The 108,187-nt window shown below is 44.2% G+C and overlaps 2 protein-coding genes, 2 long non-coding RNA genes and 3 pseudogenes across 8 annotated transcripts; 3 read left to right on the top strand and 4 right to left on the bottom strand.

The window, feature by feature from the left end:
• Positions 1 to 8,953: 8,953 nt before the first annotated feature.
• LOC116276303 lies at positions 8,954 to 10,010 on the bottom strand (annotated as a pseudogene).
• A 21,198-nt stretch (positions 10,011 to 31,208) lies between these two features.
• C8H8orf33 (chromosome 8 C8orf33 homolog) lies at positions 31,209 to 33,266 on the bottom strand. 2 transcript variants are annotated; one of them, XM_031669908.1, is made up of 5 exons: positions 33,135 to 33,266; positions 32,696 to 33,046; positions 32,484 to 32,568; positions 32,188 to 32,334; positions 31,209 to 31,616 (listed from the first exon to the last, which is right to left on the bottom strand). In XM_031669908.1, exons 1-5 carry the CDS (start codon positions 33,138 to 33,140, stop codon positions 31,477 to 31,479), a joined length of 729 nt encoding a protein of 242 aa, XP_031525768.1. In that variant the 5' UTR covers positions 33,141 to 33,266; the 3' UTR covers positions 31,209 to 31,476. The 2 variants fall into 2 exon arrangements, with proteins under 2 accessions (XP_031525768.1, XP_021798483.2); XM_021942791.2 differs by having other exon boundaries at positions 32,735 to 33,046; positions 33,135 to 33,264.
• Positions 33,267 to 34,145: 879 nt separating this feature from the next.
• Positions 34,146 to 39,586, top strand: LOC110744033. Its single transcript, XR_002524077.2, has 2 exons — positions 34,146 to 34,258; positions 39,307 to 39,586. It is a non-coding gene; the product is annotated as an uncharacterized LOC110744033 (long non-coding RNA).
• An 844-nt stretch (positions 39,587 to 40,430) lies between these two features.
• LOC110744032 lies at positions 40,431 to 43,016 on the top strand. 2 transcript variants are annotated; one of them, XR_004185995.1, is made up of 3 exons: positions 40,431 to 41,868; positions 42,060 to 42,339; positions 42,721 to 43,016. It is a non-coding gene; the product is annotated as an uncharacterized LOC110744032 (long non-coding RNA). The 2 variants fall into 2 exon arrangements; XR_002524076.2 differs by having other exon boundaries at positions 40,431 to 42,339.
• A 1,979-nt stretch (positions 43,017 to 44,995) lies between these two features.
• LOC101004228 lies at positions 44,996 to 46,837 on the bottom strand (annotated as a pseudogene).
• Positions 46,708 to 99,453, top strand: LOC101003524 (zinc finger protein 252-like). Of its 2 annotated transcripts, XM_009213844.4 has the most exons (6): positions 46,708 to 47,007; positions 47,372 to 47,531; positions 49,719 to 49,840; positions 49,982 to 50,148; positions 55,553 to 55,666; positions 95,573 to 99,453. In XM_009213844.4, the coding sequence occupies exons 4-6, from the start codon at positions 50,025 to 50,027 to the stop codon at positions 97,681 to 97,683; spliced, it is 2,349 nt and encodes a 782-aa protein (XP_009212108.3). In that variant the 5' UTR covers positions 46,708 to 47,007; positions 47,372 to 47,531; positions 49,719 to 49,840; positions 49,982 to 50,024; the 3' UTR covers positions 97,684 to 99,453. The 2 variants fall into 2 exon arrangements, with proteins under 2 accessions (XP_009212108.3, XP_021798477.2); XM_021942785.2 differs by lacking the exons at positions 46,708 to 47,007; positions 47,372 to 47,531; positions 49,719 to 49,840; positions 49,982 to 50,148; positions 55,553 to 55,666 and adding an exon at positions 86,035 to 86,188.
• LOC103887219 lies at positions 53,332 to 55,272 on the bottom strand (annotated as a pseudogene). Its single transcript, XR_002524075.2, has one exon. The product of XR_002524075.2 is annotated as a transmembrane emp24 domain-containing protein 10 pseudogene (transcript).
• Positions 99,454 to 108,187: the final 8,734 nt, after the last annotated feature.

Here is a 108,187-nt window from a genome sequence, read left to right as displayed (position 1 = left end):
TTGCCCGTTCCGTTTCCGTTTCCGCATTTATCATTCCTTCCTTCTTCTTCCTTCTTCTTCTTCTTCCTTCTTCCAGCCTTCTTCTTCCTTCCTTCCTTCCTTCCTTCAGCCTAACCACCACCCCTGCCCCTACCCCTTCTTTCTTCAAACCTGACCTAGGCCCTAAACCTGGCCCCACAAACTGTTTCTTCAGCCTAGGCCTGGGCCCTGAGCCCCTGGCCTAAAACTCAGCCTAGGCCTAGCCCTGTTTCAAACCTGACAGCCTATTTTCATTTACAACTCAGCCCTATTCAACCCTTCCTTCTTCCTGGCCTCCTTCCTTCTTCTTCTTCCTTTCTTCCTTCTTCTTCCATTCCATTCCATTCTTCTTCTTCCTTCCTTCCCCTATTTCTTCTTCCTTCCTTCCTTCCTTCTTCCTTCCTTCTTCTTCATTATTTCATTCCTTCCTAACCCCTATTTCTTTATTTTCCTATTTCTTCTTTCTTCATTTCATTCATTTCTTCTTTCATTTTCAAGCCTAATTTTCAGCCCTAGACCTAAATGACCCTGGCCTATTTATTTCAATGCATTTCAGCCTGGCCCTTCCTATTTCTTCATTTCCTTCCTTCCTTCCTGATTCCATTCCATTTCTTCCTTCTTCTTCTTCCTTCCTATTTCCTTCATTTCATTCATTCTATTTCTTCCTTCCTTCCTATTTTCTTCCTTCTTCTTCTTCCATTATTCCATTATTTATTCCCCTATTTATTTATTTATTCCATTCCCTATTTCATTTCATTCGACCCTGACCCTATTGACCATGACCCCTAGACCCTGGACCCCTAACCTGGCCACTGCCCTTCTTCTTTTCCTTCCTTCCTTCATTCTTCCTTCCTTCCTTCCTTCCTTCCATTCCTTCTTTCTTCCAACCCTAACCCCTAACCCGACCCCTGACCCTAACCCCTAACCCCTAACCCTAACCCTCACAACCCTAACCCTAATCCTCTAACCCTCTACCCTCTAACCCTCACGCTCGCCCTAGCCGTAGCCCTAGCCCTAGCCCTAAAACCCTAACCCTAACCCTTGGGTGGAGAGAACCTCTGTGCGCAGGATTCAGAGGGGATTTCGGTTTCCCGTTTTCCACACTGGACCATTCTAAGTAGTCTCTGACCTTCGCTATTCAGGGCTAGAAACAGGAAGGATTTTATTCACTGTGGATGCGGCCCCGAGTTGTCCCAAAGCGAGGCGGTGCCGCCAACGTCTGTGCTGAGCAGAACGCAGCTCCGCCCTCGCGGTGCCCCCCACGCCAGGGTCTGGGCTGAGTAGAACGCTGCTCCGCCTTCATGGTACCCCGCAGGTCTGTGCAGAGCAGAACACAGCTCCGCCCTCGCGATGCTCTCAGTGTATGGGCTGAGAATGCAGCTCCGCCCTCACAAACGTACAGCGCTGGCGCTGGCGCAGAGTCGCGCGCCAGGCGCGGCGCAGGTCGGCGCAGGCGCAGAGTCAGAGGCCGGCGCAGCGCAGGGGCAGAGTCGCAGACCGGGGCGGCGCAGGCGCAGAGTCGCACGCCGGCGCAGGCGCAGAGTCGCACGCCAGGCACGGTGCAGGCCGGCGCAGGCGCAGAGTCGAAGGCCGGCGCAGCGCAGGCGCAGAGTCGCACGCCAGGCCGGCGCAGGCGCAGAGTCGCAGGCCAGGGCTGCGCAGGCGCAGAGTCGCGCGCCAGGCGCGGCGCAGGCAGGCGCAGACGCAGAGTCGCAGGCCGGCGCGGCGCAAGTGCATAGTCGCACGCCCGCGCGGTGGGGGCGGGGGAGGGTCGCGGCGCAGGCGCAGAGACGCACGCCGCGTGGGCCTGAAGGGGCGCGGTGCAGGCGCAGAGACGCATGCCGCGGGGCGGGGGGTGGGGGGGTGGGGGCGGCGCACAGACGGGCGAAACATCAGTAATCTGATGCCCCCTGCTTGCAGCCGCGCACTACAGGGCCCTCTTGCTCACAGTGCTGTGCCAGTGCGCCCCCTGCTGGCGACTAGAACAACTGCAGGGCCCTCTTTCTTACAGTGGTGGCCAGCGCCCTCTGCTGGCGCCGGGGCACTGCAAGGCCCTGTTGCTCGCAGTATAGTGATAGCACGCCACCTGCTGGCAGTTGGGGACATTGCAGGGCTCTCTTGCTCACAGTGTAGTGGCAGCACTCCTGATGCTGGCAGCTGGGGACACTGCCCGGCCCTCTTGCTCCAAGTGAAGTGGCAGCTGGGGACACTGCCGGGCCCTCTTGCTTGCCTTGTAGTGGGGGCACGCCCCCTTCTGGACGCTGGGGGCACTACAGGAACCTCTTGCTCACAGTGGAGTGGCAGCACGCCCCCTGCTACCAACCAGAACACTCCAGGGTCCTCTTGCTCATGGTGTGGTGCCCGTGCGCCACCTGCTGGCAGCTAAGGACACTGCAGGGTCCTCTTGCTCACAGTATACTCGTCGTACGCCCCCTGCTGGAAGCTGGGGACACTGTCCGGCCCTCTTGCTGGCAGTGTCGTGGCAGCACAACACCTGCAGGCAGATGGGGACTATGCAGGGCCCTCTTGCTCCAAATGTGACGGCTGGCGCCCCCTAAAGGCCGCCTCCTGCACCACTTAAAGTTGGAGCGCCAGTTATTAAGCACCATCAGTTCTGGAAATTGATGTGCCAGTTCTTGTCTAACTTGGAAGAAAGGTTTTCACCAAGAGGCAATACAAAGATGGCAGACAACTTCATTGAAAAAAATACAGTGTGAAGAGCTTATTGTAGAAAAATAGAGAGGAGAAGGCTGATCATGCAGGAAAGCAGCCTAAGAGTCCTGTGCAGGGAATTTTATTTTGGACTTCTTCACATTCCTGCCTCTGTCTCAGGTCTCCGCCAGTTTTCTTTGTCTGGTTTTCCTGCTACTGCCTTAGGTCCCCAACTTGCCCCACTTAGGCTTGTGGGACCTCCTCACTGTTGGTTGAGGCACATGTGTGGTCATCGATCCGAATCCACTCTGGCACCAGGGTCCTTTCCGCCATCCCAGGCAGGGTGACAGTGGTCACCTTTGTACCTACTGCGTCTATCTCTTTTGAATGTGCTTCTCTGACCTAATCTGTACTTATGGTGCCAGGTTTCTTTTAAGAATGTCCCCTTTGTCCGTATCAGCATGTAGCTACCAATATTGTGACATTATTACTGCAGAGTGAATGATGACTGGGGCATCTTAAGAGGAGTTCTAGGGTGTTTCTTTCTGCATAGGTACCTCTTCTCCCTCCTACCCACAGTTGACAAGTGCCTATCCACTCCAGCATTACAGATGCCACCAAATGTGAATTTTTGGTGGTCCCTCCAGGTGAGCCTTCCCAGACTTTCCCTTTTCCAGGAGCTCCCCCTCCTGTTCATGTCTAGCCATCTATCTGCTCTAACAGAGCCCACTACCCTGTGTCTTTCCCAAAATAGTGAGGGAACGATTATTGGAAACCATAGGAAATAATATGCATGTAGATGAAAACTTTACAACTTACACAAATAATCACTCAAAATCATCCTTACACTAAAAATGCAAAACTATACAATTTCTAGAAGAAACTATAGAAGAAAAGCTATGTGCCTTTGGGTTTGGTAATGAATTTTAACAAATGACATAAAAGGTTGATATACACAGAAGAAATGACAATGTGGATTTCTTAATATTTACAGTTTATACTCTGGAAAAGACCTTGTTGAGGGAACAAAAAGACAAGCCACATATTGAAAAAAAATTTTGCAAAACACAGATCTAAGAATTTGTATTCAAAATATATACAAAATTCTTAAAACTAAGCAATAAGTTAAACAGCTCAATTAAAAATGCACACAGTTCTGAACAGATACCTCACCAAAGATGATCTACATATGGCAAGTAAACATAAAAAAAGATGCTCAACATACTAGAGAACTGAAAACCACAATGAGATAGCATGGCTGGTCTATATCTGTTAGAACTGCTAAATTCCAAAAAAAATGACAAATTGCTGAAGGAAAAACAAGAACTCTTTTCATTGCTGGTGGAAGACAGTGTGTAAGACCAGAATATGCCACCCCAAAATATGATGGTAGGAAACCAGAATATGCCACCCCAAAATATGTCCCTTTGGCATAAGAACTATTCTGAGCTGATTACTCTGAAAGAATGCTAAAAAAGGAAGTTCTGAAAACAGAGTAGAAGTTACCCTTGTGTAAGGAAAATTTACATCTATAAACGAAATCCCCATTTAAAAGATATCTCTCTTTCTCTCTCTCTCTCTCTCTCTCTCTCGGCACCAACCAAGAAAAGAAGGATGACTAAATCACTGAAGAGTCTTATGAACAGAGAACGCATGGAGTTAAGTCTGTATAAGAAAACTTACCCTTGTCTACTGTGCTTTTGCTTGTTACCTCCCCACTACTGAGCCTCAATTCTTCTTTCTTTAAGTTGAAGACAGCATTTACACTTAAATTGAAAGCCACCTGCTGGGGATTTACTCATTTTCCCCTGAGTATCTCCCATGTATCCATAAGGTATACATGTTTTTAAACTTGTCTACTTTTTTCTCATTTTAATCTGTAATTTGTTACAGAGGGTCCCATCTAAGAATTCCGTAAAAGTAGAGAGAAAATTATTTTTCCTCCCCTATTACAAGTTGGGCAGTTTTTCCCAAAGCTAAACAAGTCTCATCTTACAATCCAAAAGTCACATTCATAAGTATTTTGACAGCTACTTTGATATTATTTCCAAACAAAAGCTACCATGCAATTATGTACAGAAGTCCTATTCATAATGACCAAAGGAAAAAAAGGAATCAGAAGGTCTTACAACAGATGACTGTGTGGGAACCCACTCAGACATCAAGAGTTGTCATAGGGGCCAAGCACGGTAGCTCATGCCTGTAATCCCAGCACTTTGGGAGGCTGAGGCAGGTGGATCACGAGGTCAGGAGATCAAGACCATACTGGCTAAAATGGTGAAACCTCGTCTCTACTAAAAAAAGTACAAAAAAAATTTGCCAGATGTGGTGGCGAGCACCTGTAGTCCCAGCTACTCGGGAGGCTGAGGCAGGAGAATGCCATAAACCTGGGAGGTGGAGCTTTCAGTGAGCCAAGATCACGCCACTGCACTCCAGCCTGGGTAACAGAGCAAGACTCTCTCTCAAAAAAAAAAAAAAAAAGTTGTTATAAAGATTATTTAAATGAAAACATTTGAGATACCAAAGATGAAGAAAGAAATCTTACCAGAACTTACTTTATCTAATTAAAGCAGAGCTCCCAGAAAATACAGCTGCCATTAACCCCATCCAAGGAGTTTCTTTCAAATTCAGCTGCCAGGAAGACAGCCTACACAATTCCCATTAGCACTGATAAATGAAAATGAAATCCTAAGCTCCCAACTGACTGAACGGACCCCCTCTTGGCTGAGGGGATCCCAGAGTGACTTTCAAAACTGAGTTCTCGGATTTACAGAGGGTCCCATCTTAGAATTCTGTAAAGGTAGAGAGAAAATTATTTTTCCTCCCCTATTACAAGTTGGGCAGGATAGGATGACAGGGGTCAGATACACCTCATTATATCCCCTCCTTTGCTAACCATGATGAGGCTTTCTTCCCTAAGGATTTAACAGAAACAAGCCTTTCAAAGGACTCCACCACTGATTTCAACCAACTGCCTGAAGCTGCCTCTCCTCTCTTGCCTAATAAGAGACCACCCATGATGGAGAGGTTCTGGACAGCGTACACAGGATGCACAGAGCGAGTTTTCATATCCTCTGCTTCAACTTTTAATGTCAGAGGGCTGAAAACTCCACCCTGGGATCATGTTAACACTGCCATTTTTTTGTACATTGGACCCATGAAGGAGCAAGAAACTCAATTGCGCATGCATGCATTTCTCCTTTCATAAATATGCATGACTCCTCCTAGAGCTTATTAAATATGTGTATTTGGCCATGCCACTCAGTATAAATTACTATTTCCTTTACCTCTTCCTTGAAGTGTCTGTTTCTGACTTCTGGCTGGAGGTTATGCTTCCTAGCCTGTCAGAACTATCCTGCAGGCTGCAACCCTTTACAGGAAATAAATCTCTCACTGGGTGCAGTGGCTCATGCCTATAATCAAAGCACTTTGGGAAGCCGAGGCGGGTGGATCACCTGAGACCAAGAGATGGAGACCATCCTGGCCAACATGGTGAAACCCCGTCTCTACTAAAAATACAAAAATTAGCTGGCCATGGTGGCGCATGCCTGTAGTGCCAGTTACTTGGGAGGATGAGGCAGGATCATCGCTTGAACCTGGGAGGTGCAGCTTGCAGTGAGCCAAGATCCCTCCACTGCACTGCAGCCTTGGCAACAAGAGTGAAACTCCGACTCAAAAAAACAAAAACATAATGAAATCTCTCCTTTCCGATTTTATGAAGCTCATCATTCTTCAGTTGACAGCATTAAAAAGTTCAAAAAGACCTTCCATACTCTCCCACAGAAGTCCTAGAAATCTCCATTTTGTTAATCATTTTGGATGCCTGAGAACTTGTAATCCAATGAGTAGAAATGTTGGTACCCCATTTATGGTTGTCATCCTGCCAGTTCTCGGGAGTTTGTATAAGTCTAAATCTGCAAGGGTCTCATCCCATAAGGACCCTTGTCTCTTTCTCTGTTGCCTTTGCCCACTGGCTCTGGCAACTGGGGTCTTTCTTTCTCCTTGGCTATCTTTGGATATGGGGGCTCCATCTTCTGTGCCACCTTAGGGAATGCCTTTTGCATGCATGGCTAAGTCATTAAAAAGTCTACAGTTTGAGTAACATTTTGAGTGAGTACTCTCTGAAGCTGGGTTGGAATCTCAAGCTTCTTTGTCTGAAAGGTAACTCTTGGGATACAAGTTTCTTATCCTAGCTTTGGTTTTGAGGCCTCTCTGTTCTCCTCTTGGGTTGAAAGTTATTCCTGGCTTTTTGTTTCATGGTGTCTCTGTGATCTTGGTCTTGCTCCTTTCATGGGAATTTCTCAGTTGACTAAATTTTCCCTTCTCAAACCTCTGCTGACTGTGTGTTCCACCAATATGGAACTAATTCTGTCTACTTCCTTTCCTGTTTGCATGACTTTACCAAGAATTATTTAGAACTTTAATAGTTCTTTCGAGAAAATTTTGATCTTCCAAATTGCGTCCTTCAGACCTTTCCTTTCCTAACTGAGTCTCTCAACTCCCTATAATCACTGAAACTTTAGGCACCCCACTCCATGCCTTGGAAGCTCTCAGTGTGCTCAAGGATCTGCAAAAGCAAACACCTGAGGCTGAAAAATAAAATAGAAAAAATAAAACAAAATTTAATTCTCAGCTTCATAAGATTATATGTCAAAAGAAAATCTTGAAAATCTTAAAAATCTCCAAAAACATTGGTGAAAAAAAGCTTTAGCCCTCATATGAAGAAGATAAAAACTTGTTCCATTTTCCAGAAACACAGTTATAATACAAACATAAAATGGGGTAAAGACAAAAACCAAGTCTTCGATATAAACTAGTGAATTTTGTATTATTGTCATCACATTAGTCAGGGTTCCCCAGAAAGGCACAATCCGTAGGATATATGTAGATAGACAGATGAGAGAAGGTTCACATAATTATGAAGGCTGAGAAAGTCCACGATAGGCTGTCTCCAAGTTGGGGAACCAGGAAAGCTGGGAGCATTGCTCAGTCCATGTCCCAAAGACTCAGTATCAGTTAAGCCAATGGTGTAACTCGCATTCTGAGGCCAAAGGCCTGAGACCCTGAAGTTCTGATGTCAAAGGCAAGAGAAAGATGTTTCAGTTTCAGAAGGAGATAATTCACCTTTCCTCTTCCTTTTTGTTCTATCTGGGCTCTCAAGCAATTGGATGGTGCCTGTATTAGTCTATTTTTATACTGCTATGAAGAAGTACCTGACTCTGAGCAATTTATAAAGAACAAAGAGGTTTAATGGACTGACAGTTCCACATGGCTGGAGGGGCCTCACAATCATGATGGAAGGGGAAGCAAAGATGTCTTTCTTCACATGGCAGCAGCAAGAAGTGCTAAGCCAAAGGGGAAAAGCCCCTTATAAAACCATCAGATCATGAGAACTCACTCACTATCATGAGAGCAGCATGGCAGTAACCACCACCATGATTCAATCGTCCCCCACCGGGTCCCTCCCACAACATGTAGGGATAATAGGAACTACAATTCAAGATGAGATCTGGGTGGGGACACAATCATACCATATCAGTGCCCATCCACATTGGGTCAGGGTGGATCTTCCTTATCTCAGTGTCTTCCAGAAACACCCTCACACTTATGTCCAGAAACTGTGCTTTACCAGTTGTTAGTATCTCTTAATCCAATCAGGCAGACATCTAGAATTAACCATCAGAATATTTATGCGTGATTCATGGCTAAAATTTCAGGGTGAAAGATCTCTATTTGTGTTTGTATGTCTATTAATGTATGTTCTGTATATGTGATTTTTCTTAACTCTGGATAGCACTGCAAAATTCATTTATAAAATCCTCTAAAAGTGTTCTATTCTAACTTGGCTTGGAAAAAAAATCATTTATAAATAAATATTCCCCAAACTCCTAGAAATATAGGAACTGATCCAAATGTTTTTCAAGTTAACACGATTTGGATAAAACTTAGTTAAATAAGATAAATTTAATGTTTTTTGTGTAATAAAACAACTATGTCTTCAGAGTTACCACTATTCTATTAAATATAAAACAAACGAGTTTCTTTTTTTTCTTTTCTTTTTTTTTTTTTTTTTTTTTGAGATGTAGTCTCTCTCTGTCACCCAGGCTGGGGTACAGTGGTGCGATCTCGGCTCACTGCAAGTTCTGCCTCCTGGGTTCAGGCCATTCTCCTGCCTCAGCCTCCCGAGTAACCAGGACTACAGGCACCTGCCACCACGCCCAGTTAATTTTTTTTAAATTTTTACTAGAGACAGGGTTCCACAGTGTTAGCCAGGATGGTCTTGATCTCCTGACCTCGTGATCCACCCACCTTGGCCTCCCAAAGTGCTGGGATTACAGGTGTGAGTCACCGTGCCCGGCCAACAAACAAGTTTCTATTCTGCTTGAGTGCTTACAAGAAGCTAATATTATACTTACTAGATAATTAGAATCAAATCTATAGGCTTTAAGATTTTAAGTTGTCATTCTTATGAAAAACATTATTTCCTTTTTTTTATGGTGAAAAGATATACATCTATTTAGAATCAGCCACCTGCACACCTGGACTCAGTTTAGATGATCCCAAGTTTGTTGGCAACATCCAAAGCATCGTAATCAGGAGCCAGTCGAACATATGCCTTCTTCTCTCCATCAGGCAGAATCAGGATGTTGACCGTGGCCACATCCACGTCCCAGAGCTTCTTCACAGTCTGTTTGATCCGGTGCTTGTTGGCTTTAACATCGACAGTGAACACAAGCATGTTGTTGTCTTCTATCTTCTTCATGGCTGATTAAGTGGTCAGTGGAAACTTGATGATAGCATGGTGGTCAAGCTTGTTTCTCCAGGGGGCGCTCTTCCCAGGATATCTGGGCTGCCTCCGGAGTCGCAGTGTCTTGGGACGCTGGAAGGTGGGTGAGGTGCAGATCTTCTTTTTTTGGGAGTCTGTGGACACATTTCAACACTGCCTTCTTGGCCTTTAAAGCCTTTGCTTTGGCTTTGGCTTTAGGAGGGGCAGGAGCTTCCTTCATTTTTGGTGCCATCTTGTGAAAAGCGAAAAACATTCATTATTTCAATAATAAGTTTTTTACAGTAAATCTGTCTAATAGTAGTTTCCAAAATACTTTTGGTAATTTTTAACCTTAAAGTTAAGCTAAGTAAAATATTTCCATTAAATATCTACCTCATTTATAAATAAGATACAATACTAAAACATTAATTACTGAACATAAGTAATTCAAGTTTACATACTTTTGGCTTCTTATTTTTACAGAGAAACTAGATATTTTGGCCTGTTAATAAACATGTTTTTGCCTACCACACTGAGAAACTCAGACGGAGTGACACTCAGTCTCAAAAAAGAAAAAGAAAAAAAAGAAATATCTTTCTCTTAAGTTAACTCTTGTTTTTTTGTTTTTTTGTTTGTTTTTGTTTTTTTGAGATGGAGTCTCACTCTGTCGCCCAGGCTGGAGTGCAGTGGTGCGATCTCGGCTCACTGCAAACTCCGCCTCCTGGGTTCACACCATTCTCCTGCCTCAGCCTCCCGAGTAGCTGGGATTACAGGCGCCCACCACCACACCGGCTAATTTCTTGTATTTTTTAGTAGAGATGGCGTTGAACCGTCTGTTGGCCAGGATGCTCAGGTGATCTCCTGACTTCGTGGTCCTTTCCATCGTTGGGGTCCCAAAGTGCTGGGATTACAGGCGTGGAGCCACCACTTCCTCGCCATGTCTTTAGCTAAGACTAAATCACAACTAGCTGACCCGAATACTGAATTTTCCTCCACATGTGGGAGGGGAGGTACTCTTGTTTCCATACTCACAGAGTGCCTTGCACCTGTCTCTAGAATTGAGGACATATTTTTGTAATCGAATGAGTCTTACTTCCTCTATTAGGAGATCTAGTGGTTAGGAAAGGTCCTGTCCGCATCTGTTAACCTCGTAACAGGACTTCATTATAAGTTTTACTTTGGCTAGCAGTTCAAACCTGCAGTAAGCTATGGGTGTTAGAGATAGGCCTCATGATTTAGCTACAGTCTTCTTTAGAGTAGGTATCAGCCCTTTCGCCTTTCCAGAGGACCTACGGTCTCCACACAGAGTGAAGGTCATATTGGATTCTTACAAAGCACTCTGAGGATAGGTAGTCTGGGATACACCTAGCTGTGAAAGGTGGGCCCTTGTCACTTTGCAGGCTTTTAGATTTCCGAAACTGAGGAGTTATTTCCTTCTAGGCAAACGATTTTTCAGGCTGGGGTGGGGAATGCCTCGATCTAGACCAGTGAAGGTATCAGTGAGTATTAGCAAATATTTGAATCTCCTGCAGAAAGGCAGCTGAGTAAATTATTGAGCTTGCCAGTTCTCAGCCTGGATAAGGTTCCTCATTTTGAACAGGTTTAATCTGAGAAACAGGATGAAAACTTGCTGGCTGTTTGGGTCCTGTCAGGCACAGCAGCTCTCATGTGCTGAGACACCTGTTCTTAGCTGTACTTTCATAAATGATTTACCCCTAATATAACAAAGCTGAGACTTATTTTTGAAACAAGAAACAATCCTACTTCGATTAGGGATGATCAAAGAATCATGGTTACTACAGTGCTGAATTATATGTCCTACGATTGGTAAACTGTGAGTCGGATTAGTAATTTATTACACATGCCTATCAGTCCAGCACAGAGGGAGCCCTGGACTGAAATGACAATCTCTGGCCAACATTTTTGTTACTTCATGTCAGAGTATTCATAGACCCAGTTCTATGGGCATGATGGCATGAGCCAGCAGTGCCCAGCTAAGCTTCATTGGCCCTTTCTGTGTAGGGAGCCTTGGCTGTGGCATCTACAAGGTAGCATGTTCCTTTTAGCATGAGATTGGTCTCTCTTTTGCATGTCCTGCCTGCAATTACATTATCCAGTCACTTTTTGGCAGCAAAGCAGACATTCTTTGAGGACAAGCTCAACGTAATCGTGAATGATGTTTTGATGGGTGCAGCAAAGCCAACTTGGGGGTCAGGTAGTCCCTACCCATTCACAAACCTGCAGCATAATGCACATGTACCCTAGCACTTAAAATAAAATCATACTTGGAATCAGCGTAAATGTTAACTTTTAAATCCTTTCCCAACTGCAGGGGCCTGGTAAGTTCAATTAACTCAGCTTTTTGAGCTGAGGTAGAGGCCAGCAAGGCTTGTGCCTTGACTCTCTTGTGCTGACTAATAATAGCATATCTAGCCCTCCTGTTTTCCCGATGCATAAAACAACTTGCATCTGTTAACCACTCTTCCTTGGGATGATCAAGGGATTCATCTCTCTTAAGTCTGGCCTGCTAGAATAAATTTGTTTCATAACCTGTGACATGCTTTGGCTGTGTCCACAGTCGAATCTTATCTTGAATTGTAGCTCCCATAATTCCCATATATCGTGGGAGGGACCCAGTGGGAGGTAATCGAATCAGAGGATGGGTCTTTCCCATGCTGTTCTTGTGACAGTGAATAAGCCTCATGAGATCGGAGGTTTATTTATTTATTTATTTTTGAGATATAGTCTTACTCCATTGCTCAGGCTGGAGTGCAGTAGCATGATCTCGGCTCACTGCAACCTCTGACTCCTGGGTTCAAGCGATTCTCCTGTCTCAGCCTCCCAAGTAGCTGGGATTACAGGCGCCCACCATCATGCCTGTCTAATTTTTGTACTTTTAGTATAGACAGGGTTTCACCATGTTGGCCTCGATCTCCTCACCTCAGGTCATCCACTGCCTTGGCCTCCCAAAGTGCTGGGATTACAGCTGATGGTTTTATAAAGGGGAGTTTCCCTACACAAGCTCTTTTCCCTGCTGCCGTGTAAGAGATGTGACTTTGCTCCTCATTTGCCTTCTGCCATGAGTGTGAGGCCTTGACCATGTGCAACTGTGAGTCAACTAAACCTCTTTTCTTTATAAATTACCCAGCCTCAGATATGTCTTTATTAGCAGCATGAGAACAGACTAATACAACAACCTGTCTGCGCCGGAAGGCTAGGAGCACCTGTGGACTCTGGCAGATAAGTAGCTGCATTTATGGTTTGGCAAGGCTTTGGGATTTTGTGTGTCTTGGGTGTCTAACAATAAGGCCTGATACTTTCATAAATATTCTCCCTATTATCGTGCCCGTTAGCTTCTAGGACTACCATCCCTTGTTATGGGGTCAAAACCTGTGAGTGCTGTTCTAATGTTAGTTTTATTAGCCATACCTAGAAAGTGAGTGGCAACAATAGCTCCTAGACATCAAGGCCACCCTGAGGCCACCCTGGTCTATCTGCTTAGAAAATTGGGCTACTGGCCTTGGAATCCCCAGTTTGGGACAAAGAGATTGCCCAAGGCCTATGACTTTTTGGCCACATAGATAAAAATGGTTCATCAACCTGGGGACTCCGGCTGCAGCAAGGAGCCCAATTTCTCCATGTACGAAAGTATTGAAGGTTTGTTTGCAGTTCCCTAGCCATTGACATTCTAGAGGCATAAATCTTTCCTTTTAGTATATCATATAAAGGCTTGGCTACATGTCCAAATCTGGGCACCCATGACGGCAGTACCCAGACATTTCTAAAGCCACAGTCATTCGTTGGACTGGGATCCTTGGATGACTAAAATAGCTTTTTTATCTTCTAAGGATGTTGATCAGTTCTAGAGGTTAGATAGATTCAAATATTTCAGTCTTTGAGTCAAAATCTGGAGCCCACTGTATGGTGATACCCTGTATCTGCAAGTTCCAGGAAATTTACCAACTTAACAGTACTATATAATGTGAGTCTTACTTAGTTGGGCTAGCAATGAGCAGTCACCTACATATTAATAATTGTGTCTCTCCAACTGTAGATTTCTTAAGTCCTTAGCTAGAGCATTTTCAAATAAGGGGACTATCCCAGAACCTTCCTCGGAGATGACTGTTCAGGGTTAGTTTTTAGGCTGAATGTGCCAAAGCAATGCATCTGGATGAGTCATTCAAAGGCAAAATATGCTTAAGTAATCTGGATGCATTGAGAGATAGAAAAATGTGTCTTTCTAGGATTCAGAGGTAAATCCAGCTTGCATCCCCCTGGGACTCTGGTGTAAGTATTGGGGACAATGAGGTGTATATGGAGAAACTGCATTTATTAATGCTCTGTTGGTTTTGATTAAATCTGTACTTAAGCATTAGGCTTTTCATCTGCGATGTGAGTATTTCAGGCGAAAGATCTCAATGGCTCTTAATTATACTGTAAGAATTTAGAGCTGGTAATGGGGATAGAATTTGCTTATTAGGTTTATCTAGGATATGGTGACAGGCGAGACTCTCATGGCTCAGTAACCTGGCGCACCATTAGGCTTTTCATCCGGTGACGCGGCGCAGTATTGTGGCGGTGACTCATGGCTCCAGTAACTCCGGCGCCACAGGGCTTTCATCCGCGACATGCAGCATTGTAAGGAGACTCATGGCCTTTGTAGTAACTCATGCACATGTTCACTGGTGATGTGGGCATTGTATGGAGACTTCCCTAATGCCTTAGCAATCAGCATTAGGCTTTTCTATTCGTGATGTGGGAATGCGCTAACTCACCCAACTCGGCAACCCCGCCAACCCACCAATCTCCCCGCCTGCCCCAAAACGTCGTATGAGGATGATCTTGACGCCCGACCAACGATCCTTAAGATGGTTCCCTGATCTCTCTGAAGATTTATCGACGCTGAAGACCGAGCCAGACCTCTGATGTTGAGATCGACGTTCATCTCTGACACCGGGTCCCACAACCCACTTCAGGCTTTGGCCAAAATCCACAGTCAAATCTTATCTCTTGAAATTGGTAGCCCATCCTTCCCATACCTGAGTAACCCAGTGTGAGGCAATCAATCAGGGATGGCCCTTCCCATGCTGTTCCTGTGACAGAATAACAAGCCCCCTGCGGGATCTGGCTGGTTTATTTATTTTTGAGATAAAAAAATTCCTCAGGGCCAGGACCGGAGGCCTGCTGGATTTGAATGGGGAGGGCTTCTAGCAAGTGCTCCAGAGCCTGTGGGTGGCCTAAACTCCTGGTGATTTACTTGAGATAACACTCAGGTGGTAAATGTGGGACAGCCTATTCTTAATCTCTTTTTTTTCCTGAGGGTCAGGATCAAAAGTATTTCTATGCTTATGATCTGTGAGGGTGACTATCACTTGTCTGAGCTAATAAATCCCATTAAGAGGTCAGGTATCTAGACGGTACTAAAAGGCAGATGAGAAACCCAGAGCCCCAAGATAACTTAGAAGATAAAAAGCAGTGTTTCTTGACTTGGCCATCATGAGAAGACAGGAGCCTCAGATGAATCAGGACAGGAGTCATCTGTCCTACACCTATTAAGTAGTTAATGCTCCCACCTGGCTACTCTGGTCACCTGAGGTCTTCCCATCTCCTCGACAGCTAATAGTCCAATGGGAGTTTCGCAGGTAGGAAGCATGCCCTACCACTTCTTGAGAGTCTGCTGGCTCTGGGTGGATGACTCCCTGGAAGCACAGTGCACTTCCTCTGGCAGTGGCCGCACCTTCATAGCTGGCTACTGGGTTGGATATCCAAGGCACAGTGGCCCAGAGGCCAGATTGGGACTTTACTCTTTCCTACTTCCATGCAGGGCCAGGGTTAAGGCTCTGAATGGTGGAGAGCTGCAAGGCTTCCAGCTGCCAGAAGCTGCCTCTTGAGATTACGAGTGATTTATGTTTTCTCTGGGCCCTATCTCTGTGATGGAAAACTGCAGACCAGGTCTTAAAATCTGATTCCACAGGAGTCTGAAGGCTAAAGTTGCTTTTATGGCTTCCTGCAGATATTTCAGAAGTAGATTGGGCTTATGTAATAAACTCCTATAATGCCTGTCCCTTCTTGAGCTGTGTGGCTGCTAGTGTATTCCTCAAGTCTAAATTATCCACCTTAGAATAAGGGGCTAGGTTTCATCTTTTCCCCGAGTACTTCCAGACTTTGTAAAAAATCAAAAAGCTTTTACTACACTTTTTACTCCTTCCAAGGAGTCAAAATGACTACACTTTTTCTCTCTATATCCCCCACTTTTCTTCCTAATTCAGATTAGAATCTTCTAGATTCTAGTTCCCTTGTCCTAGTCAGGCAATTCTCCTCGCTGTGCCTCCCACTCTTGATAGGTGGCCAGGGTCTTGCTGTAGGTTGCTACTCAGAAGCATTAGTTGTGCTTTGCTTTTACTCTTTATTATATATTTGTTTTTCACCATAGTGAGCATAAAATACCTGGTGCAAAACTTGCCCTGGGTCAGATCATACATCAAGATTAGCCCTCCCAAATTGGGTTCACAAATCCCTTCCTGGAATCTCTGAAAGCTGTTTTAGTTTTTCCTTGCATATGGCTAACTCAGACATAGAAAAGGGTCCATATACCTATATAGTGTCCCTATTATCATCTGTCACTTCCCAGAGAGGGCAAACATTCAACTTTGCCAGCTGATAAGAGGCCCTGCCGCATGTTGTTCTGGTGAAGCTCAGGTGTTTTGAGAGTGGGGTATGTATGTAAGACAGGACTCGAAGGGCAGGGAGAAGATGATGCCCGGACACTAGATAACTCTGGAAAACTAGAAGAAATTAATAACATCTTGCACACCTCACCAGAACTGGAAGGAGTCTGTGTTCTTATGGGGTGCTCAGACTGGCAGGGGAGAGTTCAGCCCCAGCTAAGAAAAGCCTAATATTAAGAGGCACTTGCATCAGAAGGGTAATCAATTATGTGCCATCCCTATTTTGTCTTTTCCTCCATCAAACATATAGAAGCCCATTTTCACTTTTTATCTTGACCAAGTATCAGAGAAGCCTGTATGTAAAGTATTTCCTCCCATTTAGTTTCTTAGTTTCTCTTCTATGAAACAAATTAAGCTGCAAAAAAAGGGGGAGGGGAATGGGAAGGCTGTAACTTGTATGTTGTAATGTATTGGTCCATTTTCACACTGCTACAACAACACTCTTTCAGGAAAAAAGTGACGTGCTGGGTTTAGAAAGTAGAGTCCAGCTGCCCTATACCAGCTCATCAAAGATGACCTTATGGTTAAGAAATGAGAGAAAACTGTTAAGAAAAAGTCTCATATTCTCCATCTTGAGGCTGTTTACAGGGGGTTGTCATAAAAGAGGCTGTCACTAAACAGGCAGATCTGATCCTATCATGTAGGGCTGTGAAATGCCACATTTCAACTCCTAGTCATAATGATGGAGAGGTTATTGCTGATTGTTTCTGATAACTAAGGTACAAAAATACTAGATTCCGAGACATCCCTTTTTTTCAGTGTCACTTGGACCAGTGGCAAATTAAATAAGCAATCAGCTAAAAGTCAGAGGATCCTTGAGGAAAGTAAAAGCTAAACTGTTTGGGGCCTCTTTCCTGGGGCAGCCTCCGGGCTACTACAAAACAGGTGGTGAGCAGAAAGGTGACAAAATGCAGAGCACTCAGGTGAGGGACAGAGAGCACAAGGTGGACAGTCCAAAAAGAGAACTTGGCAAACATCTTCTTTAGCCAAATCCATTCTTCTCAGTATACCCCAGGGCCCCTAACCTTGTGAGCTTGGCCTCTAATCTGAGTATGACACCCCCAGGTCTCTAAGTTTGGGCTGAGTCTCTCACCCTAACCTTATACCCTAGGGCCTCTCACTGAAGTAATAGTGGATAATCGTTCTTGCCCACCTGAATGGCTTCACGACTCCAAAAGACGGCCCACTTGCCAGCCGATTGATTCTGTGTGGATTGTTTTCCTTGGAGTGGGGGTCTTGTCTTGGTGTCCCTTCATGGTGTTGCTGAAAGATGTTGCTGGAAAAGAGGGTCCTGATACAGATCACAAAGTAGGATTCTTAGATCTTGTGCAGGAAAAAATTTGAGGTGAGTCAGAGAGCACAGTGAAGGAAGCAAGTTTATTAGAAATGACTCCATTACAGAGTTGGACATCCTCAGAAAACAAGAGCAGGAATGCATTGTCTTTTGTTAGTGTCTCCACTCATAAGTAACTATAAAGAGAAAGAGCTATAATTAAACTTGAAAGGTGCAGATGTACTCACTAAAGTTGGGGCTATTGGTTTTAACAGTGACCATTCGGGCTGGGCGCGGTGGCTCAAGCCTGTAATCCCAGCACTTTGGGAGGCCGAGACGGGTGGATCACGAGGTCAGGAGATCGAGACCATCCTGGCTAACACGGTGAAACCCCGTCTCTACTAAAAAATACAAAAAAAAAAATTAGCCGGGCGCGGTGGCGGGCGCCTGTAGTCCCAGCTACTCGGGAGGCTGAGGCAGGAGAATGGCGTGAACCCGGGAGGCGGAGCTTGCAGTGAGCTGAGATCCGGCCACTGCACTCCAGCCTGGGTGACAGAGCGAGACTCCGTCTCAAAACAAAAACAAAAACAATGACCATTAACCTGTTGACCTAAGCTAGTTCATTAATATTATCTTTAAGAAAAAATGCTGCACTTCTAAGACATATGTTTTTGAGGCTTGGTGGAAGATGTCTTGTATGGCCAAAAATATTCTGCAATTGTAATATGTGGCCAGCTAAAAAATGTGGCTATTTTCAGACCATAAGTGTTATCCTTCTAAATGCCTTGTGAGTACCTAGCTACTCATATTAAGACAGAGTATTCTAGTCATGTTTATTAAACTAGAAGCTTGGTAACCATGAGTTCCTCTAACACCGCAAGTCTCCTCCTCAAAGATAAAATATATTTCTTTAGGAATTTTGTGCATTTTGTTTGATAGCAGAACGGTATGTTTACCAAATGGCAGAAAAAGAGTGAGAATTAGTCCTCAAAGATTTCTCAGGATTGGATATAAACAAAGATGATTATAGGTAATATGCAGCTGATATGCAAAAGAAATTTTGTTTTGAAACCTAGTAGAGATTTTATATTTATTTATTTGTGTTTATTTATTTATTTATTATTATTTTGAGATGGAGTCTTGCTCTATTTTGCCCAGGCTGGAGTGCAGTACATGTGGCTCACTGAAACCTCTGCCTCCCGGGTTCAAGGGATTCTTCTGCCTCAGCTTCCCAAGTAGTTGAGATTACAGGCATGAATCACCACACCCAGCTAATTTTTGTGTCTTCAGTAGAGATGGGGTTTCACTCTGTTAGCCAGGCTGGTCTCCATTCTGACAAGTAGTCTGCCCACCTTCCGGCCTCCCAAATTGCTGGGATTACAGGCGAGCCACTGCTCCCAGGTACAGTAGGGTTTTAAAATAATTCAAACTGATTTCTTGCTGTTGAGCAGGGATCTGAGCAAATTTATCATGGGCCTGAGATCATGGGCCTGAACTAGGAGAAGACTGAAGACAGACTCTGGGGCATGTGATTAGTACAATGGAAACCAAATCCAAATTTAATAAAGGCTGCACCTCTTAGTTTCAAGATGTTTCCCTTCATTTTGAAATGTTGTGTTATTCTGTGAAGAAGAAAACTAGTGTGTTTATCCCCAGAGTAAAGAACAGGAGTTCCCTGGGGTTGAGCTGACTGAAGCTGTAGCTCCAGGATTAAAAAAATCTTCTTTTCACTTATAAACTAAAAATTAATTTCTAAGCTATTGACTAAATGGACCCTTTCTATTCTTGGATAAGGACATTCCAAAGTTAACCCTGAAAGCTAGTTCAAGCCATGGGTCACACATGCCTCATTATACTCTCTTCCCTTTGGTTTTAATTTTAATTTTAATTGTTAATTTATTTTTGTGGGTACACAGTTAGTGTATATATTTGTGGGGGTACATGACATACTTTGATACAGGCATTCAATGAGTAATACATGATAAAAAACAGGGTATCCCTCCCCTCAAGCATTTATAGCTTATGTTATAAACAATCCAATTATACTATTTTAGTTTTTATAAAATGTATAGTTAAATTATTTTTGACTATAATCACCCTGTTGTGCTATCAGATACTGTCTTATTCATTCTTTCTAACAATTTTTTGTACCCATTTCGCATCCCCACTAACCCCCTGTTCCCTCACTGCCCTTCCCAGCCTGTGGTAAACATCCTTATACTCTCTATGACGTCAATTGTTTCAAATTTTAGCACCCACAAATAAGTGAGAACATGTGACATTTGTCTTTCTGTGCCTGACTTATTTCACTTAACTTACTCTATCACCCAGGCTGGAGTGCAGTGGTGCCATCTTGGCTCACAACAGCCTCAACCTCCCAGGCTCAAGCAAGCCACACATCTCAGACTCCCAAGTAGCTGAAACTACAGACATGTATCACCACACCCAGCTAATTTTTGTGGTTTTTGTAGAGAGGGTTTTGCCATGTTTCCCAAGTTGGTTTTGAACTCCTGGGCTCAAGTTATTTGCCCACCTCAGCCTCACAAAGTACTCAGATTATAGGCATGAGCCACCATGCCCAGCCCCAACATTTCTGTTTTGTTTGTTTGGATAGAGGGTCTTGTGGTTGCCCAGGCTGAGAACAGTGGCACAATCTCAGGTCAATGCAATCTCCACCTCCCAGGTTCAAGCAATTCTCATGCCTCAGTCTCCCAAGTAGCTGGGATTACAGGTGTGCACCACCACACCCAGCTAATTTTTGTATTATTAGTAGAGCTAGGGTTTCACCATGTTGGCCAGGCTGCTTTCAAACTCCTGGCCTCAGGTGATCTACCCACCTTTGCCTGCCAAAGTGCTGGGATTACAAGCATCAGTCACCATGCCTGGCCCCAAACAAGATTTTTTAGAGACACTCATAGAGCAATCAGCCACTGTTGTCCAGCCACTTACAAGGTGAACATGATGACTCTAACCCCTATATCAAATCTAACCCTAAAATTAACCCTAATTCTAAACTTAGACTTCACCAGTCCTGGCTCTACCTGCCTGTGTTCCACCTGCCCAACCACCCACCCAACCAACCTGAATACCAATGGTTAGGGAGACACAAACCTAGTGGGCAATGACATCCCATACAACCCTGGACTCTACAGGCCAACACATATGTCCCAGGCGAGGACCTGCTCAACAGCTCTTACCAAGAGGGTCTGGGGTACTTTGCAGCCTAATCTATAGGGACACCCAACCCCGCAGGTAAACTCCAGGACAAAAGTTGATGTCATGAGAGCAGAGTCAGGGACATCAGGCGGCAGGTGCTGACTCTGGACCAGGCAAGCTAAGGAACATCAGCTGTCACAGCTCAATGTGAGATGCCATCAGCGCTTAGTTCAGTTCATGGGGCAACTCAACTTGTCACCTCTGTCCTAGAACTGCTAAGCTGTCTAGACAGCCTATGATTTGGGGGTACATGTTCCTTGGGTGAGAGCAAACGATGCCAAACCCATGAAAAACAGATGGACCTAGAGTTGGTAAATTTATCAAATGTAATGAAGAAAGTAGACGAAACTTTTTTTTTTTTTTTTTTTTTGAGATGGAGTTTCACTCTTGTCGCCCAGGCTGCAGTACAATGGCGTGATCTCAGCTCACTGCAACCTCTGCCTCCCGGGTTCAAGTGATTCTCCTGCCTCAGCCTCCCGAGTAGCTGGGATTACAGGCATGCACCACCACACCTGACTAATTTTGTATTTTTAGTAGAGATGGGGTTTCACCATGTTGCTAAGGCTGGTCTCAAACTCCCGACCTCAGGTGATCCACCCGCCTTGGCCTCCCAAAGTGCTGGGATGATAGGCGTGAGCCGTGGTGCCTGGCCTAATAGTAGATGAAACCTTTTAAGATTTTGAAGAAAAACGTGCAAGCTGCAAAATTATCTTGTAAAGCAACCAAGAAGAATAATTTAAAATCCTCTGTGAGGAAGCAGCTCTGCTCTAAGAATGCTTAAAGAAGAAAATTCAACGTTGCCAAAAAATCCACTTGTTAAATTGAGGTCATGGGATTTAAACAACATATTAGAAAGCCAGATATCTCTGCACACATTACAAAATAATATGGGTAAGTATGAACAAGCTTCCAAGAGAAATGGAACCTGATGATAACCATGGTGAATACAGAGAAGCCCTTAGCTGAGCTCTGCCAGGTTAAGGAAGGGTTTGAAATTAGAGGTGATGGAGGGATTATAGCAGAAGGCAAACAATGATGTTAGTGACAAACAGTTCTGCAAGCTGAGTCTGAATCTATGACCCCAAACCCTAACCTTCACCTAATTTCTAACCCTTAGACCATCATCCCTAACACCTAATATCTAACACTAACCACATCACTGACCCAAAACTAACTCTAACCCAATCCTCACCCTAAAACCTCACCTTCACCCTCTAACCCTTATTCTATCCCCTAAGACTCACCCTAAACCCCCCGTCACTCTCTAATCCTCTCCATCACCCTCACCCTAACCCAACCCCAACCTGATCCTTAAGTCAAACTGGGACCTTTAGGCTGGACAGACCAAGAATAGGTGGTTTTAACAGGACCCAATAGGGAACCCCTGGAGGAAGAACCATGGAGACACCAGCAAAGGAACAAAGGGGGAAGATCTGCCCTAGCATCTCCTTTACTCAAGCACTCCAAACTCACAGAAAAAGATTGGAGGGCAAAGGGCCAACCACCAATGGGGGATGCAGGACGGGCAGCACGGTGATAATAAGATCCAAAAGATAAGGACTGTCCTAGTCCAATCATTCGAAGTCCCTAAGGGACAGTTAATTTATTGGCTCATTCTAATATGGAAGACTGAACATCAGATCCATGGGTCATCTCACAAGAGACATGAGTATTAGAAGATTTAGTAAAAGCATGTTTCAGTGAAATGTAAATCAAACAGTGTTTTGATGGGCACATAACAAGACAGGGCTGGGTAGCGGGCTAAAGACCTGGTCTGAACTGTGAAGTGAACCAGGCTTCTGTTTCCTTGAGATGCAGAGTTCTAAAACCCCTTACTTGAAGTTCTGCATCTGGGTTGTAAATCAAGGAATCTTTTTGAGATCAGACATTTCCTTCCTACTGATGATTTCTAACAGCAAAGTGGCTGTCCATGATTTTAATAAACAAGGATTCTCAGTGGGAAAACAGACACTCAAGGGGGTCATTATATGACACTTTACATCTGCACAGTGACCACGGAGGAAATCTATTTCCTGAATACGTTACCTCAGCCTGACGAATGATAGGGCAGAGAGCCACTTTCTCGCACAAAGCTGATGTTTACTTTCCTGGAAGCCAGTTATGCTAAGATCTGGAGGAAGAGTCATCCAGGCAAAAGGAAGAGCAAGGTTGAAGACCTTGAGGCAGAATTAAGTCCAGTTACCTCAGGAGCAGAGGGGGACCACATCAGAGAGGCTGTCAGGGCATAAACACGTGCAGGCCTAGGCAGGGCCTTGTACATAAGACTTCATATTGTATCCTAGGTACAATGAAGTCACTGAATCAGGAGACAGTGATCCAACATACATGAAGGGTCAGTCTGGCTAACACAGCAGGCAGGGTAAGAACAGTCATTAAGTAGAATGAGCAGTAGTGAAGATAAAGAAAACGTGAAATACTTGAGATTTATTTTGAAGACAGAGCTGATATGCCAGTTGAAGTATTAAAAGTATATATGTAATCCCAGCACTTTGGGAGGCTGAAGTGGGTGGATAACCTGAGGCCAGGAGTTCGAGACCAGCCTGACCAACATGGAGAAACCCCATCTCTACTAAAAATACAAAATCAACCAGACACGGTGGCGCACACCTGTAATCCCAGCTACTTGGGAGGCTGAGGCAGGAGAATCACTTGATCCCAGGAGGCAGAGGTTGCAGTAAGCCGAGATCGCACCATTGCACTCCAGCCTGGGCAACAAGAGCAAAGCTCCTTTTCAAAAAAAAAGAAAAAAAAAAAAGAGAGTATACAGAAGTATACAGTGCTGGAGAGACAGCAATTGAGGATGACACAGGTTTGCTGCCAAATCAACTAGACAGGCAGTCGTGCCATTCACTGAAAAGAAGCCAAACTGTGGGAAAAAGAAAGAGAGATCAGACTGTTACTGTGTCTATATAGAAAGAAGTACACATAAGAGATTCCATTTTGTTCTGTATTTGAGATGCTGTTAATCTGTGATCCTACCCCCAACCTTGTCCTTGCAAGAGACATGTGCTGTGGTGACTCAAGGTTTAATGGATTTTGGGCTGTGCAGGGTGTGCTTTGTTGAACAAGTGCCTGAAGGCAGTATGCTTGTGAAAAGTCAGCACCATTCTCTTAATCTCAAGTACCCAGGGACACGTCCACTGCCGAAGGTCACAGGGACCTCTGCCTAGGAAAGCTAGGTATTGTCCAAGGTTTCTCCCCATGTGATAGTCTGAAATATGGCCTCGTGGGAAGGGAAAGACCTGATCATCCCCCAGCCTGACACCCGTGAAGGGTCTGTGCTGAGGAGGACTAGTATAAGAGGAAAGAAGGCCTCTTGGCAGTTGAGATAGAGAAAAGCATCTGTCTCCTGCCCGTCCCTGGGCAATGGACCATCTCGGTGTAAAACCTGATTGTATGTTCTGTTTACTGAGAAAGGAGAAAACTGCCATAGGGCTGAAGGTGGGACGTGCTAGCAGCAATGCTGCCCTTTATGCACTAAGAAAGTTTATGGAGATGTTTGCATATGCATGTCAAGGCACAGTACTTTTCCTTAAACTTATGTCACAGAGATCTTTATTCATATGTCTTACTGCTGACCTTCTCCCTATGATGATCCTATTATCCTGCCACTTCCCTTTTTCTAAGATGGTAAAGATAATGATCAATAAATACTGAGGGAACTCAGAGACCAGTGCCAGCGTGGGTCCTCTATGCTGAGCGCCGGTTCCCTGGGCCCACTTTTTCTTTCTCTATACTTTGTCTCTGTGTCTCATTTCTTTTCTCAAGTCTCTCATTCCACCTAACAAGAAATGCCCACAGGTGTGGAGGGGCAGGCCACCCCTTCATCTGGTGCCCAACGTGGGTGCTTTTCTCTAAGGTGAAGGTACGCTCAAGCATGGTCATTGAGGACAAGTCAATGAGAGACTCCCGAGTACGTCTACAGTCAGCCTTGCAGTAAGCTTGTGCACTTGGAAGAACCCAGGGTAACAATGGGGCAAACTAAAAGTAAATATGCCTCTTATTGTAGCTTTATTAAAATTCTCTTAAAAAGAGGGGGAGTTAAAGTCTCTACCAAAAATCTAATTACGCTATTTCAAACAATAGAACAGTTTTGCCCATGGTTTCTGGAACAGGGAACTTTAGATCTAAAAGACTGGGAAAAAAATTGGCAAAGAATTAAAACAAGCAAGTAGGGAAGGTAAAATCATCCCACTTACAGTGTGGAATGATTGGGTCATTATTAAAGTAGCTTTAGAACTGTTTCAAACAGAGGAAGATAGTGTTTCAGTTTCTGATCTCCCTGAAGGCTGTGCAGTAGATTGTGAAAAAGAGGCAGGGATAGAATCCCAGAAAGGAACGGAAAGTTCACATTGTAAATGTGTAGCAGAGCTGGTAATGGCTCGGTCAACGCAAAATCTTGATGATAATCAATTACAGGAGGTGATTCATCCTGAAACGTTAAAATTAGAAGAAAGAGGTCCAGAATTATTGGGGCCATCAGAGTCTAAACCACGATGGCCAAATCCTCTTACAGCAGCTCAGATGCCTGTAACTTTACAACCTCAAATGCAGGTTAAACAGGTACAAACTCCAAAAGAAGATCAAATAGAAAAAGATAAGAGTCTCTGTCACGGCAATGCCAATACAAATACAGTGTCCACAATATCAGCTGGTAGAAAATAAGACCCAGCCGCCAGTAGCCTATCGATACTGGCCACCAGCCGAACTTCAGTATCAGCCGCCCCAAGAAAATCAGTATGGACAACCAGGAATGTTTCCAGCACCACAGGGCAGGGCCAGGCTCCCCAGCCCGCCCGCCGCGACTTAATCCGGCAGCACCGCCCAGTGGATATGCATTATACAAAATTCACATTGATAAGGCAAGAAAACAAGGAGATAATTGAGGCGTGGCACCCTAGTAATATTAGAACCAAGACCACCTGAGAAGGGGCTCCAACAGGAGAGCCTCCCTGCAGTTCAGCTGATATGAGTCCTTTCTATAAAAAATGCTAAAAGAAACGGAAGAGGAGAAACAGTATGGACCTAACACTTTACGTGAGAACGTTATTAGATTCCATTGCTCATGGACATAGACTCATTCCTTATGATTGGGAGATTCTGGTAAAATCATCACTCTCATCCTCTCAATTTTTACAATTTAAGACTTGGTGGATTGATGGGGCACAAGAACAGGTCCGAAGAAATAGGACTGCCAATCCTCCAGTTAATACAGATGTAGATCAACTATTATGAACAGGTCAAAATTGGAGCACTGCTAGTCAACAAGTAATAATGCCAAATGAGGCCATTGAGCAAATTAGGGCTATCTGCCTTAGGGCCTGGGAGAAAATCCAAGACCCAGGAACCACCTGCCCCTCCTTCAATACAGTAAGACAAGGCTCTAAAGCACCCTACCCTGATTTTGTAGCAAGGCTTCAAGATGCTGCTCAAAAGTCAGTTACCAATGAGAATGCCTGTAAGGCCATAGTGGAGCTGATGGCATATGAAAACGCCAATCCTAATTGTCAATCAGCCATTAAAAGGAAGGGTCCCAGCAGGATCAGATGTAATCTCAGAGTACGTTAAAGCCTGTGATGGAATTGGAGGAGCTATGCATAAATCTATGCTTATGGCTCAAGCAATCATAGGAGTTGCTTTAAGAGGACAAGTTAGAACATTTGGGGGAAAATGTTATAATTGTGGTCAAATTGGTCATCTAAAAAAGAATTGCCTAGTCTCAAATAAACAAAATGTAACTACTCAAGCTACTACAACAACAGATAAAGAGCCACCTGACCTATGTTCAAGACATAAAAAGGGAAAACATTGGGTTAATGTCATTCTAAATTTGATAAAACTGGGCAACCACTGTCAGGAAATGAGAGGAGGGGCCAGCCTCAGGCCCCGCAACAAACTGGGGCATTTGCAATTCAGACTTTTGTTCCTCAGGGTTTTCAGGAACAACAACCCCCACTGTCACAAGTGTCTCAGGGAATAAGCCAGTTATCACAATACAGCAATTATCCCCCACCACTAGCAGCAGTGCAGCACTAGATTTATGTACTATACAAGCAGTCTCTCTGCTTCCAAGGGAGCCTCCACGAAAAATCCCCACAGGGGTATACGGCCCATTGCCTGAGGGGACTCTAGGACTAATCTTAGGAAGATCAAGTTTAAATCTAAAGGGAGTTCAAATTCATACTGGTGTGGTTGATTCAGACTATAAAGGTGAAATTCAATTGGTTGTTAGTTCCTCAATTCCTTGGAGTGCCAGTCCAGGAGACAGGATTGCTCAATTATTACTCCTACCTTATATTAAAGTTGGAAACAGTGAGATAAAAAGAACAGGAGGGTTTGGAAGCACTGATCCGGCAGGAAAGGCTGCATATTGGGCAAGTCAGGTCTCTGAGAGCAGACCTGTGTGTAAGGCCATTATTCAAGGAAAACAGTTTGAAGGGTTGGTAGACACTGGAGCAGATATCTCTGTCATTGCTTTAAATCAGTGGCCAAAAAATTGGCTTAAACAAAAAGCTGTTACAAGACTTGTTGGCGTAGCCACAGCTTCAGAAGTGTATCAGAGTACAATGATTTTACATTGTTTAGGGCCAGATAATCAAGAAAGTACTGTTCAGCCAATGATTACTTCAATTCCTGTTAATCTATGGGGTCGAGATTTGTTACAACAGTGGGGTGAGGAAATCATTATGCCAGCTCCATTATACAGCCTCACGAGTCAAAAAATCATGACTAAGATGGGATATACACCAGAAAAAGGACTAGGAAAAAATGAAAATGGCATTAAAGTCCCAACTGAGACTGAGGAAAATCAAGAAAGAAAAGGAATAGGGCATCCTTTTTAGGGGCGGCCACTGTAGAGCCTCCTAAACCCATTCCATTAACTTGGAAAACAGAGAAACCAGTATGGGTAAATCAGTGGCCACTACAAAAACAAAACCTGGAGGCTTTACATTTATTAGCAAAGGAACAACCAGAAAAGGGACACATTGAGCCTTCACTCTCGCCCTGGAATTCTCCTGTGTTTGTAATTCAGAAAAAGTCCAGCAGATGGCGTATGTTAACTGACTTAAGAGCCGTAAATGCCATAATTCAACCCATGGGGCCTCTTCAACCCCGATTGCCCTCTCCAGCCATGATCCCAAAAGACTGGCCTTTAATTATAATTGATCTGAAGGACTGCTTTTTTACCATTTCTCTGGCAGAGCAGGATTGTGAAAAATTTGCCTTTACTATACCAGCCATAAATAATAAAGAACAAGCCACCAGGTTTCAGTGGAAAGTGTTACCTCTGGGAGTGCTTAATAGTCCAACTATTTGTCAGACTTTCGTAGGTCAAGTCCTTTGAACAGTTAGAGACAAATTTTCATGTTGTTATATCATTCACCATATTGATGATATTTTATGTGCTGCAGAAACAAGAGACAAATTAATTGACTGTTACACATTTCTGCAAGCAGAGGTTGCCAACGCAGGACTAATAATAGCATCTGATAAGATTCAAACCTCTACTCCATTTCATTATTTAGGGATACAGAAATAGAAAAATCAAGAATAGAACACTCAAAACTCAGTTAATCAAACAAAAAAAGGGGGAGACAGCAAGGAGCGTACCACTCCTCAGATGCAACTTAATCTAGCACTCCATACTTCAAATTTTTTAAACATTTATAGAAATCAGACTATTACTTCTGCAGAACAACATCTTACTGGTAAAAAGAACAGTCCACATGAAGGAAAACTGATTTGGTGAAAAAACAAAAATAAGACATGGGAAATAGGGAAGGTGATAACCTGGGGAAGAGGTTTTGCTTGTTTCACCAGGAGAAAATCAGCTTCCTATTTGGATACCCACTAAACATTTGAAGTTCTGCACCTCCACAGAGATGGAAACACTGCAATCGAGCACCATTGACTCGCAAGAAGAACAAAGTGGTGATATCAGAAGAACAGATGTGCAGGAAGTCAGGGACCCTGAACGGAGGGACTGGCTGAAGCCATGGAAGAAAAACACGAAATGTGAAGATTTCATGAACACTTATTAGTTCCCTAAATTAATACTTTTATAATTTCCTATGCCTGTCTTTAATCTCTTAATCCCATCATCTTCTTTGTAAACTGAGGAGGATATATGTCACCTCAGAACCCTGTGATGATTGTGTTAACAGCACAAATTGTTTGTAGAGCATGTGTGTTTGAACAATATGAAATCTGGGCATCTTGAAAAAAGAACAGGATAACAGCGATGTTCAGGGAACAAGGGAGGTAACCTTGAACTGGCCGCTGGTCAGCCAGACGGAACAGAGCCATATTTCTCCTCTTTTTAAAAGCAAATAGGATAAATATCACTGAATTCTTTTTCTCAGCAAGGAACATCCCTGAGAAAGAGAATGAGCTCTGAGGGTAGGCCCATAAACGACCCCCTTGGAAGCGTGCTGCCTTTTACGGTCGAAGCTGAAGGGATGAAATAAGCCCGGTCTCCTGTAGCACTCCCAGGCTTATTAGGATGAGAAAATTCCTGCCTAATAAATTTTGGTCAGACAGGGTGTCTGCTCTCAAACCCTGTTTCCTGATGTTATCAATGACAATGCATACCGGAAATTTCATTAGCAATTTTAATTTTAATGCCATCCTGTGGTCCTGTGATCTCATCCTGCCTCCACTTGCTTTGTGATATTTTATTACCTGGTGAAGTATGTGCTCTCTGTGTTGGTACCATAAACTGAGGCAATTGCAGGAGTTGCTGATGCCTCGCAAATCTTAACTTCGGTTAAGACCATCTAAAGTACTACTATTGTAAATTTCATATTAATCCTTGTGTGCCTGTGCTGTTAGTCTGCAGGTACACCCAACAGTTCCAAAGAGACAGCCACCATCGAAAACGAGCCATGATGACAATGGTGGTTTTGTTGAAAAGAAAAGGGGGAAATGTGGGGAAAAGAACAGATCAGACTGCTACTGTGTCTATATAGAAAGAAGTACACATAAGAGATTCCATTTTGTTCTGTATTTGAGATGCTGTTAATCTGTGACCCTACCCCCAACCTTGTCCTTGCAAGAGACACGTGCTGTGGTGACTCAAGGTTTAATGGATTTTGGGCTGTGCAGGGTGTGCTTTGTTGAACAAGTGCCTGAAGGCAGTATGCTTGTGAAAAGTCAGCACCATTCTCTTAATCTCAAGTACCCAGGGACACAGGACCTCTGCCTAGGAAAGCTAGGTATTGTCCAAGGTTTCTCCCCATGTGATAGTCTGAAATATGGCCTCGTGGGAAGGGAAAGACCTGATCATCCCCCAGCCTGACACCCGTGAAGGGTCTGTGCTGAGGAGGACTAGTATAAGAGGAAAGAAGGCCTCTTGGCAGTTGAGATAGAGAAAAGCATCTGTCTCCTGCCCGTCCCTGGGCAATGGACCATCTCCGGTGTAAAAACCGATTGTATGTTCTGTTTACTGAGAAAGGAGAAAACCACCTTAGGGCTGAAGGTGGGACGTGCTAGCAGCAATGCTGCTCTTTATGCACTAAAAAGGTTTATGGAGATGTTTGCATATGCATATCAAGGAACAGTACTTTTCCTTAAACTTATGTCACAGAGATCTTTATTCATATGTCTTACTGCTGACCTTCTCCCTATGATGATCCTATTATCCTCCCACTTCCCTTTTTCTAAGATGGCAATGATAATGATCAATAAATACTGAAGGAACTCAGAGACCAGTGCCAGCGTGGGTCCTCTGCATGCTGAGCACCGGTCCCCTGGGCCCACTTTTTCTTTCTCTATACTTTGTCTCTGTGTCTCATTTCTTTTCTCAAGTCTCTCGTTCCACCTAATGAGAAATGCCCACAGGTGTGGAGGGGCAGGCCGCCCCTTCACCAAAGGGAAACCGGAGCCTAATCAAGTGTCTTAAACACATCAAGTTTGAAATGCCTATGAAACACCCAAGTGGAAATGCTGAGTAGGCAGCTGGGCTCCAGGTATCAATCAAGTCTGGGAACCGAGTTTGGAACATACCAGCAAACATCAAGCCACTAACGAGGATTAGGTCACCTGGAGATTCCCAATTCCATGGAACAGAGGGCCTGAGATTGACATGGCCAACATTTAGACAAGAAGTCTGCTGAGGCTCAATCCAGGTCTCAGGCCAGAACTGTTAGGGCAAGAAGCTCCTTCCTCCTGAGAAGAGAGCCATGCCTGGTGGCTGCCATGCTGGTTCCCTGAGGATGACACCTGCTCAGGAATGAAGGCAACATGGACAAAGGACCGAGGCAAGGGACTGGACCCAGGGAACCAGATCCCTGCCGTTTTCTGTACTTCCTCTAACACAGGTGGTCAGCACACTCTTTCACTCGTTATCCAATTTTATCAAAAATAGAGACTAGGGCAATGTGACATAACAGCATTAAGCACTAAACCATTTGACAGGAATTCCTTTCAAAAGTGAAAAACAGTGTATAATTATATAGCTTCTCCACTAATCTTTGTTACCAACAGCCACTTAATCTAATCCTAAAGACTGAGTACGATATTCTTTCTACAATACTTCAAACAGTCACTTCAATTTATTGTATATTTTCTAAATGCACCTCTCTCTCTCTCTGTTCTGAGAGAACATTTCATCACAAAACAAATGGGGTCTTTTGCCTATCTGATGGTCTCACACCTTCACAACAGCTCCAAATCCTTGGACCAGCCAGGGACAGACCAACCCCAGGGTTCTCTGCCAACAGAAGTCCTGGAAAGGCTCTGCACTCAAAACAAACCCCTACACCACCCCAAGGGAGGGGGAATGTTCCAAGTTGGGGGAGAAGCTAAAAGAAATTGAACCTAAACTCTTCATCAGGAGTGTCCAGAGTAGCTTTGGCTCGCCCTATAGGGCGACGCCTGCAGACCCTTCGGCTCTTCTTTCTGGTGGCTCCATCTACAGGCTGCACCTGGGCTAAATAAGCAGCTGTCAGGGGAGAGAAGCAGCGTATGTGAGAACTGAATAACAATAGCTAACATTACCTGTACAGTTATGTTTGCCCATACAATTCTAATCACTTTGAATAAATTAACTAATTCCTCAAATTTGTAAGGTTGATATTACTATCACCCACCATTTAGAGAGGTTCAGTAGTTTGCAACAGGTGTTAGTACTACTATGTGGTAGATCCAGGATTTGAACCTAGCTCATCTGGCTCCAGGAATTGCACTCAAACTGTTATGGGATATGGCTTCATTGCCAGTAGAGAGAGCCAAGACACAAAGACATAAGGCAGCTTTCCCCAAGCCAGGAGCAGGACCAACACAGGGCCACACTCTTTCCTGCTCCTCCCATGACCTCCCCGCTGCTTCCCAGGTTCAGTCCTGGGAAAAGGAGAGACAGGTCCATCCTTGCTCTTTCCCTGTTCCCTCAGGCTTCCCTGAGCTCATCTCCTTCCCCCACCAGCCTTGTTGCTCCGGGCCTTCTTCCTTTCACCCCCTAGGCACTTCCTCCTTAAATTAGGCCTTCCTAAATCAACCAGTTACTAGCTCCTCACCAGATCTGAGAGCCCGCAGGGCCTCACGCCATTCAGCTTCCATCTGAGCCCTATAGTCTCCAAACAAGGAGTGCATCAACTGCCTCTTTCGGGGCAGGGGCGTTCTTTTGCTGCGCAGGGTTCGGATTGCTCCAATAGCCTGCTCTTCTGCGAATAAAAACAAAGGACTAGTGAAAACCTCTACTACTGACCTCCTACCGCCCCACCGCAAAGGAAACAACTTCACCTCTGCCAGCACCTGCAGGCCAGGCGGTGCCACTGTTCACATTCCCCAACTCTATAGAAAGGTCCCTTACTCTGTTTCGGGGTGGGTTTCTGCCTCTTGAGGCCAAGCTCCAGTTGTTCCACACACCAAGCCAATTCCTGGGCCAACTGCTGCGCCTGTGACGGATTTGGGGAAGTGGCTGTGAGAGGGCACTGGGACACAACACAGCGCCTGGCCCCATCCCATCCCCCTCCCCGCCTTAACTCTGCGGACCCCAGATCACATGTGCCCGTGGATTCGCACCAGGGGATTCCACCCTTCCTGATTGACGCCCGCCCTTGCCTGGGCCTCAGCGCTTAGGGGCACTTCTTCTGGGGCGGGTTTCTCTGAGGCCTTCTCGCCTCCATTTGCCACAGAGGCCCTGTTCCGGGTTTTCTTCTTCTTCTTTTGTTTTTTCGACGCTGCACTGGCTTCATCGCCTAACGGGTGCGCTCTGGTGTCGGCGTTACTGCTCGTGGGTTGCCCTGGGCAGAGACAGACAGTGGAGGGATTCCGGACGCTGGAAACCAGGCCGGGAAGCCGGTGTCTGCGGGACGCGCAGGGAGTACCCGGGCCTGGGGCCGCCGCTGCCTCCCCGGCAAGATGTCCTAGGGCCTGGAGAAAGGGGGGCAGCACGAGGGTCACGGAGGGCCACCGACAGTGCGACGCCCAGCCACCCGCGCGTCTTCTCCACACCGCTCACCGCCATGCTCCGCAGTCGCCACCGGAACTACGCGGGGCGCAGAGTCCGACGTCGAATTCCGTCCTCCAAGAGGGCGCCTGCGACTCTAGGTTCCGCAGGGTCGCGGGCGGGGCGGGGCGGGGCGCGGCGGGGCGGGGCGCGGGGGCCCTGAGGGGAAGGGGCGAGGCTGGGGCGGGATGAAGCTGGGGCGCGGCGAAGCTGGGACGGGGCTGGGGCGGGGCGAGGCCAGGCGGGGCGGGGGCGGGAAGGGGACGGGCGGGGAGGGGAGAGGAGGGGCTGGGCCAGGAGAGGAGGGGCTGGGCGAGGCTGGGGCGGGATGAAGCCGAGGCGAAGCTGAGACAGGGCCGGGGCCGGGCTGGGGCGAGGGCGGGGCGGGGCGGGGCGAGGCCGGGGTCGGGGGTGCCTGGGGGATCCGGAAAGAGGCTGCAGGGCGGTCTCGGAAGGAAGCTTGTGAGCGAGTTCTCGCGGGCACCGACTATGTGTCCGGCACCTTTCCGGATAAAAGTTCAAAGCTCTACACAAGGGTGTGTCTTCTCAAGGCTCACCTTTTGGTGGGGAGGGAAAAGCAAGTAAACAGAACTTGAGCAGCTGTGGCGCAGGAGGGTGGTCGGCAAAGACCCCTGGGAAATGGGGAAGAGGCGCAGGCCTGGGACCCGGCGCAGCCCGCGGCGCTCGCTCCGAGAGGGTCAGGGCACGGTCGGTTGAGAGGCCGGCGACGCGGGACGTGGGGGCTCCGGTGAGGTCTGTGAGTTGGGAGGGCCCCCGTCATGGAGGTTTACTTCCGTTCTAAGGCAGTGGGAAGTTGCTGCAAGATGTAAATCTGAAGAGTGGCATAATCGTAGACGTGTGTTCTGCGGATCTCTCTGCTCCTGTGCAACGAGTAGGGCACATGGGGTGGAGGGATGTGGAGGGATTTCAGAAGCAGACGCTGGAAGAGCCTTGGACAGGATATGGGCGTGAGGGAGGGTGGCGGTATGGGGGAGAGGGAGAGCCCAATCCCACCACCTCTCTTCTCCCGGATGCTTCCCTCCCACTATACCTTGCTGGAGACCTGGGGTCACACACAACACTCGACCCCCGCCGATGGAGGCCTGACAACCGAGAGGAATTGCGTAGGGGCTGAGGTGAGACTGAGTGAGGCTTCAGGAGCGGGCTAGGCCAGGAGGGTGGGTTGTGTTGCTTGAGAAGGTGAGAGTTCGACTTGTCTGATGATTCCTGTCGAGGACACAGGAGTGGAAAGTGGTGTTTCCTGAGACCGTGGGATGGGAAGTGTTAGCTGCCTGGTCTGCAAGGTCTGGAAGGGTAAAAGTTTGGTCATCGCTGGTAGTTATTTACTGCAGTGTGGCAGATTACCCCCAAAATTCAGCAGATTGGCCGGGCGCGGTGGCTCACGCCTGTAATCTCAGCACTTTGGGAGGCCGAGGTGGGCGGATCACGAGGTCAGGGGATAGAGACCATCCTGGCTAACACGGTGAAACCCCGTCTCTACTAAAAAAAAAACAAAAAAATAGCCGGGCGTGGCAGCGTGCACCTGTAGTCCTGGCTACTCTGGAGGCTAAGGCAGGAATGGCGTGAACCCGGGAGGTGGAACTTGATCTCAGTGAGCTGAGATCAAGTCACTGCACTCTACCCTGGGCAACAGAGCGAGACTCCGTCTCAAAAAAAAAAAATCAGCGGATTGAAAACAACACATATTATCTCATACTATTCTGAGGGTCAGGAATCTAGCAACAGTGTAGCTGGGTGGTTCTAGATCATAGCCTCTCATGAAGTTGCTTCACCTTTTGAAGGGAGGAAGACTTTTTAGACATTTTAAAACCACCACAGTTTGGTGTGCATTTTGGTCCCAGGAGACTGGAGGTTTGAGTAGGGAGTGCACTCCAGCTCCAAAAGGGCCTTTCTCTGTCTCAGTTGACTGGTCTAGAACTGCTTCTTCCAGAAAACCTCAGCCCAGACATCTCCCTGAACAGAGGCCTCACACCAGATTCTTTCCTCTTCCCTAGGCAACAGGTCCTATCCAGTTATTTCCTAAATAATCTCCACTGCCACCCCCACCCCCACGCTCCCGCACACATCATCCCACAGCATGAACAACTGCAACGAATTCATCACTCATCTCTGTGCTTCCAGTCTCAGTCCTTCCTGTCTTTCCTGAACCACCTGCTGCTACAGTGATCTTTCTAAACAAAAACTGACCATGACAGTGGCCATGCCTGCTGCCTAAAAATCTTCCATTTTCTCTGGATAAAGTCCAAGGTCCTTAATTGCCATGGACTACCCTTTGCCTGACTGTCCAGCCAGCCCATGCCCTACAAATCATACATACCTGTTTCCATGTACTCTGCCTCCACTGAGCCCCTCAATCCTCTGAGGATGCAGCAAGAAGGCCTTCACCAGATGCAGCCCCCCAGTCTTGGACTTTGCAGCCTCCAGAACCAGGGGCCAAATAAATTTATTTTCTCTATAAATTGCCCAGTCTCACATATTCTTTTATAGCAGCAAAAAACAAAGACAGGCACCTTGACTATTCTTGGCCCTTTGTCTTTGTGTATACTTTTCATTATTTATTTTTTTGAGACAAAGTCTCACTCTATCACCCAGGCTGGAGTGCAGTGGCATGAGCTCGGCTCACTGCAACCTCCACCTGCGTGATTCAAGTGATTCTCATGACTCAGCCTCCCAAGTAGCTGGGACTACGGGTGCAAGTCACCATGCCCATCAAATTTTTGTATTTTTAGTAGAGACCGGATTTTGCTATGTTGGCCTGGCTGGTCTTGAACTCGTGACCTCAAGTGATCTGCCTCAGCCTCCCGAAATGCTGGGATTACAGGCATGAGCCACTGCTCCTGTACATGACCAGCATGTACATTTTTAAAATCAGCTTTTTTTCCTATTAAAAACCTCTTTGAGATTTTTGTTAGAATTGAATTAATTCTATAGAGCATTTTGGGGGGAATTGAATCTCCATATTTAGTAATCATGAGAGTAACCCGAACCTGGTATACCTCTTCATTTACATAAGGTTTTTTTTTTAAATATTTTTAGTACAATTTTATAACTTTCTCTATGAATACCTTTCACATTGTGTTAATTATTCCCAGACATGTCATTTTTCATTGCCACCAGCATTCAAATTGAAGCATAAATAATCTATATCCTTATGGTAGATTAAGAAAAAGTTTGGTTTTTTTCCCAGGTTCCTGGCAGAGAGCTCCTAAAACCCTTGGAATTTCCTCAGTGATAAGGGTGACAGCAGCATATTTTGTTCTGAGGTGACTCTTGGCAAGCCCCTAGATAGCTTTAGGATAGGGGCTGGTCACCAGAAAGATCAAGCCTTGATTAGAAGCTTGGAAGTTCTGACCCACCCTTCAACCTCTGGGAAAGGGAAAGGGGCTGGAGATCGAGTTAATTGCCAATGGACACAATTATGCCTGTATAATGAAACCTCAATAAAAACTCCAAAATGACTGAGTGGGCAGCTTTTGAGTTAGCTCATGTATCTATGTGCCTAGTAAGTGCTGTGCCCAGCCTCCACAGAGACAAGGGCTTTTGTGCTTGGGACTCTTCTGGATCTTGCCCTGTCTGAATCTGTCTGTTCATTTGTATCCCTTATCATTAATGGTAATGGTAAGTATAGCATTTTCCTGAGTTTTGTGAATCATTCTAGCAAATTATTAAATCTGGGAGAGAGGCTGGCTTTGGGGAATACCTGACTTTATAGCAAAGTCAGACAGAAGTGTGGGTAACCTGGGTACCCACCCAGGTTATTTTTGCAACTGTTGTCTTAAGTGAAGGCAGACTTGTGGGACTTACCCTTAAACCTGTGGTCCGATGCTCACTCTGGCAGGCAGTAAGAGAATCAAACTGAATTGTTGGACGTTCAGTTGGTGCTAGAGAAGGCACCACCTATTTTGTGTCAGGAGAGGAAAAACCTCTTAACCCGTAATAATTTATTTTTTGTCTCTCTGGTCTATCAATTAGTAAGAGAGGCATATAACACTCTCCCACTATGATGGTGAATTTGTGTATTACTCTTTGCTATTCTATAATTTTAGGTATATTAGAGATTTTTTTCTTCTGCAAATTTAAAATATTAGTACCTTTCTGGTGAATATGAATGTTTCAGAATTATGTAACGACATTCTTTTAACTATAGTAAAACTTTTAGTTTGGCAGTTGATTTCATGTGATAGTTACAAAGCTTCAACAGCTTTCTCTTCTCTATTCTCTTACTTTCAAACTTTGTGCTCAAGTTTTAAGATCTCCATATGGCTTGATCTTTTAAATCTAGCCTTGCAATCTTTGCCTCATGACAGGAAAATTTAGCCCTACTGATAGATATTTTATTAGTTTTATCCTGTTTGTCTTTGTTTTTCCACACCTTTTTCCATTTCTCACTTCACTTTGGATTAATTATAGATTTTTTCTCTCTTCCCACATTTCTCTCTCTGCTGGTTTGGAAATTAGGTGCTCTATTTTTATTCTTTCAGTAGTTGATCTTGAAATTTTAATATGCATTCTTAATGTATAAAATTCTTAATATTTTTACTTTCCTCATGACTAATGCAAGAATCTTTTGTTGATGGCTATTGTGAGACCTCGGTTCTTGTCTTTGTAGTTTAAAATAATTTGGCCGGGCACGGTGACTCACACCTGTAATCCCTGCACTTTGGGAGACCTAGGCGGGTGGATCACAAGGTCAGGAGATCAAGACCATCCTGGCTAACATGGTGAAACCTCGTCTCTACTAAAAAATACAAAAAAAAATTAGCCAGGCATGGTGGTGGGCGCCTGTAGTCCCAGCTACTCGGGAGGCTGAGGCAGGAGAATGGTGTGAACCTGGGAGGTGGAACTTGCGGTGAGCTAAGATCACACCCTGCACTCCTGCCTGGGCGACAGAGCGAGACTCTGTCTCAAAAAAAAAAAAAAAGTAATTTTTAAAAAACTAGCTGGGAGTAGTGGTGTGTACCTGTAGTCCCAGCTACTTAGGAGGCAGAGGCAAACAGATCACTTGAGCCCAGAAGTTCAAGGTTGCAGTAAGCCATGATTGCACCACCCTGCACTCCAGCCTAGAAGACAGAGACCCTGTCTCAAAAAATAAAATAAAATATAGGAGAATGGATGTCAGTAAATAAATGAAAAGCACAAAGTCATTAAAGACACCACCACACAAGAAATTAAAAGCCAAAAAACATCTAATTTTTAAGTTAGGAAAAATTATGAGAAAATATATACCAAGAAGGAAGATGAAAAAAAGAATATGACATCAATTAAGGAAAAAAATAACCGGATACTTCCATAATTAAAGAGAATGTTTGGGAAAGGGTACTGCTGTAAATTTTCCTGACTATAAGCATCTCACAAAAATCAGTGAAAATGCAGGACAGGAATGTGCATGTCCTGAAGAGAAGGCAGGTATCAGAGCCCTGAAATCTTCTTTATAAAGGGCCCAACTCCAGAGATGGTCTTCCTGTAACAGTCACATTTACTTAGACTGGATTTTGCAAGATTTTAGCATATGCTTCTTTTCTAAAACAGTTAAAGACAGTCCTAAGCTATCAAAGGTACATTTGCTGACAAATATGGCTCTGAGAACACTAACAAAAATTAGTTCATGTCCAGTTATTAACAGTTCCCTTGACCTTACAACTAATTAATGAGGCAGATGAGGTACATTTTGTTATCATCTCCATTTTATAAATGAAGGAAATGGATTTTCAGAGCTTAAGGGACTTGCCCAAGATCTGTAAGCTTGAGTCAAAGTCTTAGACTTTTCAGCTGGTCAGTACATCATAGTGCATGGGCACCAGTCTAGCTGAGTTCTAGTTTGGTCAATAATTAGAAGTGTGACCTTGGCCAAATTACTCAGCTTCTATATGATTTAGGTCCCTTATCTGTGAAGTAGGGAAAAACAATAGTAATTACCGGGATGGTTAACTTTACCTGTCAAGTTGACTAGCCATGGGGTGCCCAGATTAAACATTATTTCTGGGCGAGGGCATTGCTGGATGAGATTAGCATTTGAATCAGCGAGGTAGATTTCCCTTCCCAACATGGGTGCATGTCATCCAATTTGTTGAGGACGTGACATAGAAAAAGTGGAACAAGGAGGAATTTGCCCCTTTATTCCTGTCTCACCTTGAGCTGAGATATCTACTTTCATTTTCTCCAGCCCTGGGACCGAGGTTTATGCCGTCAGCTCCCCTGGTTCTTAGGCCTTTGGATTCTGCCTCAGACTGAATTACACCACTGCCTTTCCTGGGCCTCCAGACTACAGACAGATCATAGAACTCCTCAGCCTCCGTAATTGTGTGAGCCATTCCATATCCATCTACCTATCTAGCTTCTGCTGGTTCTCCTTCTCTAGAGAAGCATGATTAATATGCCACCTGAAGAGGTTGTTCTGGGGAATAAATGGCACAGAATATGCACTCAATAAATGCTAAATGATATCATTGTTGTCAGGGCAAGTGCTGACAGAGCATAATCAGAACTCTCAGTAATGCCAGCTGCCTGAATCCTCTCCCCTGAAATCTTCCCAGGCCCCTCAGGACACACACACAGATACGCACACACATCATTGCCTTCACCCTCTCTTCCCTCCTCCTCACCTCCCAGCCCCCACTTCCATCTGGGAAGGCCTGCGCTGGTGGCTGCACTATATTGTTCTTAGTCCTTCACCATAGAGTCTTTATGGCAACCCCAGCCTATCCATGTGATATGGTTTGGATTTGTGTCCCAGTCACATCTCATGTCTAGTTGTAATCCCCAGTGTTGGAGGAGGCGCCTGGTGGGAGGTGATTGGATCGTGATGGTGGATTTCCCCCTTGCTGCTCTCATGATAGTGAGTTCTCACAACATCTGGTTGTTTAAGTGTGTAGCACCTCCCCCTTTGCTCTCTCTTCCTCCTTCTCTAGCCATGTAAGATGTGTCTGCCTCCCATTGGCCTTCTGCCATGCTTGTAAGTTTCTCGAGGCCTCCTGAGCCATGCTTCCTGTACAGCCTGTGGAACTGTCAATTAAACCTTTTTTTAAAAATATAAATTGCCCAGTCTCAGTTATGACAGAATATAGCAATGAAAGAAAAGACTTTCTTTTTCCTTTTTTTTTTTTTTGAGATGGAGTCTTGCTCTGTTGCCCAGGCTAGAGTTTAGTGGCACAATCTCGGTTCACTGCAAGCTCCGCCTCCCGGGTTCATACCATTCTCCTGACTCAGCCTCCCGAGTGGCTGGGACTACAGGTGCCCACCACCAAGCCCGGCTAATTTTTTTGTATTTTTAGTAGAGATGGGGTTTCACCGTGTTAGCCAGGATGTTCTTGATCTCCTGACCTCATGATCTGCCCACCTCAGCCCCCCAAAGTGCTGGGATTATAGGAGTGAGCCACTGGGCCCGGCCTAAGAAGAGACTGATACACCTGCCTGCTGTGTTTAACAGAAGCGCTTGCTCAGAGGCTGACTGAACAGAAAGTTCTCTCACGAGCATCTTTGTCTCTCAGGAGCCCGCTCACCTCAGCACCTTCCTGGGTCAGCCATCCATGGCTATTTATCCATGCAGCACTGTATCAGACAGATTGTGGAGGGCTTAGTAAAGTCAAAATCTTGCTTCTTGGGAACAGGCTTAGTGGATAACGTCTTCCCAAGATCTCTGGAGCTTCAGTGGGGGTGATAGTGTTACAGTAGGTAGTCAGGCAGTCAGGAGAGCCCCTCACCCACCAGGAACACCAGGTGACTATCAGGGGATAGTCAGGCAGTTGTTGTCTCTCTCAAATAACAACTGGTTGCTGCCAGCACCAGGGAAAGGCAGTCTCCCAACAGATAGAAAACACCTGAAGCTGGTGATCAGCAGCTTCCCAATAAGATCTTAGGAGCTGGGCAAGCGGGCTGGAGCATGCACACTGGGAGGTGACCTGGCAGAGTTTACCTGATTGATGACCTTATCGGAAGACTCAACTGGTAAGGAAAGAAACATCTTAAGTGAGCATACGCACAACTCCAGTAAACACACTGGGCATGTACCCCACCTCCACCCCCAAGTGCTGGCAGGCCACTGGCATGTGGACAGCCCACCCCAAGGGAGGAATCAGAGAAGGGATGCACCCCCACCCCGACCGCCACAACCTTGCCAATGTATCAAACCCCAAGTCAAGGGTCAAACCATGCACTTGATCTCTTAAGTGGCCCACTTGGCCCTCTTCCAAGTGTACTTTACTTCCTTTTGTTCCTGCTCTAAAGCTTTTTAATAAATGTTCACTCCTGCTCTAAAACTTGCCTCCATCTTTCCCTCTGCCTGATGCTTCATGCCTCTCTGTCAAATTCTCTCTTCTGAGGAGGCAAGAATTGAGGCTGCCGCAGACCCATGTGGACTTACCACTGTTAACAATAGATCACACAGCAGCGTGGGAGACAGAAACGCCACAAAAGACCCTGCAGCCAGTCAGGGAAGGAAGCCTGAGCGTCCCAGACGGCCAGCCCTACCAGAGGGACTGGCGCGAAGAGCCTAACTGTGCATTCCTGGAGAGAGCAGAGGAGGGTTCAGAGCTGACAGCAGCACCAGGCCAGGGGTACCACGCACACCCCAAGACTCATCTCCATTCCTGCTCCCAGAGGGAGGAAACAACCTGGGTGGGAAGCATGGTCCTGAGGCAGTCCAAGTGCTTCTGGACTTCAACGCAGCTGGATCCACTCCAGGTGCCCGTGGAGGACTATGGTCTCGGTGGTGTCCGGACACACTGAGGTATCCTCTCTACCCTCACCCACTCGCCCGAGATGTGCTGGGTCCCCAAAAGCCCCAGTGGGACTTCCTTGAACGCACCGGCCCTTGCGCAGCAGGAGGCGAGGGAAGCCACATGTGATCCTTATAGATACCTGCACCATCTTCAAACGCTCAGAGAATCCCCCGCTGACCTTTGCTTTCTGCCTTTCCAGCTCCTTTACAGTCGAGATGTTTTTTATTGTCGAGTCGTGCTACAGCAGAATGTTCGTGTCCACCACAAAATGCCTGTGTTGAAACCCAGTCCCCACTGAGATGGTTCAGATGTGGTAATGAGGATGGAGGCCCAAGACAGGATTAGGATGAAGATCCCCAGGCTCCCCCTTTCCGCTAGGCAAAGGTGCAGTGTGAAAACAACAGTCTGCAAACCAGGGAGTCACCTTCACCAAGAACAGCCAGCTGGCACCCTGATCTTGGACTTCAGCCTCCAGAACTGTGAGAAGTAAATTTTTGTCAAAGCCATTTATCCTATGGTAGTCCGTTTAGACAAGTCGTAAGAGTTATTTATATATTCTGGATACTGTGCCCTTATCAGATATATCATTTGCAAGTATTTTCTCCCATTCTATAAGTTGTCTTTTCACTTTCTTGATGGTATTTCTTGAAGCACAAGTTTTTCATTTTGAAGTCCAACTTATCTTTTATTTGGTTGCTTGTGTTTGTGGTGTCACTTATAAGAAACTATTGCCTAATTTTAGGTCACAAAAATGTATACCTTTTTTTTTCTAAGAGTTTTATAGTTTTAGTCTTACAAATAGGGGTTTCATCATTTTGATTTTTGTTTGTTCTGAGACAGAGGTTTGCTCTGTTACGCAGGCTGGAGTGCAGTGGCGCAATCTTGGCTCACTGCAACCTCTGCTTCCTGCCCTTCTGCCTCTGCCCTTCCATGAAGACATCTTGAGCCTGCTCAGGCTGGACACACTGTGCCAGGCTTGCTATATGGATGGCCTCCACCCTGCTGCTCTTTCCTGTTTTGGTTCCCCCAGCCCTGGTATGGATGCTACCTTGCTCAGCTTTACTTTATACCTTTGGAACTAAGTTGTCTGAAAAGGAGAAGAGGAAATGTAGAACCTTGGTCTTTAGAATTAAAAAGCTGTGGTCTTTTTATTATACCATATTTCCTGCTTGCTGTATTGTTTCAGATAACCAAGAGTTGCCTCTCCAAAAGGAACCCCTAAAGCATGAAACCACAGTGGGTTGTGTAAGTGTTAAAAAGGAGATATTGACTAAGCACCCAACTTTTTTAAAGCCTGCGAAGTTGTGAATCTACTAGAGAAATATCAGGGAAATCTTTGTAGAGGAAAACTAAGAAAATGTTTAAGTACTAGTCAAGTAAATGTGAAGATAAGTCATAGTGATCCATAAAAACATTCCATGGGAGAAAAGCCAGGAGTATAACAAGGTTGACAGCATCCTAGACTTGACCTCAAACCCTGTAGCATATCTGAATGTTTCTACAAAAGAGAAAACCTATTAAGGTAATTCATCTGGACACAGCTTCAGATAACTCACATTTTAACAATCACCAGAAAGCCTACATCCTAATGAAATCTCATAAACACGCAGGATGTCAGAGTACAGCCTTTAATGAGCACTGAAATAATTACCGTGGAGAGGAATTGTGTAGTGTAGTGAACATGGTAAGCCTTAAGAAGGACTAATGCAATTTAGAAAACACCATCGATTTCACTATAAAGACAAGTTCTATGAAGGCACAGTGTGGGAAAACCTTCAACCGCAGCTCTAATCTTGTGTAACACCAGAGAACCCACACTGGAAGTAAGCCCTATCAGTGTAACAAATGTGGAGAGGCCTTTGTTCAAAGTTCTATTTTGCCATCACAGAACTCACACTGGAGAGAAACCCTATGAATGTAATGAGTGTGAAAGAGCATTCTCTCTGGGGTCAACCATTATGAAGCCTCAGAGGAATACTACTGGTGAGCAACCCTACACACATGTAAATAATGTGGGAAGTTCTTTAGTCAGCATCCAGCCTTTATTCGACATCTGGAAGTTCACACAGGGTAGAAATCTTATGAACATACTGGATGCAGAAAACCCTCAATAACAGTTCTGCCCCCTTCGCCATGGAAGAGCAGACTGGTGAATGCAGTGTACAAATGTAATAAAGACAATTTGCTAAACGTCATTTAAACCACAGGTCAGACTAGACCTTAGAGCAGTACAGTTCCTCCAGGATGTGACTGCTATGTGCTGTGACCAGAAAGTAAATTACACTGTACTAGTTTCAGCTGGAAAACAGTAAATATTTTTCTGAAACATTAATCCCATCTAGCCTCTCTCTGCTTAAATCCTTTAATGACGTCCCACATCTTATAGCAGCGTTTCTCAAAGCTGCTAACAGCAGAGGTAATGCGGAAGGAAAATAAAATAAAATAAGTAATATTAAAGTTTAAATAATAAACATAACATAGGTAATAGTTAACATTTAGTGTAGGCATCTATACATAGGCTAAGAAATTTAAGCAGCCCCGCCCAGCATTTCTAAGAAGGTGCAGCTGCAAGCTTATCCCAACCTTCCAAGCTTACCTCCGGCCTCCCGACTCCCGCATACTTTTGTAATTTCTGTTTTCCCTTACCCCAACTCTGTCCAGCTTCAAGGTTGACTGGTCAAGATCACTAAATGTAAGTTTTCTCAGAATTGTCACAGGTTGAATAATTTACTGTCTTTGTCTGAAACTTGTATCCTGCCTTGTTTTTCACGCCTCAAACGACAAATAAGCAAGCCTGCTTTCTCTGTCTGGGTCGGCAGCCATTTTGGGCATGAGTCCGCTGTCTGCCCTGGTGCCCGATTTAAAGTTGTCTTTGGTCTCCAAAGGTCTCTTTGTCTTCCATTGCTAAAGTGTGTGTGGTTTTTTGTGTGTGTGTGTTTTTTTTGTTTGTTTTTTTTTTTTTGAGACGGAGTCTCGCTGTCGCCCAGGCTGGAGTGCAGTGGCCGGATCTCGGCTCACTGCAAGCTCCGCCTCCCGGGTTCACGCCATTCTCCTGCCTCAGCCTCCCCAGTAGCTGGGACTACAGGCGCCCGCCACCTCGCCCGGCTATTTTTTGTATTTCTTAGTGGAGACGGGGTTTCACCGTGTTAGCCAGGATGGTCTCGATCTCCTGACCTCGTGATCCGCCCGTCTCGGCCTCCCAAAGTGCTGGGATTACAGGCTTGAGTCACCGCGTCCGGCCTCCTTGGCTAAAGCTTTACTGCAACAGTAAGTGCTCACTAAATACCCCTAGTAAGTTTGGGATCAAGGGAGTAGGAAAGCTGGAAGAAAAGAAATAGCAGTCAACAGGAGAAGTGAGGAACCCACCCTACTGTCCTTAAAAGGCCGGCTTGTGCCAATGGGCCAGAGTGGAACAGGCATCCATCCCATGGAGTATACCTGGAAGATTCCTGGGTCTTCTGCATGAGTTGCCCCTAATGCCCACAGTGTTTCTAAAGGAGAAGGCAGGTACGTGGTAATTGGGGCGGCCATCCATGTTAGCTAACTGCCTTTATCCAAAGTTAAAACAAACCTCATATCTCTATGACAAGCAGGCAATTACAACTTGGAGCCAGCCACCTGCTAAATTCCCAGAGACAAGGAGGGGAAATATCTTCCTTGGCCTTTATATTTCAAAGAAATCACTCTAAGGTCCTTAAGAAAGACATTCCTGGTTTATAAAACTGGCAAGAGGCTTATGTAGCTTTTTAAAAAATTTGCATATATCTCAAGAGGGCAAAGAAAGATTTTTCTATTGGAAAGTTTTCTAAAAGAAATGGTCTTGGTGAAGGGAAAGGAGTGTCTCTTCCCTTGGGCACTATGAAAAATCCAACTTTTAAAAAAATATTTAGGGCCAGGCGTGGTGGCTGACACCTGTAATCCCAGCACTTTGGAAGGCTGAGACTGGTGGATCGCTTGAGCTCAGGAGTTCAAGACCAGCCTGGGAAACATGGCAAAACACCACTTCTACAAAAAAATACAAAAATGAGCTGGGTGTGGTGGCGGGCGCCTGTGGTCCCAGTTACTCCGGAGGCTGAGGTGGGAGGATCGCTTGAGCCCAGGAGTCGGGCAGTAATTGCGCCACCGCACTCTGGCCTGGGAGACAGAGAGACACCTTGTCCCGCCCCCACCTCCAACCTTCCCCCCAAAAAATTAAAAAAGATTTAGTGTGGTGGCACGTTGCCTGTAGTCCCAGTTACTCGGGAGGCTGAGGCAGGAGGATCGCTTGAGCCCGGGAGGTCGAAGTTGCAGCCTGGGCGACAGAGCAAAACCCCGTCTCTAAAAAATAACATACATACCCTATGGCTCTTCCCACAACTGCTCATTCTCTGACATCTCAGTGCTCCCACTGTCCCGCTGAAGACAGGATGCTTTCCTTTCCATTCTCTAAGTCCTCCCTCGGGGCCCGTGCTCCTCACCTGCCCAGGTCGCACCTGCCCTCTCCCCTCACTCCGCTTCACCCCCGCCCGCCGCCCGTTCCGCACGCGCGTCTCAGCACCGAGCAGTTGGTTCTCCAATTCCAGCTCCACCGGAACAGGTCTGAAACCTCTCTGCACCTCGGCTTCCGCATTTAAGCGATGGCAGCAGCCTTCTCGAGGCGGCGGTGAGGTCAAAAGACTTACAGGTGGGAAGTGCAAGGTGCATAGTGGACGCGAGTTGGATTCTGAGCATGATCACTACTTGGAGGTGGGGAAAAGGCGCCCGCGAGAGGGGGACAGTGCGCAGCCAGACGTCCTAGGTCAGGATGGGCCGGGTCCAGAGGCCAGAGAACAACTCCGGGCTGAAGAGCGTCCGCAGGAACGCCCGGTGTTGGGATCCCTTCCTTCCTTCGCAGCCGCACCCCGCCGGCGGCACCTCTGCGCCTGCGCCCTCTCACCCGCAGATTCCGCCAAGGGCTTGTACGGACTTAACCAAGAAGGAACAGGACTGCCGGAGCATTGAGTACTATCAGCCGCCTAGAGCGGACCCACGAAACCTGGAATTCAATTGGTTGATGAGCTGAGGGGCAGGGCGGAAGTTCAGATTAGGCATTTCCGGTGCAGGGGGTTTGCCTCGTCGCGGCACGAGAATCAGCGTTCGTGCTCATTCCCTTTCCGTGGTCGAGCTGAGTGAGTCCCGAGCTAGGGCGCCTGGTGCGGAGGTGCCGGAGGGGCGCTGGGGCGGGCAGGGACGGTGCCGGGGTTCTGAGGGGCCAAAGGACGCGGCTCGCGGCCTCAGTGACCCGTAGAGGACGCGCGGAGGGCGGCTGCGGGTTGTTGAGCGCCCGCTTTGTGTTGACCGAGGGGCGGGCAGGGCGAGGGTGATGTGAGGCGGGAGCGGAGGCGGCGGGGCGTGCGGGTCCGCGGACTGGCCTCCACGCTCCCGAGCAACATTGAAGCAGGGAAGCCAGATGGATAAAAAGGCCTCGCAGAGGAAGGGAGTTTGGGCAATGTAAGGGGATGAGCTGAATTGTGCTTTTTTTTTTCTTTTCAGAAGACAGAAAAGTGTATTTTATTTAGCAGGAATGGATTGAAAGGGTAGAGCTGTGGTGTGAAGGAGCGTCTGCTGTGGGGAAGGAAAGGAACAGGCCGGAGTTGATATCTCACACATGCGCTGGAACAAGCTGAACGCTCATTCGTTTAGTAGGCACTGGGTAAATGCTGACTTACTGATTAAGACAATTGAGACTTAGTATTGTTTGCGGTTTGCTAATACTGTGCTGAGCATTTTATACATATTCTCATTTAACTCAATATAGTCACTTAAGGAGTAGTGTTAATCTCATTTTATGGTCTGTGGGAAAACTCAAGTCACTTACCTGAGACCTCCGCATTAGTAAGTGGTGGATCCAAGGTTAGAACTCAGTCCTATTCGAGTCCAGAGCCCATGCGCCTAACAGCGGCATTACATACCTCCCACATGAGTTTAGGAGTGAAGGCAGAGTGCGTTGAGAGGCACCGCTTGTGATTCACAAAGGGCAGAAGCAGCAGGGGCCAGTCAAAGGCAAGCCCTGTCTGACGACTGGAAGATTCCCTCTGACCAAGGTGTGCCTCAGCTGGAGACTGTGAAGACATCAGTGAGCTTGTGTTCATCGGCCAGTCAGAAAATCTGTCCAAGAGAGGCTTAAATGATGAAGATGAGGCAGGGTTTGTTCCAGAGTTTGTTGTGAAGTGCCAGGGCTCTAGAATGTGTCTCTGACTTTCCTTTGTGGTCACTCCATTCCCCTTACTTCCCTTCAGATGCCTCTTGGCAAACTTCCCTTAGCATCTCGGTGACGAGAACTGAGCCTTGCAGTCACCTAGAGCTGAGGGAAAAGGGCGCATTTTCTCCTGAACTAAACGAAGGAATTTGTTTTTGTGCAGAGGGCTGTGGGGAGGTGACTTGCTGTGTATGCCGAGGCCAGTTGGGAAGGCTTTTGTGGGAGTGACACATGTCACTGCTAAAATAAAACCAGATTTGTGGTTTTAGATGTCATCTGTGTACTGACAGCTTTCAGTATATACCCAACCAGCCCAACCTTACTCTTGAATTTTCAATTTGTATATCCAAATGCCCTAATTTTCCATTTGTGAATCTAATAGGTATCTTAAACATTACTGTATACAAGAAAACTTTTACATTTAATCCTTCTGCAGTCTTACTCATTTGAGTATATGTAAATTTCATCATTTCAGTTGCTCAGGCCAAAACTCTTGGTGTCTCGGCCTACATGAAATTCATCTGCAAATCCTATTGATTGTACCTTTGAAATGTATCCATAATCTGACTGCTTTTTGTCACTTCTGCCACCACCAGTCTAGTCCAAGACATTCATCTCTAGCTGGATTGTTGCTAGAACCTTCTGACTGGTTTTGGTTTTTTCCTTACCCCCACCCCATAGTCTATTCAAAGCACCCTCAAAGCAGCAGCTGTAGAGACCACATCTGAGGTCATATCACTCTTCCCAGACATTCCAGGCACTTCCCATCCATTCAGAATAAAAAGCATAGCCCTAAGGCCTCCAAGGTACCCTCCCCAGAGGGTACCCACCTATTTCACCCTCCCCTACTCTGTTCAGCCCCCCTGGCTTCCTTGCCTGTCCTTGAACACAGGTGTGCTTGCATCTCAGAACCTTTGCACTTGTGCCCTCCTCCTGCCTGGGATGTACCTCCCTGATATCCACATGGTGCCTACCCTCGCTCCATCCAGATCTCCGATTTGTCACTTTATCGGAGGTGTCTTCCCTGGCCATCCTGTGTAAAATATCTCCACCACCAGCCGCTGCCCTCATGCTGCGGCATTCATTCTTTGTGTGTCACACATACATGTCAACTTCTCCATTTGCTCATTCACTGCCTCAGCACAAGAGCCTGGTCCGCTGTTCTCAGCTGTTTGCCCTCTGCCCAGGACCTCATAGGTGGGCCTGGGAAATGCAGTCCATTCTCTCTCCTGGCCAAGTGCACCGCGAGGGTCCTGGCTTTCACATGGTGGCCTCAGGATGCCGTCATCCCAGGGGCCTCAGGAAAGCCTCTCTTGAGACATGGAGAAGTATAGCAGGAAAGTGGGGAGGGGATATGATCTCAGAGACCACTGGCTACTTTTAGTTCATCCACCTTTCCTGGGGTGTTCAGGCAGCTCATAATTGGGTCTCTGCTACTACAAAAGGTCTGGGCCCTCTTAGAGCACCTGTGGGGAGCAGAAGGTTGGTCAGGCTCCATCACCCTCTTCTCCCTGCGGCTCTGCCCACACCTCAGGACAAGCTCAGAGACCTAGTGATGGCTGTCATGCAGCTCCTTAGTGGGCTCCAGGTGAGTGGTCCTCATGGAGACTCTTCCATGTGACCTCAGCCTTTTCTTGGCAGGAGTCTGTCTATGAGGGGCTGGTCCCAGAGGGTGGACAGCTGCCTGTCTCCTCCGATGTCCTCTGTTCCTGAGTTCAAGTCCCTGAAATGTACTTCTCACTGTTTTCCTGTCCCTGGACCAGGTACAGTAGAGGTCAGGGTTGGGGCACACCAAGATGAGCCAATATAGTGTCTGCCTTAAAGAGTTGACATTAGTGGGGAAGACAGGTACATGTTCCCAGAGGGATTTTACCAGTCCTGAGCCTAGTGTCTTCTCCCTCCAGTTCCTGACCTGAGGGCTGCATCAAGATCTTGTCATTCCACATCATGGTTTCCTTTGAGGATGTGGCTGTACTCCTCTCCCAGGAGGAGTGGGACTGTCTGATCCCTGCTCAGAGGGGCCTCTACAGGGATGTGATGCTGGAGACCTATGGGAACCTTGTCTCACTAGGTAAGTTCCCTCCCTGGGGCTCAGCTCCTGGGCTTCCTGCTCCTTAACCTTGAGGCTCAAGCTTGGGGCTCAGAGGCTCCTCATATTCTGGGACCAAAGACCAGACATTTTGACCCTGGTACCATGCAGGTCTAGTTTGCACAGAGATGGGAACAGGTGGTACTGGAGCCCTCCTTGATTTTTTTTTAATAGGCAGTGTCTCACTCTTGCCCATCCTGGAATACAGTGGCAAGACCATAGCTCACTGTAACCTTGACATCTTTGGTTGAAGAGATCCTCCCACCTCAGCCTCCCAAGTGCCTGGGACTATAGACAAGGGCCACCATGCCTGTCTTATTTTATTTTTTTAGAGACAGTTGCCCAGGTTGGTCTCAAACTCCTAGCCTCAAGGAATCCTCCCACCTTGGCCTCCCAAAGTTCTAGAATTACAGGCATGAGCCAGCATGCCTGACCAACCCTCCCTGATGTATAGAAGGAGAATATTATTCATTGCACAGTTAGTACATTCCTGTCCCTGAATTAATCTTTCTGCATCTTGAAGATCAGTGGTAGGATACACAGTTTATAAATGAACCTGAGGCTAACAAATACTGTCACTTTTCATAAGTTTACACAGCCTATTGGTGGCAGATCTGGGATTTGGATCTGTTTAGTTTCAGGGCCCTGCTTTCCTTTCACTGGAATGTACTCTTCCCTTTAGCCCCTTTTTTTTTTTTTTTTTTTTTTGGTTTCTGCTAGCCTTTATTTGAGAAAATTTACACAAAAATCCCCAATCCAACATTTACAAGTGAATCTGTATAAATCCCATATGCCTCTTTCCCAAACAAACTGAAAAATGGCTTTATGACAGGGGTCCATGACAATGGTATAACAAGATTTACTTAAACTGCATCATTCTCATTTAAGTTATACTGACCATTTTGGATAATATGCTCAAAAATGGAGGAAAGCACATAAACCCTTGTTTTTAAAGCTTATTTCCTCTTGTATCAGTCTTTTGTCAAAGGCAAATACTTTTACTTTTTGGATAAAACCAAGGTATAATATCAATTAACTTTTAAACCAAAAGCACAAAATGTCCCAGTTGATAGTTCTGGCATGAGTAAAGGGAAGGGACATGAAAGAATGTCAATTCCTACAAAACTTAAGTTTAGGGTCACACTTGGGAACAAAAGCATCAACAAAATAAAATATTCTCTTCTCCTATCTTCTTGACATTTTGTCACATCAGAAGAACATAACAGAGTAGCTTTCATTGCTCCTAAAAAGGGGAAAGGCACCAGTCAGAAATAGGAAAGAAAATCTTGTTAGGCTAATGGTACATGATAGAATTTCACATTAAAAAGTTTACAGATGGAGGCTGGGCATGGTGGCTCACACATGTCATCCCAGCACTTTGGGAGGCTGAGACCAGCAGATCACTTAAGGTCAGGAATTCGAGATCGGCCCGGCAAACATGGTGAAACTTCGTCTCTACCAAAAATACAAAAACCAGCCAGGCGTGGTGGTATGTGCCTGCACTGACAGCCACTTGGGAGGCCGAGGCAGAAGAACCATCCGAACCCAGGAGGTGAAGGTTGCAGTGAGCTGAGATAGCACCGTTGCACTTCAGCCTGGGCATCACAGCAAGGCTGTCTCAAAAAAAAAAAAGTTTAAGGATGGAGCTTTTTTTTTTTTTTTTTTTTTTTGAGACAGAGTCTTGCTCTGTCACCCAGACTGGAGTACAGTGGCTGGATCTCAGCTCACTGCAAGCTCCGCCTCCCAGGTTTACGCCATTCTCCTGCCTCGGCCTCCCGAGTAGCTGGGACTACAGGCGCCCGCCACCTCACCCGGCTAGTTTTTTGTATTTTTAGTAGAGACAGGGTTTCACTGTGTTAGCTAGGATGGTCTCGATCTCCTGACTTCGTGATCCTCCCGCCTCAGCCTCCCAAAGTGCTGGGATTACAGGCTTGAGCCACCGCGCCCGCCCTTTAGGATGGATCTTAACCCACATGTTATTTTCTCTACTTGGATGCATCTTCTGTAACTTAGTATATGTAATACTACAGATAGATTTTTTCAACATCTGCTGCCTATGGTAAGGACCTGCAACCAGGTTCTCAAAAGCAGTACCTGCCAGTTCTTAACAGCAGATGGCAATGTTGTACAAGTTAACAACAGAACTACTTTTATGCCACCCCAGAGGAAGATACAAGAAGTCAAAAGGGAAAAAAAAATAGAACCGATTTGGGTTCATAGTAGCAGGAACATAAACAGAATAGCCTGAGATTTTAACAACGTAACTCATTCCCTCTTCCACCTTTGTACTTTATCCAGGTCAACACATCAGGATTCTCTAACAATTCCAATATTCTGCTGCTTTACTGTAAGATACATGTAATTCTTGCCACTGTGATTAAACAAGCCCTGTAATAGTCAGCAGGGTTAAAAAGAGATTACAGAAAGGATAAACTCCTACCTACTTTCTTGGGAGATGTGGGAAAGATTTCAAGTGACAACATTTTTCATAACTGTTTATAAACATGGTCATTTATATTCACGTTTTCTCTTATTTACATTAGTTTTGACCCTTAGGCACCTCATACTCCTACAGTGATTATTGGCTTTGCTTTCATTTGTTTTGGATTTTTAAGTATTTACTCTAAATGGTCCTCCTAGATATCTATTCTATACATCATATCTCTTAATTCTCTAGATGGAACACTGAAGGACAGGAATTAAGTGACTGGCCATGCAAGAAGAGTTGGAAATTTTACTTATTTTTCCTTGGTAGAAGTTATGTTAAAAATTCAAGCAACCACGTATCTAACAGAGGAGTTTTATCTGGGATGTATAAAAACTCTCAAAACTCAATACTTAAAAGAACAAATGACTTAAATAGAAAATAGACAAAAGACATGAACAGAAATTTCAATGAAGAGGATATATAGATGACAAATTAGCATATGAAAAGACACTCAACATCATTAGCCACTGGAAAATGCAAATCAAAACCACATGTGGTATCATTACACACAGCTATGTGAATGGTTAAGATAAAAAAATAGTAGTAATACCAAACACTGGTAAGGATGTGAAGAAACTGGATCAGTCATACATTGCTGTATGAATTGTACGAGTGGCTGTATGTAAAAGGTACAGCCACTCTGGAAAAAGAGTAGGGTAGTTTCTTACAAAAATGTACATGTTTACCACACAACGCAGCAATTGCCTTTTTGAGCATTTATCCCAGAAAATGAAAATACATGTTCACATAAAAACCTGTACATGAATGTTCACAGCAGCTTTATTAGTAAGGGCAAAAAACTGAAAACAACTCTCATGTCCTTTAGTAGGTGAATAGTTAAGCAAACTGTGGTACATCCATACCGTGGCATACTACTCAGCAATCAAAAGGAAATGCCCAGACTTCACCACGATGCAATATATGCATGTAAGAAATCTGCACTTATACCCCCAAATATATGAAACATTTTTAAAAGAAAAAAAGGAAGAAACTATTGATACATGCAACAACTTGGATGAATTTCAAGGGAATTATGCTGAATGAAAAAAAGTCAACCTCATAAGATTACATTCTATATAATTCCATCCATACAACATGCTTGAAATGACAAAATTACAGAGTTGGAGGACAGAACAGTGGCAGCCGCAGGTTTTGGTGAGGGGATAAGAAAGAGATGTGGCTGTGGCTGTAAAAGGGCAGTGGAAGGGATCCATGTGACAGAACTGTTCTGTCTGTCATGATGGTGGTCACATGAATCTACACATGTGATAATACTGTATAGAATTAAATACACATGCGCGAAAAATGTTCAAGCAGTTAAGCACGAATATTTTAATTGTCTAAAATGACATTTAAGAGTTATCTACAGTTCGAAGCTCACTTTTATGAAGTGTCACATGCATCACCATTTTAAGAGACATAAAATCATGAAAAGATATCACCAGAAGCTACATAAACGTTTCAGCTAAGGGTAAAGAGAAAGTTAAGAGTGTTTTCGCAAGGAAATTGAAAGAGGGCAATCCAAATGAAGTCATTATGGTCACACAAAAATCTTGGTAAAAGAACTAGAATGGAAGCCCAAACCGCTGAGCAAGTGGGAGAAGAAAAGAAAACATGGTTCAAACAGATCACACAAGGGAACCCAGGACAAATGCTGACTTTGACATTATCTAGGTAATTCCTATCTTTCTGTCATAGGTGACTCTAATAATAGACCTATTGTTGCAAAAACCAGTCAAAATTCTACCAAATTAAAAAGAAGTCCCTCATTGACTTGTTGGGTGTAGGTTGGTACCCCATGTCCTCCCACACCAAAAGAGATCAGTTCTGGCAAGAAAGCTCCAACCCACCTTGATGGTGCTGCTGATAGGATGCCTTAGGCCAGGCATGTCCCAGCGATGTTCTGCTGGCTGAGGTACAAGGTGGGAGGAGAATATGCCTCATTCATTACTCGATCAACTTCTTGGCCTTGAAGAAGCATTGCAGGTAGAAGACCTGCCAGGTGGCTAGTCCAATGAGGCAGAACATTGAAAAGATGCTGAAGTATAGGACCCAAGTGTTTGTTGACTCATTGCTATCACACATCTCCTCTTCTTTCTTCTTCATGTAGGCAAAATCATTAACAGTAGATTCTGAAAGGTCTTCTAGGTGTTGCAGCTTCACCTCTAATGGTTTGAGCTTCGCAACTTTTGCAATCTCTTCATAATTTTTTGCCTCCACTCCATGCTTCATGTCTAGCATCACGAGTTGGTCAGGTATCTGCCCTGTTCCCTTGCTCTCAAAACACACTTCAAATGTCATAATCTTCAGTGGTAAAGGAAAATTTCCCCCTTGGTTGCCTCCTCTTTGGAGTAGAAAATATGGCCAGCAGAATCTGTAATCTTGAGGTGGCTGTGCAGGCCGCCAGTGCCCCCAGACTGGTCGGAGATCTCGTACGCGCCAGTCACTAGCAGGTCCTTGTGGATCTCCTCATGGAGGCACTTTCGAGAATTAATGGGCAGATGGAAGGAGATGGCAAGGACCAAGCTGGGGCTGAGCAGGAACAAAAGCAGCAATGCCAATGGACAAGGGCCATGCCAGGCTGGTGGGCCGGACAAACCAGACATGGTGTTGGAGACTCATTCCCCCTTTAACCCTTCTGCTGGGCATCAACACCTCCTACTATGAGTCCTCTACCATGATGTGTTCAGGCCACAGTGCTGTCCTATCTATGCCCCCTGTCCCCCTGAAAAGCTAGTTTTGACCTTTCTTCAGCTTAGGCAGAGGTCTGTGTCTTTCTTCACGGTTAGAGACCAGGTGGCAGGGAAGCACACAACCATCACACAGACTCAGACCACAGGTCCATCCTACCCTCTACCTGGGTGAATTTTTGGCTCTTGTTTCCTTTCTCTGGAACAGGACTGCAAGCTTCCAAACCTGATGTCATCTCCAGGCTGGAGCAGGGTGACGAACCATGGACCCCACACATCCTGAGAACTCAGAGGAGCTGGAGCTGGAGGCACAAGAGAGAATGTGAGTCTGCTCCCACTCTCTGCTTCTGTGGTAGGTGCTGCAGCTTCACTCACGAATCCCTTCTCTACAAGCTCCAGACAAATCTCTTGTTACCCTCAGGCCTTTGCTTTCCTCCTCCTTTTTCTATCTTGTCCTCTTTTCTTGCTGTTATTTGCCCCTGTTATCTCTCCATAAGTAGATTTGTGTTTTATTTACCCTAGAAAATGCTCTTTCAGCCACAAAAAAGAGCTCAAGTGTCTTTCCCTGGCAGCTGGCTCCCAGTCTCTTCACTTCCATGTCATCCACTCCTTAGGCTGTTTGGGAAAAATGCTAATTACATTTTTCCTCTGCTCTGACACCACAGCAACAATCAACAAAGACTTTGTGACCAAATGTGTGGAGGGCTTTTCCCATGCTCCAAACAGCTCTAATTCAATTCCATTTTGGTGCTCTCTTCTTGGAGATAGCCTGACATCCCACAGGCTGAGGGCTCAGTCTCTGAGACTGTCCTCTCAAGGCACTACTTGTAAGTTCAAGATTTCCAAACTTCAGACCAACAGGATTCAAGTCGGAGTTCCCATGACCCTCACTCTGGGTTCTATTAATTTGCTGGAGCAGCTCACAGAACTCAGGGAAACACTTAGATTTGCCAGTTTAGGCCGGGCGTGATGGCTCACGCCTGGAATCCCAGCAGTTTGGGAGGCCAAGGTGGGCAGATCACTTGAGGTCAGGAGTTCAAGACCAGTCTGACCAATATGGTGAAACCCCATCTCTACAAAAAATACAAAATTAGCCAGGCATGGTGATCTGCATCTGTAGTCCCAGTTAGGAGGATGAGGCATGAGAATCACTTGAACCCAGGAGGAAGAGGTTGCAGTGAGCTGAGATCATGCCACTGCACTCCAGCCTGGGTGGCAGAGTGAGACCCTGTCTCAGAAAAGAAAAAAAAAAAAGATTTACCAATTTATTATAAAGGATAAAGGTGAAGAAATGTGTAGACTGTGGTATGGGGGAAGGGGTGTGGAGTTTTCATGCCCTCCCTGGGTGCATCACCCTCTAGGATCCTATCTACTTAGCTATCCAGCAGCTCTCTGAACCCTGTCCTCTTAGGTTTTTATAGAGACTTTATTATGTAGATATGATTGATTAAACCATTGGCCATTGGTGATCAACTTAACCTTTAGCTCCTTTCCCCTCTCTGAGTTTGGGGCTTTGGAGCTAAGAATCCCGACCCTGAAATCATGCGTTGGCCTTTCCAGTGATCAGCTTCATCCTAAAGCTGTCAGTCAACATAAGCCTACGAAAAGAAAGCACTTTGGAGATTACAAGGATTTTAGGAGTTGTATGCCAGGTCATGGGGGTTAAGACCAAATATATATTTCACACTGCCCACAGGGTTTGCTGACCAGCTCTGTTTTGGCTGCTTGGAGACGCCACTTAGAGAGACGTTCTCTTCCAAGTCTCTCATTCGTGCTGTTATTCACTCAGAGCATCCCAGGCTGATTCTGGGTCTTAAGGAAACAGATGAGCTAGAAAGAGTTTCTTCCTGTGTAGTGGGGGGCCTGAGCATGTAAACAGTAAGCAGAACAGAGTCCTGGGGCTCCATGCTACCACACAGCTAACGTTGGTCATTTGTGCTTGATGCAGGCCTGGCACTGTGCTGTCACAGTGAATTTATGGAATTTGCCAATATCTCTTTACAATCTGTGCCCAGGAAACTGAGGCACAGAGAGATTAAATGGTGGCCCCAGATCACACAGCCGGCCAGGGACAGAACAGGGTTGGGTCCCTGGCAGATTTATCTCAGCTCCATACTCTTATTTATTTTCCTTAAGGAACCAGCTTTATTGAGGTGTAATTAACATACAATATGTTAACAAATATTTAAAGTATATGATTTTATATGTTTTGACATATGTATACACATGTGAAACCATTGCTACAATCTAGGGCAGATATATCCATCACCCCCAAAAGTTTTCTCCTCCTTCATCATCTTTCACTCCTTCCCACCTTTCTCACTCCTTCCCACTTATATCCTGAAGTAATTACTGATCTCCTTTCTGTCACTATAAATTATATTTTCTAGAGTTTTATGTGAAAATGGAATCATTGAGCATGTATTCTTTTGGTCTGGCTTTTATTCAACATAATTATTTTGAGATGTGTTTATGTTGTATATCAATAATTCTTTTTATTTCTGAATAATATTGTATTGTTTGAATATACTACAATTTGTTCATACTCTGTTAACAAACATTTGAGTTGTTTTCGTTTTTTGGTCAGTATACATAAAGCTGCTGTGAACATTGCCTTCCACTCATCTTGTACCTCCCTAAGTTGTTGTGAGTTGTCAAGAATGGTTACTAGTCTCTCCCTTGTCCCCCAGGTGCAGTCACTCGTCCAGCATTAAGGCCAGGATTCATTGCTTTCCAGGGCTGCTGAATAGCTATCTTCCTGGCACTTTCCATTCTTACTCTCTTACATTGGAGTCACCATCTATTGAATTCCGTGTCTATTTGTTCATTTATTCCTTGTTTTGCTGAAGTACATCCTCAAATAGGTTGAGCCCTTTTGTGTCTCAATATGGCTTTATTCTACCCTCATGTTTTTGAGTCCTTATGTATGAAATGTTTTATAAACTTCATATAAGTCGAATTATTTTATTCAGTCTGACAGTCATTTTTTTTAGAGTGTGCAGTAAAGGGTTAACTCAGAGGCCTGCACTGCCCAAATCCTGCATATTCCAAAGGTCTTTAGGACTAACCCCTTGACTAGCTTCTTGGAGGTAACCTCTAAGCTGTTGGAATATTCTGCCTGGTAAAAGTATTTGAGTACACCTGGGGCCTTGGGCTATGCTGGTTTATGCTAACTATGTGATTTAAAGCAAATGCTTATTTCTGTTTGCCTGGGTCCCTGGACCACAGTGTATCAGACTAACCCCTGAGGGAAGCTGTCAAGGTACCTGAGTGCCCCAAGTCCATGTACTAACCATTAATAAAAATCCTGAACACTAAAGCTCAGGTGAGCTTCCCTGGTCATCAACACTTTGCATATGTTGTCACACATGGTGGCCGGAAGAATTAAGGTCTGTCCAGGTGACCCTACTGGAAGAGGATACCTGGAAGTTCACACTTGGTCTCTCCTGGACCCTGTGTGGCATTTTCCTTTGCTGATTTTTAATTGTATCGTTTTGTCCTAATAAACTGTGTAATTGTGAGCATAAGAGCTTTTCTGAGTTCTGTGAGTCAGAAAATTAGTAAATTATCGAACATGAAGGTGGATTTGGGTACTCCTCGCAGAGTGCTTTGTCCATGTAAATGTAACACAATTATTGATAAAATTGAGAGTAAGTCTGCCATCTTGCTATTTGTTTTCTATTTGTCTCATCTATTTTTTTCCTATACTATATTTTATATATATTTTTTTTTTTTTTTTTTTTTTTTTTGAGATGCAGTCTCACTCTGTCGCCCAGGCTGGAGTGCAGTGGTGCAGTCCCAGCTCACTGTAACCTCTACCTCCCAGGTTCAAGTGATTATCCTGCCTCAACCTCCTGAGTAACTGGGACTACAGGTGCCCACCACCATGCCTGGCTAATTTTTTTATTTTTAGTAGGGATGGGGTTTCACCATGTTGGCCAGGATGGTCTGTATCTCTTGACCTCATGATCCAGCCACCTCGGCCTCCCAAAGTGCTGGGATTACAGGCGTGAAGCACTGCGCCCGGCCTCTTATATTATTTTGAATAAATCAAACTTTATATGTAATTTTATGTTTCTTCTCCATTAGCTTTTTAGCTGTACATTCTTTCTTAAGTGATGACTCTAATGATTAAATATGTCTCTTTGACTTACTATGGTCTACCTTAATATTTTTACCACTTCTTGGAAACTGCAAGATCCTTACAATTCCTTTCGTCCCTCTCCTTCCTTTCATTATTATTGTCACTTATTTTGTACTACCTACTTTGAAACCTCACCAGAGAGTTTATTCCATTGCTATTTCTTGACAGTAAATATTCATTTAGAGTTACCCTTTCTAGTGTTTTTCATTCCTTTCTGCAATTCTGTACTTCTGTTCAAGATCATTATTTTCAGTTTGAAATTTTTCCTTTAGTATTTCTTGTACTTAAGTTGGCATTATTCTGTGAGCTTTTGTCTGAAAGTGTCTTTGTTTTCCTTTCTTGATTTTTTTCCTTTATTCAATGGATATGATGTATTAATTGATTTTTGGATGCTAAACAAACCTTACATTTCTGGGATAAGTCCCACTCAGTAATGGTGTATAATTTTATATATATATATATAGTGGAATTTGATTTGCTAGCATTTTGTTGGGGAATTTTGTGTCTGTATTTATTAGAGATACTGATTTGTTGTTTTATTGTCTGTTTTTGGTATCAGGGTAATACTGTTTTCATTGAATGAATCGGGAAGTGTTCTCTTGTTTTTTTGGAAGAGTTTGTGAAGAATTAGTATTAAGCCTTTTTTTCTATTCTGTAGTTCATTAGTTTCTGTTATATTCCTTATTTTCTACCTTCTGCTTGATTTGGGTTTACTTCTTTTGTTTGTTTGTTTTCCCCAGTGTTTTAAGGTTGATTTGGGTTTAGTTTGTTTGTTTGTTTTCCCCAGTGTTTTAAGGTAGAAGATTAGGTTGCTGATTTGCTCCCTTTTAAAAAAAAAAAAAGTAGGCATTGAGGGATGGCCAAGACAGCCAAATACAAACAGCTCCAGTCTGCAGCTCCCATTGAGACCAACACAGAAGATGGGTGATTCCTGCATTTCCAACTGAGGTACCCAGTTCATCTCATTGGGACCAGTTAGGTAGTGGAGAGGGAGTGGAAGCAGGGTGGAACATTGCTTCACCCAGGAAGTGCAAGGAGCCAGGGGACCTCCCTCCTTTCCCAGCTAAGGGAAGCCATGAGGGACTGTGCTACACAGCCTAGGTACTACACTTTTCCCATGGTTTTTACAATCTGCAGATCAGGAGATTCCCTCATGAGCCTACACCACCAGGGTCCTGGGTTTTAAGCACAAAACTGAGCGGCTGTTTAGGCAGGCACCAAGCTAGCTGCAGGAGTTATCTTCGTACCCCAGTGGCACCTGGAATCCCAGTGAGACAGAACTGTTCACTCCCCTGGAAAGGGGGCTGAAGCCAGGAAGCCAAGTGGTCTCTCTCAATGAGTCCCACTCCCATGGAGCCCAGCAAGCTAAGAACCACTGGCTTGAAATTCTCACTGCCAGCACAGCAGTCTGGTGTTGACCTGGGACATTCAAGCTTGGAGGGGAAAGGAACATCTTCTGACATTACTGAGGCTTTAGTAGGCGGTTTTCCCCGATAGTGCTAAGAAGACCAGGAGATTTGGACTGGGCGGAACACCACAGTGTGATAAAGCATCTGTGGCCAAACTGCTTCTCTAGATTTCTCCTCACTGGGCAGGGCATCTCTGAAGGAAATGCAGCAGCCCCAGTCAGGAGCTTATAGATAAAACTTTCATCTCCCTGGGACAGAGCACCTGGAGGGAGGGGCAGCTGTGGACACAGCTTCAGCAGACTTGATCTTTCCTGCCTGGCTGTGAAGAGAGCAGCTGATCCTGACAAGGGGGATTCTCCCAGCACAGCACACCAGCTCTGCTAAGGGACAGACTGCCTCCCCAGGTGGGTCCCTGAATCCCATACCTCCTGACTGGGAGACACCTCTTAACAGGTCAACAGACACCTCATATAGGAGAGCTCCAGATGGCATCAGGTTAGTGCCCCCTCAGGGATGAAGCTTCTAGAGGAAGGAGCAGGCAGCAATCTTTGCTGTTCTGCAGCCTCCACTGGTGATAACCAAGTCAACAGGGTCTGGAGTGGACCTCCATCAAACTGCAGCAGACCTGCAGAAGGAGGGGTCTGACTGTTAAAAGAAAAACTGACAAACAGATTGCAACAATAACCACATCAACAAAAAAGACACACGCACACACACACACAAACCCCCATCCAAAGGTCATCAGCCTCAAAGATCAAAGGTAGATAAATCCATGAAGATGAGGAAAAAACAGTACAAAAACACTGAAAATTCCAAAAAGCCTCTTCTCTTCCAAATGATCACAACTCCTCTCCAGCAAGGACACCAAACTGGATGGAGAATGAGATTGATATAAATTGACAAAAGTAGGCTTCAGAAAGTGGGTAATAACAAACTCTCTGAGCTAAAAAAAAAAAAAAAAAAAAAAAAGTTCTAACCCAATGCAAGGAAGCTAAGAAACTTGATAAAAGGTTACAGGAACTGCTAACTAGAATAACCAGTTTAGAGAGGAACATAAATGACCTGATGGAACTGAAAAACACAGCACAAGAACTTCATGAAGCATACACAAGTATCAATAGCTGAATTGATCAAGTAGAAGAAAGGGTATCAGAGAATGAAGATCACCTTGCTAAAATAAGGCATGAAGACAAGATTAGAGAGAAAAGAATGAAAAGGAACGAACAAAGCCTCCAAGAAATATGGGTCTATGTGAAAAGACCAAACCTATGATTGATTGGTGTATCTGAAAGCAATGGGTAGAATGGAACCAAGTTGGAAAACACACTTCAGGATATTATCCAGGAGAACTTCCCCAACCTAGCAAGATATGCCAACATTCAAATTCAGGAAATACACGGAACACCACTAAGATACTCCACAAGAAGATCAAACCCAAGATGTATAATCATCAGAATCTCCAAGAGTGAAATGAAGGAAGAAAATGCTGAGGGCAACCAGAGAGAAAGCTCAGGTCACCTACGAAGGTAAGCCCATTAGACTAACAATGGATCTCTCTGCAGAAACCCTATAATCTAGAAGAGAATGGGGGCCAATTTTCAACATTCTTAAAGAAAAGAATTGGGCCAGGTGCTGTGGCTCACGCCTGTAATCCCAGCACTTTGGGAGGCTGAGACAAGCAGATTACCTGAGGTCAGGAGTTCAAGACCAATCTGACCAACATGGAAGAAACCCTGTCTCTACTAAAAAATACAAAAATTAGCTGGGCATGGTGGTGCATACCTGGGAGGTGGAGGTTGCAGTGAGCTGAGATTGCGCCATTACACTCCAGGCTGGGCAGTAAGAACAAAACTCCATCTCAAAAAAAAAAAAAAAAAAGAATATTCAACCCAAAATTTCATATCCAGCCAAACTAAGTTTCATAAGCAAAAGAGAAATAAAAGCCTTTCCAGGCAAGCAAATGCTGAGGGATTTTGTCACCAGCAGGCCTGCCTTACAAGAACTCCTGAAGGAAACGCTAAATATGGAAAGGAAGCACTCATTCCAGCCACTGCAAAAGCACACCAAAATACAGAGACCAATGACACTATGATGAAACTGCATCAACTAATGTGCAAAATAACCAGCTAGCATCATGATGCCAGGATCAAATTAACACATAAAAATATTAATCTTAAATGTAAATGGGCTAAATGCCCCAATTAAAAGATGCAGACTGCCCAATTGGATAAAGAGTCAAGACCAATCCGTGTGCTGTATTCAGGAGATCGATCTCACATGCAAAGACACACACAGGCTCAAAATAAAGGAATGGAGGAATATTTACCAAGCAAATGGAAAGCAAAGACAAAAAAACAGGGGTTGCAGCCCTAGTCTGATAAAACAGACTTTAAACCAACAAAGATCAAAAAAGACAAAGAAGGGCATTACATAATGGTAAAAGAATCAATGCAACAAGAGGATCTAACTATCCTAAATATATATGCACCCAATACAGGAGCACCCAGATTCATAAAGCAAATTCTTAGAGACCTACAAAGAGATTTAGACTTTCACTCAATAATAGTGTGAGACTTTAACACCCCGCAGTCAATATTAGATTAACAAGACAAAAGATTAGCATGCTTTATTTATTTTTTAATTTATTTTTCTTTTTTTTTTTTTTTTTTTTTTTTTGAGGTGGAGTCTCACTCTGTTGCCCTGGCTGGAGTGCAGTGGTGCAATCTCAGCTCACCGCAAGCTCTGCCTCCTGAGTCCACACCATTCTTCTGCCTCAGCCTCCCGAGAAGCTGGGACTACAGGCACGTGCCACCATGCCCAGCTAATTTATTTGCATTTTTAGTAGAGACAGAATTTCACTGTGTTAGCCAGGATGGTCTGAATCTCCTGACCTCATGATCTGCCCACCTTGGCCTCCCAAAGTGCTGAGATTACAGGTGTGATCCACCACACCCAGCCAGCATCCTTTAAAATTAAAGGATATTCAGGACTTGAATTCTTCTCATTCTTGTCAGTGCCACATGGCACTTATTCTAAAATCAACCCCATAATTGGAAGTAAAACACTCCTCTGCAAATGCAAAAGAATAGAAATCATAACAGCCTCCCAGACCACAGTGCAATCAAATTAGAACTCAGGATTAAGAAACTCAAAACCGTATAACTACATGGAAATTGAACAACCTACTCCTGAATGACTCCTGGGTAAATAACGAAATTAAGAATGAAATAAGTTCTTTGAAACCAATGAGACCAAACAGACAATGTACCAGACTTTCTGGGACACAACTAAAGCAGCGTTAAGAGGGAAATTTATAGCCCTAAATGCCCACATCAGAAAGCTGGAAAGATCTGAAATTGGCACCCTAACATCACAATTAAAACAACTAGAGAAGCAAGGGCAAACAAATTCAAAAGCTAGCAGAAGACAAGAAATAACTAAGATCAGAGCAAAACTGAAGGAGATACAGACAGGAAAAACCCTTCAATAATCAATGAATACAGGAGATTTTTTTTGAAAACATTAACAAAATAGATAGACCACTAGCTAGACTAATGAAGAAAAGAGAGAAGAATCAAACAGATACAACAAAAAATAATAAAGGGGATATTACCACTGATCCCACAGAAATACAAACTATGTTCAGAGAATACTATAAACACCTCTACACAAATTAGAAAATCTAGAAGAAATGGATAAATTCCTGGACATATGCACCCTCCCAAGACTAACCCAGGAAGGTGTCAAATCCCTGAACAGACCAATAACAAGTTCTGAAATTGAGGCAGTAATTCATAGCCTAACAACCCCAAAAAAGCCCAGAACCAGATAGATTCACAGCCAAATTCTACCAGAGGTATAGAGAGGAACTGGTACCATTCCTTCTGAAACTATTCCAAAGAATAGAAAAAGAGGGAATCCTCCCTAACCTTTTTATGAGGCCAGCATCATCCTGATACCAAAACCTGACAGAGACACAACAAAAAAAGAAAATTTCAGGTCAGTATCCCTGATGAACATCGATGCAAAAATGCTCAATAAAATACTGGCAAACCGAATCCAGCAGCATATCAAAAAGCTTATTCATCAAGATCAAGTCAACATCATCCTTGGGATGCAGGGTTAGTTCATCATAGGCAAATCAATAAATGTAATCCATCACATAAACAGAAGCAATGGCAAAAACCGCATGATTATCTCAATAGATGCAGAAAAGGCCTTCGAAAAAATTCAACAGCCCTTCATGTTAAAAACTCTCAATCAACTAGGTATTGATGGAACATATCTCAAAATAATAAAAGCTATTTATGACAAACCCATAGCCAATATCATACTGAATAGGCAGAAGCTGGAAACATTCCCTTTGAAAACCGGCACAAGACAAGGATACCCTCTCTCACCACTCCTATTCAACATAGTATTGGACGTTCTGGCCAGGGCAATCAGGCAAGAGAAAGAAATAAAGAGTATTCAAATAGGAAGAGAGGCAGTCAAATTGTGTCTATTTGACTGTATATTTGGAAAACCCCATTGTCGGCCAGGCACGGTGGCTCACACCTGTAATCCCAGCACTTTGGGAGGCCAAGGCAGGTGGATCACGAGGTCAGGAGATTGAGACCATCCTGGCTAACATAGTGAAACCCCATCTCTACTAAAAATCCAAAAAAATTAGCCGGGTGTGAGCCAAGATTGTGCCACTGCACTCTGGCCTGGGCGACGGAGCAAAACTGCATCTCAAAAAAGAAAAAAAAAATCAGGAAACAACAGATGCTGGCGAGGCTGTGGAGAAATAGGAATGCCTTTACACTGTTGGTGGGAGTGCGAATAAGTTCAATCATTGTGGAAGACAGTGTGATTTCTCAAGGATCTAGAACCGGAAATAACAGTTGACCCAGCAATCCCATTACTGAATATATACCCAAAGGATTGTAAATCATTCTGCTATAAAGATAACATGCACGCATACATTTCTTGTAGCACTATTTACAATAGCAAAGACTTGGAACCAACCAAAATGCCCATCACAGATAGACTGGATAAAGAAAATGTGGCATATATACACCATGGAATACTATGCAGCCATAAAGAAGAATAAGTTGATGTCCTTTGCAGGGACATGGATAAAACTGGAAGCCATAATTCTCAGCAAACTAACACAGAAACAGAAAACCAAAAACGATATGTTCTCACTTGTAAGTGGGAGTTGAACAGTGAGAACACATGGACATAGGGAGGGGAACATCACACACCAGGGCCTGTCACGGGGTGAGGGGCAAGGGGAGGGAAAGCATTAGAACAAATACCTAATGCATGTGGGCTAAAAACCTAGATGACAGTGTAATGCCCAGACCATTTGTTCCCCAAAGAAGACCACCAGAGTCCAGAGTCAAAGCCAAGCAGCAAGGATCTTTTACTGCAAATTCGAACTTGGTCCCTCCATTCCACAGCATACAAGAGGGCCCCGAATAATGCGAGTGCTTGCTTTTTATAGCCCGATGTAAATAGGATACGTAAAGTTACAGAGGAACAAGGGAATTCTTTTGGTTACAGCATTACAATTGGTTTACATTTTAAGTTATACATTTAGTAGTTTTTTTCTATTGGTTCCCGCTTTCAGTAAACCACAAATCCGGCTGTCCTTATCAGGATTTTCCAGGTGGTGTTTGTACTGGGCTCAGGAAGTTGAGAGATATATATGGGATGTGTTTGCACTGGGCCTGTGTGTGTTGAGAGATATATGGTGTGGATGTGTTTTGTACTGGGCCTGTCGAAGCTGAGAGATATATGGTGGGATGTGTTTGTACTGGGCCTGTAAAAGACAGATATATGGTGGGATGTGTTTGTACTGGGCCTGTTTGTGTTGAGAGATATATGGTGGGATGTGTTTGTACTGGGCCTGTTTGTGTTGAGAGATATATGGTGGGATGTGTTTGTACTGGGCCTGTTTGTGTTGAGCCCGGGCTGGAGGAATGTGCCTGGATTTCTTTTCATTCCCCCTTTGTGGGTACCTCTAGAGCCAATCTTGGGTCTTATAAGTCTGGATTCTGTTTCAGCGCTATAGGTTGGTATTGGCTCTGGAGGACCATGAGCTGCACGGTGTCAAACCTTTCCCTGACAAACTGCAAAATTTCTGCTAACAACACAAGGTCCTATGGTAAACAGAAATAGTAGACTCAGCAGGGGTCCATGAAGGGGCTAATAGGAAAACACAGAGGAATTCCACCATTGGTCTGCAGCTGCCAAACCGTCATGGTTTTTTACTTCTGTGCTTAACTTGCATAACTGTTGGACCCGGGGTTCTCTACAAGCCCGATTCATTTATGTAGAAACAGTCTTCCTTAGAAACATAAGCATGTACCACCTTTTTCAGCAGTGAGTAGGTCTAGGGCCCTCCTGCCCCAAGGTTACCTGAGCTTAGGGATCGGAGCTGTCGTGCTGAAGGGAGGGCACCCAATGACTTCTCCATAGCAACGCAAATTGTTATATAACTTTGTTGCTTTTCATGAGGGTGTGACCAGGGCTCCTGCCAGTCTGGCCGCAATGAGGGATGAGGAGGAGATTCCTGGCAATGAGGGGAGCAGTGGCTGTGCAGGTCTCGTCTAGGGACTGGGTGAATAGCAGTACTAGTCCAGTTACCGGTACCCCAGGAACCTCAGCCGGCAGTTGGGTAGAGTCAACCGGGGAACTAATGTGACAGGGAAGCCATTGCAGGCTGGTAACAGAGGGACCATGATAGGTTTTTGTATTAATGTTCCATTACACCAGAAGAATATGTACCCGGAGCCCTTAGGGTGGTACTCTTAGGGGCATTGCAGTGATGTTGCAGGCTGGAATTATTCCTGAGAAACAGTAGGGAAACTTCTCCTGACTGGGGTTTATAGTGGCACGCTAGGGATAGGGGCATATGAGAGGTTTCTCGAGGTTGTTAGCTTGGGCAGAGGTAGAGGATCCCATGGCAGAGGGACAGCTGTTAGCGGTGGACTCCTAGAGTGGCACACAGGAAGCAGCCAGACAAGCCGTGAAGTCCTGTAAGGTTAGCAAGTTCAATCCTTCTGTAATAATTTTAACTAGGAGAAAGGGACGAAATCTTGTGTGAGTCTGTTTTCTTGTCAGCTGGATATTCCCATGGATCCAGGGGCCGCATCTGCACTAGACCTGCCACAGAGAGAGGACTACAGGCCATGGGAGGAGGAGGAGTGCAGTACAGCCCCATGTTGAGGTGTGGTCCAGCCGGGAGTTCCAGGGGTCTCTGACTATCCATGTATATGAAAAGTCCCCGCCCCTGCCTACGATGGAAGGGCCACCAGTATCTAACTGTTTTTCCTCACCCCAATAATGGGATTTATGGACGCTGGGCAATAGTTGCGCGTCGGCATTTTGGTGCCACCAGTACGTTTACAATTGTATTTAGCCCCATCAAACTCAAAGCATATTATTGGTGCCATTGGTTTGAAACCAGTAAAATTTAGTAAAATTGGCCATTGCACCCCGAGGAGGGCACCAGCACTGGCCAATAATTTCCGCTTATGAGGTTGTCCAGGGTGGGCTTGGTTTCCATAAAGCCAGAATCTCCAGATAAAGGGATTAGAGCTGGTTTTGTGTTTTCTCCAGCGCCACTAGGGCTTAATTAACGCAGAGTTAGATCACCTAACTGCATGTTTGCGGTTTGCGCTACAGCAGGGTGAGTTTTAAGGGGTTGTTCTATTTGCCACAGTCCACGGGCCGGCGCTTCAGCCTCCGCCGCGATTGACCAGAAGGTCGGAGGTTGGGTCTACTGGCTTGACGCGGGCGAGTGGATCCACGATGCATGCCTCTCTACCTTCAGGGCGTGGGTGTGGTTAGGAGTACCTGGAGTGGCCTTCCACCTGGGTTCCCAGGGTCTCTGTCGGGTGTCGTGCTAACCAGGGACCCAGTCTCCGCTGGTACGGATGGGGTGTCGGTGGGGACCGTCTCTCATAGTCCCTTCAGCTTGGGCCAGATTTCTTGATGAATTTTCTGCAAGGCTTAGAAAATAAGAGTCTTTATGACATTTTCTGTTTCAGACTTGAGCAGATCATCTTGCAAAATTGCCATACATGACTTCGTGAAGGGGTAAGGTCCAGTCTGTAAGGGGTATTACGGGCCCGAACAGAGCGTAGGGAGAAGGGACCTCACCCAATTACGCCAGTCTCCATAGTCAATTTAGTTAAGGTCTCCTTTAAGGTCCGACATCCTCTCTACCTGTCCTGAACTCTAAATTGTAAGCACAATGTAGCTTCCACTTGGTCTCAAGGATGGAAGCCAACCAATTCTTACCTACGAATGGCGCCGCCCATTATCTGACCCTATCTGGACGGGAAGCCATACCTGGGGAGGATATCTTCCAGAATTTTACATAACCTGAGTAGCTCTTTGGTTGGGAATGCTTCAGTCCACCCTGAAAAAGTATCTACAAAGACAAGTAAGTACCGACACTGTGATTTCTGGCTTTATCTCGTAAAATCTACTTCCCAGTAGATACCGCCTGGTCTCCCCTGAGCCTTATCTCCATAGCCTGGGATTGGGGTAGGCAGCTGGCAGACTTGCAACTTGTCACGATGTTGCTGGTCAGTCTCGCTATATGTCTGATTCTGAGCTTGGAGCATTGATCAGGTCTATCATCCGGGCAACCCAGGTGGGTGGTTCAGTGGATGTGTTCTAACACCTGTTGTCCTAATTTTCTTGGTAGGAGGAGCCATTAAGGTATCAGTCCACCAACCATTCTGGATCTGTTTCTGAGGGGAAGTTTGTCAATCCACTGGAGATCTGAATAATCAGGGGAATATGGCAAGTCCTAAATGGGTCAGGAGCTGGAGTGCAAGGAGTTGGCTGGGAGCCTTGCCACACTTTGCAGTTTGGTCTGCCAGAAAGTTGCCTTGAGCAATTGGAGTGGTTGGTTTCTGGATGCCCTGGGCAATGTGGCCAGCCAATTTTCTGGTCTCCATAGGGCTGTTGGCCACCAGGGCTAGGACTTTGCTTGTTTTTTATCTCTTTCCTCTTCAGCCGCTAGTAACCCTCAAGCCCTGTAAATGGCCCCATGTATGTGCAATCAGAAAAGCATCGCTGTCTGTGTATACTGTCAGTTTCTTCCCTGCCCTACAAGAGCTTGGGTGAGCTATCAAGTCAGCCTCTGGGCCGTTCCCGGCAGGGGTTCACCAGATTACCTCAGTCTCTGAAGTCACCGTCGCCCAGTACCTCTGGCCTTGGTGCACGGTTCTACCAGCGAACCGGATCAACAGCTGGGAAGTGCGGGGCGGTCCTGCAGGTCCGAACTCCGCGGCACCTGGAGCTAGTATCTCGGTGCAACTGGCGGAGCGGGCATCCAGGTGGGGTCAATGGGCAGCAGCGGCAGGGTTGCAGGTTGTTGGGGGCAGGAATGTTATCCTGAGGGGATGAAGTAGTAGTCCTTTGGTAGTGGGTGACGGATGCTACTTTATCCATCGCATTGTGGCTACTTGAGTACACCCCTAAAGGCATGTGGTAACGACCTGTAATTCTTGACCACGACAAGTTTATCAGCATCTTTGTACCATCAGGGCCATGGTCAAGAATCATTCGGAGACAAGGGGCCACCCAAGTTGGGTCTAATTTCTTTGACAGGTAGGCAAACCGCCCCACCAGGGGCCTAAGTTCTGGAGTTATTACCTCCTCTTTGGTGACAATTCTTGTTCTCGGCCCAATGAGCAAGTGGGAGGGGGTCAGCACATCAGGCAGCCCGGTGCAGAGAGTAGGGCTGTTTCTGATCTGCTGGTGCTTCACTCGGCTTGTCTGCCCACTAAATGGCTGCTGCCCCTGTTGCCTGATACAAGGTTTAGCCAGCTCTGTGAACCCAGGTATCCATAGTCTACAAAATCCTGCCGCACCCCTTAGAATTCCCTTACTTGTCGGTGATTGTGGCCTGGGATCTGCAGAACAGTCACTCGCATGCCTGTTAACCAGCTGCTTTAGCAGGTACCCCAGATATGTTACTTCTGGATTTACAGATTTGAGCTTTCTTTGCTTGAGGCTCAGTAGCCTAGGTTTCCTAGAGCTTTGTAGAGACTCCGTCCCTGAATACAAGCTTCTTCGGTCTCAGCAGCAATCAGGAGGTCATCAACATACTGTAAGGTTATTTCAGGGTGTTTGCATCGCATTCCTCACCCAGGTCTTCAAGTGGCGGGCCCCATTGAGCAGCAGGAGGGTTTTGAATCCTCAAGTGCAGTCTGGTCCATGTCAAGTTGGCCACTTATGCCCTCTCAGGGTCAGTCCACTGGGCTGCAAGAGCTGGCTCTGAGGGGCTAAAGGCAAACTGAAGAAAAGCATCTTTCAAATCTAAACAGTGTACCATTGTTTAGGTTTAGGGTACTAGGAGGTATACGGTTAGGCACAGTTGGATGTGTGTCCATAACCGCCTTATTGACTTCTCTTAAGTCTTGTACAGGTCTGTATTCTCCGGGCTACTAGGTTTTTGTACCGCAAATAATGGAGTATTCCAGGGCGAGTGACATGGGCAAACAACCCTGGTTGAGGAGCCGCCAATAGGTGGTGCAATCCTCTTTGGCCTCTCTAAGGGCATCGGTATTGATACCCAAACGGGTTCGTCCTAGTTTGAGTTCAACAAACAAGGCAGGATGGGTAAGTTTCATAGTCCTAAGCTCCCCCGCTTCCTCACCAAGCTCCTGGATATTGCTGAGCCAGGTTGCTATGTCCTGGTCAGGGGCCGCCGGGCTTCCTGGTGTCGGTACTCATCTTCTAGGCGTAGCCAGGATGGACACTGGCTGATTTTGGGAGTTGGTCACGCACAGGCCCTTCGGGAGGAAATGGATCTGTGCCCCACGGTTGGGGCAGGTCTCTCCCACAGGCCAGGCTCTCAGGGATGACCAGGAAAGAATGGCCATATCTCCTGGCTCTGAGTGGGTTAATTTTGTGTTGTCCAGGGGTATTTCTTAATTCCTGTGGCCCCTTGTACCCACGAGGACTTGGAGGATAATTTTCCATTAGTTTTAACTAGGGAATCTGTGCTCCCCCCAGATTTAATTAAGAACTGAGTTGGGACCCTCCACTTGCAAAGTTACCCTAGGTTCGGGAGGGGTCTGAACCCCATCTTCCTAGTCTTCTGCCTTGAGGACTAGTAATGGTAGACCTAGGGGTCCCTTAACTACGCCTTTTTTGGGCAGTCTCACCCAGTGGCCAGCTTCCTACAGTATGCCATTGTCTTTGCTCAGTCATGTCTGGGGACTTCTAGGTTGGGTGTTCTCCTGCTGTAGATGCTCTTCTGTACTACTGCTGCCAGGACCTTGGCTTTTTCAGTGGCCTTAAATGCTTTTCTTCTGGAGTATCTCTGTTATTGTAAACCCGCTGGCTATATGTGAAGAGGTCCTAAATCTGTTTTCCTCTGTCCCTCTAATTTTGTTTCCTTTAATGTCTGGGGCTGCCTGGATTTACAAAAGACATTACGACAGCTGCCTGACTTCCTGGAGCCTCTTACCCAGGTGTACTGTCTAAAAGCTTCTATTAATCTTTCTAAGCAGGTAGCTGGGCTTTCTGTCTTTCCCTGCAGAACAGAGTATACTTTAGCCAAATTAGTGGGCTTACAGCAGCTGCTCCAGAGACTTATTAGAGTCTGGCGACAAGGTAGCCATCCCCTATTTCTGGCCGTTGTAGTCCCACGCCAAGGCCTGGTCAGAGGAAAGTCGCATTATGAGGTCGGGCTGGCAGTCGGTTGACCGCCGCCCCTGGGACCTGCTTTCTAGCTTCTACTCAGAGCTTCTCATTCAAGTGAATAAGATCTCGAGGAGCTGCTGACAATCATCCCAAATGGGCTGGTGGGTGAACATGACACTCTCCAGCAAAGCCATTGGAATCTTTGGGGTTGTCTGAGGTCCCAAGCACTTGTCTTCCAGCGGGCACAGATCACTGGCAGGAGAATGGCCAGTACTGGAGCCCACCTGTCATCTGGGGTCCTATTTCCAAGGGGTAGAGCCACTGTGAGTCAGGCGGCTGGGGGCTAGCCCGCAGTGTGCTCAAGCAGGCGCTCACCGCCCTTCAAAAGCCAGTCACTTTCAGCTGGTAAAGGGCCTCCCACTGCCTTTCCTGGGCGGCTCAGCCCGGGGCTGGGGCCTGGGGCCCGGAGGGGCACGAGGGGGTTCTGTGGACAGTGGGTCCCCGCCATCAGGTAGAACAGGAATGGGGGGCAGCTCAAGCCGTTTGGAGGCAGCCTAGCAACCAGTGGCCTTACAGGGTTCAGGGGCTAATTGGAAAGGGGACAGCCATGAGGTGGGGTTCACCAAGGTCCTGCCATAGAGGAGGCAAGTGGGATTTGATCCAAGTGGCCCGCATGCCCAGTAGAAAATCTTGACCTTTACTCTAGTGATGACAGGGAAGTCGAACGCCCTTCAGGTGGCCACCCCACATCAAAGGCAGGCCATCTCGGAGGGCACAGAGTAATTAGCTTTCCCTTCCTGGATTTTACACTAAGATCATGCCCCCTTGCTCTAATATCTTGAAATTACTTGTAAGGAGAGATAGGGGTGTTTCATTACCCATCCTGTAATAATTTGTAGTCTCTTCCTGTAAAGAATATGGGTTAGAATTCTGTAAAGGAAATCTACGTGATAAATGATATCTAGCCTAGCACGCCCGGAAGGGTCAGGATCAGTTCAGATAAAATCTAGATCAGACGAGCCAGGGGATGTCTCTCCCACCGGCTCTCTGCTGGCGTCCTATAGCTGCCTGGGACTGGGCGCTGAAGCTTCAGTTTTGACCTCACGAGTCACAGATATGTTCAGGAACAGACACAGACAGACAAACAGAGACGAAGCCGCTCACCTATCGGCAGATCGATCCTGGTAGATCCGGCGACAGGGGTCTGTGGCTTGGGAATCCCGGACGGTTCCCCAGATGTACCCAGACCGCTTTGTTCCCAAAGAAGACCACCAGAGTCCAGAGTCAAAGCCAAGCAGCAAGAATCTTTTACTGCAGTTCAACCATTCCACAGCATACAAGAGGGCCCTAATAATGCTAGTGCTTGCTTTTTATAGCCCGAAGGTAAATAGGATAATGAAAGTTACAGAGGAACAAGGAATCTTCTTTGGGTTACAGCATTACAACTGGTTTACATTTTGCTATACATTTAGTGAAGTTTTTCATTGGTTCTCGCCACAGTAAACCACAAACGGCTGTGTCCTTATCAGGGATTTTCCAGGTGGTGTTTGTACTGGGCTCAGGAAGTTGAGAGGATATATGATGGATGTGTTTGTACTGGCCTGTGTGTAAGGAGAGATATATGGCGGGATGTACTTGTACTGGGCCTGTTTGTGTTGAGAGATATATGGTGGGATGTGTTTGTACAATTGTTTGTGTTGAGAGATATATGGTGGGATGTGTTTTACTGGGCCTGTTTGTGTTGGGATCCGGGCTGAGGAATGTGCCTGATTCTTTCAACAGGTTGATAGGTGCAGCAGAGCACCATGGCACATGTATACCTATGTAACAAACCTGCAGGTTCTGCACATGTATCCCAGAACTTAAAGTAAAATTTTTGAAAAAGAAAAAAGAAATTTTTTTTTTTTTTTTTTTTTTTTTTTTTTTTTTTGAGACGGAGTCTCGCTTCTGTCAACAGGTTGAGTACAGTGGCCGGATCTCAGCTCACTGCAAGCTCTGTCTCCCAGGTTTATGCCATTCTCCTGCCTCTAGCCTCCCGAGTAGCTGACTACAGCCTCACCACCTCGGGCCTCGCTAGTTTTTTGTATTTTTAGTAGAGACGGGTTTCACCGCGGTTAGCCAGGATGGTCTCTGACCTCCTGACCTCGGTGGATCCTAGCCTATCTCGGCCTCCCAAAGTGCTGGGATTACAGGCTTGAGCCACCGCGCCCAGCCAAAAGAAAAATTTTTTTAACTTTAAAAAATGTAGGCATTGACAGCTACAAATTTCCCTTTAAGCACTGATTTAGCTGCATCCCACAGGTTTTGATATGTTGTGTCTTCCTTTTCATTCATCTCCAAGTATTTTCTAATTTTGCTTTGTACTTCTTGTTTGACCCATCGGTTATTTAGTACTATGTTACTTAATTTTTACATATTTGTGAATTTAGCAAATTGTTTTCTGTTATTAGTTTCAGTTTCATTCCATTATGTTTAGAAAACATAATGACAAGGAAACTTGTACAATTTCAGTCTTTTTAAACTTTTCAAGGCTTGTTTTATGGCCTCACCTATGATCTGTCCTGGAAAATATTCCATGTGTACTTGAGAAAAATGTATATTCTGCTGTTGTTGCGTGGAGTATTCTCTAACAACTTATATGTTTGTTAAGTCTAGTTTGTATATAGTGTTCTAAATCTTCTACTCTTGTCCCTCAGTATCCATGGGGGATTGGTTCCAGGAACCCCTCCAAATACCAAACTCCACAGATGCTCAAGTCCCTTATATAAAATGGTGTAATATTTTCATATAACCTATGTACATCCTCCTCCTATATACTTTAATACAATGTAAATGCTATGTAAATAGTTGTTAAACTGTACTGTCTAGGGAATAATGACAAATCTGTATATGTTCAGTACAAATGCAACCATACTTTTTGTTTAATTTCCAATTTTTTTTTGTATTTGTGGTCACTTGAATCCATTGATGCAGAATCCCTAGTGTATTAGTCTATTTTCACACTGCTGTGAAGAACTACCTGAGACTGAGTAATTTATAAAGGAAAGAGGTTTAATTGACTCACAGTTCTACATAGCTGGTGAGGCCTCAGGACACTTACAGTCATGGCAGAAAGTAAAGGGGAAGTAAGGCACGTCTTACATGGCAGCAGCAGTGGGCAGGGAGGGTCGACTGCCAAGCACTTTTAAACCATCAGGTCTTGTGAGAACTCACTATCATGAGAACACCCTGGGGGAAACCATCCCCATGATCCAGTCACCTCCCACCAGGTCTCTCCCTCAACATGTTGGGATTAAAATTTGAGAAGAGATTTGGATGGGGACACAGAGCCAAACTGTATCACCTAGATACAGAGGGCCAACTGTATTTCCTTGTTGATCTTCTGGTTAGATGTTCTATCCAAATTGAAAGTGGGGTTTGAAGTCTCTGACAACTGTTGTTGAACTATGTATTTCCCCCCAACGCGGAGACCAGCTCGGTCAGAGAGACCCTAACCCAGGGGAGCTAGAGAAATTAAAGACACACACACAGAAATATAGCGGTGTGAAGTGGGGAATCAGGGATCTCACAGCCTTCAGAGCTGAGAGCCCCAAACAGAGATTTACTCACATATTTATTAACAGCAAACCAGTCATTAGCATTGTTTCTATAGATATTAAATTAACAAAAATTATCCCTTATGGGAAATGAAGGGATGGGCCGAATTAAATGAATAGGTTGGGCTAGTTAACTGCAGCAGGAACACGCTCTTAAGACACAGTTCACTCATGCTAATTGTGGCTTAAGAATGCCTTTAAGTGGTTTTCCACCCTGGGCGGGCCAGGTGTTCCTTGCCCTTATTCCCATAAACCCACAACCTTCCAGCTTGGGGGTTAGGGCCATTATGGACATATCACAGTGCTGCAGAAATTTTGTTTATGGCCAGTTTTGGGGCCAGTTTATGGCCAGATTTTGGGAGGCTTGCTCCCAATATGTCTCCCTTCTTTGATTTGCAAAGAGATAAAAGCAAGGGCAGCTTTGTCACGGTGAGCTACTTCTCGCAGGAGTTGGGATCCGCATCTGCAGACTGTACAAAGACAACACAGATTAAAAGCACAACCATCATTGAAATCACAGAGCTTCCAAGTGTTTTTATCCATTTAAATGGGTTACTAGCTGCTAATCTGTCTGCAGCTCCTTTAAGCACTCTATTTCTGGCATTAAGGTCAGGTGTGCCTGGGATGCTTTAAATATTTGTTCTTTTAATTTTGCAATATCCAAAACCAAGTTTGTAGAGTGTCTTTCTAGATGCTTTTTTATTCTTTCCCAAATTTTGATCCTATTAAGAGCATTTAATAGTTTCCACAAATCCTTATGTTTACCTCCTAGAGCGGGCCATATCATTTGAGGTTGAGGTGCCACTATATCGCCGTGGTTCCAGATAATAGGAACTTTTGCCGTGCTTCTTATAATTTCTACCATCTGACTGTTTTGTTCAGATCAGCTGAACATAGTGTGACCGTGCCACGCAGACTCAGGTGCAGTTCAAGCTAAACATCCTCTTAGGGGACCAATTAATAATGATTCCATAGGAATCATTGTGTAGCACCTCTCTGCCTGTTCTGCAAAGCAATCTTCCTAAACAAGTACGTTCATTTTTTTCTAACTGGGTCCAATTCTGTTTACAAATAGGTTTTTGAGGGTGGTATGCCTCAATTATAGGAGCAGATTTATTATGGTAAATACTGAGATCAGAAAGCATGTGTAACTGTGTCACAGTGATTGCATCTAGGCATTATTACCAGCCCTTATGCAAGGAATACTCATGGCTGTGGTGATAACCGCTGTCATAGCTACAATTAAATTACTCATTGTGACTAGTTGCCCCACTTTCCTTAGGTTTTCTTCTGCCATCTGTGACAGCTTCTTGATCTGTCCCCAGGTGGGTGGCTGTGTTCAACGGTTGTTGCTCGTGACAGTTGGGGTCCTCCTCAGCATCAGCCTCAACATGGCTGCAACTGAGGGGTCCTCAGGATCCTCCCAGAGTCTCTTCCTCGACATCTGGCTTGTAAGGTTTCAGGTGTCTTGATGGTATCCAAATCGACTGTTGATTTTGGCCTGGAGAAATACAAGCATAACCTCTTCCCCAAGTTATTATTTTGCCTATTTCTTAACTTTTTGTTATTGGATCTTTTCACCAAATGATGCTAGATTCAGTTGTGTATGGGCTGTCCTGTAATCCGTATTTCTCTTCCTTTTTTGTTTTTGTCATCAGTTGTTGTTCTGTATGAAATCATAACTTGAGCATTTTCAATTAACTGTGTGGAGTGAACCACGTATGAGGAATCAGAAATCACAGTAATAGGCATATCAAAAGCAGTCAATACCTCAGTTACAGCTACAAGCTCTGCTTTTTGAGCTGAAGTATAGGACGTCTGGAAAACTTTACTTTTTGAGCCAAAATAAGAAGCTTTGCCGTTGCTAGACCCATCTGTAAAAACATTCTCAGCACCTTCAGTTGGTTTAAATTTAGTTATTTTAGGGAGAATCCAATTAGTTAATTTCAAAAACCGAAACAGCTTCGTTTTAGGAAAATGATTATTGAGAATGCCCACAAAGTCAGCTAAATGGATTTGCCAAGTAAGACTATAAAAGCTTGCTGTATTTGTGCCTTTGTGAGAGGGACAATAATTTTTCCAGGATCATATCCATGATATTTAACAATCCGAGTTCTCCTAATCCCTATCATAGTAGCGATTTGACCTAAATAAGGAGTTAGAGTCCGTGAATTAGTATGTGGAAGAAAAAGCCACTCTACTAAGTCCTGTTCTTGAACGATAACACCAGTAGGTGAATGCTGAGCTGAAAAAGTTAGCAAATCTAGAGTCTTCTCTGGATCTATTATATTTATCTGAGCTTTATGGACTTGCTTCTCAATCAGTTGTAACTCGACCTCAGCCTCCTTTGTTAATTGCTGAGGGCTAATGAGACTAGGATTTCCTCTAAGGATAGAAAACAGATTACTCATGGCATAGGTAGGAATGCCTAGAGCAGGTCATATCCAGTTAATATCCCCTAATAATTTTTGAAAATCATTTAGTGTTTTTAATTTATCTCTACATATGGTTACTTTCTGTGGCACAATGGTAGTGTCATTTACTAAAGTCCCCAAGTAGGAGTAAGGAGGAGGAGTATGAATTTTTTCAGGAGCTATAATTAAACCAGCATGAGAAATTGAATTTTGCAAGTGATCATAACATTGGAGTAATTCTCGAGTGGGGGCAGCACAAAGTATATCATCCATATAATGAATAATGTAACACTGTGAAAATATTTAACAAGTAGGTTCCATTGCTTGCCCCACATACATCTGGCAAATAGACTGTTTAACATGCCCTGTGGCAACACTTTCCAATGATAATGCTTAGCAGGCTGCAGGTTGTTTACTGCAGGAATTGTAAACGCAAACCGTTCACAGTCTTGCTTAGCTAAAGGCATAGTAAAGAAACAGTCTTTTAAGTCTATGACTATTAAAGGCCAATTTTTTGGAATTATAGCAGGAGAAGGCAATCCTGGCTGTAATGCTCCCATAGGTTGTATAACTGAATTGGTGGCTCTTAAGTCAGTTAACATTCTCCATTTTCCTGATTTTTTCTTGATTGCGAAAACTGGAGAATTCCAAGGAGAAAATGTTGGAGCTATGTGCCCATTTTCTAGTTGTTCAGCAACTAATTTCTCTAAAGCTTCCAGTTTCTCTTTACTTAGCGGCCATTGTTCTATCCAAATCGGCTTATCTTTTTTAACCATTTTAAAGGTATATGTTCTGGAGGCTTAACAATGGCCACCATCAAAAATGTTTTCCTCATCTTTGGTGGGAACTCTGTTTTTCTGCTTGAAGCAGTTCTTTCAAACCTGGCAAATTGTTTTCTAGTCCCATACCAGGGACATACCCCATTTCAGGCATTGTATGTTGACTTTGAGGGCTATATAATTGTTTTGGAATTAGAACTTGTGCTCCCTGTTTTTGTAATCTCTTCCCCATAAATTTGTAGGTACAGAAGTTATAATTGGTTAAATAATCCCAGGTTGTCCATCAGGCCCCTCACAATGCAAAATATAACTACTTTGATAAAGTTCAGCGACTTTACCAACTCCAACCACGTTAAATTGAGTGGGTGGAATTGGTCACGTGGACGGCCAGTGCTGTAGATAAATGATTGAAATGTCCGCTCCTGTATCTACCAAAACTTTAAATTTCTTTCCTTGAATAATTATTTCACAGGTAGAACGTTTATCAGTAATTTGATTTACCCAATAAGCTGCTTTGCCTTGTTTATTTGCACTTCCAAATCCTCCTGTTCGTTTAATTTCACTTTTTCCGATTCCCACATATGGCACAATCAGGAGCTGTGCTATGCGCTCTCCTGGCTTTGCTTTCCAGGGAACAGAAGCAGATATAACAATCTGAATTTCCCCATTGTAATCTGAATCAATGACTTCTGTATGTATATGTATGCCTTTTAAACTTAAACTAGACCTTCTTAAAAGTAATCCTATTGTCCCTGCTGTCAAGGGTCCACAGACTCCTGTTGGGACCTTTTGCAGGGGTTCCCCAGGCAGAAGGCTCACAGCTTTTGTGCAGAAAAATCTACTGTGGCACTACCAGCTGTGGCGGGGGACAGACATTGTACAGGAGTGAGGGAATGGCCTGAACTAGAAATGCCCCCGTTTAGAATGGGGCCAGGGACGAGTCCCTCATGGCGTTTCCCGAAATCGGGTTCCCATGTTTATCAAACTTAGAGTGACATTTACTAGCCCAGTGTTTTCCTTTGTTACATTTTGGACATATTTCAGGCTCAACAGTTTTCTTTTTTCCCCTATCTGGAGGCCTGATTTGCTGATTTTTTCTACATTCTATTTTAGTATGACCATGCTTCCCATAGTTAAAACAAGCTCCAGGAAACGGAGTGTTTCCTTTATCCACTCTCAGTCCTGCCATTGCCTGTGCCAACAAGATAGCTTTATGCAGATTACCTCCGATACCATCACAGGCCTTGATATAATCAACTAAATGTGCTTTCCCTTTGATAGGTCACAGAGCAGCCTGACAATCGGGATTAGCATTGTCGAAAGCTAATAACTGCAATACTATATCCTGAGCAGCCGAATCTGCAATCATCTTTTTAAGAGACCCCTGTAACTGAGTTATAGAATCAACATATGGTTCTCTGGGTCCCTGTTTTATAACACTAAAGGAAGGGTATTGTTCTCCACCTGAAGTGATTTTTTTTCCCAAGCTCTAATGCACACTCCTCTAAGCTGTCCTTTGGCATCATCCTGCATGACCAGTTGTGCATCTAAACCAGCCCAGCTGCCAACCCCCAAAAGTTGGTCTGCGGTTACATTAATCTGAGGTTGGGCCTGGGCCTTGCGAGCAGCCTGAATGGAAGCTTCATCTGCCCACCAAGCTTTAAATTGTAAGAACTGAGCAGGAGTTAGACAAGCTTGAGTAAGAGCATCCCACTCAGTAGGAATCATCCGACTGGAAATAGCAACATTCTTTAACAGTCCCATTACAAAAGGAGAACCTGGTCCATACTGATTTATAGCTTGTTTTAATTCTTTGAGTAATGTAAAAGGAAAAGGCTCAAATGTAGCTGTAATATTTCCCTCTTGAACTGGAGTGTGTATTCTAACCGGGAACTTCTAAGCCTCTAATCATCCTCTCATCTAGCTTGCTGAACTCCTGCCTGAATAGAATTAAGAGCAGTCACTGGAGGCACTGCTTGAAAAGTCACTGGGGCAACTACTTTTTGCACAGTGTCCTCCAGAAAAGAAAGATTTGTGGGATCATTTTCTTCAAAATAATAATGAGGGGGTGCAGAAGAGTAGGGAGGAACCTCTCCTTCCTTGGCCGGTTTAGCTTTGGCTGGCAAATAAACATGCTCTGTAACCTCTGCTGTTACTTCGTTATACTCTTGTTCCTCCTCATCATCAGTGTGAAAAAGTTCCAAGGTGGAAAGAACCAGCCCCCAAACTTGCCCCATTGTTACCCTGACGCTTCCGAGCTCCCCTTCTTTGTGACGTGAGAAATCAGGGGTCTCACAGCCTTCAGAGCTGAGAGCCCTGAACAGAGATTTACCCACATATTTATTAACAGCAAACCAGCCATTAGCATTGTTTCTATAGATATTAAATTAAAAGTATCCCTTATGGGCTGGGCGCGGTGGCTCACACCTGTAATCCCAGCACTTTGGGAGGCCGAGGTGGGCGGATCACAAGGTCAGGAGATCGAGACCATGGTGAAACCCCGTCTCTATTAAAAATACAAAAAATTAGCCAGGCGCGGTGGCGGGCGCCTGTAGTCCCAGCTACTCAGGAGGCTGAGGCAGGAGAATGGCCTGAACCCGGGAGGTGGAGCTTGCAGTAAGCCAAGATTGCGCCACTGCACTCCAGCCTGGGGCACAGAGTGAGACTCTGTCTCAAAAAAAAAAAAACAGTATCCCTTATGGGAAATGAAGGGATGGGCCAAATTAAATGAATAGGTTGGGCTAGTTAACTGCAGCAAGAACACGCTCTTAAGACAGTTTGCTCATGCTAATTGTTTGTGGCTTAAGAATGCCTTTCAGGCCGGGCGCGGTGGCTCAAGCCTGTAATCCCAGCACTTTGGGAGGCCGAGGCGGGTGGATCACAAGGTCAGGAGATCGAGACTATCCTGGCTAACATGGTGAAACCCCGTCTCTACTAAAAATACAAAAAACTAGCCGGGCGCGGTAGCGGGCGCCTGTAGTCCCAGCTACTTGGGAGGCTGAGGCGGGAGAATGACGTGAACCCGGGGGGCGGAGCTTGCAGTGAGCCGAGATCGCGCCACTGCACTCCAGCCTGGGAGACACAGTGAGACTCCGTCTCAAAAAAAAAAAAAAAAAAAAAAATGCCTTTCAGTGGTTTTCCGCCCTGGGCTGACCAGGTGTTCCTTGCCCTTATTTCCGTAAACCTACAACCTTACAGCTTGGGCGTTAGGGTCATTATGTACATATCACAGTGCTGCAGAAATTTTGTTTATGGCCAGTTTTGGGGCCAGTTTATGGCCAGGTTTTGGGGGGTTTGCTCCCAACACCCCAATTCTTTCAACCTTTCATTGCACATTCTTTGAAGCTCTGTTGTTAGCTGTGTATATGTTTACAAGTGTTATAACTTATGAGTTGACCCTTTTATCATTATAAAATGTCCCTCTTTATCTCTGGTAGCATGTTACATTTTAAAGTCTATTTTGTTGTTATTAGTATAACCACTCTAGCTTTATTATGGTTGCTATTTGCATAACACAGGGTATCTTATTTGATTTATGATTTTTCAACTTCACAATGGTACAAAATCATTCTGTTTTTCACTTCCAGTACAGTAGTCAATAAATTGCATGATATTCAACACTTTACTATAAAATAGGCTTTGTATTAGATTATTTTGCCCAACTGTAGGCTAATGTAAATGTTCTGAGCATGTTTCAGGTAGGCTAGGCTAAGCTATGATGTTTGATAGGTTAGATGTATTAAATGCATTTTTTACTTATTAGTCCATTCTCACACTACTATAAACAAATACCTGATACTGGGTAATTTGTAAGGAAAAGAGGTTTAATTGGCTCACAGTTCTGCAGGCTATACAGGAAGCATACCAGCTTCTGCTTCTAGGGAGGCCTCAGGAAACTTAAAATTATAGCAGGAGGTGAAGGGGAAGCAGGCACATCTTACATGGCTGGAGCAGGAGGAAGAGATACAGGAAGGAGGTGCCACACACTTAACCAGATCTCACTAGAACTCTATCACAAAAACAGCACCAGGGGGATGTGCTCAGCCATTCATGAGAAACTGCCCCCATGATCCAATCACTTCCTACCAGGCTCTATCTCCAGCATTGGGGATTGCATTTCAGCATGAGATTTGGGTGGGGACATAGATCCAAACCGTATCAACTTCTATATTTTCAATGTATGATGGGTTTTTCAGGAGATAACACCATTGTAAGTTGAGGAGCATCTGTGTATCTTTTTCCATTCTTTTACTTCCAATCTGTTTATATCTTTGAATCTAAAGTATATTTCCTATAGACAGCATATAGTTGGATATTGTTTTTTAATCCCCTATGACTCTGCTTTTTTTTCCTTTCTTTTTTTCTTTCTGCCTTTTCTTTGAATTGTTCAGTCACATTTATTGTAGTTTGTTGTGTAGTTGGGTTTACATCTGCCATTGTGCTCTTTGTATTTTGTATATCTTGTGTCTTTTCTGTTCCACCATTCCTCCTTAATTTTTTTCTTTTGCATTGAGTAGATTTTACTTTATTTTTATTTTTAGAGTCAGGTCTTGCCCTGTTTCCCCAGGCTGGAGTGCAGTGGCCTGATCATGGCTCTCTGTAGCCTTGAACTCCTGGGCTGAAGGGATCCTTCCTCCTGAGCCTCAAGCCTCAAGTCTCAAGTAGCTGGGACTACAGGTGTCTGCCATGGCTGGCTAAGTGTGTGGGGGGGTTTTTTTGTTTTGTTTTGCTTTTTTTTTTCCAATTTTATTTTTAGAAACAGGGTCTTGCTTTTATGTTGCCGAGGCTGGTCTCAAACTCCTGGCCTCAAGTGATCTTCCTGCTTCAGCCTCACAAGTGACTGGGATTATAGATGTGAACCACCATGCCCAGCTGCATTGAGTACAATTTTTCTATTATAACATTTTAATTTCTTTACTGATATTTTCACTTTTTGAAAGTTATTCTCTTAATGACAACTCGAGCTTACCACATACATTTCATCAGAATTTACTTCTGATTTATACTAACAAAATTCAATGAGATATAGAATTGTTACTCATATATAGCTCTATTTAATCTTCCTCCTTTATGTACTGTTGTTTTACAATTATATGTTTGTTATAAACCCACAAATACATTTTTATAATTTTTACTTTATATAATTTTATGTCAATTGTGGAAATAGAAATGAGAAAGTATATATTGGTAAAATTTTTAATGTTTACTTTCTTACTTACCATTTATGGTTTTCTTCATATGTTCCTGTACATTCAGGTTACCATCTGCTGTCATTTCCTTTGTCCAGTACAACTCTGCTCTCATCCACCTCCTTTGTGCTGTTGTCATATATAATACATGTTTACATCTTAAAGCCTAAACAATATAATTATATAAAATTGATTTATAACATTGCTTTTTAAATTAATTGAGATTAAATACATACATTTATACTGTCTTATATAATTAAAGAATTACCTTTATCTTTGTTCTTTGTGTTTTTGGTGGGTTCTCATTTCTATCTGGGTTTACTTGCTTTCAACCTGAAGAATGTTCTTTGGTATTTTTTATAAGGTGGGTCTAGTAGCAATAAATTATCTGTTTATATTTATCTGGTAATGCTTTTATTTCATCTTCACTTTTGAAAGATAATTTGCTGGATAGAAACTTCTTCTTTTTTTTTTTTTTTTTTTTTTTTCTTTTTTAGAGACAGTCTCGCTCTGTTGCCCAGGCTGGAGTACAGTGGTGCGATCTCAGCTCACTGCAGCCTCCATCTCCTGGGTTCAAGTGATTCTTCTGCCTCAGCCTCCTGAGTAGCTGGGATTACAGGCACACGCCACCATACCCAGCTTTCTTTTTTTTTTCTTAAATAGAGATGGGGTTTCACCATGTTGGCCAGGCTGGTCTCGAACTCCTGACCTCAGGTGATCCATCCAACTCGGCCTCTAGAGTTGCTGGGTTTATAGGCGTGAGCCACCACACCAGGCCAGGATAGAAAATTCCTGGTTGAGAGTCTTTTTCTTTCAGAACTTTGAATATGTTATTCGCTGCCTTCTGACCTCTATTACTTCTGATGAGAAGTCTACTGTTTATCTTATTGGGGTTCCCTTGTACATGATCAGTTGTTTTTCTCTTCCTTTCAAGATTTTCTCCTTGTCATTAACATTTAATGTTTTTACCATGATGTTTCTGAGTGTTGGTATCTTTGTGTTTATCCTACTTGGAGTTCTTTGGGCCTCTTGGATGTGCAGTTTAATGTTTTCCAGGAAATATCAGAAGTTTTCAGCCATTATTCAAGTATTTCTTAAATGGTGGTAAAACTATATAACATGAGGATCACTCTACATTCTTAAACATTTTTAAGTGTCCAATACAATAGCAAAATGCTGTATAGCAGATCTCTAGAACTTTCTCAAAACCTTGCATGACTGAAACCCTATGCCCACTGAATAGCAACTCCCCATTTCTCCCTCTTCCCAACCCCTGGCAACCACCATTGCACTTTTTGTTTCTATGGGTTTGACTATTTTAGATACCTCATATAAGTGGAACTATGCAGTATTCATCCTTCTATGACTGTCTTATTTCACTTAGCATAATATCCTCAAAGTTCATTTATGTGACATTTTTTGCATATGACATTTTTTTTCTACAATATTTTATGGCTGAATATTTCATCATATGGATAAACCAGATTTTCTTTATACCTCCATCTGTTGATGGACATCTAGGTTGTTTCCACCTCTTGGCTATTATGAATAATGCTGCAGTGAACATGGGAGCACAAACCTATCTTCAAGATTCTGACATTGGCTAGCTGCAGTGGCTCACACCTGTAATCCCAACACTTTGGGAGGCCAAGGTGAGTGCACAAGGTCAAGAGATCGAGACCATCCTGGCCAACATGGTGAAACCCTGTCTCTACTAAAAATACAAAAATTAGCTGGGCATGGTATCATGTGCCTGTAATCCCAGCTACCCAGGAGGCTGAGGCAGGAGAATTACTTGAACCTGGGAGGTGGAGATTGCAGTGAGCCAAGATCACGCCACTGCCCTCCAGCCTGGTGACAGAACAAGACTTCATCTCAAAAGAAAAAAGAAAAAGGATTCTGATATCAATTCTTTGGGATAGTTACCCAAAAGTGGGATTACTGAATCATATTATGGTTCTATTTTTAATTTTTAAAGAAACATCTATATTGTTTTGCATGACTGCACCATTTTACATTTCTACCAACACATCATCATCAACACTTGTTATTTTTCAGGCTTTTAAAAAGTAATAGCCATTCTAATGTGTGTAGTGATACCTCTTTGTGGTTTTCATTTGCATTTTCCTGATGATGTTGAGCATCTTTTCATATATTAATACCTTTTGACCATTTATGTGTCTTCTTTGAGAAAAAAACTTAGCCCATCTTTTTTTAAATGGGGTCTTGCTCTGTTGCCCAACCTAGAGTACAGTGGTGCCATCATAGCTCACTGCATTCTTGACCTCCTCTGCACAATAAATATCTTTATTTCTCACAGTTCTTAAGGCTGGAAGTCCAAGATTAGGGTGCAGGCATGATCTGGTTCTAATGACGGCCCCTTCTGAATTGCAACCTGTTGCTATGTCCTCACATGGCGGAGGAAGCAAAGGTCTCTGGGGTCTCTTTTATAAGAGCACTAATCCCAATTATGAGGGACCTGCCTGCATAATCACCTCCCAATGGTCCCACCTCCCAATACCATCACCTTGTGATTCAACATATGACTTTTGTTGTCTGTTGTTTCAGAGAGAATCTCACTGTTGTCCAAGCTAGAGTGCAGTGGCGAGATCATAGCTCACTAAAGCCTCAAACTCCCAAATTCAAGCAATCCTCCTTCCTCAGCCTCCCAGGTAGCTGGGACTACAGGCATGTGCCACCACACCTGGCCTGGGCCTTGTTTATTGGGAGGTTTTTGATTACTGCTTCAGTCTCCTTGTTTTAGGTATAGGTCTACTCAGAATTTCCATTTATTGGTGAATCAGTCTTGGTAGATTGTATATTTCTGAGATTTTATCCATTTCTTCTACATTGTCCAATTTGTTGTCATGTAATTGTTCACAGCAGTATCTTACAATCTTTTAATTTCTGTGGCATCAGTTGGAATGTCTCTTTCATTTCTGATTTTGAGTTTTCTCTCTTTTATTCTTAGTTAATCTAGCTACAGGTTTATCCATTTTGTTACTTTCAAAAAACCAACTGTTTTGTTGTTTTTTCTATTGTTTTTCTATTCTATTGCTTTCTACAGATTGTATTTATTTCTACTCTAATCTCAGTTATTTCCTTCCTTCTCACTTTGGGGTTAGTTTGTTCACCTCTACTTCCTTCAAGTATAAAATTGGGATTATTTTGCATCTTTTAAAATGGAGGCATTTATTCCTATAAAATTCCCTCTTAGTACTGCTTTTGCTTCATCCCGTAAGTTTTGGTATGTTGCATTTTTCACTCGCGTCCCTGTGAAGAGACCACCAAACAGGCTTTGTGTGAGCAATAAAGCTGTTTATTTCACCCGGGTATAGGTGGGCTGAGTCTGAAAAGAGAGTCAGCAAAGGGAGATGGGGTGGGCTGTTTTATAGGATATGGGTAGGTAAAGGAAAATTACAGTCAAAGGGGGTTGTTCTCTGGTGGCCAGGGGCAGGGATCACAGGGTGCTCAGCGGGGGAGCTTTTGAGCCAGGGTGAGCCAGGAGAAGGAATTTCACAAGGTAATGTCATCAGTTAAGGCAGGAACCGACCATCTGGATGTGTACGTGTAGGTCACAGGGGATATGATAGCTTAGCTTGGGCTCAGAGGCCTGACAGCATTTCCATGTTTATTTTGAGATACTTTCTAAACTCTTTTGATTAGTTCTGTGAACCCAGAAAACCTGAGACAGGTCTCTGGTAATTTGAAAGTTGATTTTGCCAAGGTTGAGGATGTGCTGTGACACAGCCTCAGGAGGTCCTGACATTTGCCCAAGGTGGTCGGGGCACAGCTTGGTTTTATGCATTTTAGGGAAACATGACACATCAATAAATATATGTGAGAAGTACATCGGTTCGGCCTGGGAAGGTGGGACAACTTGAAGCAAAGGCAGGAAGACTTGAAGTGGGGAGGGAGCTTCCAGATCACAGATAGGTGAGACACAAACAGTTACTTTCTTTTGAGTTTCTGATTAGCCTTTCCAAAGGAAGCAGTCAGATATGCATCTACCTCAATGAGCAGAGGAATAATTTTGAATAGAATGGGAAGCAGGTTTGCCCTAAGCAGTTTCCAGCTTGAGTTTTCCTTAGTGATTTTGGGGGCCCAAGATATTTTCCTTTCAGAGTTCTTTGACCATTGGTGGTTTATATATTTTCTTCTGCACCTTCTCTGTCTCCTCTCCTGGTTCCCCTATTGTGTGTGTATAGATGTGCTTAAAGATATTCCACACTTGCCTGAGGCTCCATTCATTTTTTAAAATTCTTTTTTCTCGCAGTTTATCTTCAAGTTTATTGATTCTTCTGCCCATTCAAATCTATTGTTGGCCCCACAAATTAATTTTTATTTCTGATTATTGTACTTTTCAACTTCAGAATTTCCATTTAGTTGCTTTTTAAATAATTTTTGTCTTTATTGATATTCTGTACTTGACAAGACATTGTCTTCATACCTAATTTTACTTCAGTCAGCATGGTTCATTGAGTTTTTGGAACATATTTATCATAGCTCCTTTTAAGTCTGTTAAATCTGACTTCTGGCCCCTCTCACAGGCAGTTTGTGTTCTTGCATTTTTCCTGTGTTATGGGTCACATTTTATTGTTATTTATTTATTTATTTATTTATTTGCATGTCTCCTGCTTTTTTTGAAAACGGACATTTTAGGTAATACAGGAATTCTGGTTACTAGTTCCCCTCCCCCTTATCTAGAGCTTGTTTTTGTTGTTTGCTGGTTTATTTGTTTTATGGCTTCATGAGACTATTTCAGTGGCATACATTTTCTTCACCATGTGGAGCCTCGAGCATAATCAGAGTCATCCTGCAATGATAACCTTTTTGGCACAACTCTCTGTCTCTCTCCCTGATCTGCCTGTGAAGCTATCCACTTCAGATGGTATTACATCGTTCCCATTAGGGTCCACTAATTGCAGGCAGATTGCTCTGGTGTTTTTGACAGTGCCCTAGGGCAGTGGTTCCCAACTTTTTTGGCACCTGGGACCAGTTTTATAGAAGACAGTTTTCCATGGATTAGGTGAGAAGGGATGGTTCTGGGATGAAACGGTTTCACCTCAGATTATCTAGCAATAGGTTCTCATAAGGAGCACGCAACCTAGATCCCTTGCATGTGCAGTTCACAACAGGGTTCGTGCTCCTATGAGAATCCAGTGCTGTGACTGATCGGCCAGGATGCAGAGCTCAGGGAGTAATGCTCGTTCACTTACCCACTGCTCACCTCCTGCTGTGCAGCCCAGTTCCTAACAGGCCACAGATCAAAACCGGTCCATGGCTTAGGGGTTGGGGACCCCTGCCTGAGGGCATGAATTGCTCAGCGGTCTGATCCAATTAAATTTGGGCAGGAGTATTGTTTAAAGTCCATCTTTGAGGTTTATTCTGACTCCAGAAGCTGTCTCTTTCCCTAGTTCTCTCTGATAAACCAGCTGACCTGTGGTTTAGTGTCTTATTAATTTAAAGAGCTATTCTTGAGAGTTACCCTAGACTTGAACCTCCCCCATGCTCTGTTTCAAATAAAGTCAGTTCTTTAAGGGAGAGCTTGAGAATTCTCTTATGGACTGCCTCTCCTCCTAGGCAAACTCTCAGAGCCACTTCCTTGGGCAGTGAGTGAGGCAGTAGTCTATGGTCTTCCCATTGTGGAACCTCTGCCTATGAGCAAGCTGGGGCCAGAGCAGTCAGGTCCCAAATAGTCTTAGCCTGCTGTGCCTCTGCCCTTGGAGAGAGGCTGAATGGAGGAAGGGAGCCCTTGTCCTGTCAGCCTTATTCACTGGAATTTAGCCTCTTTAACTTGGAGTTGGAGGGGATGAAAACTGCTGGAGGCCTATCCTCCTGGTGAGATATGGTAAGCTTTCATTGGAAACTGAGGGGAGAGGGAGCCCCTTCTTGGCCACATCTGCCTAGAGTGGACCATCTGTTGTACTGAGCTGGGGGTGAGGGAGGGGGTGGAGCAGGTTGTGATTCAAATGCCACAACCTCTCCAGGAAAGAGGCTGGTGGGGGGAAGAGAGAGGGAAGTGAGAGAGAGGATGGAGGAGAAGAGGGGGAGAACAAAATGAGGAATTCTACATACTCTCCCTATTCTTACCAAATTGTAGTAGAATTTCTTGCATAAATATTTCTTCCTCTGCTGTTTTCCCTCAGGGCAATTGCTAGAGACTTTAAATGGTTGTTTGGTTTGTTTTTTTCTTTTTAAATAGTTCTTGCTTTGTTTTGCAAGAAGTGAATCCACTGAATTCCAGTTTATACTGTTATCCTGGAAGTGGAATTTTCAAGCTTTTATTTCTGAATAATATTTCTGGTGGATGTAGAATTCTAGCATGGCAGTTGTTTTCTTCAAAATTAAAAAATGTCCTTTTGTCTGTTGTTTTCCACCTCTAAAATCACAAAGTCAGCTTTCAGTCTTATTGTTACCTTGAAGATAATATGTCTTTCCTCGTGCTGTTTTTTGATATTTTTTTCCACAGGTATTCAGTAGTTTTGACTGTGTTATACCCAGGTGTGGTTTTCTTTTTATCTTAGGATTCTCAGAGCTTCTTGAATATGTGGTGATATGGTATGACTCTTGTGTTCCTACCCAAATCTCATCTTGAATTGTACTCTCATAATTCCCATGTATTGTGGGAGGGACTGGGTGGGAGATAATTGAATCATGGAGCGGTTTCTCCCATACTGTTCTTGTGGTAGTGAATAAATCTCACAAGATCTGATGGTTTGATAAGGGGAAGCTCATTTCACTTAATTCTCATTCTGTCTCTTGTCTGCTGCAATGTAAGACCTGCCTTTTGCTTTCCGCCATAATTGTGAGACCTCCCCAGCCATTTTGCTAAGGCTGGTCTTGAACTCCTGGACTCAGGCAATCCACCTGCCTCAGCCTTCCAAACTGCTGGGATTACAGGCTTGAGTCACATGCCTGGCTGATTTGTTTTGTTTTTGTATTTAGAGATGGGGTCTTGCTATGTTGCCCAGGCTGGCCTCTAACTCCTGGTTGCAAGCCATCCTCTTGCCCGAGTCTCTCGAGTAGCTGGGGCTATAGATGTGTGCCACTACACCCAGCTCTCATTTTTAGTTTCAATTTTATTTTATTTTTTTCTTTTCTTTCCTTCCTTTCTTTTTTTTTTTTTTTTTTTTTTTTTTTTGAGATGGAGTCTCGCTCTGTCGCCCAGGCTGGAATGCAGTGGCGCGATCTCAGCTCACTGCAAGCTCCGCCTCCCAGGTTCATGCCATTCTCCTGCCTCAGCCACCCGAGTAGCTGAGACTAAAGGCGCCCGCCACCAGGCCCGGCTAATTTTTTTGTATTTTTTAGTGGAGATGGGGTTTCACCGTGTTAGCCAAGATAGTCTTGATCTCCTGACCTCGTGATCCACCCACCTCAGCCTCCCAAAGTGCTGTGATCATAGGCGTGAGCCACCGCACCCGCCTTCTTTTTTTTTTTTTTTTGATGGAGAACCCTCGCTCTGTCACCCAAGCTGGAGTGCAGTGGCACAATCTTGGCTTACTGCAACCTCCACCTCCCAGATTCAAGCAATTCTCCTGCCTCAGCCTCCCAAGTAACTGGGATTACTGGTGCTTGCCATCATAGCTTTCATTTTCTGCAGGTGAATCATTTTTAGTTTCCTGATTAGTCACTTTGGCCAGTTTTGTTGTTGTGTTCTCATTTTCTCTTTTATTTGCATTCTTCTCTGAAGATTTGTTCCTTCCTCCTTTTTTGGGCTTCATTCCCACTTTTGCAGAAACAGTTTAGCTAACAACCTCACCAATCTCCTCCTGGGCTCTTCTTCCTTCCCTGCCCTTTCAGCTGAGCTGACCCTCCTCTTGGGCATCTTGATAGCAGGGAGGGCATGTGGCAGGGGCCTGTGGGATGCAGTTTGCCAACAGCCCTCCTGAAGCTGGGCTGCCTACTGTTGCTCCATACACTGCCCACGCCACTGGGACCCCTGTGGGTTTGTTTCTATCATGTATTTTCTTTCTTGATCTCATATTTTTTCTTTCTTTTTTTTCCCCACATGCTTTCTGATACTTGAGTGGTGTGTGTGTTGTGTGTTTGAGATGGGATTTCTCTATGCTTACCAGGCTGGTCTGGAATGTCCAGGCTCAAGCAATTCTCCCACCTCAGCCTCCCAAGTCTCTGGGATTAAAGGCATGCACCACTGTGTCAGCTCTGAGTGTTAATTATTATAGATAAAAAGGCATAGGGGCTCTGTATGATATCCTCTTGAGAGGATTAAGTCTCCTTTTAACAGGAAGATAACATGCCATTGGATCATCTTATCAAAGGTTGGTCCTAGTCTTTATTAAGGCTGGTAGAAAAAAGAAAGTCCTACTCATTGGTCACCTTTGAGGAAAGCTAGGAAACTGATTCATCACTCTGAAAACTGGTAAATAAAAGAATCGAGCATTCTGCCTTTACTAGATGTATTGTACATCTAGTATTGGGTACAATACTAGAAAGGCAGGATACCCAATTGATGACAAGAAGTTTAACTTCCTGGAAATTTTGGCTAAAAAACCAAGGAATGACAGAACTGAAACGTCACTATTTCGCAATCCCAAATTTGAAAGTGAATCTAGATAATGACCATTAAGTATGTTAACATCACATGAAAAAATACAACCAGATGTTTTATACCTCTTGATAGAAAAATATACCACTTATGAAGGTTTTTTCTTTTTTTTTTTTTTTTTTGTTTTTTTGTTTTTTTGGTCCTAAAAAACCTGAACCTAAGGTATTATCTAAATAATCTAAATACAGAAATGATTGACGCTACGACCACATCCTTCTCCCTACCCTGCACTAAGAATACCTAACAGCAAGGCATCGTATATTTAGGGCAAAACCCAGGAAATTGCCTCAAAAGAAACCAAAGCTGAGCAAAGACAGCTCAGTTTTTAGTATTTAGGGATGCTGTGACCTTATAATCACCTCACTTAAGTACCTTTCCAGTTAACAAGTACACTTATACACAGAGGTCCCAAGCATCTTTTTATTGTGTCATTTGAAAATACACACAGCTGACCAGGCGTGGTGGCTCACACCTGTACTCCCAGCACTTTGGGAGGCCAAGGTGGGCGAATCATATGTGGTCAGGAGTTCAAGACCAGCCTGACCAACGTGGAGAAACCCTGTCTCTACTAAAAATACAAAATTAGCCAGGCATGGTGGTGTATGCCTGTAATCCCAGCTACTCGGCAGGCTGAGGCAGGAGGATCACTTGGACCCAGAAGGATCACTTGAACCCAGGAAGCAGAGGTTGTGGTGAGCCAAGATTGTGCCATTGCACCCTAGCCTGGGCAACAAGAGCAAAAAAACTCTGTCTCAGAAAAAAAAAAAAAAGAGAGAAAGAAAATATACACAGCCAACCAAGGATCACCAGATATCTGAGGGAAATGGCAACATGAACTTTAGTGTGAGATGTTGGTTCTTGTCTTATGGATGACTCTGTCTTGTGGTTTCTCATTTTGTTCACATTTATTTTGTCTCCTCCCCAGCAAAATAACACCTAATAGAATCATCTTTTAGACTTTAGTCCTGAGACTACCTTGAGGACTCAACTCCTCAGATACCTCAGAAATTTTTCTCCCTAAATTCAGGATGTTTATCTTCTAGGACACTGTTTGTAGGTTTTAGAGTAAATTATGAAGTTTGCTTTTTTCCTTTCATACTCTGAATGGCAAAATCAGTCCCTCTGTAGTACCGTGAGTAGTTCATGGAAATCTATTAAGATTACTTAGCCCTATTTTATTTTATTATTTTTTTATTTATTTTATTGTATTTTATTATTTTATTTTTTGAGACAGAGTCTTGCTCTGTCACCCAGGCTAGAGTGCAGTGGCACAATCTTGTCTTACTGCAACCTCCACCTCCTGAGTTCAAGCTATTCTCCTGCCTCAGCCTCCCAAGTAGCTGGGATTAGAAGCACCCACCACCATGCCCAGCTAAATTTTGGATTTTTAGTAGAGATGTGGTTTGGCCGTGTTGGCCATGCTGGTCTGGAACTCCTGACCTCAGGTGATCCACCCACCTTGGCCTCCCAAAGTGCTGGGATTACAAGCGTGATCCACTGCACCCAGCTATATTTAGCCCAATTTTAGAGCTCATCCAGTTAGTATTTTTAGCTCAGTCTCTCTATTCAAGCAGTGCAGTTTCAAGGAGCATCCCATTATAACTAATGATAACCACCATTTGCAAAAGGGAGATTCCATTGTTATTTTGTGGTATCTCAACATAGGGCTGTCCTTTTACTGTTCTGACCTCAGTTATCCTTCCCACAGTCTTTGTATCTATGTGACTTAGTGCTTGTTTTTTTGTTTGCTTCGTTGGTTGGTTTTGGATTTTTATTTTTAATAAGCTTGCTTTCATTGGGTCTCAGAATTCAGTTTTATAGTTTTCACAAATTTTTGGACACTTTTGTTCACTGGAAATGTGTGATTTGGGAGTGTTGTGTATCCTTGGCCTGAGTAGGTTGCTGCTTTTTTCTGTTTTTCCTGATTTGCTTCTGTGAAACCAAGTTGTCCAGATCAAATAGTTTTTTTCCATCATCTATTGCACTGATGTACACTTCATTCATTATGAGTCATTTATCACTTATTTTCAACAAACATTTGAATATGCTATATGTAAGCCATAAGAAGATACCTTGTTTACAAAGTATGCAGCAATGACATGAATAGTGGAGGCAGCCTCCAATTCCTCCTTCCTGATAACCCTCCTCAAATCCTTTCTCAGATCTTGCCTTTCCTACTCCATGTGTTCCTGGTCAGCCTAGTTGCAGATTTAAGCCTTTGACCTTGGGCATATTACCTTCCTTCTTCCTCCCCACACCAGTGTTCATTGCTTTACCAGCATGCTTCTCTTTTTCCTCTTCCCAAGGGGGTCATATTTGTTGCTTTTTTTAAATTTGCATTCTGAGTATCAGTGTTATCCTACAAGATACTTGTTTGATATAAATATTCCTGCTTATTCTCTAATTCTTCCTCCCATAGTAAAATGCAAGTGTTTCACTTTTTTTTTTTTTTTTTTCATTCTTTCAGGCTATGATTCTATGATTGAAAAAGACGAATTGATTCCAAAGCAGGAAATTTCTGAAGAATTGGAATCCCAGAGAGCAAAATCAGAAGATCATGTAAGGAATATTTTTAAGGAAACTGAAGAGATGAGTAAAACTGAGGGAAAGTTAGAGAATCGCTGGAGAAAATATGCAGTAGAAGGAGTTAAGAACTCCTTCTCCCAGAAGAACAATTTCAGAGCAATTACTATGAGATGTGTGAAAACCCTCTCTAAAGAGAATGGCCACAAGTTCAATGCTGTTGGAGAAAACTGCATTACAGACTCAAATCTTGACAAACATGTTAGAGTGTCTAGAGAGAAGAGTCTCCATCCAAGTGTGTCAAGTGTAGAAAACTTGAAACAACATGAGGACCTCACTAACCTCCAGAGTTTCCAGTTAGGAGAAAGAGCCTGTCAGACAGATGTGTTAGTGAAAGTACCCAGACAGAGTTCAGTTCTTAGTGAGAATCAGAGGATGAACAATCCAGACAGACCATTTGAGTGTACTGGGCATGGAAAAACTTTCAATCAGAACACAGCTTTTAACCAGCACCAGAGAATTCATGGTGGAGAGAAGCCCTATGAGTGCAATGAATGTGGAAAAGCTTTTAGTCGGCCCTCTATCCTCAGTAAACATCAGAGAATCCACAATGGTAAGAAACCCTACACATGTAAGGATTGTGGCAAATCTTTCAGTGCTCACTCATACTTTATTCAGCACTGTAAAATTCACACTGGACAAAAGCCCTATGAGTGTATTAAATGTGGGAAAGCTTTTAGTACACATTCATCTTATATTCGACATCTAAAAATTCATACAGGAGAGGAACCTCATGAGTGTAATCAGTGTGGAAAAGCCTTTAGTCATAGCTCTAATCTAATTCATCATCAGAGAATTCATAGTGGAGAGAAACCTTACAAGTGCAGAGAATGCAGGAAAGCCTTCAACAGAAAATCACACCTTATTCAACATCAGAGAATTCATTCTGGAGAGAAACCTTATGACTGTGAGGAGTGTGGCAAAGCCTTCAGTACACGATTATCTCTCATTCAGCATCAGAGAATCCATACAGGAGAAAAGCCCTATGAATGTAATGAGTGTGGAAAATCCTTTAGCCTGAACCGAACTCTTACTGTCCATCAGAGAATTCACACTGGAGAGAAACCTTATAGGTGTAATGAATGTGGGAAATCCTTTAGTCAACGCTCACAAGTTATTCAACATAAGAGAATTCATACTGGAGAGAAACCTTATATCAGCAATGAGTGTGGAAAATCATTTGGCGCTCGTCTATCCCTTATCCAGCATCAGATAGTTCACACTGGAGAGAAACCTTATGGTTGTAGTGTGTGTGGGAAAACCTTTAGTCAAAAGGGACATCTTATTCAGCATCAGCGAATTCACACAGGAGAGAAACCCTATGAATGTAGTGAGTGTGGAAAAGCTTTCAGCCAGAGTTTTAATCTTATTCACCATCAAAGAACACACAATGGCGAGAAGCCCTATGAATGTAATGAATGTGATAAAGCCTTCAGCGTGCTTTCTTCCCTTGTTCAGCATCAGAGAATACATAATGGAAAGAAACCCTACGAGTGTCACAAATGTGGGAAGGCCTTTAGCCAGGGGTCACACCTTATTCAACATCAGAGGAGTCACACTGGTGAGAAACCCTATGAGTGTAATGAGTGTGGGAAAACCTTTGGACAGATATCCACCCTAATTAAGCATAAGAGAACACACAATGGAGAGAAGCCCTATGAGTGCAGTGACTGTGGGAAGGCCTTCAGCCAGAGTGCACACCTTATCCGCCATCGAAGAATTCACACTGGAGAGAATCCCTATGAGTGCAGTGACTGTGGGAAGGCCTTCAATATTCGCTCCTCTCTCATTCAGCATCAGAGAATTCATACTGGTGAGAAACCTTATGAATGTAGTGAGTGTGGCAAGGCATTCAGTCAGCATTCACAATTTATCCAACATCAGAGAATTCACACTGGAGAGAAACCCTATGTATGCACTGAATGTGGAAAATCCTTCCGACAAAGGTCCCACCTTACTCGACATCAGAGAATTCACAGTGGGGAGCGACCTTAAACGTAATCAATGTGGAAAAACCTCAGTCAGAGAATAACTCTTAGTAGTCATGAGAAAATCCACACAATTCACATTAGAGAGCAAGCCTACGAATGTAGTAAGTGTGGGGAACTCTAGTGCACAGTCATCTTTCATTCAACATTGTACGGTTCACAATGGAGAGTAACTGATTAGTCTATAAATTCTTCACAGTTATATGAGAGTCATGCTGGTGAGAAATGAGTCACTTTATGGTTTCCCTTTTGGAGATTCAGCTCTTAAGGGATTTCACTCTCCCAGTGAGCTTCTTACTAAAGGCAGGCTACTGAAGTGTGTAGTGACAGTCCCACAATAGCACACCTTGTTTCAGATTCAGAGGATGGGCCCCCTTCTTGAGCCCTGTAGATATGTGAAACTTAATTATTTAGATGCATTTCATAGCACCAGACCTTAAGGTACAGTTAGGTATTTCACTTGAGACCACTTGCTTTTCTTTCTTTCTTTCTTTTCTTTCTTTCTTTCTTTCTTTCTTTCTTTCTTTCTTTCTTTCCTTTCTTTCCTTTCTTTTCTTTCTCTTCTTTCTTTTCTTTCTTTCTTTTCTATCATTTATTTCAACTTCAGAGAAAGTAGTTGAGATCCTTGCACTTCCAAGTGTGATGGAACCAGGCTGGGGTTTTCTTTGTTTGTTTGGGCCCCTTCAAAATGTTTTTATTTTGTGATAAGGAGTATGGTACCTTAAGCTTCAGAAGTATTATTTTTCAACATCAGATAATTCACAGGGAAGAGAAACATGATTATAAGCAAAAGTTGTTAAGAAATAAGGTGAGTCTTTGTGTAGATTAAAATAGTTGAGACCTTACTAAAAAGTCAAATAACACTGTACTGAACCTCCAGGTTTCCAAGAGTTAAGATGCTGCCAGCAAGGAGCTTGCAGTCTTGTAGCTGGCCCAATATATCCAACTAATTCAAAATGGGAAATTGTACGTTTTACTGTAGAAGACTACGTGCTCGCAAACGAGACGTTCCCAATAAGTCCTGCTCTTGCAAATGAAGCAGGGCGTTCCTTCCCTGCAAACAGGGAGGACGAAGGAGCCAACTGCAAACAGCAGATCCTGGGGGCTGATTTATGTGTAAACATCTTGAAAATCCAGAAAGTCAGGGAAAGGTCAGAAAAACAACAATGTGTCTTGTGACTTGGCAACATTCCACAAACGGCTGTATAAAATAAAGCAGAGCATGTTGTTCGGGGCGGCCGCCATGTTTGTCTCGTCCTGTGTTGTGTGTTCATTCCTTTGTTTAGGAAACACATGGACCCCAACATTTTACTTAAATAGGATTTGGTAGATGGGTTTTCTAGATGTGTTGTCATGAAGAAAATTCAGGAAAATGTCCAAGAATGGGAGCCTGTGGCTTATGTCTTCACTTACCCATCACAGAGAGCTATGTTCCACTGCAAGAACAGAGTTCTTGTCTTTTCCTGAGGTGACTGGAAACCTTAATCTCCTGAAGTTAAGTCAAAACTCAATGTCAACTCACCCCGCTCTCTTGCCTGCAGGCTGAGCTAGGGACTTGGAGCTTGTTACCCAGTTACAACTTCTTCTAGAGAACTTTCAAGAAGGAAGCAAAAAGAAATTCAGTTTCCCCCAAGGATCTCTTCTTTGAGGTTCCATCAAGAGATGACAAAAGGGAGCTGGACACGGTGGCTCATGCCTGTAATCCCAGCACTTTGGGAGGCTGAGGCAGGCAGGTCAAGAGATCAAGAGCATCCTGGCCAACATGGTGAAACCCCATTTCTACAAAATACGAAAATTAGCTGGGCGTGGTGGTGGGAGCCTGCAGTCCCAGCTACTTGGGATGCTGTAACCTTGAACTCCTGGGCTCAAGCGATTCCCCTGCCTCAACTTCATGAGTAGCAGGGACCACAGGTGTGTACTACCACACTCGCCTCTCCTGGCTGCTTAACCAATTACATTAAAATTGAGAGGAGAAAGGCATTTTCAGTTTCTTTAGTTAATAAAAAGCCATTTCTGGAGGAGTTTTATGCCTGTACCAGCAGAGGTTCAGCCTTCCAGGAATCTCATCATGATCCATACTGCTGACATAGGCCTTTGTCACCTGAAGCATTCTCAAAACAAGGAGACTGACATTAAACAGGACAATTGTGAGTTCCACTTAGTAAGCATCATACATATCTTACAACTCATTCTGAAGACTCCTTTATTCTTGCTCTTCCCAGAGAGCTACTGTGTTTAGTCATGCTCACTATACTCACAAAAGAATAAGTGGCATATTTGCAGGTCACCCTGGGATGTAGTGAGGGAAAGTTGTTTCCTTATAGTTCTCTCCCACTTGTGCTATGTAGTAAATAGATGGTGTCTCCTACCCCTCATATCTCTATGCATCAGCAATTTTCACCACAGGCTATGTCAGTTGTGACAGAAGAGTACTTTGGTGGCCATACTTTGTTGACATTATTTGCTACTCATTGAACTGGTAGAGTTCACAGTAGTTGATGGTCTACTCTCTGCCATATGTTTATAGCCTGACTGGACTTGAGAGGCAGAGATGGGGGATGTAGAGAAGGGCCCCAGTCTGTCTTCAAAATCATGCTCCAGGATCTGCCCAAGACATCACAGCAGTGAGGCAGTAGGCTGTGAGGACAACCAGGTTCACGTATGGGCGTTGGAGTGGAATATTCAACATAGTTAATTCAGTTGTCTGACTTGCCAGAATATCAGGTTACTAAGTGAAAATCCCAGAGAATTTGCTCAGCCTTTGCTAGAAGGAGAAGGGACTCCCTAGGCAGTGAAGGCAGGTGCTGATGGTCACAAGAGCGTTTTTACTTTTTCCTCCATGTCTGTCTGTCCTGCAGCATTTCCACTGATGCATGCTATTGTGGACTCCTTAGGTTGACCTTGGCCTTGACCTCCACCACTAACTTTTGACCCAAAACTGAAGATGTGCATCAGAAAGGGACAGATTTGGTCTTTCTGCTGTGAAAAGAATTCTGCCTTAGTGCCTGCTAATTTGTTGTGCTTAGTCCTGTGCTGTCAATCTTCCCCACCAATTGTTAAGGTTAATTTGTGTTTTATACGTGTATTCACACACATTAGAATGTAATCGGTGAATTCCATTATTGCCCATTTTCATGTAGGGTGAGAGGTACTTTGTATCGTTGGGAATCTGTAAGATCTTTAGGACTAAAACTCCTGCCTCTAATCCCAATTTCTGAGGCCCTGACTCTCCAGGCAGCATGACTGAGTTGGATTTGTCTCTGCCATAAAACCTGCCAAGGCTTCTTCATCACCCAAAACACTCCCATGACTAACCTGTATGAAAAGAGGGGCAAAGGTAATTATTAATCACAGACATGCAAAATGATATTGCAAGATGTCATTTTACCCTCACTAGGTTGGCAAAAATTAAAAATCTGACAGAGAATGACACCAAAAATGTTTAGCAACAGTTACTCTCATACTCTGCTGATAGGAGTGGAAATTGGTATGACACATTGGAAAATATTTTGGCATTATTAATACAGTTAAAAATTAGCCCTGGCCAGATGCACTGGCTCACACCTGTAATCCCAGCACTTTGGGAGGCCGAAGCAGGTGGATCACCTGAGGTCAGGAGTTTGAGACCAGCATGGCCAACATGGCAAAACCCTGTCTCTGCTAAAATAATTAGCCAGGTGTAGTGGCGGGAACCTGTAATCCCAGCTACTCAGGAGGCTGGGGCAGGAGAATCACTTGAACCTGGGAGGCAGAGGTTGTAGTGAGCCGAAACAGCGTCCCTGCACTCCAGCCTGGGCAACAAAGCGAGACTTCGTCTCAAAAAAAAAAAATTATGTAGCCCACAACCCAGTTCCACTCCTGCACATATGTGTTGGGGATGTGCTTGCATGAGAACTAGAAGATGTGTCCCAAAATGTTTGATAGCAGCTGTTCCTGTAATAGCATGAAAAAGAAAAGGAAAAACAAGTCCAGTGTTCATGGAGAGGGGGAGAAAAGAAGTTTGATTATAAGTATAACATAGCAGAAAACTGTGTCAAAATGTATTACCTACAGCTACACATATTATTCTTAAAGCTGTCACTTTGCACAGGCATGTGGATTGTTCTCAATACCGACCAACTTTGATTGCTTCCTGTAATGAAACTCCAGAAGACCTGGGGCATGAGACAAAAGTGTGACCTGAGAGGGAGTGCCAAATAATTGGAAGATTTTTCCAGCTTACTGTTGGCAGAAGTGTGGGTGATATGAAAGGGAGCAGATTCTAAGGCTGTTCGACTAGAGATAATGTAATGTTGGATTGGACTGGATTTGTTATATGAGTGCACACATGGCAGGCTGTGGATTGACTGTACTAGTTGCAGTAGCAGCTTGTTAATGGAAGACTATGTTTGGTCATGGCCTACACTGAGTGAGGCTGACATGCAGAATTGCCTGATTTTACAACAGACAATGGATTCAAAGGCTCAGGAGATACAAGAGGGCACTCCTTTCGCCCAGGCTTAGAGAAGTGCATTGGTGAGGGAATAGTAACATCCAGGAAAGACTCTGTAGTGGCTGTTTTATATAGTCTATCAAAGGGAGTAGGAGAAGCTGTTATGAAAATGGATTTAGGCTGGGCACAGTGGCTCACGTCTGTAATCCCAGCACTTTAGAGGCCAAGGCAGGTGGATCACTTGAGTTCAGGAATTTGAAACCAGCCTGGACAACATGGTGAAACCCCATCTCTACTAAAAATACAAAAATTAGCCAGACATGGTGGCAGGTGCGTGTAATCCCAGCTACTTGGGAAGCTGAGGCAGGAGAATCACTTGAACCCAGGAGATGGAGGTTGTAGTGAACCAACATCACGCCACTGCACTCCAGCCTGGGTGACAGAGCAAGATTCCCCTCAAAAAAAAGAAAGGAAGAGAGGGAAAGAAAGAAAGGAAAAGAAGGAAAAAGGAAAGAAGGAAAGAAATAAAAGAGGATTTAACTCAATGGGAATGGTTAGGACAAGATGGTAGCATGTAACCCAGTTGTAGACAGGGAAGTTGTCACTGTAACAGGCCCAGGGCCACAATAGTAATGAGAATGGTTTGACCATAGAGGTTTTGACCCTGAGTAATGATGATGGTGACTATGGACTGAAATAGGTAGACCGCCTACTAAAGTCTTTATCAGTATCAGTGAGTCATTCAGCTTTTACAGACACCTGACTTGGATCAGCACAACAGTCATCGACCTTCACTTACTTCCTAGGCTTGAGCCAGTTCTGACCCAGAACCTCATGAAACAAAAAGAGGCCAGATTTCCCTTGAAAGATCTTGCTACACTTCCGAATTTTATGCTATAAGTCTTATTCCCTTTGCCAAAGGGAATGTGACCATTTACCAGGGTAACTATATATCAGAGGACAAGAATACCCACTTTTTTAGGGATAAGGAAGTAACACCTTGGATGGAGAAAGAAAAATCTGTTAAGCTATTAATCAGACTGGAATAACAGATAAAACCAACTGTAAAGTTAATAGGAAACTATTTCTGCCAGAGATATATGCAGCTGTAGAATGTGATAAAATTTAACCTCTACTTTCTTACTGAGAAACTTTGTTCTCTTATAGACTAACAGAAACATGTTAGAAATTATATCAGTAAGAATGAAACACTCTACTCTTTCCTGGCAGATCTGTCGCTTTGACATAGAGAAGCAACCTCAATTTACAACCCAATTCATATAAGAAGTTTTTGGACACCATATTCTACACCTATCTTAATTTTGTGGTTCCCAAGGAAATGAGCCTGGGTGTACTTCACAGTCCAGACCTGACGACCCATTACTCACAAGCCTGCTTTGCTGCATGCCTATTAAAACACTGCTTTATTTAAATTTCACTTAAACTCCACCCTTCCCCAAAGTCTTATAATAAATTATGTTTTCTTTAGTTTGGTGAGACACCCCACAGTCTGGGGTGTTATCACCCTCATTATAATGGGTCAGTAACTCTGATTTTGTTGGAGTGCAGGTTTTTCCCTTGTAGTCTGAGGCTAATTGGGCTAGGACAGAGATTACTGGACTTTGGCTATGAATTGATGTTAAAACCTGGGAACCAATATATTACTGTTGTTCTCCAGGGTAGGAGCTTATGGAGCCAGGTAATGAAGTTGTACCCTGGCCTTCTCACAGTAGAGTCAAGAGCATCCCTGAACCTACCCCATGGTTATTTACCAGACCTAGAATACATAATATCCTTTTCTGTCCTCAAATTGGAGCTTGTGCAGGTGCCTGTAAGAGCAAGAAGCAAACTGTGCATCCAGGAAAAGAAAGGACAGCCAGCCAAGTATCCTGACAAGGACCCCAATCCTGGGTTCTGATGCTGCTTTCATCCCTCTTACCAACACGTCCTGTCAATTCATTCCCTAAGTTTCTCCTTCCCAACTCAATCCCATGCTCCCTGGGGCCCTGAAATTCCATGGGAAATGAGGAAGGGGTATCTGGAATAAGAGAAGAGATGAACCACTTTTCTAAGGTGAGAGTTGGCCCACTATCACTGTGAGGCCTCTCAGGTGATTCTGTGAGCTGGGAACAAGAGCCTGGCATATAGTAGTTGAAGGTAGGAGCAAAGGGTCCTGGTTGGAGGCTGAGTTGAATCTTTCTTTGGGCACTGACTACTTCAAAATTGATCCTTAGAGTTCCAGGAATTCATTTTCAAGCTGTGAGGTCAGTGACCATAACAGCAAAGCTGAACATGTGCAGTGCTATGTCCTTTACACAGAGCTGTTGTACCTGTCCAGGTGACTGTCAGCACCAGGTCCTGCTGGGAGGCCACATACACTCTCACAGGAGGGGCCTGATATTTAGAGATGATAGCAATGTGTCCAAAGTCAGGACCTCAACATTTTTCCTCCAAGGTCCAGTGATTCTCCCACCATGTCTCTGTCCTAAGTGAGTAGGACGTTGTTGACAAAGAGTGAAACTGTAAAATATCTGAAGAGATTTATTCTGGGCCAAATACAAGTGACCAATGGCCCATGACAAGCCCCAGAAGATCGTGAGAACATGAGCCCGAGGTGGTCAGGCTACAGCTTGGTTTTATACATTTTAGGGAGACATAAGACATCAATCAATACATATAAGATGTACACTGGTTTGATCCAGAAGGATGGGAAAACTGGAAGCAGGGGTTTCCAGTTTTTAGGCAGATTCAAAGATTTTCTGATTGGCATTTGGTTTAAAGAGTTTATCTAAACACCTGGAGTCAGTAGAAGGGACTGTATGGGTTAAGATAAAGGGTTGTTGAGACCAAAGTTCTTCTTATGTAGATGAAGCCTCCAGGTAGCAGGCTTCAGAGAAAACAGATTGTAAATGTTTCTTATCTGACTTTAAAAGGCGCCAGACTCAGGTAATTCTCTCCTGGATCAGGGAAAAGACCTGAAAAGGAAAAGGGATTCTTTGCAGAATGCAGATTTTCTCCACAACAGCCTTGCAGGGCCATTTCAAAATATGTCAAAGAAATACATTTTAGGATAAAATGCTGTGATTTCATTCAGGGCCTGCATGCTGACATACAATGCTATATTCAAGTCAGGCTGGAATTTGGTATCTTATTGTTATAAAAAGTCTTAAGATCTCTGTTTTAATGTTAATGCTGATCATTTGTACCTGAGTTCCAAAGGGAAGGGAGTATAATGAAGCATGCCCGGCCCCCTCTTCCTGTTATGGCCTGAACTAGTTTTTCAGGTTAACTTTGGAATGCCCTTGTCTGAGAGGAGGGGTCCATTGGTTGTGGTGGGCTTAGAATTTTAATTTTGGCTTATAACCCCTACCCAGCTCCATCCATGGGTCATCCCCCAGAGAGCAGAGCAGAATGAGAAGAAGGGTCCACATTTTCATTCCCTCACACAAGTTCTTTCTCAGAACCCCATTTCTGAGAAGACCTAGCTCTAGGAACCAAGGACCTCAATGGTTGTGCACGCAAGACCTGTGGGCAGGAGAGGTGACATTTACACCCATGACAGCCCAGGCTTGAATAGCAAAGCCTTACCCTCAAAAGCTCCCACTCTTCATTTCTTCCTGCCTTGGCATTCAGCTGAAAGAGAAAGACAATCAAGGAAAGAGATATATCAGACCCATTTCTCACTGTCCTTATTCCACTTGACCTAAAAGGAACAAGTTGGGTCAAAATTAATGTAAGTAGACAGTTTATTTAGGCCAAACTTAAGGATTATAACCCAGGGTCAAAGATTTAATTTGCCCTGAAAATACATTCCGGTTAGCAGCAGTTATAGTGGATACTTTTTTTCATTTTTAAATAGAGACAGGATCTTGCTCTGTTGTCCAGGCTGGAGTTCAATGGCACAATCATAGCTCTCTGTAACCTTGAATTCCTGGGCTCAAGCAATCCTCCCACCTTGGACCTCTCAGTAGCTAGGACTACAGACATACACTACCATGCGCAACTCATTTTTTAAAAGTCTTGTAGAGACAGGGTCTTGCTATGTTGCTTAGGCTGGTCTCAAACTCCTCGCCTCAAGGGATCCTCCCACCTCAGCCTCCCAAAGCACTGGGATTACAGGCATGAGCCACCATTTCCAGCCTGTAAATTGATTTTTAAAGGGAAAAAAGAGGTTGTTCCTGAATTATTTACCAAGAATTTACATTAAAATAAGCTATTGATTGGCTTTATGTTGTTAAACTATGGGGTGTGGGTTTTATTGCTCAGCATGGCATTTTTAGGTTAATTTGTAGCTACTTATGGCGATAACAAGCAGTTTCAGGAGACAAATACATAGCTAAAAAGTTGGGGAGTAGGATGTGATTACTGTCTTATTTTAATGCTGCTCTGGGCCTAATAAAAACCTCACCTTTCTCAGATTCAAGTTTTCTCTCATCTCCCCCTCTTGATAAAAAGTCTTTCTTCTAGAAAGCTTTGATGATCAAAATGTAAGTGTCAAGGTGTCCCTTGTCACTGGGAAGGTTCATTTCCAATAGTCCTGTTGAAGACATTGATCTGTAGCTGTTATTACTTGTGGAATCATCTCTAGCCTTTGGAGTAATTTAATTTTAATTAAATTAAAATTTAAATTTAATGTACATGTTTTAATTAAAATTTTAAAAAAAAATTATGTGACAGAATTTTTCTAAAACCCTATTCCATTGGGAGGTCAACTAAAAACATGAAAATTAAAACCCAGGCCGGGCGCGGTGGCTCAAGCCTGTAATCCCAGCACTTTGGGAGGCCGAGACGGGCGGATCACGAGGTCAGGAGATCGAGACCATCCTGGCTAACACGGTGAAACCCCGTCTCTACTAAAAATACAAAAAACTAGCCGGGCGAGGTGGCGGGCGCCTGTAGTCCCAGCTACTCAGGAGGCTGAGGCAGGAGAATGGCATAAACCTGGGAGACAGAGCTTGCAGTGAGCTGAGATCCGGCCACTGTACTCCAGCCCGGGTGACAGAGCGAGACTCCGTCTCAAAAAAAAAAAAAAAAAAAAAAAAAGAAAATTAAAACCCAGTCTATTTTTAGACACTTGTAGCAAGGACATGATTTAGGATTTAGTCCAAGTTGTAGGAAAATAATAAGAGCTCAAAAACAGTGGTCAGGGTAGAATCCCATAACAGGTATACTATAGTTTTTTTCTGAAATTTTTTTCTCTCAAGTCCGTTGTTTTTTGTTGTTGTTGTTGTTGTTGTTTTGTTTTGTTTTTTTGAGACAGAGTCTCACTCTGTATCAGGACAAGCCACAGACAAAACCCCTCAGACACCGAGTTAAAGAAGGAAGGGCTTTATTCAGCCAGGAGCTTCAGCAAGACTCACGTCTCCAAAAACCGACCTCCCCAAGTGAGCAATTCCTGTCCCTTTTAAGGGCTCACAACTCTAAGGGGGTCCACATGAGAGGGTCATGATCGATTGAGCAAGCAGGGGGTATGTGACTGGGGGCTGCTTGCACCAATAATCAGAATGGAACAGAACAGGACAGGGATTTTCACAATGCTTTTCCATACAATGTCTGAAATCTATAGATAACTGGTTAGGTCAGGGGTCAATCTTTAACCAGGTCCAGGGCACGGCACCAGGCTCTCTGCCTGTGAATTTCATTTCTGCCCTTTAGTTTTTACTTCTTCTTTCTTTGGAGGCAGAAATTGGGCATAAGACAATATGAGAGGTGGTCTCCTCCCTTAGCTCTATTGCCCAGGCTGGAGTGCAGTGATGCAATCCCAGCTCACTGCAAGCTCCGCCTCCCGGGTTCACGCCATTCTCCTTCCTCAGCCTCCAGAGTAGCTGGGACTACAGGCGCCTGCCACCACACCCAGCTACTTTTTTGTATTTTTAGTAGAGACGGGTTTTCACAATGTTGGCCAGGATGGTCTCAATCTCCTGATCTCGTGATCTGCCCGCCTCAGCCTCCCAAAATGCTGGGATTACAGGCATGAGCCACCATGCCCAGCCCAACCGGTTATATTCCTTTCTTTCTTTTTTTGAGACAGAGTCTCACTCTGTCATCCAGGCTGGAGTGCAGTGGTGCCATCTCGGCT

Source organism: Papio anubis, chromosome 8, assembly GCF_008728515.1.
Source record: "Papio anubis isolate 15944 chromosome 8, Panubis1.0, whole genome shotgun sequence".
Classification (NCBI taxonomy): domain Eukaryota; kingdom Metazoa; phylum Chordata; class Mammalia; order Primates; family Cercopithecidae; genus Papio; species Papio anubis.
Note: the sequence above shows the minus strand (reverse complement) of the source record. Positions and strands in the feature narration are given on the sequence as shown.

Coding starts and splice junctions, on each gene's coding strand:
- C8H8orf33 (XM_031669908.1), bottom strand. Junction 32,569..32,695: donor AGGAAGGGTGGAATCCCCTG/GTGCGAATCCAC, acceptor AATCCGTCACAG/GCGCAGCAGTTGGCCCAGGA. Junction 32,335..32,483: donor GAAACCCACCCCGAAACAGA/GTAAGGGACCTT, acceptor TTTTATTCGCAG/AAGAGCAGGCTATTGGAGCA.
- LOC101003524 (XM_009213844.4), top strand. CDS start 50,025: ATGGTTTCCTTTGAGGATGTGGCTGTACTCCTCTCCCAGGAGGAGTGG. Junction 50,149..55,552: donor TGGGAACCTTGTCTCACTAG/GTAAGTTCCCTC, acceptor TCTCTGGAACAG/GACTGCAAGCTTCCAAACCT. Junction 55,667..95,572: donor CTGGAGGCACAAGAGAGAAT/GTGAGTCTGCTC, acceptor TCATTCTTTCAG/GCTATGATTCTATGATTGAA.